This window comes from Nicotiana sylvestris, chromosome 9, assembly GCF_000393655.2.
Source record: "Nicotiana sylvestris chromosome 9, ASM39365v2, whole genome shotgun sequence".
Taxonomy (NCBI): domain Eukaryota; kingdom Viridiplantae; phylum Streptophyta; class Magnoliopsida; order Solanales; family Solanaceae; genus Nicotiana; species Nicotiana sylvestris.
Genome location: NC_091065.1, coordinates 160662089 through 160806267, shown reverse-complemented (window position 1 = coordinate 160806267; position 144179 = coordinate 160662089). Strand labels below are relative to the sequence as shown.

Below are 144179 nucleotides of genomic sequence, written 5' to 3'. Positions count from 1 at the left end.
TTCGCCTTGCCCGGATGATAAAGGATGGTAATATCATAGTCCTTTAATAGCTCAAGCCACCTGCACTACCTCAAATTAAGATCCCTTTGCTTGAACAAATGTTGCAAGCTGCGATGATTAGTGTAAACCTCACAGGACACCCTATAAAGATAATGCCTCCAGATCTTGATAGCATGAACTATCGCGGCCAGCTCCAAATCGTGTACGGGGTAATTCTTCTCGTAAGGCTTTAGCTGGCGTGAAGCATATACAATAACTCACCCCTCATGTATCAATACAAAACCCAGGCCAATGCGTGGAGAGTCACAATACATAGTATACATTCTTGAACTAGAAGACAACACTAACACCAGTGTTGTAGTCAATGCGGTCTTGAGCTTTTAGATCACCTCGCAATCATCGGAACATCGGAACGGAGTACCCTTCTGGGTCAATCTAGTCAAAGGTGCTGCAATAGATGAGAAGCCCTCCACAAACCGGTGATAATAACCTGCTAACCCCAAGAGACTCCTAATCTCGGTCGTTATGATAGGACAAGGCCAATTATGAACTACCTCGATCTTTCTGGGATCTATCTTAATACCCTCTCCTGATAACATATGCCCCGAGAATGCCACAGAATCTAACTAGAACTCGTACTTGGAGAACTTAGCATATAACTGCTATTCCCGTAAGGTCTGAAGGACCACTCTCAAATGCTGCTCGCGCTCCTCCATGCTATGCGAGTAGATCAATATGTCATCAATGAAGACAATGACAAAAGAGTCAATATATGGCCTGAACACTCGGTTCATCAAATCCATAAACACCAACGGTGCGTTGTTCAAGCCGAAGGACATCACTAGAAACTCATAGTGGCCATATCTAGTCCGGAAAGCTGTCTTCTGAACATACGAATCATGAATCCTCAAATGATGGTACCCCAATCTCAAGTCGATCTTAGAGCACACCCTGGAACCCTGCACCTGGTCAAATAAATCATCAATACACAGCAACGGGTATTTGTTCTTAGTATTAACTTTGTTCAACTGGCAGAAATCAATGTACATCCGCATAGTCCCATCCTTCTTCTTCACGAACAACACCGGTGCACCCTAAGGCGACACACTGGTCTGACGAACCCGTTTGCTAGCAACTCTTTAAGCTGTTCTTTAACTCATTCAAAGCCAGGCAGTACGGTGGGATAGAGATAGGCTGGGTACCTAGAGCCAAATCCATACAGAAATCGATATCAAGATCTGGTGACATGCATGGTAGATCAGAAGGAAACACATCGGAGAACTCCCGAACTACGACCACTAAATCAATCACCAGAGTCTTTGCAACCGTATCCTGAACGTAAGCTAGATAAGCCAAACAACCCTGCTCGACCAAGTGTCAAGCCATAAGGAAAGAGAGAACCCGACTAGATGCACTGACAGATGAACCCGTTCACTCTAATCTAGGCAACTTTGACATGACTAAGGTAATAGTCTTGGCATGGCAATCAAGGACGTCACGATATAGAGACAACCAGTCCATGCCCAGGATGACTATAAAGTCGATCATATCGAGCAATAGAAGATCTGCTCTAGTCTCATAACCACAGAAAGTCACGATACAGGACAGATAGATCCGATCCACAATAACAGAATCACCCACTAGCATGGACATATATATAGGAGTACCCAAGGACTCACAGGGAACACCCAGAAAATGAGCAAGCAAAGATAAAACATATGAATGCGTAGACCCTGGATCAAATAGTACCAAAGCATCCCTACCACTGATAGAAATAATACTTGTCATCGCATTATCCGAGGCTACTACATCTGGTTTGGCTGGAAAGGCATAAAACCTAGCTGGAGCACCACCTAACTGGCCTCCACCTCTAAAATGACCCCTACCCACTTGCCCCCCGCCTTTGGGTAGCCAGACGTCTGGTACGACAACTGGTGCTGTAATTATAGGCTGATGAGCCTGCTATACTACCTTGCCCCAAGCTCAGCGTAGAATTTCTTACATGGCCAAGATCCCTACACTTGAAATAACCTCTCGGTACGGAAGATGACTGACCTTGAGTTTGACTCTAGGGACCTGGACTCCCACTGGAGGAACCCTAAATGGCCGGTAGATGGTAGGAGCTCTCTAGGATGGCGCTGAAATAGGGTCGTACTGCAGCACCTTGAGAAGGCAGCAATGCTAAATATGTGGGTCTACTAGACTGACCACTCATAAACTGACCTCTGCCCCTAGACGGACCACCACTGAACCCTCTAGAATATCGAAACCACTTGTCCTTCGGCATCTACTCTCGTCCCCGCTGGCGAACACTGTCGATCCCTGAGCTATCTCTACAACCTGCCCGTAAGGAGTCCCCATCTCAACCTCTCCGGCCATAGTGGCCTGGATACCAGAGCGCAAACCCACAACAAACCTCCACACTCCCTCTGCATCAGTGGGGAGTATCATAAGTGCATGACGAGACAACTCAGAGAATCTGACCTCATAGTCGGTCACAAACATCTGACCCTGCTGGAGCTACTCGAACTAACCCCACAACTCTTCCCTCTAAGAGGGTGGAATATATCTCTTCAAGAAGAGACGTGTGAACTAGTCCCAAGTCAAGGAAGGAGAACCTACTAGTTTACCGAGAAGATAAGACTGCCATCATGTACGGGCCCTACCCTCCAAGTAGAGTGCAAATAATACAAGTATTTCATGATTGGGTCCTAAAACTACCCGGACTTAAGCATGATTTGTAGCTACACACGGACTCTCTTCACCTCGTGCGTACATAACCCCCACAATTAGAAGCAAATAGTAATTTAAAACACCTATGGGGTAAATTCCCTCTTACAAGGTTAGGCAAGAAAATTACCTCGTCCCAAAGCTCACTTTCTGACCCACAAATTCACTCTAAAGCCTCAAATAAATCATCAATATGCCAAGCCACTTAAAGTAGGAGGGTGGTACTTATTATACCTGTCGAGCCTGAGTTATTCCTCCTTAGAAACTGCTGCCCTACCCTCGGGCTGAACTGCGGCTACCGGCTGCACTGGTATGACCTCTAGGACCTGGTCAACCTAAACCTGCTACTCTGAGGTACGAGCAACGGTAGTTTGTGCTCCTCTCCCAACTTGAGATGTGGAAGGAGTAAGTGGTATCAACCTTGCCTGAGCCAAAGTACTGAACATGCTCAAAAATTGGATGAGGGTCTCTTGAAGAGATGGTGAAGTAACAGGCGTCTCAAGTGATTGCGCTCCAACTGGAGCTACTGGTGGCTCCTTTGTAGCAACTCGTGCGAGTGCTCTGGTTGCACCACATGGACGTCATTGGCCTCTACCTTGGCCCCAGCCTCTCGCGACTCTAGTAGGGTGCAGGTGTCTGGTCATCTGATCCAGCTATATGTGTCCTCACTGTCTATGAGAGAATATAAAGGAAAAAGTTTAGAATCCTGAAGTCAACAATTTCACACAACAAGGAATCAAAGAAGTGAAGCTTTTTCTAATAGTTCCATAGCCTCCCGAAGATAAGTACAGACGTCCCCATACCGATCCGCGAGACTCTACTAAATGTGCTTGTGACTCATAACATCTATGAACCTAGAGCTCTGATACAAGCTTGTGACGATACGAATTTCCCTCCGTAAGATATCGTGACGGCACCTAGTCTCTAAGACTAGGTAAGTCTAACAAATATGCGAAATAACTAAAATAATAACTTAAATAGCATACATCAATATCTATATAAATGATACTGCCGCTCAACATGTACAAACCCCCAAACCCAATGAAATACAAGTCACAAGATCTAGATACAGTGTGGAACGCTCCTATACATTATTGTCTTTAAGATAAAAAGAAATAAGAAAAAGAATAGGATAGAAGTGGACTCTGAGGCCTGCGCACGCCAGTAGGTATACCTTGAAATCCCCAAACTGAGCTCGCCTCACTGGTGTCTGGACTGGTAGGAGGTACCCGGATCTGCATAAAAAGATATGCAGAAGTGTAGCATGATTGCACCACAACGGCACACAGTAAGTGCCAAGCCTAACCTCGGTAAAATAGTGACGAGGTAAGGTTAGGGACCTACTGGAAATAATAAGAAACAAGGCGGAAGATATAATGATATAATTAACAATAGATAGTTATGGAAGGTAACAACACGGAATCAAGAAGACAAATACAACACGTAAGGAAACAAGATTCTTACAAGTTAAGGGACAACAATAACAACAACAAACAATACAACAAATAGAGGAAATCAATAGGGGCACTCCAGAGGTACCGTCTCGTAGTCCCAAAAGTAAATATCTCACAATCCTTCCTTATGATAACAACCTCACGGCAGAAACCTCGTGCCACAATAACAATCCGCACGGTAGAAACCTCCTGTCATAATAACAATCCACACGACAGAAACTTGATACCACAACAACAATCCGTATGGCAGACACCTCGTGCCACAATAACAACCATCTCAATAAAAATCACGGAAACCAAACATAACAACTGAAACAAAGATATTTCAAGGACAACAATTTCAAGTAAAGAATCACACAGTTAAATAATGAATATGGAATCAGGAGAGCAGGTAATTCAACTAATCATGGAGCACAAGTTGCAAATAAGAGATAAGATAAATAGACATATGAAAGTAGGCTAAACATGATGACTACATGTGTTAAAGTAACTCAGTTAAGGCATAAAAAGGAAACTACTTAGCAAAAACCGTAATTTCCAACACTTAACTCGTGCAAGCACTCGTCATCTTATCTATACAGCCTTCACATATATCAAATTATCGTAACAGTACCAAATCCTAAGAGGTAATTCCTCCACATAAGGTTAGACAAGTTACTTACCTCAAACCGTGCAAATTTCTATTCCAACATGCCCTTGCCTCGCGAAACAACCTCCGAACGCCTCGAATCTAGCCACAAACAATTCGATACAATCAACACGGCTAAAGGAATCAATTCCATAAGGAAATACTAAGCCCTTAATCAAAAGTCAAAAAGTCAACTCAAAAGTCAAGCCCCAGACCCAAGTTTTAAAAACCAGTAAAAGTCACAAAATTTGATCACCCATTCAACCACGAGTCCAACCATACCAAAATTAGTCAAATCATATCAAAACTCGACCTTCAAATCCTCAAATTATAGTTTTTAAAGTTTCTACAATTTTTCCCAAATTTTCATCTCAAAATACTAATTAAATAATTAAAACAATGATATATTCATGTATATTAACCAAATCTCAATTAGAATCACTTACCCCGATAAATTTCTTGAAAACCCCACAAACATTGCCACAAACCGAGCTTCCAAAGTCCAAATGTAAAATAATACTCTAACCCTCACTTATATAGTACAAAATCTAACCTCCCATTGTGCTGACCGCACATTTTTTGTGTGGTCTGTACATTCCAGGTTTCCCAACCGCAATTCTAAATTGTGCGGTCGCACTTCAACAGTGACTGCACTACCAGACTTTAGTAAATTGACCATAGCTTTTTGTACAAATATCCAACGATGAATGGTTTAATTTTCTAAAAACTAAACCCAAAGGGTTACAACTTTTATTTTTGTATCATCTCCAAAGTCCTTATAGATTAAAAGATATAAGCTTCCGAAGTGAGACCATCAAACCTGCAGATTCTCCTTCCTGCGGCCGCAAGAGGATTTCTGCGGTCCGCACATTTACTCTGAGGTCCGCACATATCCTATGCGGTCCGTACTATTCCTCTACAATCCGCACATGAGGCTTTTCCTCACCACTCCAAATTGTTCCCTCGCACTTCAACTGCTCCAGAACATCATCAAAATGCCGAAATGCCCAAACTCATTCAAACACACCCCCGAAACACACTCGAGCCACTCGGGACCCCGTCCGAATATACCAACAAGTCCCGTAACATAACACGAACCTACTCAAGCCCTCAAATCTCGTCTAACAACATAAATTTAATGAATCGTAACCCAATTCATGCCTAATGAGAACTAAGGAATTCTAACTTCTACATTTGATGCCGAAATCTATCAAATTAAGTCCGATTGACTTCAAATTTTGCACACAAGTTATAAATGACATAACAGACTTATTACAACTTCCGGAACCCTAATCCAAGCCTTTTAACCATGAAATCAACTTTCGGCCAGACTTCTAAATTTCCAACTTTCGTCATTTCAAGTCTAAATCAACCACGAACCTCCAAATCACTATCCGAACATGCTTCTAAGTCCAAAATCACCCAACGGAGATAACGGAACCATCAAAACTCCATTACAAAGTCATTTACACATAAGTCAACATTCGGTCAACCTTTTTAACTTAAGTTTCTAATCTTGAGACTAAGTGTCTCAATTCATTCCGAAACCTCTCCGGACCCGGAACAACTATCCCGGCGAGTCACATAGCAGCTATAAAGCATAAAATAAGCAGTAAACGGGGGAACAGGGCTACAACTCTTAAAACGATTGGCTGGATTATTACAGTATCTTCCATGCAACATTAAAGATGGAGTTCGATTAATCAAGTGACAAGTCGTCAAAACACATTCCCTCTAAAAATCAATCGGCAAGTTACCTTGAAAGCGTAAGGCCTGGGCTGCATTCAAAATATAATGATATTTTCTTTTCAGTCTCCCATTTTGTTAGAGTTTTCTTTTATACGAAGTTTAATAAATAATCCCACATTTAAGAAAATAATTTATCATACATGTAAACTCTGTTCCATTATCATTCCTAAAAGTTTTAACTCGCTTGTTGAATTGTCTGTCCATCACAAAAAAAAATGCTTCACAGTTTGCACTACTTCTTTCTTGTCAATCAATAAAAAAATCCACACAGGACGCGAGTAATCATCTACAATAGTCAAAAAAATGATGCACCACATGATGAAGTTGTTCGATAAGGTCTCCACAAATCACAGTGAATCAACTCAACGATTCTAGAAGCTCTATTATTACTCAAAGGAAATTTGATTTTTGTTTGTTTAGCTCGATAACATAGAACATAATTTTTATTCAAAACATCACTATTTTTTCTAAAATCTACGGTAGGATCTACGTACTATAAAAAATAGTCAAAATTGTGATGGAAATTTTGTGACAAACAAGTTGTTCACAAAATTGTGACGGAGTATTGACGGATCTGTGATGGATCATCCTTACATAGCCTGAAATTTGCTGAAAAATATAATTTTTTTTAAAAATTCTATTGTGACGGATTTGTAACAAAGTTGTAATGGAACTTAGAGATGACAAAAATAAATTGTCACGAAATTATGAAGGTAAAATAGTCTAGCGAAATTTTGTCACAAAATTGTCATAATATTATTAAAAATATATATAGTAATAGTTTTTGGCCAATGAGTCTGGCATTAGTTTTAGTAAATTTTCGACTTCTTTTTAGTTTCCCGCCATATTTTCGCCCCTTATATCAAATGTTAGTCCAAAACCCTTATTTTGTTTTCCCCCAAATTCACAAAAAGCGTATCTTTTCCCCTTCACCTTCAGTCATCGATTCTTACATACCTGGTCCATCACCATCCTCCACAAGCTTCATTACAAGCTATTCGACTCTTTCAGTCTGTTCATGTTTGCTACTTTTTCAATCTCTTTGGTCATAAATTTAAAAAAAATTGGGATAATTTTTTATTTCAGTCTGTTTCAGCTTTGGTTTGCTTCATTCCCAGTTAGACTTTGCTCGAAAAAGTAGTTTGCTGAAGTGATTAGAATCATCGCTTCTTCATTTTTCTCTGCCCTTGCTATTGGATCCTTCAACTACAACTCAAAAAATTTCAAGGTGAACTAAAAACCTATTGCATACCATGCATGTAATTATATATTTATTTTATCCAGTGTTATTTTATTTCAACTCTAAATATTAGAAATTCATAGAAAAATCTTAGTATGTCTTCATCAAAAGTGCCAGAATGGAGAAATCATGAAGTGAAAAACCTAAATGTGTTATTTTCTCAACTAGTAAAATAAAAAAAAATTGAGTCTTTACTGATAAGTACTCTTTCAAAGATAATTTATTTTATTTTATGCTTGGGTTTTAAGATATAACAAAAAATTTTATTTGTAATTTTTGGTGTATATATACAAAGAAAGAACATTATTGCAAGTGTTCAAATATCTACAAAAGCATAATCATAAGGGCTTTAATTGTGGAAGCTAAGTGAAGAAGCTTTAGTAGTTTCTTCAAACTTTATACTATCTTTGATTGCAACTCCGATCTTAACTCTCTTTGCTTGTACGTGTAAATATTTATTTCAATTTATATTTTAAGTCTTATGCTCAAGTCTACAGTACGCAATCTTTTATAGTTTAATTATCATAATGAAAGTTATAACATATATTTTATTGTCTTGTCCGAGTATAGAATATGAATTCTAATCGTGAGTGGATATATGCTAGAAAAATAAATTCATTAATCCTAGATTTATTGTTGGGGTTCAAGAGTTTGTTGCAGTTGCTAACATTCATCCACAATGCATGGATGGTGAAAAGCTAAGATGTCCTTGTAATCATTCTAAATGTCGGAATAGAAATATCTTAGATGAGATTACTGTTATGGTACATCTTGGGAGACACGATTTTGTACCGAAGTATTATCGTTCGTATCACCATGGTGAAAGTTATATTCCATATTCAGGAGTGCATAATGTTAATCAAGAAGAAATAATTGGTGAAACTGTACAACAAAAAACTGAGAATTCTCAATCTCATAACTCATTTCAATCTATGGTTTTTGATATTGTTGGGCCATCTTATGATCGGACCTTGGAAGAGGACCCGAATCCAAAAACTCAACATCTTTATAATATGCTCAAAGCATCAGAACAGGAAGTATGGGTGGGAAACACACCCAGGCATTCGCAGTTGTCTGCCGTGTTCGACTGTTGAATCTAAAGGTAGAACATCATTTTTTCGAAAGGTGTTATGATGACTTATGTCAATTTTTATCAGAATTGATGTCGACTGATAACATAATGACAGATAGCTTTTATAGTACAAAAACGCTAATGTGAGGCTTGGGCTTGCCGATAGAGAAGATTGATTGTTGCATTTTATGATTTATTGGTGTAAAGATAGTGAACTTGATAGTTGCAAGTTGTATACCACCAAAAACAGGGTGTTCAACTTTAAGGCTGATGTGGCACTTCACGTCTGACCTCGAGAAGCTCGAAGCAGAATTTGAAGTGTGACCCCAATATGCGTCCCTCGAGGGAGCATATCGAAGGTTCACTGTGGTCCATGTCAAAGCAGTATAGATCGAGAATCGTCATGGAAAGGCGGGAAAGCTCCCGAGGATACGTGGTTAGAGCTGATCGGATCTGCAAGAATAGTACAAATTCGTACTGAGCCATTATACAGCTGTACCAATAGAATTTCCTCGTCATTATTAGACATGTACTATGTTGGAATTCCCATTTCCTATATAAAGGAGACCCTTCTCATTTTTGTAACACAGATGAATATGGATTACAATGGAACATCTTCTACTTTTCTCACGCTCAAACACTGTCTTTCAGCTTTATTATTTTTCACTCATTATTCTTCATTTATTGTTCATCATTTATTGCTATTATCGGACCCGAGGTCCCTGATTCCATTGAGTTCGAGACCCTAGTCCTTCTTCAACATTGGTTTGGCTACTTTATTCTCTTTACTTACACTTAGCATCTATTTCCTAATAACTGGTATTGAAATAAATCACATATTTTTAGAACCACAAAATCAAATACAATTGTTAGTACCATTTTTAAGGTAAATAGTTTGGCGCCCACCGTGGGGCTAAAAATAATAGTGATTGTTTTGGTGCTAGTTTTCTGAATACACAAGTTATTCTTCATACATTTTTTGTCCAAGAATCTTTAATTTTAGTTAAAAAAATGTCTAACTCAGCTAATGCACGTGAAAATAATGGTATTAGGCTTCGTGGAGAGAACGGTGCAGATGTCGGTGTACCACCGCAAAACCCTGGGGTGGAACCAACACAAATCCCCATCGATGTGGGCTTACGCAACGCTGTGCATATAGATGTGAGCTTATATACCAATAGAAGTGTGCGCGGGGAAAACCAACATGAAGCACAAGGGATCTAGCTTGGGAGGAAAAAGAAGTTAGCAAGTCATTTTTTAGATGTTACAAGCACAACAAGTGGCTATTGCTTAGCTACAAAGTAAACAAAAAACTCGAGTTGAGCAGGCACCAGAGAAATCGAGTAACAACGGGTCAACAGCAAATCCCTCTATTATGAAGATGCTCGAGGACCTCACCAAAAAGATTGAATCAGGAGAAAAGAAGATAGAAGATAACGATAAGGAGGTGCAAACTTATAACTCGAGGGTCGATCAGATCCTGGGCGCACCCCCGATTCCGAAGGGTGTAGATTCAAAGAAGTTCGTGCAGAAACCATTCCCATCAAGTGCAGCTCTGAAGCCCATCCCGGAGAAATTCAGAATGCTGGATATCCTGAAGTATTACGGGACCACGGACCCCAATGAGCACATTACCGTTTATACTTGTGTTGTAAAAAGGAATTCCCCAGATCCTCAAACCCTCGTTGTTCCCAGAAGACCCGATGCTACCAAGCCAATCGCTAAAAAGAAAGGTACACCTGAAAATGGGGTTAGTCCCCACTCTCAGGAAAAAACCCATTTAGTTTCTTGTCAATAATATAGATGGCATTGCTTCGATATGACAGGGATTCCGCTCGAGGGATAAACAGGTAAAATAATTGAAACTTATATTGATGTTATGACTGGTTAAGTCCCTGTGCGCAGAGGATCACTTTAACTCCTTTGCAAGAAATAGTTAACATTTCGGGGCAATACGGTACGAAGCTCATTCCAGAAAGGTGTTTCCGTGGAGGTGGGGCGATTGAGCTTCTCGGCCTTCGTAGCGTCAGATCAGGGCATAGAAGTCATCCCCGACCAGGCCAGAATCCTCGGAGATACCATTGTCACGGACAGCAAGACCTCAGAGTTGTTGGTAAAAGAACTTACAGGCTCGACATAATGGAGGCTCTCAAAGGCTCGTGCTCTCGAGAACGCCCCTTCCTACACGAAGGTCGTAGGTTATAGAAGCATACGTTGCACTCTTTTTCCCTTAACTCAGATTTTGTCCCAAATGGGTTTTACTGGCAAGGTTTTTCACGAGGCAACAACTATATGTTACCCGAGGAACGACCAACAAGTATTCAAGGCTTCTTATCAATCAACCTCGAATACTAGAGTGCATCACCCTCGGAGGTTACATTTTTGGGGAAAATATTTCACTCCTAAACGTGCCTCGATAGGAAAACCTTGTAATGGGCCAAACGGTCAAACGAGCCGTGTCCATATAGAATAATCGAGCCCCGGCAGCTAAACATGTACGCATATATCGACTATTTGAAGAAACACTCAGGTTACACCAAAAATACTTTGTGTCTCATAAAAGCTCTATATTTACAATCCTATGGGAAACGACTTAAAAGCTAAAACATTGAAGCACCTCGAGTACTTGGGGACTGTCATCGAAATTCGAATTAATAAGACCTCAAAGAGGCACTCGAAATTCGAATTAATAAGACCTCAAAGAGGCACCCCTTTGAAACAAAGGCCAGGGCCAATATTCTCGGGGTTTAACTTCTCGAACAAGTTTAGAAAGTTATCGAGAAACAAGTCCAAGTGGCATACCTAAAGGCTACGCCCATATAAAAGACTACGGTCATGTAAAGGCTACGACCAAATAATGCAGTTCGGAGACGTCCGACTTCCATTATAAATTAAAAGACCTTCAAATACTTCGAAAATACTTCGAACAGAACCGGTTAATTAGGCTACCCTCGGAATAAGCAAAGGAGCTTCGATAATATCAGCTTCGAACAATAAAAAGGCTTCGAAAACCATCAGCCTTCGATGAAAAGGTTTCAAAAACCCAGTCTTCGAGCAAACCTCCCGAGGTACTCAGCTATAGTCACATATCAACTCATAATCAAGGTTCTCGTTTGAGCCGTCCAAGAGTCGGACGAACATAAAACATGCTAAGGCATAATCAAAACTTCGAAAGTCTTTAGCCAAAATGAGGGGAAACTATAGCCATATTAGAGGTCGCATCGACCTAATCTAAAAAGAGCCTAGGGGCCAATGCGCAAGAGCCTAAGGGACAACATAAAGAGCTGGCCTAAGGGCCAGCCTAAAGAGCCTAAGGGCCGATCTAAAGAGCCTAAGGGTCAATGTGTTAAAAACTTGACGGTCGATAGCCCCGAATCAAAACTTGATTTGAGGACTGAGCCCTAAACGATCAACTACTATCAATTACTCATCAAGCACAACCTAAGGGTTCTTATCTTAAAGTCCAACATATCGGACTAATAATCGGCAAGCATCAAAACTTAAAACATAAACAAAGACACAAGTAAGTGGAAATTTATATAAAGGAAAAACCAAAGGGTTCCTTTTGTATTATAAATAATGGTACAAAGATACATTTACACCACTCCCACAGGGAGCCCTATACAAAAAACAAGAAAGAAAAACCTAGTCTACCCTCGGGAACTTAGCCTTTCCCCCCTCGGGGACTATGTCTTCATCGACTCCCTCGAGACCAGCTCCCTCATCGGCCTCTTCCTTGTTGTCTTCAGCATCGGAAACGAGGAACTTGGCAACGAACTCATCCGCCTTGGCCTGCTCTATCTCTTCCGAGAGATCGAAGCCCTTAACATAAATGTCCTCGAGAGTTTCCCTCTAGGATCTGCATCGGGCATATTCATTGCTTCTCCTCTCTCGATCGTAAGCCCCCCTCAACTTCGTACGAGCTTCAGCGGCAACTTTCAGATAGATGGCCACCTTCTTATCGGCCTTTGCTCGGACCTCTTCGGCTTCAGCTCGAACGTCCACAACTTCGGCCTTCATCTTCAAAAGATCTGTCTCAAGCTTAGCAATCCTGTTGTCTGGTCCAAGTTGCTTTCTTGAGCGTTACAAAGTTGTATCTCGAGGGCGGAGGCCTTAGCCAAATCATTCCTTTTGGCTGCAACATGAGCATCTATATGTACCTTCAATTCGTTGCATTTAGAATTAACCTAGTTGGCTTCGCCCCGAAGGCGTTCCAGCGTCTCTGTCTTTCTTTGCAACTGAGATACCAAAATGTTAGTTTCCGAAGATGGGAGAAGAAGCTTGTATTCCCTCAAAATAGAGGTTACCTGTTTCTCGAGGTTGCCTTCATAATCATGACTTTGGTTCAACTTTGATCGAAGCCTTCTTGAGCCAAGGGTCTCCTGGAAACAGCCTCTCTGCCCCTTGGGTTAGGGGTAAGGTCTGCGTACATATTACCCTCCCCAAACCCCACTTGTGGGATTACACTGGGCCGTTGTTGTTGTTGTTGTTGTTGGTTCAACTCTGATCGAAGATGTATCAGCTCTCTAGTCTTCTTATCACAAAGAAGCCTGAGAGATCTCTCCCCATTCAAGGCTTTATGCAACTTAGCCTTATAGCGAAGCAGCTCAGACTTGAGCTTATCGAAGGCCTATGAGAAAGAACGTTCAGTTAAAAAAAAGTATGAAGTTAGAAAGGTTATAATGACTTTAAAACTCACCATAGAGTAGAGTCTCTGAGCTTACTCGAAGGTCAATTTCGCATCTACCGACTCGGTCTCATTGGCCCCGGTATAGCAACCCGAGGCGCTCTGATTAGGCGGAGATACGTCGGAGCCCATTTCCCTCAGAGTACTTCCCGAAGTCCGGCAACCAGCTGCCAAATCAGGTAATGAAGGACCTTTGCCCCTCCCTTCTTATGGAATCTCTCCCTCGAGACTAGGGGCCTCGAGCCCAACAAGCTCAACAGTCTCGGGAGGCCTCCTAGTTCGAGCCATCAATGTAGAATCATCCTCTCCGGGTGCATTGACGTCCACAGAACAACCGATAAATATGAGATCTTCGTCAGCGGCAACGTCTTCCTCACACCCCCGGGCGAGTCCTGCTTCGCTATGGGAATCCTCTTCCTTCAAGGATATTTTTCTTTTATTATCCTTCCTTATCTCAGAAGTTGCAGGTCATTCCTCTTCCTCGAAAGGGGACAGTCTCACCTCAGAAAACTCACTGATGCCTGCAACAAAGAAATTAGTGTACGTAAAGGAAAGTACTCCACGAGAGAAGGATTGCATAGCACATACCATGGTGCTTAGCCTCCCATTTTCCCTTCGACAAATCTCGCCACTTGCGCTTGTCATAAGTCAAAGAGGTCGCCGGTTTGCGGGCCCAGTCCACAAAATCGGGGACCTCATTGGGCATCCACGGGATCGTTGTGGAAAAGGAAAGAAAACATCCTTATGGAGTCTGGCTCCACCGAGAACAAAAATAATAGAGTACAGTATATCACTTATGCTTGAAATTTCATTTCACGGGAAACGGCAGGAACTCCGCAGGAATAATATCAACAATCCTCACTCGAACAAACTGGCTCATTCACCCTCGATCCCTGTCCTCATCATCACTAGCAATGAAGGGCTTAGTGGATCGGCATCATAGTGTAATTAGACCTCGATGATGCAAAGGCCGATACAATCTGACGAGGTGGCTAAGAGTGAATTCGAGCTCGGCCTTTTCAGCAAAAAATCTCATCATCAACACGATCCACCAGAAAGACGGATGGATTTGAGCCAAAGTAACTCGATATCTTCAACAAAATTTGAACACGAGTCAGTCGAGAGGATCCAATGTAAAAGGGTGCTTGTACACGTTCAGAAACCCCTCTACGTGGGCCATGATACCCTCTTCCAGGGAGAGTATCTGCAGCCTCACCTTTTCTTCCCATCTGCAGCTCTCTTCACAGCCTCGAAGTGTCTCTCTTCTATTGATCGAATGAACCTCGATGCATGTTCTTGATGGACCGGACATCGAAAGGTTTCTCTATCGTAAAATCTCTTATCGAGATGAAACAGTTCGAAGTTAGCTCACCAAATGCCGGCATTGTACCATCGGCCGGGCAGGAAGCATCGGTGGGACTTCCCTATTTCTATTGAGATGATTTGGTCATGGTAGCCATGATTCCTTCAAAAAAAAGAAAGGCAAGATGAAAACTCAGGCGAAAGCTTTGATCTGATGCAGCACTACAACTAGCGCATAAAAGAAAAGAACTCTATAGAGAAAGGTAGTTGCACCAAGCGGCAAAGCCCTCAATGAAAGGAAAGCAACTATAGATAAGAATAGCGGCGACTGTTCATTAACTTTGATAGCCAATCAGCTCTAGCAAAGCAATTATGACTTTTGGGAAAATGTACTAACGAGGCCATTTCAGTCACTTCACAGTCATGTCACAGGAATGATATCACACACAGTGTTCGAGGGATCGATGAGTCAAATCGATTCCTTACCAACCCAACCTAGGGAAGGTATGCAATTGAAACCTGAACAACCCGATCTCAAGGGTCTCTGTTACTCCAAGACCTAGTTCGAAGGAGTTAATTTCAAGTTCGAAGCTTGACTTTAGCATGAACACTGTGAGCACGTGATTTTTGCATTACGAAAAATTGCTCCAAAATAAATCAAAATAAATTTCTTGTACTGTGTAATTTGTGAATTTGCGTGGTGTTAAATATTTGTATTATGTCCGCAAATGTTTATATTTGTCATAATAAAATAAAAATAAAATAAAATACATATTGCATGCATATAGGATTTAATTATGCATTTAAGAGATAATTTAAATAAAATCATAAAAATATGCATTTTGTGCTATTTTTAATGTTCCACTGTGTGATTAATGTTGTCTATGTGTTAATAGTTGTTAAAAAGGTAATTAATATCTTTGTAATGGTAATTTTGTTTTTATAATTTTTAATTAAGATTTTTGTTAATTAATAATGAAATTAGAAAATAATGAAAAAAAATAAAAAAAAATAGCACAAGTTATACAAAATTGGACCTGGATTAAAATCCAGGCCCAAAACGTTAAATCCCCCCACAGCCCAATCCAAACAGCCAAGTCTGACCCAGTCCCAAGCTGATACCAAACGACGTCGTTTGGTCATCTCTAATCAAGGGCCGTCAGATTAAATACAACCAACGGCCAAGATCTCATCACCCTTACCCGCAACCCATAACCCGATCCATTAACCCGATTCAATCCGACCCCAACTTCAAATCAAACGACGTCGTTTGGTTTAATGAATCAATCCTGGCCTTTCATCTTGCTTGATCGGACGGACGAGATCGATCCATCCCACCCCTATATAAATCCCAAACCCTTACCCCGGCCCCTAACTAAACACCCCCCCCCATCCTCTCCTGTTCATCATCTTCTCAAACAGACCCCTAACCCTAGCCGCCCCTATTCCCCTTCGCCTGAAACCCGGCGGCATCAACGCCGCCGGTCACCAAAGTAACACCCCAGAACCCCCTGAGCCTCCTCTATCCGAATATGTTACCTGCTTGGTTCGAATCTCCCTGGAGGTTCTCGAATCTTCATTTGAAGATTCGAGCCAAGTTCAGACTTAAACCAATCAACCCCAAATTAACACCATGGCTTCCCCTAACAACCCTTGTTATGGATCTGAAGATAGTTTGGCTCGAATCACTTCAGAGCTTCTCGAATCTTCTTTTGAAGATTCGAGTCAAACAAAAAATTACCCAGATCTGTTCCAAAGTGACACCAATCAACCCCTAGGCTTCCCTCACCCTTGTGTCATACTTGGTTTCTCTCGAATCTAACCAGAAATGATTAGATCCCAAATCGAGTCTTCAGGAAACCTAGAAATACCAAATTTCTGGATTTTTTGTCCAAATTGATTCAAGGATTGAGGTTTAATCGACCTTAGTCGAAGTATTTTCAGTGGAAAATACTTCGACTAAGGTCTGTTTGATTTCAAACAAAAATCCGAAGCTGAGTTGGGATCGAGTCTGATTAAAGTTCAGAGGTATTTTTCTATTTATTTTGTGTATTCTACGTGTATTGTTGTCCGTATTAATAGCTTGTTAATTTTTCATATTTGTTTTGATCAATTCTGTCATTTCTGTCTATTTAATCCGAATGTGAATTGTTTCTGTTGGTTGTGGTTATTTACAATGTGTGTAATCGACTCGATTAAGTTCGTCGATTAATTATATTACGAATTTTTTCATTTCTGAAAATGTTGACTAAAACAGTCTGCTTCTATTATTTTAGACTAATTATTGACAAATGTTGTAAATAGTCAATTGATTAATGCTCGTCAATTAAATCATGATTGTCTGTGAATCAGTGAATTCAAATGTATGTTGTATATGTTATTGTCTGAACATTAAAATTTCAGGACATTGTCAGTATTGACAATGATCCTGTGTGTGTTTGATTCTAGTTCAGTATTAAGTCCAGTCTGAATTGTTTTGATAATTGCAGTAATATGTTGTTAGTTCTGAATTCAGTATAATATTGCTGTAATGTCCAGTTTGAATTCAAGTTTGCAAAAGTTGGTCAAATGCAATTGTGTTAGGAAGTTAATAGGATTGGTTATAGCTGTAAATCAGAAAGATAACTAAGTTTGTACAGATTTTAGAATCTGTTTTGCTGTAGGTTCTGATTTTGTTTTCAGTAATAACATTAGGATTTCAGGGGCATTTCTGGGAATGAGCAGTAAAAAACAGGGTGTTAGTACTAGTATATTATAATGTAATGTTAGTTGCTATTAGTTAATAATACTAATGGGGAACAAGGGATAATGGGCTGCTGAAAATCAGGGAAAAGGTTTTACATAATGGGATTTTCTGTTTTTAAAAAGAAGAAGGGGGTCCAAGAAGCACTTAAATTGCCTAGGACCAGCCCTGTATAAATACAGGAGCTGGACAGACAGTTAAGGGGACGGAATTTTTGAGTGAGAAAAAAAAGAGGGAATTTTTGAGTGAGAAAGAGAGAATTTTAAGAGAGAGTTTTGCATGCAGAATTTAGGAGAGTCTTTGAGGAATTTTCAGAAAGACTGGAAGAAAGTTTAAGAGTTCCTTTTGAAGAAATTTTAGGAAAATTGAGAGGGAGTTTCAGATTTTAGGATCAGTTTTCAGAAGAGGAGAGTTTGAGAGATTTTAAAAGAGGAAAAAGAAACAGAAAAGGAACAAAAGAGCATTCACACACACACACAGATATACAGCAACAGAAAAACAAAAATCAGAAAAAATGGGATTTTGAAACTGAAAAGGAATTGAAATTTGAAATATTGTTTCTTTTGTTGAATTTGTTCAACCTTACTTGGTTCCATTGATTCAATTAATATTTGAAGTGTCCAGTTTTAAAAATAGCTGTACTGTGTATCTGTTTTCTTCGGATCCTCTTATTGCTCAAATTTGAGGGAATACTGGTATTTCGCTGTTTTTGTTACTGCTGAAACTTACTTCTTCTACCTTCATTTTCAGGTATATATATCCTTTTAAATTCTATGTTGGAAAAAGATTCAATATGGTGGATAAATGAAGATTGAATTGAAATTCTGTTTTTATCTGTCCAGATTCATCAATTTAAATTTCGTTTTTTTTATTTTATGTTAGTTAATTAGTAGTGAATTCAATTTGATAGCTATGAGCTAATTGTCTTACTTTGAAAGTTCGTATAAAGATTTGTAATAACATTAGCTCATTATCTCATTAGTTTAATCATATTAAATTGTCGAAGTAGGGAATATGGTATGAATGTTGGTCATTATTTAAATTTTGTTGTTGGTTAAGTAAGAAGTGATGTAGAAGGGCCAAGATAACTATAGTAGTGATATTTTTTGTTACATAAGGTTAAGATGATGATGTCGATAAGATAATAGATGTGTGTATAAACTTTGGTGAAAGGTGACATGGTATAGCTTGTTACGATGTTTAAAATATTATGAAGGTTTACAACATATAACTAAGTTGCATATAAGGTAATTTTATTGAATTGGCTTGTATAATAATTCCTTTCTTATAAACTCGAATGCCTATCTACCTTCTTAAAATAAATTAACCAAGTAATTAGGCCTATTAGATTAAAAGCAAGCATATAAGAATGAAAAAAGATGTATAAGCATAAATTGCCACACTTCATATCAATGATAATTAGAAGTAGAATTTGCATTAAATAAATAATGAAAATTCTCGGAAAATATTTCCTTCCTTTATGAATCATTTATTTTCAGTTTCATATGCAATTTATTCTTTGGCATATATATATATATGTCATATATGTTTAAAAATAGTACTAATCATGTTTTTATTCTGTTCTTTGAACTTGAATAGTCTTGGATAAACATGTTATATGTGGAAATTCCATAATATCATTATAAATATGTCGCGCGATTAGGGATACGTTCGCGTACCCTGATTATATTTTTAAAAGCAAAAAATTCGGATTATGCGTACGCGCAATTTCGAACGAATGTTTAATAAAAGGATTTTTCTAAAGGCGTTAAATCAATTTCATAAAAAACCCAAGATGTACGGTTCACTATTCAAGAAAAATAAATATTCTTGATTCAAAACAATCTCGGAGAAATGATTGCTTAATATATTATAAAAAATTATTGTGTACACGTACGCGTGACACAATTCCGCATTTTTAATTTATAACACGAATATACGTACGCGTAATTCGATTCAAAGAAGGTTTCAATCGTAATAAGTATAAGCAGTAGTAAAATCAGAAAACATCAATATTTAATAAAATCAAGATGATTAAGCCAATAATAAAAACAGTTAAGCGACCGTGCTAGAACCACGGAATTCGGAAATGCCTAACACCTTCTTCCGGATTAACAGAATTCCTTACTCAGGATTTTTGGTTCGCAGAAAAATAAACAGAGTCATATTCTCCTCGATTCAGGGATTATAATTGGTGACTTGGGACGCCTCAAAATTCCCAGGTGGCGACTCTGAAACAAATAAACAAATCCCGTTTCGACTGTCCTTTAATTGGAGAAAACTCCCCACGCGCCCCGCGGGCGCGGGAAAAAGGAGGTGCGACAGCTCTGGCGACTCTGCTGGGGACCGAACCCAGAACCATTGGTTCAGGGTTTAAAGAATTCGAGCTTAAAATATCTGTTTTATTGGCTTTACTTACTATATAATTTTCAACTGTTTATATGCTAATATGCTAAATGTTTTTTTTTACCGCTTTAATATTATTTGAATTGTGAATATATACAACTGCTACGAAACCCCCTTCTTTCTGAGTCTTCTGAATTTATGGTGTACACGTGCGCGTGACCCACCTTTCTGTTAAAGTCATACCAAATAAGACGGAGTTGGGACAAGTAACTAGGCCGGGCAGACTTTCGTGCTCCCGGTACGTTGCCCCCGCTTCGGCTCAAACTGTCCGTTTGGGTAAGCCAGGTTTAGAACAATCAACCTAAGGTTTTACACTTAGAATAACTCAGCCATGTACCGGATCCCTAGTAGGAACGAATATTTGCATCATATGCATTTGCCCTTGGAGACTCAACACAGGGGTTGGGTCTGTCTAGGACAGGTGAACCCAAAATTAAAAGACCATCATGATGCATCCTACTTGCTACTTGTGCATTCATTTGCCTCAAACATGCTTGTTGACCAGCTTAAATAAAATCATGGTAAGAAGCAAGGAATAAAATGGGTTGTTTTAAAATTTTCGAAAAAAAAATAGTTTTAAATTTTGAAATAAAAATATTTAATGAAAAAAAAATCGAAAATAAATTTTAGTATAAATTTTCCCAAAATAAATTTTGACTTTATTAAAATTAAATTTCAGATACAAAATGAGCACCACACAAAGCCCCTCATCCACAAGTACGGAGGAATTTCTATGTCAGCTTCAAATGTGGTGGTATGATTTGGGCGAAGACGGTCAAAAATGGGTCGTCAAGCATTTGGGAAATCTCACGGACATTATGAAAGTTGAGCCTCGGGATGATCTGATTACGGCATTAGTAACTTTCTGGGACCCTGTTCACAATGTTTTCCGTTTCTCTGACTTCGAGCTTACTCCTACATTAGAGGAGGTAGCTGGCTATGTTGGTTTTGACGGAAGTTTAAGAAATCAAAGCTTGATATTCACAAAGGCTCCTTCAATACATCGATTCTTCGGTCTTCTGAACATCAGCAGTCAAATCAGGAAAAGCAATGTCATCAATGGATGTTGTTCCTTCAACTTTTTGTATTCCAGATTTGGAAAGTCAGATGGGTTCGAAATTCATGAGAAAGGCCTTACTAATAAGCAAAACAAAGACACTTGGCAGATACACCGACGATTTGCTTTCATGGTGGCTTTTCTAGGAGTCATGGTCTTCCCAAATAAAGAGCGAACAATTGATATTCGCACCGCAAAAATTGTGCAAATCCTCACCACTAAAGAAAATCACACCCTTGTCCCCATCATTCTGTCAGATATTTATCGGGCTTTGACTTTATGCAAATCAGGGGCGAAGGTTTTCGAAGGATGCAAAATTTTGTTGCAAATGTGGGTGATTGAACATCTCCAACAACAACCCAAGATCATACAGTATGGGTCGAACAGAGCTAATTGCATCGAGAGCTATGAGGAAAGAACAAAAAATTACCAAGCTCCAGAAGGGATAGAAGCATGGGTATCTCATCTAAAGGCTTTAACGGCAAATCAAATTGAATGGACTCTGGGATGGCTCCCGATGAGAGAAGTAATACATATGTCAACCTCAAATAGTTATCTACTACTATTGGGATTGAGAAGCATTCAGCCATATGCACCACTAAGAGTCCTAAGACAACTAGGGAGATATCAAATAGTTCCTGATGAGGAAGATTTGAGTATGCAAGTAATCGAATTACACCCAGAAGCCACTATTCCCGAAGCTCTACTTCAGCAGATGTGGAATGGGTGCCGATACTTGAAAAGTGATACTCAAGTCCTAGACGCTACCAAGGGTGAGATAAATCCTGGATATGCAAGGTGGTTCGAAAAGCGGTCCCGCGTGGATGATGTACCGGAACCTGAGCTAAAAAGGCCAACAAAAAGACCCCATGTTCAAAATTTCAATGATAAAATCCAAGAACGGTTAATCTGGGGAGAAAAAGAAAAAGGGTACAAAGCCACTATCCATGCCCTAAAAGAAAATCTAAGAAGCCTCAGTTTGGAGAAAGATTTGCAAGAACAAGAAGCCAAAGGCGAGAAAAAGAGTCTAGCTTGTGAGAATGAAAATCTTCATGCTCGATTCCAAAAAATGAAAAGAGTCTCTGAAACGCCAAAGAGAAGCTGGAAAGATCAAAAAACCATCGCCAATCTCTTCGAAAAAATGCAAGATTTTGACTCCATTCTTGCAGAAAACGAAAGGGCATTGAGCAAAGCAAAAGAAAGGATCCAACAATTAAATGAAGAAGCCAGATCTAACAAGGAACGCCAGGATAGGCAATCCGAAAAAGACAAGGCTCAATTCAAGAAGGAAAAAGACTATTGGATGCGATCAGAAGACCAGCTTCGTGCACAACTAGAAGAGGCAAGAAGATGCAACAGAGAATACCAACAAGCAGACCTCGACAGGGAAAGATCACAAGCAAGATTAGAGCAGGCCAGACTCCGAGCTCTATTAGAATCAGCTTTAGATCGTGAAAACCGTGTCAGAGACATAGCCACCACTCGTCAGCAGCAATTGCAAGACCAAGACCAACGTCTCCAAGGTTTCAGGGCACAAGTCCACGACTTGGCAGTCTTCACATCTCAAAGTTATGTAAACTGCCAAGGAATGGATTATGAAAGGTTTACAGAGCATGCGCCCACTTTTGCTCGTCATCTAGCAATAGAGTTGGAAAGGATGTATCGTACGCTGGGAGGCCATCCAGGTCAAGCCCCACATTGAGCAGATAATCCAATATTAGAGAACAAAAGTGGAAAGTGGGGCATTTTGTGAGATGTTATGAATTGTATCTTTTATTCTGATTTAAGTGTGTGTATTTCAAGCTATTTTCTTAAAGTTTTCGAATGTAATTCCATCTTTGTGTAATAAATAAACATGATTGACTTTGGTCCGAACTACGCAAGGTCTGATTCATGTTTGACATAATACATAGGCAATCTCTAAGAGTCGACCACCACGATAAAGATATCTATAGTAAATAAAAGCGAATGACAATTTTTCAATTTCAATAAAGCTGGGACGATACAAGCAACCGAGCGAATGCATAATAGAAAGGGATTATTTGTCTAGGAGCATTGCATCTCAACGTGTGATTATATATGTGTTAAACTCTCAAAACTAACAAGTTTGTTCATTTTCAGAATTCAACCAGTTAGTTTCTCTAAAGAGTATACTGGCATATTATCACTATCACACAAGATCAAAAGGACCAATACCCGAAAGTATGTCTATCCCAGATGTTGACACAAGTATGGAGATAGAAGAGATGGATGTCGGGAAAATGAAAGAAGAAATGCTTAAGCTCAAGCAGCAAATGGCAGAAATGTACCAAGCTTGGTCTACAGGACAGTTGCCCCCATCTTACCCAAATAACCCTGCTCCATCAATAATCCAAACTCAGGATAATATCACCACTGAATTATCCCCAAGTTTCCCCATTTATCAGCACTACCGAGGCACCACCTCTCAGACACCACAGTCTCCACCTCCAAAACCAGTTCCGTACCTTCCTCCACCTATGACTCCTGTTTTTGTAGCACCTCCCCCTGCTACATTTCACAAATCTCCTAGTGAGCCTACATTTCAGGCCCAAGACAACCAATATTACCCCCGGAGCCCACCTTCAAAGCCTCCGAAATCAATTCACCTGCTCCTCAGTTTGATCTCCCAACCGAAATTAACAAGCCAGCCAAAAATGCTGAACAAGAAGAGATGTTCAGGAAGGTCAAAAGTCTAGAACAGTCGTTCCGAGACATGCGAGGATTAGGTGGGCAAGTCAGTGTAGCCTACAAAGATTTATGCTTATTCCCTAATGTACAATTGCCATTTGGCTTCAAGATGCCCAAATTTGACCTATACAGCGGGCACGGCGACCCAGTAGCCCACTTAAGGGGTTTCTGTAGCAAGATGCGAGGAGCTGGGGGAAAGGATGAATTATTGATGGCTTACTTCAGTCAAAGTCTAAGCGGATCAGCTTTGGAGTGGTATACACGCCAAGACCATGGAAGATGGTACACCTGGGATGACCTGGCACAGGCATTCGCATACCATTTCCAATACAATCTGGAAATCATCCCAGATCGATTATCTTTGACCAAATTTGAGAAGAAACACAATGAAAGTTTCAGAGAGTATGGTTTTCGGTGGAGAGAACAGGCGGCAAGAGTGGATCCTCCTATGAAGGAGAGCGAAATGGTAGACTACTTCCTCCAAGCCTTGGAACCAACTTACTACGCCCACTTGGTTTCAGCGGTTGGAAAATCATTCAACGAGGTAGTGAAGATGGGAGGTATGGTAGAAGAAGGCCTCAAGACAAACAAAATCATGAGCTATTCAGCAATTAAGGCAACTACTCAAGCTATTCAAGGCGGGGTAGGAGGAATCGGAAGAAAGAAGAGGGAGGAAGCAACCGTAGTTGATTCAGGAATTTGGCCAGGACCCAGGGGTTCACCGCTTTACTATAATCAGCAACGACCTCGCCAATCAGCTTACCACCATGATTCATCCCAACATTACTATCACCCTTCAGAGCCTCATTTCGCCATTAACCACGCTCAAGCATACAATCAGCCACCTGTTCACACCAATTGGCGTGCTCCTGTCACACCAAATACCTACCCCCGAGCTTATCCCGGACCAGGTTTCAGGCCTAGACCAGCATTCAGGGGAGAAAGGGAACAGAAAAAGAAAACTTACACTTCATTGGGAGAGTCTTACACTAGTCTGTTCCACAGGCTGAGACAGTTAGACATGTTGAGACCAATACAATCCAAGCTACCTAATCCTCCACCAAAGAATCTGGATTACACCATTAGCTGTGAATATTGCTCCGGTACACCAGGCCATGATACGGAGAAATGTTGGCATTTGAAAAATGCAATACAAGAGCTGATTGATACTAATAAAATCGAGGTTCAAACCCCCGAAGCTCCAAATATCAATAGAAATCCAATGCCAGCCCATCAAGAGGCTAATATGATAGAAATCATACAAGCTGATGGGGAGACAAAGAAGCCGTCACAAACTGTCATGATGATCAAGTCTCATGAAACCAAGCCAGATAAGCAGTTAATGGAGGAGAAGCCGGTGTCTAAGCATAACAAGAATGGTGGTGAACCGTCTATGATAGTCGATGAGGGATCATCGAACAAAGTTGCCGCAAAACAAGAGAGGACAAAGGTGATAGTACCAGGGGTTGCTAACAAACCCGTCGTAATTGTGGAAGGAGCACGTACAGATCGAGTTATTATTGCACCTGTAATTCAGCTGCCAATCATCAACAACAAAGCCATCCCATGGAACTATGAACGGGTGACCGTAATGTACAAAGGCAAAGAAATCAAGGAAGAAGTGTGTGAGGTACAAGGCTTGACTCGTTCGGGAAGATGTTTTACTCCCGAAGAGCTGAGAAAAACTAAAAACAATCCAATGCCCACGAAGAAAGCTGTGACGGAAGAAGAGGCGGAGGAGTTTTTAAGAAAAATGAAGCTCCATGATTATTCTGTTGTGGATCAATTAAAGAAGACCCCCGCTCAAATTTCATTGTTGTCATTACTGATCCATTCAGAGGAACACCGTCTGGCATTGATGAAAATCCTGAATGAAGCTCATGTTCCTGAAAAGATCTCTGTAAATCATTTGGGCAAAATAGCCAACAGAATCTTTGAGACGAACAGGATTACATTTGCTGATGATGAATTACCTGTGGAAGGTACCGAGCACAACAGAGCTCTTTACCTCACCGTGAAATGTGAAAACTCCGTAGTAACCCGGGTATTGGTCGACAATGGGTCCAGTGCAAACATATGCCCTCTCTCCACTTTAAACAAATTAAAAATTAAAGAGGAGAGGATTCAAAAGAACAGTATCTGCGTACGAGGATTTGACGGTGGAAGTAGAGATTCATTTGGCGACATAGTGTTGGAACTAACTATAGGGCCAGTTGAATTCACAATGGAATTCCAAGTTTTGGACATGACTGTTTCTTACAACTTGTTGTTGGGTCGACCATGGATCCATGCTGCTAAAGCAGTCCCGTCAACATTACATCAGGTTGTCAAGTTTGAATGGGACCATCAAGAAATAGTCGTGCATGGAGAAGAAAATTTAAATGCTCACAACAGCACCATTGTACCAGTCGAGGGAGCAGAAATTGACCAAGGACCATGGGTATACCAAGTGTCAGACACAGTGTCGGTAGAGAAAATTCCAGAAGGAAAATACCTTACGAATCCAAAGGTATCCTCTACATCAGTCATGGTAGCTTATGAAATGCTGAAGAATGGCTTTATACCCGGCAAAGGCCTGGGCTTATCTTTGCAAGGAATTGTACAACCAGTATCTCTCCCCGAGAACTGGGGAACATTCGGTTTAGGATTCACACCGACCGCCAATGACGTGATGAGAGCCAGGAAGTTGAAACACCAAGCATGGGTTCTTCCAAAACCAGTACCACAGCTGTTGAAGTCTTTTGTCAAGACCGGTGCTAAAAATCGCCCGATAACAACAATTCCTAAATCCCAGGTCAATCCTGAGGAGGAATTAATTGAAAGGTTCGAGAAATTGTTTAGTGATGTAAATATGCTGGAAGACGGAGAAGGGTGTAGCAACGCAGAAGTTCAATTCGTTGGACCAAAAACAAAGCTCAATAATTGGAAAGCCACTCCTCTCCCAATTCGAAAGGAGTCTTGGTAGTTTATTTTGATTTTTTTTCAGTTTGTTTGGGATATTTCAAGGTTGTAATCCCAAAATTTATCTTACAGTTGGTTTGAAGCGTGCAAAACCTTGTTATTTTTCATTATCCAATAAAAAGCAGTTTCCTTTTTATTATCATTCCTAATAGCTTTCTTTTCTTTTTCTTCTTTTTTGTACAGTTCTTTTTATGCTGGCTCTAGTGATATGGCATGCATGAGGAATCTTCAGCCCAGTCTTAAAAATCAATCTGATTCCGAAATATTAATTCAAGAAACATATTGTGATTATGAATCAGAATATGATGAAGATGAGGTTTTTGAAGAGATTAGTAAAGAGTTAATTCACTTTGAGGAAAAAATCAAACCTAACTTGAATGATACCGAGGATGTCAATATAGGGGACACGAGTAATGTCCGAGAAACTAAAATAAGTGTCCATCTCGAGCCAAAAATCCGAGAGGAGTTAATTAAAGCACTCATAGAATTCAAAGATATTTTTGCATGGTCGTATGACGACATGCCGGGCTTGAGCACTGATTTAGTGGTCCACAAATTACCCACCGATCCAACAATGCCTCCTGTCAAGCAGAGGTTGAGAAAATTCAAGCCTGATATGAGTGTGAGAATTAAAGAAGAAATCACCAAACAATTGGAAGCAAAGGTCATTCGAGTCACTCGATATCCTGTTTGGTTAGCTAATATCGTTCCTGTGCCAAAGAAAGACGGCAAAATTAGAGTATGCGTCGACTATCGCAATCTCAACAAAGCAAGTCCAAAGGATAATTTCCCATTACCCAATATCCATATCTTGATCGACAATTGTGCCAAGCATGATATAGGATCTTTCGTGGACTGTTATGCCGGATATCATCAAATTCTAATGGATGAAGAAGATGCAGAAAAGACGGCATTCATCACACCATGGGGAACTTATTGCTACAGGGTAATGCCATTCGGTTTGAAGAACGCCGGAGCAACCTATATGAGAGCAATGACCACAGTGTTTCATGATATGATACACAAGGAAATTGAGGTATACGTGGATGATGTAATCATAAAATCAAAGCATCAGACCAACCACGTTGGGGATTTGAGGAAGTTCTTCTTAAGACTTCGCAGGTACAACCTCAAGCTTAACCCTGCCAAGTGCGCATTCGGAGTTCCATCTGGAAAATTGCTGGGATTCATAGTCAGTCGACGAGGCATCGAGCTAGACCCATCAAAGATCAAAGCCATCCAAGAACTGCCACCCCCAAGAAACAAAACTGAAGTAATGAGTTTGTTGGGAAGGTTAAATTATATCAGTAGGTTTATTGCTCAGCTCACAACAACCTGCGAGCCAATTTTCAAATTGTTAAAAAAGGATGCTGCAGTCAAATGGACCGATGAGTGTCAGGAAGCGTTCGATAAAATAAAAGGGTACTTATCAAACCCACCCGTGTTGGTCCCGCCAGAGCCAGGAAGACCTTTGATTCTTTACTTGACGGTTTTGGAAAATTCATTTGGTTGTGTATTGGGGCAGCATGACCTCACTGGCAGAAAAGAACAGGCCATCTACTACCTTAGCAAGAAGTTCACAGCTTATGAGGTTAAGTATACTCATCTGGAAAAGACATGTTGCGCCCTAACATGGGTAGCTCAAAAATTGAAACACTATTTGTCATCCTACACTACTTACCTCATTTCTCGGTTGGATCCATTGAAATACATTTTTCAAAAGCCTATGCCAACAGGAAGACTTGCAAAGTGGCAGATATTGCTCACAGAATTCGACATCGTCTATGTGACTCGAACTGCAATGAAGGCTCAAGCACTGGCCGATCATTTAGCCGAAAACCCGGTCGATGAGGAATATGAGCCGCTGAAGACTTATTTTCCTGATGAGGAAACAATGCATATCGACGAGGTGGATCAAATTGAAAAACCTGGCTGGAAACTTTTCTTTGATGGAGCTGCTAACATGAAAGGAGTCGGAATAGGAGCTGTAATCATTTCTGAAACAGGGCATCACTATCCTGTTACGGCTCAACTACGATTTTATTGCACCAATAATATGGCTGAATATGAAGCTTGCATTTTGGGGTTAAGGCTAGCTGCAGACATGGGTATCCGAGAAATCTTAGTCATGGGAGATTCGGATCTTTTGGTACATCAAATTCAAGGAGAATGGGAAACCCGAGATTTGAAGCTCATACCATACCGACAATGTCTACATGATCTTTGTCAGCGGTTTCAATCAGTGGAATTCCAACATATTCCAAGAATCCATAATGAAGTTGCTGATGCATTGGCTACTCTAGCATCAATGTTGCACCATCCAGACAAAGCTTATGTGGATCCAATACATATTCAAATCCACAATCAGCACGCTTATTGCAATATGGTTGAAGAAGAATTTGATGGAGAACCATGGTTCCACGACATCAAGGAATATATCAGGATGAGCATATATCCCGCACAAGCCACAGGAGATCAAAAGAGGACCATCAGGCGATTAGCAAATGGATTCTTCTTAAGCGGAGGAGTTTTGTATAAAAGAACACCAGATCTTGGATTATTAAGATGCATAGATGCCAGACAAGCTACAACTGTCATGACTGAAGTACATTCAGGAATTTGCGGACCCCACATGAGTGGATATGTGTTGGCAAAGAAAATCCTCCGAGCTGGTTACTATTGGCTTACCATGGAGAGAGATTGTATCAGTTTTGTACGCAAATGTCATCAATGCCAAATACACGGAGATTTGATTCATTCTCCACCATCCGAGTTGCACACAATGTCGGCACCATGGCCTTTCGTTGCTTGGGGCATGGATGTGATTGGACCAATTGAACCGGCAGCATCCAATGGACACAGATTCATTCTGGTAGCTATTGATTATTTTACCAAATGGGTTGAGGCCAAGACATTCAAATCAGTGACCAAGAAAGCTGTGGTCGATTTTGTCCACTCAAATATCATATGTCGATTCGGAATCCCGAAGGTGATCATCACAGATAACGGTGCTAATCTTAACAGCAACTTAATGAAAGAAGTATGTCAACAGTTTAAGATTACACATCGTAACTCTACCCCATATCGGCCCAAGGCGAATGGAGCAGTAGAAGCAGCCAACAAAAACATAAAGAAGATACTGCGGAAAATGGTAGAAGGTTCAAAACAATGGCATGAAAAATTACCCTTTGCATTATTGGGATACCGCACTACTGTTCGCACTTCAGTAGGAGCAACTCCTTATTTGTTGGTATACGGCACCGAAGCAGTAATTCCTGCAGAAATTGAGATTCCTTCCCTTCGGATCATTGCCGAAGCAAAGATTGATGATGATGAATGGGTCAAAACCCGTCTAGAACAGTTAAATTTGATTGATGAAAAACGATTGACCGCAGTATGCCATGGTCAATTATATCAAAGAAGAATAGAAAGAGCATACAACAAAAAGGTGCGTCCCCGGAAGTTCGAAGTAGGTCAGCATGTGCTGAAACGCATTCTTCCACATCAGGTTGAAGCAAAAGGCAAATTTGCTCCGAATTGGCAAGGACCATTCATTGTGACCAGAGTATTATCGAATGGTGCACTATGTTTAACAGATATTGAAGGCAAATGCATAGATATGGCGATCAATTCTGACGCGGTAAAGAGATATTATGCATAACTTTTGAATGTTTGTATTTAGCACTATTTCAAAGATTGAAATGACAAAGGCAATTTATTCTGCTGTCCAAACACTATACCATTTGCTTCCCCTTTGAGCCATACTTGTTTCTTTCCTAACCTCTCTTGGAATCAATAAAAAAAAAAAAAATCTTCACTATTATGGAGTGAACTACGTTTGACCTGATTCCTCAAAGAAGGATACGTAGGCGCCTCACGGCTCGGTCATAGGGTGCACAACATGCACAATGTGCACGGAAAAGAAATATCAAGAGACCCCAATCAAGAGACTGGGGCAGGAATTGTATGGGAAATAAGAAAAGATTCCAAGAGTTGTAATTTTAAACCCATACCAAAGCTATTTAGCTTTTAATACTTCTTCCATTCTTAACCTTATACCAAAAAGACCTTTCGATCAATCATTGAAAAATGCTGAGGCAAGCAAATGAAGTGGTTCATAACACTTTGGTACAAACAAGGAAAGAAAAATGAGAGAGTCTTATAGGTGAAAACCCACGCGGGCACCATAAGGCGACGAAAGTTGAGAGAAAAGTAAAATGAGAGAGTCTTATTGGTGAAAACCTTCGCAGGCACCATAAGGCGAAAAGGAAGTGAAGAAGTGAAAAACGAGACAAATTTATCGATGAAAACTCCTTGAGACAATTGAAAGGAGATTGATTAAAAGACTGGGTTGATTAATCCGAAATGCATACCCTGATCATTGGCGCCAGTAATTCCAATCAGATAAGTCCTTTATTCTTTTTCCAACAGTCATCCAAAAATTGGATATTTCTTTTCATTCTATAATTGTCGAAATCAGCGTATTTCGTTACTAATAATCTTACTTTTTCCAAGCTTTAAGATAAGTTTTATTCCAAACAAATAAGAAGGAATGTCAAGGTATACTACCAAGATTCGAGGTTACAAAATACGGCCACGAAAGGTGGGAGATAAAATATGGATGTAAGAAAGAGGAAATCAAAAGTGGATCAGCAAAGTCAGAAGAGGCATATGATTACAGTTAAAAGGTTTTGAAGGAAAACATACAGAGGGAAATCCTATAGTCAAGGATCAATTACAAAGACAAAACAGTCTTTTCAATCATTCCAAGGCAATAAAGAGAGACGAAGAGAAACATCACCATCGGCAAGAATACCACAGCCAGCCACCCTGCTTTAAACTAACGAAGTTTTCTTTGATTTAAAACAGGGGCAAATACAATATTTGTGTCAGGAAATACCTGGTAAAGAAGAAAGAAGAAATCAGGCGTCCACCTGGAGAATGAGGATGAAAATTAAAGAAATCAGGCGTCCACCTGGAGAATGAGGATGAGAATTAAAGAAGTCAGGCGTCCACCTGGAGAATGAGGATGAGAATTAAAGAAATCAGGCGTCCACCTGGAGAATGAGGATGAGAAGTCAGGCGTCCACCTGGAGAATGAGGATGAGAATTAAAGAAGTCAGGCGTCCACCTGGAGAATGAGGATGAGAATTGAAGAAGTCAGGCGTCCACCTGGAGAATGAGGATGAAGAAATTGAAGAAGTCAGGCGTCCACCTGGAGAATGAGGATGAAAATTAAAAGAAGTCAGGCGTCCACCTGGAGAATGAGGATGAGAATTAAAGAAATCAGGCGTCCACCTGGAGAATGAGGATGAGAAGTCAGGCGTCCACCTGGAGAATGAGGATGAGAATTAAAGAAGTCAGGCGTCCACCTGGAGAATGAGGATGAGAATTGAAGAAGTCAGGCGTCCACCTAGAGAATGAGGATGAAGAAATTGAAGAAGTCAGGCGTCCACCTGGAGAATGAGGATGAAAATTAAAAGAAGTCAGGCGTCCACCTGGAGAATGAGGATGAGAATTAAAGAAATCAGGCGTCCACCTGGAGAATGAGGATGAGAAAAGAAGAAGTCAGGCGTCCACCTGGAGAATGAGGATGAGAATTAAAGAAGTCAGGCGTCCACCTGGAGAATGAGGATGAGAATTAAAGAAATCAGGCGTCCACCTGGAGAATGAGGATGAGAAGTCAGGCGTCCACCTGGAGAATGAGGATGAGAATTAAAGAAGTCAGGCGTCCACCTGGAGAATGAGGATGAAGAATTAAAGAAGTCAGGCGTCCACTTGGAGAATGAGGATGAGAATTAAAGAAGTCAGGCGTCCACCTGGAGAATGAGGACAAAGAAAAGAAGAAATCAGGCGTCCACCTGGAGAATGAGGATGAGAATTAAAGAAGTCAGGCGTCCACCTGGAGAATGAGGACAAAGAAAAGAAGAAGTCAGGCGTCCACCTGGAGAATGAGGACAAAGAAAAGAAGAAATCAGGCGTCCACCTGGAGAATGAGGATGAGAATTAAAGAAGTCAGGCGTCCACCTGGAGAATAAGGATGAAGAAAAGAAGAAGTCAGGCGTCCACCTGGAGAATGAGGACAAAGAAAAGAAGAAGTCAGGCGTCCACCTGGAGAATAAGGATGAAGAAAAGAAGAAGTCAGGCGTCCACCTGGAGAATGAGGACAAAGAATTAAAGAAATCAGGCATCCACCTGGAGAATGAGGATAAAAAAAAATTGAAGAAGTCAGGCGTCCACCTGGAGAATGAGGATAAAGAGAAAGAAGAAGTCAGGCGTCCACCTGGAGAATGAGGACAAAGAATTGAAGAAAACAGGCGTCCACCTGGAGAACGAGGATGAAGGAAGAAAGAAAAGCAGTCGAGACACCCACCTGAAGAATGAGGGAATGCAATTGAAGTGTTGAAACCAAAAGCCCACTCATGTGAGAAAGGAGCACACTTAGAATCAATAAAGCAGAGGAGTCCAACAGAATCCCCAGCAAGAAACAACAAAGAGTTCCAAGAGGAATACGGAATAAGCCAAATGCCCAAGATTCACCAAGATATCAAGACAACAAGAAACAAGGGCATGATCTAGATAAGATTTTTATAATTCTTGTACCATAATCTAGCTTAATTTTGTATTTCCTTTAAAGTAAGGTGTAATAAGGAGGTCAGTAAGCAGTAAAAACAGCACGAAACAGCAGTAACATCACAGTCCCACGGTAGTCCCAGCTACCAAAAATTCCCGAACTACATTGACCTGATTCCTTTATAGCCAAGGATATGTAGGAAACCTTTGAAGCAGAGGTTCGGTCAAATCTTTCTAAAAATGCTTCCCACGGAGTATTCGAACGGGCAAAAATCGCTCGTATCCGCTCACTTTATCTTTGCACGAAAACTCTTCGAGTTTCCGCACAAAGAGGGGCAGCTGTGAGCACGTGATTTTTGCATTACGAAAAATTGCTCCAAAATAAATCAAAATAAATTTCTTTTACTGTGTAATTTGTGAATTTGCGTGGTGTTAAATATTTGTATTATGTCCGTAAATGTTTATATTTGTCATAATAAAATAAAAATAAAATAAAATACATATTGCATGCATATAGGATTTAATTATGCATTTAAGAGATAATTTAAATAAAATCATAAAAATATGCATTTTGTGCTATTTTTAATGTTCCACTGTGTGATTAATGTTGTCTATGTGTTAATAGTTGTTAAAAAGGTAATTAATATCTTTGTAATGGTAATTTTGTTTTTATAATTTTTAATTAAGATTTTTGTTAATTAATAATGAAATTAGAAAATAATGAAAAAAAATAAAAAAAAATAGCACAAGTTATACAAAATTGGACCTGGATTAAAATCCAGGCCAAAAACGTTAAATCCCCCCCACAGCCCAATCCAAATAGCCAAGTCTGACCCAGTCCCAAGCTGATACCAAACGACGTCGTTTGGTCATCTCTAATCAAGGGTCGTCAGATTAAATACAACCAACGGCCAAGATCTCATCACCCTTACCCGCAACCCATAACCCGATCCATTAACCCGATTCAATCCGACCCCAACTTCAAATCAAACGACGTCGTTTGGTTTAATGAATTAATCCTGGCCTTTCATCTTGCTTGATCGGACGGACGAGATCGATCCATCCCACCCCTATATAAATCCCAAACCCTTACCCCGGCCCCTAACTAAACACCCCCCCCATCCTCTCCTGTTCATCATCTTCTCAAACAGACCCCTAACCCTAGCCGCCCCTATTCCCCTTCGCCTGAAACCCGGCGGCATCAACGCCGCCGGTCACCAAAGTAACACCCCAGAACCCCCTGAGCCTCCTCTATCCGAATATGTTACCTGCTTGGTTCGAATCTCCCTGGAGGTTCTCGAATCTTCATTTGAAGATTCGAGCCAAGTTCAGACTTAAACCAATCAACCCCAAATTAACACCATGGCTTCCCCTAACAACCCTTGTTATGGATCTGAAGATAGTTTGGCTCGAATCACTTCAGAGCTTCTCGAATCTTCTTTTGAAGATTCGAGTCAAACAAAAAATTACCCAGATCTGTTCCAAAGTGACACCAATCAACCCCTAGGCTTCCCTCACCCTTGTGTCATACTTGGTTTCTCTCGAATCTAACCAGAAATGATTAGATCCCAAATCGAGTCTTCAGGAAACCTAGAAATACCAAATTTCTGGATTTTTTGTCCAAATTGATTCAAGGATTGAGGTTTAATCGACCTTAGTCGAAGTATTTTCAGTGGAAAATACTTCGACTAAGGTCTGTTTGATTTCAAACAAAAATCCGAAGCTGAGTTGGGATCGAGTCTGATTAAAGTTCAGAGGTATTTTTCTATTTATTTTGTGTATTCTACGTGTATTGTTGTCCGTATTAATAGCTTGTTAATTTTTCATATTTGTTTTGATCAATTCTGTCATTTCTGTCTATTTAATCCGAATGTGAATTGTTTCTGTTGGTTGTGGTTATTTACAATGTGTGTAATCGACTCGATTAAGTTCGTCGATTAATTATATTACGAATTTTTTCATTTCTGAAAATGTTGACTAAAACAGTCTGCTTCTATTATTTTAGACTAATTATTGACAAATGTTGTAAATAGTCAATTGATTAATGCTCGTCAATTAAATCATGATTGTCTGTGAATCAGTGAATTCAAATGTATGTTGTATATGTTATTGTCTGAACATTAAAATTTCAGGACATTGTCAGTATTGACAATGATCCTGTGTGTGTTTGATTCTAGTTCAGTATTAAGTCCAGTCTGAATTGTTTTGATAATTGCAGTAATATGTTGTTAGTTCTGAATTCAGTATAATATTGCTGTAATGTCCAGTTTGAATTCAAGTTTGCAAAAGTTGGTCAAATGCAATTGTGTTAGGAAGTTAATAGGATTGGTTATAGCTGTAAATCAGAAAGATAACTAAGTTTGTACAGATTTTAGAATCTGTTTTGCTGTAGGTTCTGATTTTGTTTTCAGTAATAACATTAGGATTTCAGGGGCATTTCTGGGAATGAGCAGTAAAAAACAGGGTGTTAGTACTAGTATATTATAATGTAATGTTAGTTGCTATTAGTTAATAATACTAATGGGGAACAAGGGATAATGGGCTGCTGAAAATCAGGGAAAAGGTTTTACATAATGGGATTTTCTGTTTTTAAAAAGAAGAAGGGGGTCCAAGAAGCACTTAAATTGCCTAGGACCAGCCCTGTATAAATACAGGAGCTGGACAGACAGTTAAGGGGACGGAATTTTTGAGTGAGAAAAAAAAGAGGGAATTTTTGAGTGAGAAAGAGAGAATTTTAAGAGAGAGTTTTGCATGCAGAATTTAGGAGAGTCTTTGAGGAATTTTCAGAAAGACTGGAAGAAAGTTTAAGAGTTCCTTTTGAAGAAATTTTAGGAAAATTGAGAGGGAGTTTCAGATTTTAGGATCAGTTTTCAGAAGAGGAGAGTTTGAGAGATTTTAAAAGAGGAAAAAGAAACAGAAAAGGAACAAAAGAGCATTCACACACACACACAGATATACAGCAACAGAAAAACAAAAATCAGAAAAAATGGGATTTTGAAACTGAAAAGGAATTGAAATTTGAAATATTGTTTCTTTTGTTGAATTTGTTCAACCTTACTTGGTTCCATTGATTCAATTAATATTTGAAGTGTCCAGTTTTAAAAATAGCTGTACTGTGTATCTGTTTTCTTCGGATCCTCTTATTGCTCAAATTTGAGGGAATACTGGTATTTCGCTGTTTTTGTTACTGCTGAAACTTACTTCTTCTACCTTCATTTTCAGGTATATATATCCTTTTAAATTCTATGTTGGAAAAAGATTCAATATGGTGGATAAATGAAGATTGAATTGAAATTCTGTTTTTATCTGTCCAGATTCATCAATTTAAATTTCGTTTTTTTATTTTATGTTAGTTAATTAGTAGTGAATTCAATTTGATAGCTATGAGCTAATTGTCTTACTTTGAAAGTTCGTATAAAGATTTGTAATAACATTAGCTCATTATCTCATTAGTTTAATCATATTAAATTGTCGAAGTAGGGAATATGGTATGAATGTTGGTCATTATTTAAATTTTGTTGTTGGTTAAGTAAGAAGTGATGTAGAAGGGCCAAGATAACTATAGTAGTGATATTTTTTGTTACATAAGGTTAAGATGATGATGTCGATAAGATAATAGATGTGTGTATAAACTTTGGTGAAAGGTGACATGGTATAGCTTGTTACGATGTTTAAAATATTATGAAGGTTTACAACATATAACTAAGTTGCATATAAGGTAATTTTATTGAATTGGCTTGTATAATAATTCCTTTCTTATAAACTCGAATGCCTATCTACCTTCTTAAAATAAATTAACCAAGTAATTAGGCCTATTAGATTAAAAGCAAGCATATAAGAATGAAAAAAGATGTATAAGCATAAATTGCCACACTTCATATCAATGATAATTAGAAGTAGAATTTGCATTAAATAAATAATGAAAATTCTCGGAAAATATTTCCTTCCTTTATGAATCATTTATTTTCAGTTTCATATGCAATTTATTCTTTGGCATATATATATATATGTCATATATGTTTAAAAATAGTACTAATCATGTTTTTATTCTGTTCTTTGAACTTGAATAGTCTTGGATAAACATGTTATATGTGGAAATTCCATAATATCATTATAAATATGTCGCGCGATTAGGGATACGTTCGCGTACCCTGATTATATTTTTAAAAGCAAAAAATTCGGATTATGCGTACGCGCAATTTCGAACGAATGTTTAATAAAAGGATTTTTCTAAAGGCGTTAAATCAATTTCATAAAAAACCCAAGATGTACGGTTCACTATTCAAGAAAAATAAATATTCTTGATTCAAAACAATCTCGGAGAAATGATTGCTTAATATATTATAAAAAATTATTGTGTACACGTACGCGTGACACAATTCCGCATTTTTAATTTATAACACGAATATACGTACGCGTAATTCGATTCAAAGAAGGTTTCAATCGTAATAAGTATAAGCAGTAGTAAAATCAGAAAACATCAATATTTAATAAAATCAAGATGATTAAGCCAATAATAAAAATAGTTAAGCGACCGTGCTAGAACCACGGAATTCGGAAATGCCTAACACCTTCTTCCGGATTAACAGAATTCCTTACTCAGGATTTTTGGTTCGCAGAAAAACAAACAGAGTCATATTCTCCTCGATTCAGGGATTATAATTGGTGACTTGGGACGCCTCAAAATTCCCAGGTGGCGACTCTGAAACAAATAAACAAATCTCGTTTCGACTGTCCTTTAATTGGAGAAAACTCCCCACGCGCCTCGCGGGGCGGAAAAAGGAGGTGTGACAAACACTAAAAGGCAAAACTTTGAAGATATTAAACAAGAAAATACTTTGCATTACAAAAATATATTTACAAAGGTGCATTTACAAAAATCTCATGCGGAGTCCACATACAAAAGAAGAAGAAGTAAAAAGAGCAAAGGTGGCCTAGTCTTCATCTTTGCTAATCCCCGAGCTACTTGCAGAGCCCTCGTCCGAAGTAGTCGGAGCTGCTGACTCCTTTTCCAAGTCCTTCGCTTCTTCGATCTCGGCAGAGAGATCGAAACCCTTGGCATGCACTTCCTCAAAGGCCTGCCTACGAGCTTCTAATCGAGCATGTGCAAGGACACGAGCCAGTTTGAGGTCGTCTTTTTAAGATATTTCCTTGACTTCGAGTATTCAATGTAGCAGCATCTTCCCGATACAAGAATATGAGTGTGTCGGCTTCGGACTTGGCCATGGATAATGCGACAGCCGACTCAGTATGAAGTGCCTTGAATTTGCGAGCCTCCTCTTTAGCACCATGAAGAAAACTCTGAGTCGAGGCAAGCTCCTCTCGAAGAGTATCCCTTTCCGAGGTCATACTATCCTTGTACCGCTTCAGCTTAAGGATCTCGACATCTTTGGCCGCAATCTCTTCTCGAAGCTGCCCTGCTAGGGCATCCTTTTGCTTAATCTGCAAATGCCAAGTCACGGTAATAAATACAAAGTTATGAAAACAAAAGGCAAGCTCATGAATATCGAACTACCTGCTTGATGAAGTTGGCCCACTCATGGATCACTTTCTCTGAGCTTGCTCGAAGGCTGTTCAGGTCCTCCTCCCTACGGGCGTATAGAGTTTTTAGCTTATTCGACTCCGAAGCGAGCTTCTCGAACTCCTTCTCACAATAAGTTTGTTTAGCTCGTAACTTGGAGAAGGCCTGGTCGTACAACATCGTGACCTATAGCACGAAGGAAAGAAGTTAGAAAAGCAAAGATCAAAACTCAAGGCACAAAAGTTATGTCAAATATCACATGTTTTTGGAGTTTCGCAGCCTCCTCGAGAACGACTGGGCATCGAGATCAGCATCCTCTTCAACACTGGAAAAAAAATCTCCAAATGAATCATCCTCTCTCTAGGATGCCCCCACATCGGGAATCTACCTATTCTGGGTGTCCCGTATTTGCCCAGGGGAAAATGACAGGCCTGATTGAAGATCGCCTATGACATCAACCTCTATCGATGCTTCCTCTCGCCCTCGAAGGGTTTGAAAGCTGGATCCTCCAAATGCGCCAACCAAGTGCTCGTCAGCACAAGTTGTATCTTGTTCAATGGTCGGCTCAGGGTCTGCATTCGAACCCTTCTCGAGGGTCCCCTCAATGAGAGGTAGGACCACATCGGCCACCTTTGACTCGGCAGTCATTTGCCCGGCAACCTTCGAAGCATCAGCACTCCGTATTACCCTATGTACCAGTGGGCAACCGTCATCGTCTTCGTCTTCAGCATGAAGACTCTCAACAGCTTCCGGAGTTAGGACCGTTGCATCGGCTCTAGGCTTTCGAGCCTTTGCTCTCTTTGGTTTCGGGGATTCTACCGGCGTCTCCTTCTTTCTCTTTCTATTTTTGGCGGGTTTGTGGGTCTCCTCTTCGCAAGGAGGAGGTGGTTTCATTGAAACAGCTTCCCCGAGGCCTGCACAAGCGTAAAATGTCAAACATACTGCGAAGAAATCTATTTATATGGAATTTAGAAGTGACAGTGGTGAGGGCGTACCATGATATTTGGCCCCCCATCGAGTTTTGGCCAAGTCACGCCAAACGTGCTTGTCATATGAGGAGGTGGAGTCTAGGAGTTTAACCCAGCCCGGTAGGTCCGTGACCATACCGGGAAACCACACGGTTGCTAAATAACCAGAGGAGAATCAATTCAAAAAAGAAAGGAATTAGTTCAAAAGAGGAAAAGAGGACATTCAGATGATAAAACATGATCGCTGTAAGACACTTACGTCTCATATTCCATTACTCAGGGAATGGCATTTTCTCAGCAGGGATAATGTCCGGAGTCCTGACTCGAACGAAGTGGCTCATCCACCCCCGGTATTTATCTTCGTCGATGCTAGAAAAAAATACTTTGGTAGATCGATGTCGTAGTTTGACTAGGCCCCATCAATAGATACGAGGGCTATACAATCTAATCAGATGATCGAGGGTGAATGGCATCCCCTCGACCATGTTCGAGAAATATCTAATCAAATAGACGATTCTCCAAAAAGAGGGATAAATTTGACCAAGTGTCACTCGATACTATCGACAAAAATCGAGGATCACCGGGTCTATCGGTGGAGAAGAAGATTCTACAAGACCTAAGGTAAAGGGATACGTATATATGCTGAGGAAACTAGCTCTGTGCGTAGTTATATCCTCTTCTAATGAAGGGATCTTTACTTGTAATGCCTCTCCCCAACGACAATCTATTTTCACCTTCTCTATGCTGGTTATTAGACTACTGTACCGAGACATGGGTTCGCATCGGCCTGATACCGAAGAAGGTTTATCAATTTTGAAATCGGAGGATGTCTCAAAGGGCCCAAGAATACACTCCCCAATACGAGGAGGCACTATCTTTTTGCTCTTAGACGAGCGTGATGAAGAAGGGGCTTCCTCTTTTTGAGGCACTGTCTTAGAAGTTTTGACCATGGTTATAACAAAGTTTCGAAGTAAGCTGACGAAGAAGTGAACACAAAAGAAGGATGAAGTTAAGAAACTGTTAACAAAGATTTGAAGATTTGAAGATGTTGCAAAAGTTTAGAAGATAGGGAATTGGAGTATTTATAAGAGTCATCTAAGTGTATTGGAGGAGTTGAAAGGGAGACCAATAGCGGTTCATGGGCTTTTCGAGAACAATGTTGACAAGACATTTGCACAACTTTTCTGTCACATCATTTAATGATCTCACGTGGCTGATGTACGTCACAATGAGGGTATCGAAGAGGCAAGAACTCAAGATCGTTTCTTATCATTTCATTCTAAGAAATGCGTGGACTATCTATATGCGGCCAAAAACGAGGAGTTCGATTTTGGGGCTAATGTGGCACTCCACGTCTGACCTCAAGAAGCTCGAAGCAGAATTTGAAGTGTGACCCCGAGGTGAGTCCCTAGAGGGAGCATATCGAAGGTTCACTATGGTCAATCTCGGAGCAGTATAGATCGATAATCATTATGGAAAGGCAGGAAAGCTCCCAAGGATACGTGGTTAAAGTTGACCGGGTTTGCAAGAATAGTACAAATCCGTATTGAGCCATTATACAGCTGTACCAATAACATTTCCTCGTCATTATTAGACATGTACTATGTTGGAATTCCCTCTTCCTATATCAAGGGGACCCTTCTCATTTTTGTAACACAGATGAATATGGAATACAATGGAACATCTTCTACTTTTCTCAAGCTCAAACACTGTCTTTTAGCTTTATTATTTTTCACTTATTATTCTTCATTTATTGTTCTTCATTTACTGCTATTATCGGACCCGAGGTCCCTGATTCCATTGAGTTCGAGACCCTAGTCCTTCTTCAATATTAGTTTGGCTACCTTATTCTCTTTACTTACACTTAACATCTATTGCCAAACAACTTGTATTAAAATAAATCACATATTTTTAGAACCACAAAATTAAATATAATTGTTAGTACCATTTTTAAGGTAAACACAAGTTTTGCAGCCACTCTCAGTTCACAAATCCGTCAAAGTTTGTGATGGAATCAAGCACAATGGGCTGCAGAATTTGATGACGGTTAATCCGCCATAATATTTGTCACAACAATTTCTAACGTTATGCAATTTGGTCACTAAATGATTTACAACCAATGATTATGAGATGCCTGCTATTACGTCACAATTCCGCCACAAACCATGAATTGTGACTGAATTGTCCATCATAATTTTGAATTTTTTTTTAGTGGCGAAATTAATTTGGTCACTTGTAAAGAGGGATGACCCAAACGCCTGTGCCAAAGATTCAGCAAGCCTACAACACCAACCTTTAGAGCACATACCCTCTATTTGTTTCAAAAATAGTAGAGCCCATCTTTTTTCCAACCGCTCCAATCAGCATACTTGAGGTGCGGTCCTATATAATACGTATGAGTTTAGTAAAAAAGGACCAAACAATTTAAGTAGTCGATTAATTGAGATACATAAATTAAGTGACATGTTAAGCCGGACAAATAAAGTACATTTTTAGGATCAAATTTCCGTCAAGTTTATGAACACTTGCTGGTCATTACAATGTTACTCCCATCAGGCAAAGTAACAGGACATCGCTCAAATTTACGCACATTATGCATTAATTTTAATTAAACTTCATATCTTATGATTCGTCGCTTCTTTATCAATGATCCAAGATACATAATTTTTCTTACCGATCTTCTTCTCATTCTAACTTATCTGTTGGTTATTCAATAAAGCAATCAAAATTTGTCACTGCTCATTGCACAACCCTAGCGGCCCAGCCTTTTCTTGCCCCATCATATTGGCGGAGACGCCACCTGCCGTGGTTTGTGCAACATTCGCGTGATACACAGTGCCACGTCCACTAATTCCATTCATTCCATACCTATGATGTTGTTGTTGTCCTCTACTATGTTCACCTGATTTACTATCACTATGAGGTATGTCTCTCTACCATTTTCGATATCCAACAAGATGGAAGCAACTTTCTAAATCATGTCCAGTTCGTTTGTAGTAGGAGCACCTATTTTTGTCCTTCACCTATTCTGACCTCTATAGGAATATGTTACTTGTACAACAAAGGCCATAACGTTGCCACGTTCATTTTTCCTTGGACCATCATCTTCACACGTTCGTCTTGTACCAACTTTGAGTAAACTCGATTCAAAGTTGGCAACGGATCTTGAGCGAGAAAGTTCGACCTTACTATTTCATACAGTGTTTCATCCAACACCATAAGAAAAAGGTGCACCTTTTTCTCTTTTCTTTTCTTTTCCAAGATTGCACCAAGATCGCGTGTGCACTTACCACATATGCAAGTCGGTATTTAATCAAAATTAGCAATTTCTTTCCAGTATTTTGCTATTTTCTGTAGTAATTAACTATAGACATGCCTTTTTGTTTGCACTCTTGCATGTTCGGCCTTCAACTGATTTATTCTTGGACCATTAGAAATAATAATCCATAAATTTCCAACAACTTTTATTTGTTGTATAGACGAACGCAAAGTAGGCTCAATAGCATCCCGGATCCAAGAAACCAACAACGAGTTGATGGTCCACCAATCTTTAAAATCTGGAGACTTCTTATCCGGTCTCCTGATTGTTCCGTCAATAAATCTGAACTTCTTCCGCACCCTCAAGGCAGCCCTTATGGACCTTTCCCGTTCATCATAGTTTTCTTCCTTTAGAGCTATATTTGTTATTAAAATCACAGGTCTTTCATTTGTTTGTTTTGTCACCACCACCAGTCTCGCCGATAGTGGCAACGTCTTTACTATTTTCCCCTTCCATTGGTATGTCACCCTGAGTTCCTTATAATTTAGCTCGAACTTGGCTTTAATACCATGTCAAACACGCAAGCACATAGTGGTCAAGTGTGGAAGAGAAATGCTTGCCTTCTTCTATTGATTAACAAGAATATATATACAAGTCAAGTAGTAAAACTCTATTCCTAACAAATATGAAAAATTAGGCTGACCAAATACGGAAAAAGAAAACTCTCACAGTCCTAAACATACAATATATTTACTATCTCTATATACATCTATTTACCTTGAAAATGGTAACTATAATTATTATTTAATTTTGTGGTTTTAAAAATATGTGATTTATTTTAATGTTAATTGTTAGGTAATAGATGTTAAGTATGAGTAAAGAAAATAAGAAATGCAAACCAATAGGGTTACGCGGCCGGGCCTCGAGCTAGCTGGAGCTAAGCCTCGAGGTCTAGATGGAGCTAATAGCAATGAACAATTGATGAAGAATTAATGATAATGAGGTCCTCAAAGGTGGCCTTTTGCGGTTAATAATGAGCAATAAATGAAGAATAATAAATGAACAATGGATGGACGATGAAAGAATAAACAATAAATGTGAAGAACAATTGTGTTAGCAAAGAGCAGAGAAAGTTGTATTGCATATTCAATGATTATCCGAGAGGCTTACAAGATGATAATGATCCCCTTTTTATAGGAGGGGTCAATCCCAACACAGTACATGGCTAATAAATGATGAAGAAAGGCTACCGATGCAGTTGTATAACGACTCAGTAGAACTTAGTACGGATTTGTACTATTCTTGCAGACTCTGTCAGTCCTCGTCGTGTGCCCTCAGGGGTTTCCTGCCTTTCCATAACAGATATCGATTTTCGTACTACCTCGAGGTACACCATGATGAGTCTTCGACGTACTCTGCCGAGGCGAGTGCTTCGAGGACGGGTCGTGGACCATGTTTTGATCCCAACGAGGCCGGGCTTGAACTTCCATGGAAGCCTCAAATCGGTCTTCCCCGATTTTGACCGTATACAGATAGCCCCCGCGTTTCTTAGAATAGAATGATATGAAATGACTTTGACCTCAATTTTCTCGAGCCTCTCATGATGATGTCATGCTTATGATGTAAGCTTTCAGGGTGACTGAAACATTCCATCAGTTCGTCTTCCTAGAAGCATTGAATATATTGTCGGTTCATTTTCCCAAAATCGGTGATTGTGCCACCGATCTATTTCCCCAAAAGCATTGATTGCGTCGTTGATACGTTTCCCAAAGGCATTGATTGCGTCGTTGGTTACATTACTGTCTCTCTATAAATGGGGGATTTCTTGAACCAAAACTTCACTCATTCCTTCTTTTATAGCCTTTAGCCCTTTTCTTCTCTTCATCCTCATCCAAACTCCTATTTCTACAGTTCAAACCCGTGACCGTATGGTCGTACGGCAACAGTTTTGTCAGTTATGCCATGGCTCTTTTTCAGAGCTTTTCCCCATGGAGTGGGATTATACTGGGTTGTTGTTGTTGTTGCTATTCCGAAATAATGAGAGAGAGGACTTAAATTCTTCCGGCATCAAAAGATATGTGGACTATAAACCGCTGCTCATCTCTCTTAACTTCAACGTGGTATGGTGCTTCACTTCTTTTTCCTTTCATAGAGTGAGGTGGCGCTATCTACTAACTTTTGCATATCACACCGGTGCAATGTCTCAAGAAGTGGCTTCACAATAGTAGTGCTGACGAGACCCATACTTGCCAAGTTTTTCACCAGGCCATAATTTTCCTTGATTGCTAAGAGCTTCTGCTCTTTGATATGCTATAGCCTCTTCCTCATCTATTGCTTCCTCGGAGGAGGTCCTCGAAGACAAAACTCTAAAGATCGAAATGGGGTCCCCGAGGAAATGGTTCTCGAAGATGTCATTCCCGAGGATATACCCTCGGAAGTAGATTAGGTTTTTCAGCTGTTGTTTTTTCTTCTTTATTTCTATGTAAGGACCCTTTGTGGGTCTTTGTAATCGTCTTTTATTAATATAAGAGTTTATTTGTTTTGCCTTCAATTTGGGTTAAACTCTGTTTCGCCTTCGTTTGTGAGAAATCCAATTGCATGACTTTACCGATCGGTCTGAATACTGGACTCGGTCATAATAACCTTTAGGTTTTTAATTGGTTAACATGACATTCCTTGGAGCTCTCTGCTATCCCTTAGACGAGTCTGGATTGATTTGATGCAAACTTAGGTCGCCGGGACTTCTGGGCCCGAATTGAGTGAGAGCAAGGTCTCGATTTTTGACATAAGGCCTATCCCCTTTTAGGCCTCGCTAATAGTCCTCGAGTGGTAAGCTCCCCGAACTAAAGCAGCTTTTAGATTTCACAACCGGGGGCATTTTCTTGATCATCCGAAAACAAAGATAGCCCTTAGGCCTTTACCAATAATCCCTGAGCGAGAGTTTGCTCAAACTCGAGCAGCCCGCTATTTGAGCGAAAATTTGTTCAAACTTAAAGTAAAGATAGCTCTGAGGCCTCATAAATAGTCCCTGAGTGAGAACCTGCTCGGACTTGGGTAGCCCGTGGTTTAAATAATCGAGTGACTATTCACTCGAACTTGAGAGAAAAAGTAGCCCTAAGGCTTTATAAATAGTCCCCGAACGAGAACTGGCTCAAACTCGGGTAGCCTGGGGGTTAAATAATCGAGTGAGCGTTCGCTCGAACTTTAGAGATGAAGTAGCCCTAAGGCTTTGTAAATAGTCCCCGAGCGAGAACTGGCTCGAACTCGAGTAGCACGGGGGCTAAATAATCGAGGGAGCGTTCGCTCGAACTCGAGAGAAAGAGTAGCCCTGAGGCTTTATAGACAGTCCCCGAGCGAGAACTAGCGAGAACTCGGGTAGCCTAGGGGCTAAATAATTGAGCGAATGACTACTCGAGCAAAACTCGTAGATTGTCCTCAATAATTTCTGACAATACGATTCCCGATGCTTTGATTCTGATGCCAATCATCATGACGTAAGTGATTAAAGCGACTGAAGTGTTGCTTCGGCACAACTCTTAAAATTATTAATTGTGGGCGGCCAACGGTCGGCCTTATGGCTTCTTCAGCACGTTCAAACGAATTTTATAAATAGACAAAACCTCATAACTTTGATAATATTACTCCCTTAGTGCTTCCAAGATTTCATTTAGCCCCTTTCAATTTCCTTGAACTCTCCCTTTTCTTTTCTAACAACATTTTCCATTTTTTCGGATCCTTCGCTTTAGAAATGGTAAAGACCTCTAAAACTGTTCTCAAAAGGAAAAAGCTCCATCATCTTCTCGAACGACCAAAGGTAAACCAGTAGTTTCTCCTAGTATCGAGGAGTGTACTCCCGGGCCTTGTGACACATCTTCTGATTTCCAGGTCAAATACCCTCCTCTATTTCGGGACGATGCGAATCCATATCTCGATATGTCAGTTTAATAACTGAAATTGAGAAGGTGAAGGCCGACTGCCATTGGGGGGAATGCGGTGCAAGTGGAGATTCCTTCATGACGAGAAGACATAACCAAGCACGAGGCCGGTTTCCTTAGTGTATACGCATATCCCTTCACCTTAAGCCCGGTAGAAGCCTCTTCACCATTGATAGATCCAGTTATCCTTGATTTCAGCAGCCAATATCAGGTGACACTTGGACAAATTTAGCCATCATTCTAGCGCATTGTATATATGATTAGGTATTTTTCAAACATGGTTGAGGGGATGCCTTTTACACTCGAACATCTAATTAGACTGTATAGCCCCCGACTTTATCGAGGTGGCCTGATTAAGCTGAAACGTCGATCCCCGAAGGCTTTTTTGATAGTATCGACGAAGACAAGGACCGAAGATGGATGAGCTACTTCGTCCGAGTCAGGACCCAGTACCTGATCCCTACTGAGAGAATGTCATTCCCTGAGGAATGGAATATGAATCGTAAGTAAAACATGTTTCACTTAATCGGATATCTTTTCTTGCCTTCGAATTAACTCATTTCAATGATACAGCCGCCGAGTGGTACCCCAATGCTGTCAAAGATCTCACGAGCTAGGTTCGACGACTTGATTCGATCTGCCCATATGCTAAGCGTGTGTGGCGCGATCTAGCTAAGACTCATTGGGAGGCCAAAAATCATGGTGAGTCTTTATTTCAGTTCATACCTAGCTCTTTAGGGAAGATATCTCTCGCTAGTATTCTCACCCTTTGTGCCTATGCAAGCCTTGGAGAGGCCGTTTTGATGAGGGAGCCCCCGCTTGGGGAAGCTGATACCCCAAAGCCTGTTAAGGAGAAAAAGAGAAAGAAGAAATCATCGGCGAGGTCTCCGAAGCCAAAAAAGGCTAAAGTGCAAAAGCCCAAAGCCGATTCAGTGGCCTCAACTTGAGAGGCGGCCGAAGGTTTTGTGCCGAGGGCGAAGAGAGTGATGACTGCCCGCTGGTACTTAGGGGGAGAAGAAGTTTCGCTGCCCCGAAATCTACCGAGTTAAAGGTGACTAAGACGGAGGTTAGCCGAGGTGGTCTCGACCCGAAGTGAGGGAATTGTTAAAAGGGTCTTAGAAGAAGTCCCCGGGACGACCAACAGGTAGAGCACATCGAGTGCTGAGGGGCACCTGGTTGAGGAACCCGAAGAAACCAATGATGAAGCCCCTCGAAGGAGGGAGAGGTCCCCCATCCACCCAGTCGAGGTGATCAATGTAGATGAGCCTCTAGCGGGCCCATCATTCTCTCTTGGGCAAATATAGGATGCCCAAGATATAAAAACTCCCGTCGGGGGGGGGGGGGCATCCCCCGCAGAGAATAGTGTGTTTAAAGGATATTTGTTGAGGTTGAGGAAGGCCCCGATATCGACGCCTCATTGATCATTGAAGAGGCCGATAAGCTTCGACAACAGATAATCCTGATCTGACCGATGTATTTTGAGTTTCAATTCTTGCTTTTCTGACTCTCTTCTTCTGTGTTTTTAGGCCTTAAAGTTCTCCAACCAAGCCTTTTCCGAGTCACAAGAAGAGTTGGCTCATTGTGAGGACGAATTTAGGAATCTCTTTCTGAATTGGGCGAACTTAAGGCCTCTCATGCCCAAAAGGAGGGGGAGCTAGGTGACCTTCGAGCTCACTTGGAGGGGATATCTCGAGAGCGGGCCGATCTCGATGAGTAGGTAATACAACCTTCATGGGATTATTTTTGTGCTTCAATCAATTGAGAGTTTAATACCTTAATTTGACTTTTTCAGCTTAAGCAAAAAGATGATTTAATCTGAGAAGAGCTTAGAGTCAGAGATACCGAAATTCTTGGGCTGAAGTAGTGCATAGATGAGGTGTCTTCTGATAAGGAAACTCTTCGAGAGAAGCTGAACTCGATTAAGTGCCAACTTCAAGGGGTGAGGGGAGAAAGCCTCAAGTACAAAGATCTCCATTCTGAACTGGCTGTTGAGCTATCTGTAGCTAAGTCCGACGCCGCTAAGCTCATGTCCCCATATAGAAAAGATGTTGTTGCTGCAAATGCTCGAGCCAAGAAGGTATCCGAAGAAGCCGAGCTTAAACTATCCCGAGCCTTGGATCATGCCCTATTAAGATCTAGGAGACAGGCCCTCGATGATGCATATGCAGGGGGCATCGATTTGCCTACTGAGATCAAGAGGGTGAACGCCCTAGAGGAATAATCGGCAACTCTGTTTTCTTCTGATGGTTGCTTAGCCAGTGATTCGACCAGTGGCTCAGAGGATGATGAAGACAAAGGTAAAGTACCCGAGGGGGATGAGGTCGTCGGTGACCCGGGGGTCGAGGGTCAGGCCGTTGAAGGCACAACTTCCGAGGGAGCTCCATCTGGTCATGTAACCCCAGTGGTAGATTAGGTTTTCATTTGTTCCCCCTTTTTGTGTAAGGGCTCCAGGCGTGAGCCTTGTAGATATGACTTTGTGAAACCTTGTCATATACATATATAGATTTTGTTTCTCATCATTTCTTGTTTTCCCTTTGCCTTTTTGGAATGAATTTCGAGGCTTGTTGATAACCAGTTTGGTGTTCGATCCTTAAGTCAAATCTTGACTCGGGTTCATCGATCCTAGGTTTTCAACATATCGGCCCTTAGGCTCTTACACATTGGCCCTTAGGCTCTTTAGGCTGGCCCTTAGGCTCTTACACATTGGTCTTTAGGCTCTTTAGGCTGGCCCTTAGGCTCTTACGCATTGGCCCTTAAGCTCTTTAGGCTGGCTCTTAGGCTCTTACGCATTGGCCCTTAGGCTCTTTAGGCTGGCCCTTAGGCTCTTACGCGTTGGCCCTTAGGCTCTTTTTAGATTGGGTCAATGCGACCTATAATATGGCTATAGTTTTTCCCTCATTTTGGATAAAGACTTTTGAAGTTTTGATTATGCCTTGGCAAGATTTATATTCATCCGACTCTTTGACGGCTCAAACGAGAACCTCTATTATGAGTCGATATGTGACGATATCTGAGTACCTCGGGCGGCTCGCTCGAAGGTTAAGTTTTCGAAACCTTTTCATTAAAGGCTGATTATTTTCGAAGCCTTTTTATTGTTCGAAGCTAATATTATCGAAGCTCCTTTGCTTATGCCGAGGGTAGCCTGATTAACCGGTTCTTTTGGAAGTATTTTCGAAGTATTTGGAGGCCATTAGTTTTATGGCGGCAGTCGGACGTCTCCAAGCCATGTTAATTTGGCTAGAGCCTTCTGATACGACCATAGTCGATAGTCCCTAGGTGAGATGTCCTCGGTGTCTATATCGAGGGCCTTTTTAGGGGTCTTACAAGTTCGATATATAGTCTCGGTCTTAATATTGGGGTTATGCCTTTTTAAGGTCTTATAAGTTTTGCCATGCCTAGTTGAGGTCATACATATTTGGTGTTGCCTCACTGAGGTCCTACGAGCTTGAAATTGCCTTATTAAGGTTTTACAAATGCGAATTTTCGATGGCTTCGACGAGCTGACTGCTGTCGGTGACAGTCCTCGAGTGTTCGGGGATTTTTGGCCTGTGAGCCATTTTTCGTAAAAGCATTGAATTTCTTCGAGTGTTTTGATAAGCAAAGAGGCTTACTCAATTATTTGATGTATGCGTACATGTTTTTTTGCCTTCGGAGGCCCAAATATTCTACATGGACACGGTTCATTCGACCATTTGGCCCAATACATCATTCTCCTATCGGGGTCCTCCTTGGCATAGTTTGAGTTCTTTGAAGAGGTAACCTCCCGGTGTGATGCCCCCTGTATTTGTGGTTGATCGAAGGGAAGCCTTGAATACATGATGAGTTCTCCTTAGGTAGCATATGGGTGTTGCCTCGATAAAAACCTCACCGGTAAAACCCATTCGGGATAAAATCCGATGTAAGGGAAAAAAAGTGCAACATATGCTTTAAACCCCAAGGTCTTCTAGGTCTTCGATCTGGAGGGTGCTTCGGTTCCTCTTAATCGGACACCTGCAAATTGTTAGTACAAAACATAAATAACAATGGAGAAGGTTGTACCTTAGCATTGATAGCGTTAGAGCTTCGATTCGTTTTTAATTGCTAGCTCCGAGGACGCGGCATGATCCTTTATTTACTCATTCAGGTGGAACCAAGAATGTAGGTTATGGTTGCTATTTGCATGTTTGCTTGTCTTTTGGCCTCTTCGACATAGATGGCATAGATGTCGGCGTTGTGTCATGCACTGCGAACATCTATCTTGTTGTGTGCTGCTCCCCGTACACTGCTTTTACTTCATCCTTGGTTGGAAACTTCATCATTTGATGAAGGGCTGAGGGTACTACCCACATACTATGTATCCACAGCCTTCCAAGTAAGGCATTATATCTCATGTCGCCTTCGATGACATGAAACTTAGTATCTTGGATTGTTCCGTCTACGTTGACCGGGAGGATGATTTCCCCTTTTGTTGTCTCGCTCGCCATGTTGAATCCATTGAGGATTCGAGAGGCGGTTATGATCTAGTCGAGCAGTCCGAGCTGCTCCATCACCCTCGACCTAATTATGCTAGCCGAGCTACCTAGATCTACGAGCACACGTTTAATTCGAATTTTATTCAAAAGAAAAGAAATTACCAGTGCGTCATTGTGAGGCTGAGACAAGGTCTCGTTGTCCTCTTCGCTGAACGTGAGAGCATCCTCTGGTATGTAACTCCGAGTTTGCCTTTCCCTGGTGATGGATATTTTTGTCCGTTTAAATACGGGTTCCTGTGGGGCATCGACCCCTCCAACGATCATGTGGATGACGTGATGCGGTTCTTCTGGTTCATTTTTTCTGTTCGCCTCTCTTTCCCAAAATTGGTTTATAGCTCAGTCGCTGAGGAATTATCGAAGGTGCCCTTCGCTGATTAGTCAGGCTACCTCCTCTCAAAGCTATTTGCAGTCCTCGGTCCTATGACCGTGAGTGCCATGATATTGACACACCAAGTTAGGGTTCCTCTTTGAAGGGTCTGATAGTACGGGTTTTGTCCATCTAGCATCTTTGATTTTCCCTATGGCCGATACGATGGCCAAGACATCAACGTTGAAGTTGTACTTAGATAACTGTGGTGCCTCTATCGGCCCAATATGCCTATCGAATCCGACTTTACTCATGAGTCCCCGGGTGTTTTGACCTAGATCTACCCGTTGATCGCCTCGAGGCATGTTACGCCTTCGTGCGTTCCTTCGATCTTCTGCATATGGCTGGTATCTTTATTTGTTTGATCTTGACTCCTTTTCTGTAAACCTTTTATCCTTTGTAAAGATCTTGTTGGGATATACTGAGCCCGATGGGGATCCTAGTTGGTCGTCTTTGACCCTGATCTTTGATTGGTACATGTCGTGTACATCCACCCAGGTCACGGCGGATATTCGATCAAATTTTGCTTTAACTGCCTTGAAGCTATTGAGCTTCGTTCGTTCAAGCCTTGAGTGAAGGCTTGTACTGTCTAGTCGTTGGAGATCGGTGGTAATTCCATTCGCTCCATCTGAAATCGAGATATGAATTTCGTTAGCATCTCGTTCTCTCTCTGTTTGATTTTGAAGACATCGGACTTCCTGGTGGCAACCTTGATGGCACCAGCGTGTGCCCTCACAAAAGAATCTGCCAACATGGAAAATGAGTCTATTGAATTTGGGGGTAGGTTATGATACCACATCATAGCCCCTTTCTATAGTGTTTCTCCAAATTTTTTCAACAAGACAGACTCTATCTCGTCATCCTTTAAGTCATTTCCTTTTACCGGATAAGTGTAAACGATGATATGTTCATTGGGGCACGTGGTCCCCTTATACTTCAAGACATCGGGCATTATAAATTTCTTTGGGATGGGCTCCGAAGCTGCACTTGATGGGAATGGCCTTTGCACGAACTTCTTTAAATCTATTCCCTTCAGAATCGGGGGTGCCCCGGGAATCTGATCGGCCTTCGAGTTATAAGTCTCTACTCTTTTATCATTATCGTTTATCTTCTTTTCTCTTGATTCAATTCTTTTGATGAGATCCTCGAGCATCTTCATAATAGCGGTGTCTGTTGCTGACCCGTCATTGCTCGATCTCTTCAGTACCTAATCGACTCGAGGAGCCGTTTCCGGTGCCACTATGCTTGGGGTTTTTTGTTGACTTTACAGCTGAGCAATAGCCACTTGTTGTGCTTGAAATATTTCAAAAATGACTTGGAGGTTGATTCATCCTTCTTCCACTCCTCGTGCTTCTTGGCCTCCAGGCTAGTCTTCCCTACGTCTATTCCTTACGGGGTCTGCGCCTACTTCCGTGTTTAGAACGTTGTGGGTGCTGATATCAACTGGCTCCACGTTTGGTACTCCCTCAGGGTTTACAGGTGGTACACCCAGCCCCATGCCGCTATTTTCTCCAAGTTCTTCACTATTGTGAAGAGGCGCATTTTGTGTGCTAGACATGATTAAGCCTGAAATCAAAGAATCTTTGACATGAAAAAGTGTGAAGAGTGACGTGTGTTATCAGAAAACTAGCACAAAAACAATCACTATTATTTTTAGCCCCACGGTGGGCGCCAAACTGTTTACCTCGAAAATGGTAACTACAATTATTATTTAATTTTGTGGTTCTAAGAATATGTGATTTATTTTAATGCTAATTGTTAGGCAATAGATGTTAAGTATGAGTAAAAAGAAAATAATAAATGCAAACCAATAGGGTTACGCGGCTGGGCCTCGAGCTAGCTGGAGCTGAGCCTCGAGGTCTAGATGGAGCTAATAGCAACGAACAATTGATGAAGAATTAATGATAATGAGGGCCTTAAAGGTGGCCTTTTACGGTTAATAATAAGCAATAAATGTGAAGAACAATTGTGTTAGCAAAGAGCAGAGAAAATTGTATTGCATATTCAATGATTATCCGAGAGGGCTTATAAGATGATAAAGCTCCCCTTTTTATATGAAGGGTCAATCCCAACACAGTACATGCCTAATAAATGACGAAGAAAGGCTATTGATGCAGCTGTATAACGGCTCAGTACGGATTTGTACTATTCTTGCAGACTTTGTCAGTCCTCGTCATGTGCCCTTGGGGGTTTTCCGCCTTTTCATAACGGATATTGATTTCCGTACTACCTCGAGGTACATCATTGTGAGTCTTCGACATACTCTGTTGAGGCGAGTGCTTCGAGGACGGGTCGTGGACCGTGTTTTGACCCAATGAGGTCGGGCTTGAACTGTCACGAAAGCCTCAAAGGTCTTCCCCAATTTTAACTGTATACAACACCCATATAGACATGCTGTTATAAGGCACTATTTTCTAGTTCCATCCTTGCTACTCCAAGAAGACATACTTTTACATCAATGTTTTTATCAATCACTTTCGCCAAAAAATAAAATGGTCTAAAATATTTGTCACTTTTTAGAAAACCAAGATGACATTAATTTTTCAATTATATTCTTACTCCTTTAAAAGGACATACTCATCAATTATTCATTTTAGGACCGAATGGAGTATTTTCTTTAAAGGGATTCCATTCAAGGAGAGCGACAAAATTAGGTTTTAGCTATTTCTACGTTCTGAAATCCTAAACAAGGAAAGGTGCACGGAGTAGAGAGAAACCACAAGGAAACTGTGATTATCAAGAGTTACGGTGAAATAGAAAATATTTTTATACCCTTAAGTAGAGGTTCATGTTCGAATCCTAGGAATGAAAAAATCCTAATAGGGAGCACTTCCCTCTTTGGGTCTAACACCACGCAAATTTAAATTAGCCGGACACCAATACAGATACCGAATACAATGTGGGAAATCAAAAGAAAAAAAGGAAATACTCATGACACCGAGGAAAATATCATACTAGTAGTACTCCCTTTGTTCTAATTTATGTGAACTTGTTTGATTGTGTACGAAGTATAAGAAAAAATGAAGACTTTTGAAATTTGTGATCCTAAACAACTCTAATAGGGGTCCACAATATTTGTGTGGTTATAAAAGTTTCTCACTAATGGTAGAATTGAGAATTTAAGCTAAATTGTTTTCAAATTTAGAAAGTGGTCATTCTTTTTGGAACAGACCAAAAAAGAAATAAGTTCACGAAATGGAGGAGTACTCTTTTTGGCAGGACTTTCTTGGTAATTTGATGGCGAATTGTGGCCTAACATCCTCCTGTTTGGGACAGCATCTACTGAAGAAATTTGCAATTATGGTGTTTGTGCTAACAAATTTCAATTTGATAATGCTAAACCTACCTACTAGCACTATCTTGGTTAGCATATTTTTCATGCATATGTATCCATTGCTGACAAGTGACAACTTACAAATGACAAATCCCTCGTATCTAGCTTTCAACTGTATCATCAACACTTATCATATCCATAAAGATTAAAAAATGACAGAATTCCTATTAGAACATCAATTGCTGGCTAGTGAAGATCTTTCCTATGCACTCACAAATAGGACAAAGAGTACTATCCCTCAAGTTCACCAAAGTTGTGCTAGCATTTATTAATTGTACTTTAACATTAAAGCCTTTTTTTTAGGTTCTCGTCAGCACCTTAAGTTTTCTTTCCTTTGTGCTTTTTCTTCTTTACTTCACATGTGGCTGATAGTAAAATTGTATTAGTAAAAATTAGACTCGTCATGTGGGTCTATTAAATGGCGATATGTGTCAATAAAGTTTGAAGAAAAGTGAAGAATGACATGTAAAGATGAAATGTGAAATACCTCCGGGACCGAACATACTCATACCGTGCATGTTAGCCCCGGAACTGATCATCATGAAATAGTCCAGATCAGGCGCGGGAGAATATCTCATAATTATAAATGAGGAACGAATAAATTAATCCCGGATTATATGGGATTTACCATCATTACACCATCAGTTACAAATCAATTATTAATAAATGCAATAAATGATTGTAACGGTCAGAACAAGGCAATCAATTACGAGATTGACTCAACAGGCACGGGATTGACTCAATAGGCACGAGGTTGACTCATTAGTTATGGAATTATCTCATCAGTTATAGAATTAACTCATCAGTTACGGAATTCCAGCATTTACACAGCTGTTACAAGTCTTCCAAAAATAATTGATGGATTGAGTAAATGCTCATAATGGACCCATAATTCAATGAGACTAGTTACTTAGATTTAGCCCTATAAATAGACATATTTTTACCACCATCAGGGAATCTAATTTTCTTCTCTACAATTCTATACATTGTAATTTATAGCATATTGCTCTCAAGTTAGCCATAATTCGGCCCTTCAAGCTCTGTTCGGCTCATTATCCTATCAAGGATCATTCAATAAGAATTCTTTCTTCTCTGTTTTATTTTTATTATATTATCTGTCATTGAATTTTTTTCCCACTTCTCTATCACGTTGTATTAACAAAATTTTATATCTTTCGGATTGAATCGGTTGTTTGTGGCCCGTCATATAAAATTATTGTTTTGACCTTGAAAACTATTTTTTGGGTTAAACAGTTTGGTTCCATTACCGGGAACTCAAGCAAATTTGTTATTCATCCAAAGATAGTAATAATTTTTGTTAATATTCGCTTGTTTTCAGTTTAAACCTTCATCATGGCCGAAATTTACCAATCAACACAGTTGAGGACAACCAAGTTAGAGATGGCGTACCATGCAAAATAAAAAGGGAAGAATAGTCATGTTAATGATATGTAAGTAACAAGCAGAGAAAAATAGAGAATGTACATCGATATATTGGTACCGCAACTATCTGTACCAGAGCTGATTATAACGGATATGTACGAAACAGTTCCGAAATAGGAGGGTCAGATACACCAGGTAATTTTAATTTGCAAAATTTAGTTCTAACCTTACAGAAACAGATCAAGGAACAGAACGAGCCGATAGAACACCTCTGGGAATTCCTATCTATCCTACGAGAATGATATGCATAACCGTTGCAGCACCAAAATTTAAATAGAAGAAGACACGGTAAGTCGAATCGATAGTAACAAGTGTCCAAAAACAGGTTCGAAAACCAAACCGAGGTGATTCCGGATATGATTGAAGGAGTCATAAAAAAGAATAATGTCGGACCTTCCCGGAAGTGAGGAGTAAAATTTACATTCGATATAATACAAAGCTTCGAATAGAGGAAGACAAAGTCAAAACAGGTCCGGAGATCAAGTGGATGTGATTCTTGGGTGATTCGCATCTAAATGCAAAAATCTAAAAAACTGGAGAAGAATGAAGATTAGGAAGAACATGGGTAAAACACCCACAAGATTGCTTACAAAGACACCACATCTAACAACTGAAAAAGAAGAGATAACTGCGGGATGGAATAGACACGAGGAGGGAAGGTTCATTAATAACCTTGGAAAATTATACAAATATTTTCGAAAGCAATCATTGAACCGAAGGCATCAGAAGCCACGAGGTCAAATGCTGAAGAACTAGAAATTATCATTGACTTCCCAAATAGGAAGGTTTACGTTGTTCGAAACTCGACACCGAATTTAAAGGTAAGGTGATTAAACTTTTACATGCTAACAAAAATTGCTTTGCTTGCCTCCATGCTAACATAGCAGGTGTACCACCGGAGGAAAAGGTGTATATGCTCAATATTGACCGCGGTATAATCCGGCCAAGCAAAAGAAGAAACTAGAGTCAAATCATAAAAGATAAAGTTACAGATCTTTGAAAGATCGGTTTAGTCCGAAAAGTCGAATCATTCGAACTTGCTATCTAACAACAACACATCATTATTTTCAAAATTCCGAGGAGAAAGATGATTGTCGGCACACCAAATTATCTCGGATATCTCAGTAAATGCAATTTTAATTCAAGAAGATAAAGGTACACATTCTCCTATCTATTATAAAATGCTCTTAGATACGGAAACTACATATCTACATTTTGATAAGTTGGCATTAATTGTAGTTGCCCTAAATCTAAGGCTTTATTTCAATGTCATTCAATTCCCTTAGTCACTATATTTTCATTACGCAATATTTTGCATAAACATGAAATGTCAGGAAGGCTAGCTAAATGAGTAGTCGAACTAAGTGAATATGATATTGTTTATCAGCTACGTACGACTATAAAATCACAAATTTAGCAGATTTCATGATTAATCTTAGCTCGAACATATTACCCGAACATGTTATTTCTGGAATAATTCTCGGGATCTGGACCTTCTATACAATTACGTCCATAAGTACTAAACCTCCCGAGTTAGGGGCAATGCTTAATGCCTATCAGGGAAAGTAGTTAGATAATTCATAAAAGTTATTTTATTATTAATAACAAAGCCGAGTATGAAGCATATGCTACAGGGCTTAAATTAGCTTGGGGACTCAGAGCAAAAATATTGATTTAACGATTGATCAAATCCAAGAAAACTATGTAGCCCAAGAAAATCGAGCCGGATGTGTTAGTCTCATATTTACTGCTGATATCACTGACTTAGAAAGCAACTCCGGGCACTTATTGAGAAATATCGTTTTCGGATCAAACAGTCTAGGGATCGAGCCATCTCTTATTTAGTCGATTCCTGATCTATCAATAATTAGAATGAAAATGAGGTAAGCCTGACTAATTTAATTTGAAATTGGCATAATAAATTTATTTATATTACTTGCACAATGGGACTTAACCAAAGATAAGCATGCTCTTGATAACTCTGAGTGTGTCTCATCCCGTACTACCTGCCTTGTTGGAGGAGAATTATATTTGAGAATATTCAAGGCTCCAAAAGCTAATATGCCACATGGACCAAACAAACAAAATATATGATGCGAGAAATTTATAAAGAAAGCAGTGAAAATTACTCCGGTAATAAGGCTTCAAATCAAAAACTCATTAAATTCAGTATGAATAACTCAAATCAAGATATGGCATGATCCTCGGCCACATTTTGTAACCTCCGTAGTTCCCCGCCAGAGTACAAAATATTTGATAAAAAGAGCTTCGGTAGCGTCCCTATATTGGAACTGGACCATCCGAAAGTCCATCAATATCGAAATTAACTATCATACCTGGGACTATTAAACCGCAGATTGTCAAATTATGATCCCAGTGTTTGAGTTCTCATACCTCAAAACTCAAACACTAGGGAGATTACTCATAATTGAAGATTAGTCAATTTGATCTAACATTATTTACCAGCTCAACTCAGTTAGTTGTATTACTCATATCAAGCATAAATACTTCAAACAGTGTTGAATGAGTTCTTCAAAAATACATACTACACGTACACAAAAAGGATCAAGAACTCCATGTCAGAGTCAAGAATCCCACGATAAAAAATGAGAGTGTTACATCTAAGTCAAGATAAATGTATGCAAATAAGCCACCAGAATAAAGTTCACTTTGAACAAACACGCGATTTATATTCGGTCCAACAATGACCATTCAAGCTAAATATCTAAGCCTTTCTTAATGGCTAATTGTATTATGACTTGGATCGATTATTCCGTAAATCTCAAATATTATTTCGGACATGTGTCCCTCTCTATTTGGAAGTATGTTCATATACTCCAATTTAGATTCAAAATCCAATCAGATTAAATGTCTCTTCAGGACAAATCTACTAAGATATATATATTTATTTGGGATCAATACTCCCTCAAACTCAATGTCTTACCGGGGTCAATACTCTCATAAATTTTAATGGGGTCAATACTCTTGTAAATCCTACCGGGATTAATATTCCCTCAGACTAAAAGTCTACTCGGATCAATCGATCCTATTTTACGCCTGAATGAAAAGGAGACGTCCTCTTCATAGCGTTTAACGTATATAAAAGAACCCTCTTTTATATAAAAGTTAGACACCTAAAGGTGCAACATTAAGACATCGCACATGTAACGATGCATCCAAATATATATTTTAAGTCTAAAAGCCTAAGTATGAGCACTCAAATAATTTTCTAAAGTGCCAAGAAAAATTAGTACTCGGATAAATTCTCTAAAATACCAAATGATGATATTAGACCCAAAAGACACGAGGAACACTGTATTAATCCCGGTCTAGGTTACAACCATTTTGGTAAAAAGAAAAAGGGGGGTTAAGCAGTCATCAACTAAATATATACCTCCGAGTCCCGTATGTTTTTTCTTTTCAGGAAATGGACCACGTGGAAGGAATAACCAAATGCTCGAGATTTCATACTTCAAAGCTCTAACACTTGGGGACTATATATATGGAAGGCAAAGGAGACTAGAAAAATCAAAATTCAAGTCAAGCCTAAGGTCTACCCAACAAATCGAAAGTTAAGAGCAAAGTCACGAGCCAAAAATACAAGCCTGACTCGAAAACCTTTGAAAACATATTCGTAAATATAAATGAATGTTTCAAAAAAGGTTAAAGGAAGAATATTAGTTACGGGTAAAAATGCACATCTTTGTACTTACTCAAAAACTGTTGTAACTGAAAACAGTTACGGATGAAAAAGCATTACCCTTGTATTCATTCGAAAACTGTTATCAATAAAAATAGTCATGGGTAAAAATTCATATCCTTATATTTAAAACTGTTGTAAACAAAAATAGTTATCTCCTTGTACTAATTAAAAGAAACTGTTGCAAAAGAAAAACAGTTATGAGTGCAAGCTTATATTGAATCTGTTAAAAGAAAAAACAGTTGCAAAATGAGTTATAGACGATACACAAACACATATGAAATGTTATGAAAGTTAAATGTAAAAACTTTCTTCAAAACATTGTTAAAGAAAAACATGTGAAAATTCCTATCTCTCTTTCGTATATTTACACCATTATGAAGTTGAGACGTCTTCTTCATTAAGTGTCGTTCATAAAAGGACCCTCTTTTATAATTCGTGCTTATTCAAAAAAGTCACGGAGCATTGAAGCATTTTTAATGCAAAGTTAAAGGGTGAAACAAATACCCAAACATTAAAATAGGCAGAAAATAAAGCCGAAATATATATATATATATATATATATATATATCAAACTTTACAAACATAAGGCAAAGATTTGTCTTCAAACCCCAAAACAAGACAGGGGTAAACCAACCGATTACTGACGAAAGGAACATAAGCGACGGAGTTATAATCTGAATATCTAAGTTCTGCACTCTTTTTTCCTTCGTCCGGTTTTTGTCCCTATTGGGTTTTTCTGGCAAGGTTTTTAATGAGGCAGAGGCAAGGATGAAAAGGATAAAATCTTCCACTTCCCGGTCACATCATAGTGAGTAACCGAAAAGTGGGGGGACTATCTGTATTAGTAAAAATTAGACTCGCCATGTGGGTCTATTAAATGGTGACACATGTCAATAAAGTTTGAAGAAAAGTAAAGAATGACATGTAAAGATGAAATGTGAAACACTCCTGGGACCGAACATACTCATACTGTGCATGTTAGCCCCGGAACTGATCATCATGAAATAGTCCAGATCAGGCGCGGGAGAATATCTCATAATTACAAATGAGGAAGGAATAAATTAATCCCGGATTATATGGGATTTACCATCATTACACCATCAGTTACAAATCAATTATTAATAAATGCAATAAATGATTGTAACGGTCAGAACAAGGCAATCAATTACGAGATTGACTCAACAGGGACGGGATTGACTCAACAGGTACGGGATTGACTCAACAAGCACGAGATTGACTCATTAATTATGGAATTAACTCATCAATTATAAAATTAACTCATCAGTTACGGAATTCCAGCATTTACATAGCTGTTACAAGTCTTCCAAAAGTAATTAATGGATTGAGTAAATGCTCATAATGGACCCATAATTCAATGAGACTAGTTACTTAGATTTAGCCCTATAAATAGACGTACTTTTACCACCATCAGGGGAATCTAATTTTCTTCTCTACAATTCTATACATTGTAATTTATAGCATATTGCTCTCAAGTTAGCCATAATTCGGTCCTTCAAGCTTTGTTCGGCTCATTATCCTATCAAGGATCATTCAATAAGAATTCTTTCTTCTCTGCTTTATTTTTATTATATTATCTGTCATTGAATTTATTTCCCACTTCTCTATCACGTTGTATTAACAAAATTTTATATCTTTCGGATTGAATCGGTTGCTTATGGCCCGTCATATAAAATTATTGCTTTGACCTTGAAAACTATTTTTTGGGTTAAACAAAAATATCATCCACAACTATATTCATGCATCTTCAAAAGCTAGCTAACTCGTAATTTGAAGTCTCAGCAAAACAGAAAAAAAGAAAGAAGGATTGAGTGAACATATGAAGGTTGAACATGCTGAATCTTAGGCTTTATAGCTTTTTGCTTACATTTTCTTATCCCATTTAAGCAAAGACTAGCTAGCAGCTACGCGGAAGCTGTTGCTTTAGCTCATCCGTTTTCTTTTGCTCGATTTCTCAAAGATGCTGGCTCTATGAGTTTAATTTTAAAAAAAAAATTAGTGTTAAACATATATTTATTGTCACGACCCAATCCCCGAACTCGGTCGTGATGGCGCCTCTCGCAGAGACAAGGCAACTAGACCAAAACAGAACACCTCTTTAGACAGTTAATCATTATAAACAGTAGTAACATATAAAATAATATTCATAAATTGCGGAATTTAACGATAATAACAGCAGGAACCATCCCAACACAACCCAAACCGGGGTGTCACAAGTCATGAGCTACTACAGAATCTGCTATAGGTCAACAAAGTACGGAATCCGATACAACAGTCTGAAGAAAACATAAATGATAGAAGATAAGAGAAATAAGGGGCTGCGGACGTCAACAGCTACCTCGTAACTCCAAATCACTGCCTAGCCTGGAAGGAATCAGCGCTCAGGTGCGGACTCTGCTATACCTGAATATGCACACACGGTGCGGGGAGTAATGTGAGTACTCCGATTCAGTGAGTAATAATTACAAATAATGGCTGAAAGTATGAAAACATGTAAAGGCACAAAGAAATTCCATATCAAGCAGTAAAATCACTTAAAGCAGTAAATCAGTGAAGAAATCAAATGATATTCCTTTTTAAAACAAGTAAAACAGGTAATTTAACAGGTAATTAATAAGTAGAAATCCGCTCCTCGGGCACAGTATCAATCGCTCAGCATAGTATCAGCCCCTCGGACTCACTCTCAGTACAGTATCAACCCCCCGGGCTACCTCACAATCACTCGGCATAATGGTCAGCCATTGTTACCTGACCAAATTGCATCATACAGTGTCATTGTTACCACTGTTTCAAATCACATGGGTACCCGCGCTCACTGTGGGTGTGCAGACTCCGGAGGGGCCCCTTACGGCCCAAGCGCTATATCAAGCAACCTCGTGGCATCATCACTCAGCATATTCTCATATCCCTCAAGCCACCGCATGGCATAAATAGTACCTCAGGCCCTCGGCCTCATATCACTCAGCATATCCTCACATATGGCCCTCGGCCTCACTCAGTCCAGAAATCATCATAAGCCCCTTGGGCATTAGTAAAACAGTAGTTCTCAGCCCAAAACATGATGTAGAAATATCATTTAAGTTTCAAATCTGAGTAAAAGTGGCTGAGTTTGTAAAATAGTAGATATCAACAGGACTAAGTTCAAATAATAAGTCAAGCAGTAAGGAAACAGTGATAAAAATCCCCGAAGGGTTCAAATAGTTGGCACGAAGCCCAAATATGGCAATCAGCCCAAATCATGATGATAACAAATGAATTTCAGTCAAATATTCAGTAAAGTCATCAATCGGGATGGACCAAGTCAAAATCCCCAGTAGTGAAAGACCTCACGCTCATCATCCAGCGCGTATCTGGCCTCAATATAGCACTACGATGTGCAAATCTGGGGTTTCAAACCCTCAGGACATCATTTACAACCATTACTCACCTCGAACTGGCTAATTCTCTAGCTCGCGACGCCCTTTGCCCCTCGAATTGGCCTCCACGCGCGTCGAATCTATCCAAAATCAGAACGAATACGTTACAATCTGCTAAGGGAACAAAGCCCAAGCGAAAAACATTCAAAAAAAATATCAAAAATCATGAAATTAGCAAACCCCGAGCCCCGGTCCCACGTCTCGAAATCGGGTAGAATTTACATTTTCAGAATCCTCATACCCTCACGAGTCTAACCATACCAAAATTATCCAAATTCCGATATAATTTGGTTCTTCAAATCATCATTTTACATTTTTGAAAGGTTTCACAATTTTCTTCCAAATTCTATCTCAAATCACGAATTAAATGATGAATTCAGTGATAAATTCATGTATTCTAGCCAAATCCGAGTTAAAATCACTTACCTCGATGAATTTCTTGAAAAACTTTCGAAAAATCGCCAAAATTCGAGCTCTCTAGGTTAAAATATCAAATAAAACCCAAAACCTCGTATTTATATAGAGTACCCTTCAGGTCTTCTCACCGCGGCCGCACCCATTTTTGTGCAGTCCGCGCGAGTTCAGAGACTGAAACTACAAGTCAACTCATGCGTCCGCGTCCCACTTCATGCGCCCCGCGTCCCTCTCCATGCGGCCGCACTCTATGGTCACGCGGTCCGCGTCAGTGACGTTCAGAGAGCTGCCAAACCCAATCATGCGGCCACACAACAACTTTGTGCGGTACGCATCACCGCGCGGTCTGCGCGACGCCTACCGCGGCCGCGCCCTTGCAGTCCTCTTGGACCTGCTACAGCTGCTGCATTTTTCTGTTATATTTTCCAACTCCAAACTTCCCGTTAGCCATCCGAAATCACCTCGAGGTCCCCGGGACCTCAACCAAAATCACCAACGCATCCTAAAACATCCTCCAAACTCGTTCCAATCCTCAAAACACCTCAGACAACATAAAAACCATCAAATTACATCGAATTCAAGCCTAAGAACTCCAAGAACTCTTGAATTATGCTTTCGATCAATATCTATCAAATCTCGTCCGAATGACCTGAACTTTTGCACACACCTCCCAAATGACACAATGAAGCTACTACATTTCTCGGAACTCCATTCCGACCCCTATATCAAAATCTCGCATATCAACCGGAATTTGCCAAAATATCAATTTCGCCAATTCAAGCCTAAATCTTCTCTACAACTCCAAAACCCATTCCGATCACGCTCCTAAGTCACAAATCACCTCTCGAAGCTAACCGAACCATCGGAACTCACTTCCGAGCCTTCTAACATATAAGTCAACATCCGGTTGACTTTTCCAACTTAAGCCTTCTTAAAAGAGACTAAGTGTCTCATTTCTTACCAAATCCTCTCCGAACTCGAACTAATAAACTCGATCACATAAAACACGTATAACGAAGCATAAAGAAGCTGAAATGAGGGAAATGGAGCGGTAACTCATGAGACGACTGGCCGGGTTGTCACATTTATGAAATTATGGTTAAAAATATACTATTTGTTATTTACTTTTTATAAAAATATGTTCCGTATTTTCTTTTTGAAACAATTTGATGCATAATGACCATATTTGTAAAGAGAGATGGGACCAAGTAACATGAAAAATAAACTGTGGTTTAGCCTTTTAACAAACCAGGCCAAAAGGGCCCCACCACCCCAAACTTCTGCGCCTCATTGAACCGGCAACGCGTGCTTCAATCTCTCTTTCCTTTCCTGAATATCACGATCATAGTTTCTTACCTTAGGATATCGTGATGACACTTAGTCTCTAATACTAGGTAATTCTAATATTCATTGATATCTTAACAGAAATAATAAACTGAGATAACGAAATAAACCGATAAAACTCATAATAACTCCAAAACGGATTATCAATAACAAATCCCCAATACTGGTGGAGCTGAGTCATAAGCTCTATAGAAATGTACTAAAATCTCTAATACAACTCTGTTTGATAATAGGATAAACAGTAATAAAGGAAATGCCAGAAGGTGACTCCGAGGCATGCAAGCGTCGAGCAGGTATACCTTGAAGTCTCTGAAAAATAACTGAACGTTCAATGGCATTTGGCACGAGCAGATGTACCTGGATCTGCACAAAAATATGCAGAAGCGTAGCATGAGTACACCACAACAGTACCCAGTAAATATCAAGCCTAACCTCGATAGAGTCGTGACAGGCCAGGTCAAGACACCTACTAGGACAAGAAAAACGGAACAGAATATAATATAGGCTAATAATGGAAAGCAAGGAAATGAATGATAACAAGACAGTACAATAATGTAGTCTAAAAACTGAATTTAAGGCAATAAATACAATTAGAAGTGAACATATGATACGAATGTACAAAAAGAATCATAACTGCGGTACCGCGGCACGACACAATGTCATACCATGTTACCGATTAGATTTGAACAAGTATTTGCAAAACCTAGGTAAAAATAAAGACCTGCTCATTTGTTTTTGAAATCTGCGGTCACACATAAAATCGTGCGGTCCGTAGTTTATTAAATATGGTGACTGCTAGAAGGATAGTGTTTCTTCGGCCGCACTTTAATTGTACGGACCGCAGAATTCCTGGAGAGGTCGCACTGAGGTTGGCACTGCCTATCAGAGAGTTGTCTCCTGAGAAAGCAAATGTGCGGACTGCACTTTTAATTATGCGGGCCGCAGATGAATTCTACGGCCACACATTGGCCTCGCACTATCCATCAGAGAGGAGGCATCTGAGGCCTCTGAACTTTTTTGACAGAAGTGCGGCCGCACTTGAAATTGTGCTATCCGCACTCCCATTATGTGGTCCGCATATCAAAATGTGTGGACCGTACTTCCCTATTTCTACAATATGTTTATTCCTCTGTAACCCCACTTTTTCTAAATTGTTCTCCCCGTTTACTTGAGTCTTAACTGTGTTGAATTATGATTTGCATCTGACAATTCTCTTTGTATTGATACAGACAATGGTTCGATCATGAGGATGTAGTGAATCTTCCAAGGGAAGAGGAGAGTCTTCAAGGGTTCGGGGCAAAGGTGCCTTGCTCCCATGTCTGCAAAAGACAATAAGAAAGAAAGCAATAGCAGGCAGAGAGAGAGGTAGAGACCTCTCTGAGTCTAGATCTTATGCCCCGTCTAGGGAAGCCTACGAGGGAAATTCAGTATCTATTCCAGATGAGCACACATCTGAGCAGTCCAAGCCACAGGGGCGATCTGAACCTCTGGATATGCCTTCCACACCTCACAGCACTTCCTAGGGTTTGAAATGTGCTAGTTAGGATTCTGAGGCAGCTGCTGCCGGGTTTGATTCTGGTGACGTTCTTGATGATGGGAGAGGGGAGAAGGTACATCCGCCAGTTTAGCTCAAACATAGAAGAAGAAGGCTTGGGAGAATTAGATTTGTTGAGCTATCAGGCTTTCGCTGATTTTCGACTATGGTGGTCGTTGAGGTCTTTGACTCATGAGCGACAGTTTCTATTAAGAGATCTTGATAAGTATAATCTTACAGTCCTGGAGTAGTTTACAAAGAGAAAGGGATGGATTCTATATATGGAGAAGTTAGTGGACGTCAAGGAGCACATTGTCTGCGAGTTTTATGCCAACACTTCACACATTCTCAAAGGGACAAAGGTAACCAAAGTGCACAACCTCAAGATGAAATTTGATCAGCACACACTGAACACGTACTTGGGATTTTAGGACTTGGAGCCGAGGGAGTACTTAGAAAAGTTGGCTTTGAAAGAAGAGTCCATGCCATGGCTTGTAGAGATTTTAGCAACGGGGCCACCTCCACCATGGATTACTGCTAGGGTACCTATTCTCCGGAGCACACTGAGTTTTGAGGAAAAAGGGTGGCAAACCTTTGTGTGTAGCAGGCTTGACCCGAGCCAAAATAAGAACAATCTGCCTGTTCCTCGAGCTATTTTGGTGGCATCTATCATGTACGGGTACCCGATCAATGTGGGTGACCTGATGTTGGCCAATATTTTCTTTGTGGCACAGCAAAGTAACACTGCTTACCCCTACCCCAACATTATTACTGAGCATCTGAAATATGCGAAGGTAGAACCCAGGCCGTTTGACATAAAGGTAAGGCTAACAGGGCCGTTTGAATGGGACAAGCTACAGGATCCGAGGAACCCAAAGAAGAGTGCTTAGCCTTCTGCTATTGTTGGCCAGTCTGATGAGTCGGTAGTGGTAGTTTCTGATACAGCTGATATTCCATCCACTTCAGTTGAGCCTTCTACCAGTGCAGTAGTTGTTATGCTTGAGCCACTATCTCCAGCTCCTTCTACACTCCTAGGGCAGTCTCTATGCTAGTTCTGAGGCTGGTTCCCATGCCTATAGGCCCACTTTCTACTCTACTAGTCTCCCAAACATTGGCGGGTCTTAACAACTGGATGTAGGTAGCTACTTCAAAGCTGTATGAGATCTCCAGTGTTGTTGCAGGGTAGTCATCCACACAGGCACCCCGGGATCCCAATGATATTGATGAGAAGTTGGGCAAGAACTTGGACAACTAGAAGGTGATTATGGACACATTAGTGCAACATGGCTCTGTTATTGAGGGGTTGACCAAGCATGTGAAGAAGATGTAGAAGTCCCAAGCTAGCAAGAAGTGCATAAGATTCGAACTAAGGTGACCCAGCTGGCTATAGCCGGTGATTTGCCTTTTGACATGTTGATTGATCCATCCCGCCCTTCCCAAATCCATCTACATAGGATGCTCCCGCTGGCTAATCTGAGGAGCCATGACTTGCCACCGACATAGCTGATGCAGTGCGTGCAATGTTCACCACTCCATCCACTCCCAAATTTGATGATGATATTCAGTTGGCTGAGCCAATAAGGACTGATGTTGCTGGGGACACAGAGATGTCCAAGGGCACTTAGGGAGTTTCTCCATCCTCTCTACTTTTGCTCTTATTTTATTAAGCATTGGGGACAATGCTTACTTTTATTCGAAGGGAGGGAGTGGAGATTAATTGATACATTTGGAATGTAATAATTGGATGATTCTATTTTCTTTTCCTTTTATCTATCTTTAGTAGTTATTGCTTTCATTAGCTTCTTTATTTGTTTACTTTGATTTTGTTTATGTTAGTAGCTGCTTTTTATGTTAGTAACTTTTATTTTGTTTTTGTTAGTAGTGTGGATAATAAGCCTTTGGTTTTGTTAATGACATGGTTCTTTCTAAAGGTGGTCTTTTATGTGAACCGGATGACTCTTCCCGAGGATGGATGGTGCGACAAATTTTTTAAGGGAAGGAGTCTGTTTTTGTATTTAGGTAATAATAATAGTAGTAGTAATGAATAAAAACCCTAATTAAGCCATTCACTAAAAAAGTTATTCATGCATCATTTGGTACCAACACACTTAACTGTGTGTTTATGGTTTGAAACAAGATTTTTGAAAGAAAATAGCTCTAGTTAGTGACTTTGAGGTTCTTGAGTTGACTTTGATAATCATTGAGTGGTTTATTAGACCATAGTGATCTTTAACTTGATTGTGATCGTTGTAAGCTTTAGACTCTATCCTCTTTTACAGTTTAGTTGCATGAGAGGTGAGGTGATTTTTGTTACTAGTCCAAGTATTTGAATGGATGGTCTAGAACTTGCCCCGAATGTATTTCAAGGCAAAATTCTAGGTTTTCTTGGTTTGGAAGATGATTGTAGGCTTTCCTTGGTCCGTTTGAGCTTTCTATTGCCATCTAATGCTTGTCATCCCTAGTCAACTCCTTTGAGCATTTAGCCTTTCTCTATTGGTAAATATGCTACAAGCCCTTACCCGTTTTGTTTATAATCCTCTCTTGGCACCCCCGGACATTTCGTAACATTCTTATGAAATAAATGGCTTAAAGTTTGGGGAGGGGAGAGTAGAGGAATCCAATAAGACGCCAAAAAGAGAAAAGAAATGATTTCTATGAAAAGAGAAGGTAAGAAAAGAAAAGAACAAAAGGAAAATGCCAAAAGAAAATAAAAAAGGGGAAGGTTGATGAAATCAAAAAAGAGGCAACTATCTCTATTATGAGCATCAAGGGAGAAAAAGAACTAAATGAACAAGAAAGAGTGATATCAAGTCTTTTTAGCCCCCCAAGAAAAAGAAATGCCTCTAAAGGTTGGTAAATGTGAGCCAAGAAATTAAAATGTGAAGTGCTTAAGGAAGGGTGTAACCACTTATCCTATATGGTATCCTATCCTTATCCTAAAGGCTTCATTACAACCCCAAAGAAATACTACTTGATTTTGAACCGAGTGAGTTTACAATAGTGGAAATATACATGAGGGGCAAGCCTATGGTACTTGAAGCTTTACTTGTGACATTCCTTTGCGAGAGAAGAGTGAACCTTTCATAGATCTTGAAATTGAGTGTCAATTCATTAAGTGAGCATGGTAAATAGAAGGTAGTGGAGGAAGAGTTTGAGTCCACCATGATTTGCATGATAGAACAAGGGTCTTTGATGAGTGAATTCAATTCATGAAGCTCAAATGTCATATTAGAGTTTTATGCACATAACATATGGTTTGTCACCTTGTTGAAGATGCATGAGTATTGTAGGTAATTGTTGGTGCCAACTGAGTATGAATGGCTTACAATTAACTCTTTGAAATGACCTTTCACTTAGAGGAGGTGGGAACTAATCTATTTTCTTGAGGACAAGCAAAGTCATAAGTTTGGGGGAGTTGATAAGTGTGGATTTTAACCACTTATTAGTACCTCCTTACTTTAGTTTTAGTCTGAAAGTGTTGATTTTTGTTCCCAAAACTAATGAAATTGTGCAAATTGCAGGCATGTAGGAGGATTGGACCTTAACGAAGAATTCTAAATCAAAAAGAAGTATTCCAGCTCAAAAAGGCAAGAAGGAGTATAGCAGGCAAAAGTGTCCGCAGAAATACACCTGCGGCAGCAGAGAGGACGCTGGGCCTCAAAGATGTTTTTGACAAGTGTGGTCCGCACACCAAATTGTGCGACTGCAAAAGCTGGTCGCACTGGCAAGATTGGAAAATGTTCAGAGAAGGTACAAAAAGACCAAGTATGAAGCCTCGCCAAAATGCGATCCGCATATGTAAAAGTGCGGCTGCAGAGGGAATTGTGCGACTGCAGAATTCCTCCAACTACAAAAGAGAAGAAAAGTGCGGGGCACACATAGAATTGTGCTACGGCAGAACCTCTCGAAGGGCATTTTTGTCAATGAATTTCAGGGCACTATAAATAGATAGGAAATACTTTTTTAGGGCAAGTTTTGCATTGTAATCAGCTATAGCGATTATCTTTTGCTGTTTTGGGAAAGTTGTGACTATTTTTGGTGAAGAATCATTTGTTTTGTCATTTAATCTTAGTTTATGGCTTTAATTACTTCTTCTTCTTTATTTTCTTTTTTTAGCATGAGTAGCTTGATTTTCTCCAGGGTTGTGATCCATCCCTAATGTGTAAACCTTGTGGGTTATTAATTTTAATGTTTGTTTATGATGAGTGATTATTATTTAGCCTTGTTTATGCATTATTTCTAGAATTAATGGTTGCAAATATTGATTCATGTCTATTTGACTTAGTTCTTGCTTGAGAAAGAGGGACTTAGTGTAAGAAAACTTGGTTAACAAGAAATTGAACTAGTTAAGAATTTGGCTAGTCTAATTAAAGGGTTTGAATTACAGATAGGGAAAACCCGACTTGAGCTCATATCAATTGTTTGAATTGATACCCAATTGGACTTGAGAAAGCTAATTTGAGCATAACCAATCTACAACCGAGAGATATTGAGTGGGTACTCGAGTGTTGAGAGTTATAATACATCTCGATCAACAAAATAAGTATTAACGTGATTTATCCATTATGTTAGCACCTAGGTGAAGGTTATATCCCTAGGCTTTTTTTCCATTTGATTAAAAACATCAAAAATAATTACTTGTTTTCTAGTTTCTTCTAATTAGTTTAAATCTGTTAGTTTTAATTCTGGAATTGGAAACCAACCGCCCTTTGTTTGAAAGTGCAATTAAGTTGTTTCGCGTGCTCGTGTCAAGTATCTACCCTAACACTCCTCACAAGCTCCCTGTGGAATTCGACCCTGACTCTTGTTGGGTACTATAATATCAACGACCGTTTTCACTCACTATTAAGTATGGATTGGACGTGGATCAATGTTCGCAATTGCGATGCTATGCTCGCAATTGCGACAACTGCAGCACCAGCACACCAACAACCTGTATTTGAGTCCAAACGTTTATGAAACACGTCCGAAATTCATCTGAGCCCTCGGGGCTCCAAACCAAACATCCACATAAGTCTAAAAATATCATACTTTCTCGCGCAATCAAAACACAAAAATAACATCTAGAACAACGAATCGGACATCAAAACGCATGAATTTCAAATAAAAGTTCAAGAACCTCTAGAATTGTAACCAAGCCGAATCCTATCAAATCAACTTCAAATGACACCAAATTTTGCATACAAGTTTCAAATAGCAAAACGGGCCTATTTCAAGTCCCAAAACCAAATTCTGAACCCGATGGCCAAAAAGCCAGGTCAAACTTGAAAAAGTTCTAAACCTCAAATTGCCAACTTTCAGTAAAACAAGTCAAATCAACCTAGGGACCTCCAAATTCGATCCCGGGCATACGCCCAAGTTTAAAATCATGATACGAACCTATTAGAGCCATTGAAACACTGTTTCGGAGCCGTTTTCACAAAAGTCAAACTTTAGTCAACATTTCTAACTTAGGCTTCTAAACCAAGAACTAAAGGGTCCAATCAATCCAAAACCTTCCTGTAACAAAACTAACCGACTCCGCAAGTGATATACCCATAAATACACATATGTGAAGCATCAAAAGGGAAAACATGGTTTAAGTACACAAAATGACCGATCGGGTCGTTACACTAAGTTTAAATATTCTATCTAAATTTTATCACGTTTGTTTTGGTATTATTTATGATATTGACATATATCCTAGTGTTCAACTTGCTGTTGCATATGACTTTTTAGCTTACCCAATAGGCAAACATGGATTCCATTTCAGTATTTACTTGTACGAACATTATTTGCAACTTTATTCCTAATATATTTTCTAAAAGGGGCCAGATGAAAAGGTAGAGATAAAACAAAACAAGACAATCCAACCACCCCAACTCAATCATTTTTTTCCTAAATAAATTGAAGTATATCCCCCAATAGCTAGTCTGTTTGGCCAAGTTTCTCCAATCCTAGAAAAAATTAAAAGTTGAAGTGTTTGGCCAAAATTTTGGAAGAAAGAAAAAGTGCTTTTGAGGAGAAGCAGAAAAAAGTAGTTTCTCTCCAAAAGTACTTTTTTGAAAAACACTTTTGAGAAAAAATATATTTAGAAGCAGTTTTTAAAAGTTTGACCAAACGCTAATGGCTACTCAAACATGTTTTTCAGATTAATTAGTCAAACATAAACTGCTTTTCACCAAAAATATTTTTGAGAAAAACACTTTTAAAAAGAAAAAAAACACTTCTCAAAATAAGCTGATTTTTGCAGCTTGGCCAAACAGGCTATACGGATAGATATGCTCATATGCACATGTTCTTATAATTTATATAATGTGTCTAACTAGTCTAAGAAAGGCAATTAGTCGAACAATGAATTAAATTATTAGTCTGTTTGATCAATATATATATATATATATACTTAATTTATTAATTAAGTTGTTCAATCTTTTTATATGTGTTCTACTAGAGAGGTAAGGCCTAGTCCCCTCCTTTGTTCTCTATTGTTAATACAGCACAACCCATAATGCTTTCCTGGGTTAATTAACTTCAAAAATATTATAAATAAGTCATGTTAGTCATATTCAGTGACGATTCAAGATATAGAATCAGTAAATTTAGAATTAAATTTGAAGGACGTTACATCGGCCCCATGGAGGGGATGGGGGTGGGGGTGGGGGAGATCAGATCCAATGTATCAGAAGTGACGACATGCTAGAATACAGTACTAATATTGGTCAGAACTTATAAACATATTTAATTTTTATCCTCAACTACCACGATGTGTGTATTTTATGATGGATATTGTGATAAGTCTTAACTTTTTAAGTACTGGAAAGGGTATCCCACGTAATGTACGGCCGAGATCTAAGTGTCGGTGAGCCAGGTGATGCCACCTTAACAATATTACATGTGAATTTACGAGTATATAAGACTACAAGTGGATGTTTTATACCTTTATTAGACAACAATTGTATGTAAACTTATTTGCAGATGATAAGAATAGAATTTGGGTCTAACTCAACCTCAAAAGCTAGCTTATGAGGTGAAGATTATCCAAGACTATATAAGAAGACCAAGATACTCATTCCACACCGATGTAAGACAGACTACACTAGTATTCTTGGAATGCATGTGATTTTTAAGTTGTTAATTTGGACGAATATCCTTTTGTGTTGTGATTAACATATATAATCTATAAAGGTGCATTCCGTATTTCGCATTCGTATAGGGTCAAGGGAAGGACTGCACTCGGCCAAAGGGGTGTGATGTAGGCAAGCTACCCTAATATATGTATCAGTGGCTAATTTCATGACTTGAATCCGTGACCTATAGGTCAGACGGACAGAGGCGGATGAAGGGCATTGGTATCGGGTTCAATTGAACCCAATACTTTTGGCGCAGACCATAAATTTATGTGTAAAAATTCAATAATATTGCTTTTTATAGCAATATGAATATATAACTTTAAAAATACAATAGGCTCAATGCTAAAAAATTTATAGGTTGAACCCATAAAACTTAAATTCAAGATCTGCCTCTGCAGACGGAGACAACTTTATCATTGATTCAAGACTCTCCTCCTAACATATAATGACCTATACGACATATTATTTTGGAGTTAATATATCATAAGCAAGTAGTGATTTGAGTCTTTAACGTCGAGCCGCACATATGTATATATTTGAAAAAATGTTTATATAGAATTAAATACACCCTCCGTTTTAAATTATGTGAATCTGTTTGACTGAACACAGAGTTTAAGAAAAAATAAAAAAATTTGGAATTTATTGTCCTAAACAAGTTAAAAAGGGGCCCAGAGTATTTGTGTGGTTATAAAAGCGTTTCATTAAGGGTAGAATTATAAGTTTAAGCTAAATTGTTTCCAAATTTAGAAAAGAATCATTCTTTTTGAAACGGATTAAAAAGGAAATAGGTTCACATAAACTGAAATGGATGGAGTATGCATTTTAGAACTCACTCTCTCAATTCGTAACTTCACATGGTCTCAATTCTTGATCTGCTCTTGCGAGAAATTATTGCTAATGTTTGTATTATTGTAATCTTGATTAATACTCCATTATTTTAATACATCGGGCACTGCTAGAGTTATCTGGTTCACAAAGCTCGAACCACAGAGATTAATAACGCATGGGATTTGTTTGGCCTGCATATTATATTTGAGAGGTACCATGAGCTATGGTATTAAATATAGTAGATTTTCCACTATACTAGAAGGATACAATGATGCTAACTGGATCTCTAATTCAAATGAGACAAAATCCACTAGTGGTTATGTGTTCATCCTCGGTGAGGGCGTTGTGGCATGAAAATCAGCTAAATAAATAATAATAATAATAGCTAGATCTACCATGGAATCTGAGTTTGTGGCATTGGAATTAGCTGGCAATGAGGCCAAGTGGTTAAAGATCCTTTTGGCGAGTATTCCACTAGGAATGAAACCGACACTGTGTGTGTCAATGCATTGTGATTGCCAAGTTACAATAGCAATTGCTAAAAATAAATCCTTTAATGGGAAGAGTAGACATATCCGATTGAGACATAATGTGATAAAGTAGCTGTTGAAAGATGGAATTATTTCCATAGATTATGTGAAGTCAGAAGTGAATTTGGCCGATCCTCTCACTAAACCTTTGGGAAGAAAATTAATATCCGAAACATCGAGGGGAATGAGACTTTTGCCAATTTGAGTTATATCAACTATGATGGTAACCCAACCTATGTGATTGGAGATCCCATGAAGTAGGTTCATATGGGTAATAACAAGTCATTAGTTGATCAAATGTGCACTATTAAATTATATCCCTTCTTATGATGTGTGTATATATAGTGTAAGACTGCAAGGAATGGGAGGTTGAGTTATTAAACTCTTAATCTAATCCATAGCCTAATTTTAGGTGGTGTATTGTGCTGCAGAATACACTTGATGGATGGACCTATATGAGTGTGGAGTGGGGTCGCTCCTATGAAATTTATGGTAAAAATTTTCTAGAGCACTCATGAAAACCAGGCGTGCGCATGGCCTATTAGCGCAAAACCACGACAAACAACAAAGTGTGTTGGAGTATAATGTGATAGATAAGACACTAAAGTTACAAAAGAATTCTTGGTTCATAGAAGTTCTAAACTTCACCAATTGTTTTGTAAGTTTAATCATATTTTATCTAGGTCTGGTTCATAGTCCAAGAGACACCAGATGCGACGCGTTATGCTCATTTGTGAAAACCCAGGATTTTTTTTATTTCATTATGATATTCTTTTTGAGATATGTGGGGAATTGATAGAAAAAATAATATTTTAATATCTCAAAAAAAATATTCATATTATTGTCTATGTTCATTCCTTAATATAATATTAATTGCTCTTTATTATACAAATTACTTTTATTATTTGTAACAGATTGTACAATACAGTCTTGAAATATTAAAACTGATTTTGAATACTTATATGTATATATGAGATTTGAATGTTTGACATTTTGTAGCCTTAAATGGTTTTACTTTTTGTTATTAAAGCCTTAATGACTTTTTGGACGTTATTCAGTAAATTGTAAACTGACTAATTAGTCTTTGTATTAATGTTTCAAAACATTTAAATTCTCAAATGAAAACGTCTGTTTCTATGTAACAGTCATTTTGCTTTGAAAAGCCATTATGGCTTTGCACGTTTCTAGTTAGAGAGTCCATTTGGTTTGAACTATATATATTTCTATTTTCTATCTTTTAAAGAGTGTGCAAAAAATTAAAAACTTTTCATTCTCTTTTCTTTAGTGCTGGGTTTCTTCTTATAAATTTTTGTTGTTTCTGCTCCTAGTTATACTAGAAGAGCTTGTTGAATCCTGGGGAATATGCCTAATATTATTTATTACGGTGTGAGCAAAATATCCTTAAGGACAATGTTTTTGACACACCTCAAGCTAAACCTTTTATTCTTCATAATCATCCTATTGTTTTCCAACATATTATTGCCTGTTGCTTGAGTAGTCCCTAGCTCCTACTCTCAAAACCCAAAATGCAGCAATGTTCGCTTTGATTTCTGTGTAAGCTCATATTCTTAGTACGTGTTTGGACACAAAAATTTTAATTTTTGAAAAAAGTAGTATTTGAAGTTCAGTTGAAAAATATTATTTGAAATTTGAAATTTGAAATTATGTTTGGACATGTATTTCAGTTGAATCACTTGAAATAATGTTGCAGTTTTATGAGTGGGGAAACAAAAAATTCTGAAAATTTTGACTAGGTAATTTTTGAAAAACACATTTTCGAATTTTTTTTAAAATCTTGCAAAATTTCATGGCCAAATATATTTTGAAAAAAAAATCGAAAAAAAATAATATATGTGGACAAACGAGTCCTTAAATTCTTTCTTAGCATTATTATCTATGCTTTTTGGCTTTTTTATCTCTTCGATATTGTATACGGTAGAGATCTGATAGCTCAATTTTGAAGACTTGATTACACTCCGAGCCCGAGTTCTGGAAGCTCGAAGTAAGAGTCAATCCAGGCTAGGATGAGCACACCTCAAGAAGAAAATCGAGGACCCGTCATGACCTGCCTCGAGGGCAGTATAATCTCGAAGACACTCAAGAAAGAGCGGGAACTTCTCAAGGACACGTGGGTCAGGGCATGAATTATAGGATAGGATTTGTATGAAATAGTACAAGTCCGTACTAGGTCGTTATACAGCTGTACCAATGGAATTCTTTACCATAATTGAAAATGTACTATATAAGGGTCTTCCCCTCCTATAAAAAGGGGACTCAAATCATTTGTAAGACATATCTCATTCATTGCAATAGAACATTCTACTCTGTTTTTCTTGTTTACCGTGCTCAACAATTGTTCTTCAGCTTTATTGACTTTACTTTATTGTTCATACTTTATTTCTCTTAGTTCATCTCGAGGCCCCTGAGATAATCGAGCTCGAGGTCCTTATTGCTCTAACTATACTGGTTTGGTTCATCAATTCTTCTTACTTAAACTTATTATTACTTGTATATTTACTGGTATTAGAATAAATCACATATTTTTAAAACCATAAATTATCTTTAATTGTTACTCACATTTTTCGAGGTAAACAGTTTGGTGCCCACTGCGGGGCTAAAGATAATAGTGATTATTTTAGTACTAGTTTTCTAATAACATATGTTATTCTTCACACTTTTTCTTGTCAAAGATTCTTTGATTTCAGGCTAAGATATGTCTAGCACACAAAATGCACCTGCTCATGACAGTGAGGGACTCAGAGAAAACAGCGGTATAGGGGTCGGTGTACCACTTATAAACCCTGATGGAGAGCCAAATATGGAGCCAATCAATATCAGTTCGCATAACGCTCTAAACATGGATGAGGGCACAGACCTCGTGAGGAATGCACGCAGGGAAGCCCGGCCAGGGGACCAAGGAACACCAGGAAAGGAAGAAGGTGGAGTCAGCCTCCAAGTAATATTCGAGATGTTGCAGGCTCAACAAATTGCCATGGCTCAACTCCAAAGTCAAAATAAAACCCGAGCGTATTGAACATGAAAACAATCGGTGTGCTGAGCCGATGCCAAAGAGGTCTAATGAAAACGGCTCGGGGACTGACCCCCTAAATATAAAATGCTCGAGGAACTGACTAAAAGGATCGAGTCAGGAGAAAAGAAGATAGAAGACAATAATAAGAAGGTGGAAACTTATAACTTCCGGGTAGACCAGATACCGGAAGCACCTCTAGTTTTGAAAGGTCTAGACGCCGAAAAGTTCATACAAAAACTTTTCCCCCCAAGTGTGGCTCCGATGCTCATTCCCAAGAAGTTTCGCATGCCTGATATACCGAAATATAACCAAACAACTGACCCTAACGAACATATTACTTCATACACTTGTGGAATTAAAGGAAATGACTTGAATGACGATGAAATCAAGTCAGTATTATTGAAAAAGTTTGGGGAAATACTATTAAAAGGAGCTATGATCTGGTATCACAACTTAGCTCCCAACTCTATTGATTAATTTGCTATGTTGGCGGACGCCTTCATGAAAGCACACGTCGGGGCCATAAAGGTGGCCACAAGAAAATCGGATGTCTTCAAGATAAAGCAAAGGGATGACGATATGCAAGGGAGTTCGTGTCCAGATTTCAGATGAAAAGAATGGAATTGCCGCTGATCTCCAATGACTGGGCTATTCAGGCCTTTATGCAAGGTTTGAATGAAAGAAGCTCGATTGCACCTCGACAGCTAAAACAGAACTTGATCGAATATCCAGTTGTGACATGGTTGGATGTGCACAATCGTTATCAGTCAAAAATTAGGGTCGAGAACGACCAGTTGGGAGCCCTCTCGGGCTCAGTTCATCCTAACAGATTCACAGCCAAGCCCCCAAGGGACACAGACCGGGTATCAAGATTCAACAAAGAACGGTATCAACCACATGCCGATCGAAGGAACAACGGCCCAAGCCATAACACTTCTCGGAGCGATCGAAAAAGTGACCGAGGTCAAGGTTCTCGAGGTCTCATGAGCAAGAACGGGTTTGATAAGCACGCCGACCCCGTCGAGGTCCCTCGATTATCAGAGTACAACTTCAGTATAGATGCATCAGGGATCATCTCAGCTATTAGGAGAATCAAAGATACTAAGTGGCCCAGGACAATACAGATTGATCCCTCCTAAAGGAACCCGAACTTGATGTGCAAGTATCATGGCACACATGGTCATAGAACGGAGGATTGTAGGAAGATAAGGGAGGAAGTGGCTAGATTATTCAATGAGGGCCACCTTCGAGAATTCCTAAGTGATCGGGCTAAGAATCACTTCAGGGAGAGAGATGTAAGGAAAAAACGAACAAGAAGAACCACAACATGTCATTCACATGATCATCGGTGGAGTCGACGTCCCACAGAGACCCATATTCAAATGTACCAAAGTAACTATCACAAGATAGAAGTGGACTCGAGACTACATGCCCGAGGACACCTTTACATTCAACGATGAAGACATCGAGGCCTTATCTCAGCCTCACAACGATGCACTGGTAATTTCTATCCTTTTAAATAAAGTTCAAGTTAAATGTGTTCTCGTGGATCCAGGTAGTTCGGCAAATATAATTAGGTCAAAGGTCGTGGAGCAGCTCGGGTTGCTTGGGCAAATCGTACCAGCATCTCGAGTCTTGAATGGCTTCAACATGGCAAGTGAAACAATGAAGGGAGAAATCATCCTCCCAGTCAATGTGGCCGGAACCATACAAGACACCAAATTTCATGTCATCGAAGGTGACATGAGGTATAATTCTTTGCTCAGAAGGCCGTGGATCCATAGCATGAGGGCGGTGTCATCGACCCTTCATCAAATGATGAAGTTTCCGACAAAGGATGGTGTGAAAACAGTATATGGAGAGCAGCATGCAGCTAAGGATATGTTTCTAGTACACGACTCGGCACTGGTATCGACACCATCCATATCGGAAAAGTCAAAGGACGAACAGGTGGCCAAATAGCAATCACATCACATGCCCTCTGTTGAGTCTGAGGGACAGGAGATCGATTGACAGGTGGTCGAGGACAAAGAAGAAGATTTCCTCATCCCCCGAGCCTTCGTTGCCACTGAGGAATCGGATGCGATGAAGTCTGCGGTCGAAGAACTCGAGAAGGCCATATTGATCGAGCATCTTCCGGAACGAAAGGTATACCTGGGGATGGGGTTAACCCCCGAACTCAGGAAAAAACTCATTCAATTTCTTATCAATAACATTGATTGCTTCGCCTGGTATCACTTAGATATGATAGGGATCCCACCGAAGATAACTACCCATTGACTAAGTGTCGATCCTAGATTTAAACCGGTGAAGGAAAAGAGGAGACCTCAGTCCAAGGAAAAGCATGCATTCATCAAATAAGAAGTAACCAAACTTCTCAAAATAGGATCCATTAGGGAAGCAAAATATCCTGAATGGCTAGCTAACGTAGTGGTATCCCCTAAAAAGGGAAATAAACTTAGAATGTGTGTAGACTACAAATATTTGAACAAAACATGCCCTAAAGATTCTTTCCTATTGCCCAACATATATCGTTTAATCGATTCCACGATCGGCCATGAGATCCTTACTTTTCTCGATGCCTACTCCGGTTACAACCAAATTCAAATGAACCCAGAGGACCAGGAAAAGACTTCGTTTATCACGAAGTATGGTACGTATTGTTATAATGTAATGCCCTTCGGGCTAAAAAATGTAGGAGCCACATATCAATTCCTAGTTAATAAGACGTTCGAACATCAAATAGGCAAATCCATGAAAGTCTATATTTATGATATGCTAGTTAAGTCCCTACGCGCAGAGGACCATTTGACCCACTTGCAGGTGACGTTCGATATCCTAAGAAAGTACAACATGAAGCTCAACCCCAAGAAATGCGCTTTTGGAGTCGACTCGGGTAAGTTCTTAGGCTTTATGGTATCGAACAGAGGTATCGAGATTAACCCCAATAAAATCAAAGCCATTGAAGAAATCACTGTGGTGAACAATGTGAAAATGGCTGACCGGACGGATAGCTGCCCTAGGACGATTTATCTCGAGGTCATCAGATCGAAGCCATCACTTCTTTTCCCTGCTCAAAAAGAAGAAGAACTTCGCATGGACTCCGAAGTGCCTACAAGCCTTGGAAGAATTAAAACGGTATCTTTCAAGCCCGCCCTACTCCATACTCCGAAGGAGGATGAAACACTCTACTTATATCTAGTTGTGTTTGAGGTAGCGATAAGTGAAGTGTTGGTTCGAGAAAAGCTAAGTGGAGTGTTGGTTCGAGAAAAGCAAGGTACACAATTTCCTGTCTATTATGTGAGTCAGACCCTAGGAGATGCTAAAACCAGGTACCCACATTTGGAAAAGTTAACTCTTGCACTAATAAACGCATCTAGGAAATTAAAATGGTATTTTCAATAACATCCTATATGTGTACTGACTACGTACCCACTTCGAAATGTCTTGCATAAGCCCGAATTATCGGACAGATTGTCCAAATGGGCTATCAAACTTGGAGGATATGATATCGAGTATCAACCTTGAACGGCTATCAAGTCTCAAATTTTGGCAGACTTTGTGGCCGACTTCGCGCCTGCCCTCGTACCCTAAGTAGAAAAGGAACTCTTGCTAAAAACGGGTACGTCATCAGGGGTATGGACCCTCTTCATAGATAGTGCCTCGAATGTGAAAGTATCCGGACTCGGCATCGTTTTAAAACTGCCTATGAACAGTGTCATTAGGCAATCTATTAAAACTTCTAAATTGACTAACAATGAGGTCGAGTATGAGGCCATGATTGCAGGTCTTGAACTAGCCAAGAGCCTTGGAGCAGAGGTCATCAAGGCAAAGTGTGACTTTTTTTTGGTAGTAAATCAAGTAAACAGAAGTTTCAGGTTCGGGACGATCGAATGCAGAGGTACTTGGACAAACTTCAAATGACATTACACCGCTTCAAGGAATGGACACTGGACCACGTACCTCAAGAACAGAATAGCGAGGCCGATGCACTTGCAAACTTGGGGTTATCGGTCGAAGAAGAAGATATCGTCCCGAGGACTATCATCCAACTATCGAAGTCGGTGGTCGAAGAAGGCCATGCAGAGATTAATTCAACAATTTTAATGTGGGATTGGAGGAATAAGTACATCGACTACTTGAGGCATGGGAAGCTCCCCGCGGAACCAAAAGAGTCAAGAACACTTCGAGCCAAAGTAGCTCGATTCTCGTTCGATGAAAATGGAACATTATACAGAAGAACCTTTGATGGACCACTAGTAGTGTGCTTGGGACCCGGGGACACCGATTATGTATTACGAGAAATCCACGAGGGCACTTGTGGGAACCATTCTGGTGCAGACTCTCTGGTTCGCAAAATGATAGTATTATTGGGATAACATGGAAAAGGATACCAAAGAGTTCATTCGAAAGTGTGATAAATGCCAAGATTTGCACCGATGATCCATCAACCCGGTGAACAACTCCATTTGGCCCTATCCCCGTGGCTATTCATGAAATGGGGGATAGACATTGTCAGCCCCCTATCGACGGCACCAGGTAAAGCTAGATTTATTTTGTTTATGACTGACTACTTCTCAAAATGGGTTGAAGCGCAGGCCTTCGAGAAGATAAGAGAAAAAGAAGTCATCGACTTCATATGGGACCACATCATATGTCAGTTCAGGATATCAGCCGAAATAGCATGTGACAATGGGAAACAGTTCATCGGCAGCAAAGTAACAAAATTCCTTGAGGACCATAAAATCAAAAGGATTCTATCAGCACTTTACCACCCAAGTGTAAATGGTCAGGTCGAGTCCACAAACAAAACCATCATTCGAAACTTAAAGAAAAGTTAGATGATGCAAAAGGGAAATGGAGAGAAGTATTGCCCCAGGTGCTATGGGCATATCGAACGACGTCAAAGTCGAGCACGGGGGAGACCCCATTTTCTTTGGTATACGGGTCCGAAAAATTGATCCCAGTCAAAATCGGGGAACCTAGCGTCAGGTTTCAGCATGCCACTGAGGACTCAAACCACAAAGCTATGAACACTTCTCTCGAACTACTCGATGAAAAACGTGAGGCCGCATTAATTCAAATGGCCGCGCAAAAACAAAGGATCGAAAGATATTTCAACAGAAAGACGAACCTTCGATATTTCGGAGTCGGGGAATTAGTCCTAAAGGAAGTCACTCCCAAGACTCGAAACCCAAACAAAGGGAAACTAGGCTCCAATTGGGAAGGACGGTACCGTGTCCTCAGAGTCATAGGGAAAGGATCCTACAAACTTAGCAGAATGGAAGGCGAGCAACTACCAAACACTTGGAATGTATCGTTACTTAAATGATATTACTTCTAAGGTATGACCCTCTCCCCCTTTCCCATTTGTATTTAAAACTAACTCCTTGCAGATGTTCGATTGGAAACATCGAGTAACCTTTCAGCTCGAAGACCTTGGGTTTTAAAGCATGCGTTGCACTCTTTTTCTCTTAGATCGGGTTTTTTTTTCCCAAGTGGGTTTTACCGGAAAGGTTTTTAACGAGGCAACACCTATATGCTACCTAAGGAATATTCAACAAGTATTCAAGGCTTCTTTTCAATCAACCTCGAACACTAGAGGGCATCACCCTCGGAGGGCGCATCCTCAAAGAAAGCAATTCACGCCAAGGAGGGCCTCGATAGGGGAATGTTGTAATGGGCCAAACGGTCAAATGAACCGTGTCCATATAGAATAGTCGAGCCCCCAGTGGTAAAACATGTACGCATGTATCAGTTACTTGAAGAAGCTTTCTTATTGTATCAAAATACTTAGTGCCTCAAAGAAGTCTACTATTTTCACATTTAACGACTCAAAGGCCAAAACCATGAATGCACCCGAATAACTCGGGGACTGTCATCAACAATCGGCATATCGATTCATCAAACACTCGAACTTATAAGAATTCAAAGAGGCATACTCGAGATCACACGACCTCAAAGAGGCAGTCCCTCGAAAACGATATACTTGGGGTCTAACTTTTCGAACAAGTGCGGAAAGTTATCGGGGAACAAGTCCAAGTGACAAACCCGAAGGCTACGACCATACTAAAGACTACTGTCACATAAAGGCTACGGCCAAAATAATGCGATTCGGAGACGTCTGATTTTTGCTATAAATTAAAAGGCCATCAAACATTGAAAAACTGGTTAAATCAGGCTACCCACGGCAAAAGCAAAATATAAAGGGCTTCGATAAACTCGGCCCCTCGAAAAACCTATGGGTTTCGATATACTCAGCCCTCGAACAATCCAAAGGCTTCGATAATACCAGCCTTCGGAAAAACCTCAAGAGGTATTCGATTATTTCTACACAAACAAATGACTAATAAGGTTCCGGTATGTTGAACCTTAGAAAAAACCAATGGGCACAAAAACACGTGCTAAGGCATAACTAAAATTCCACTAAGTCTTTAGCCGAAATGAGGGGAAAATTGTATAGCCATTTTAGAGGCGGAAACGGCCCAATTTTAAAAAAGAGCCTAAGGGCCGATATATAAGAGCCTAAGGGCCAGCTTAAAAGAGCTTAAGGGATAAAAGCTTATAAGAATCCGAGACTTTGTTCTCACTCAACTCGAACTCAAAGGCCCCATTGTTCCAAACTCGCATCAAATTGATTTTATGCTTAGCTCGCGGACCATTTAAAACCTTAAGAGGTATTACCTTGAGCAATAAAAACCTAAGGGTTTATTATGAATCTGAAACAATACTCGAGCTAAGTATTTGAATCATCAAAATCTTCCACAAACTGGGAAAAAATAAAGTTCAACACAAATCGAGGATAGAGCGAAAAGATACTTTATATTGTACAATGCCCACAAGAGGCCCTTTCTCAAAAAAGAAACCTAATCTATTTTCGGGGTCCGCCTTCCTCATCCCCGGAGCCATTCACCACATGCTCTTTATCGAAGAAGACAAGAAACCTAGCATCGATTTCCTGCGCCTTTGCCTCGCCCATCTCCCCGGTGAGGTTGAACCCTCGGGCATGGATTTCTTCGAGAGTATCCCTCCGGGCTTGGCACTTAGCCAATTCATTGCTCTAACTTCCCCGGTCGGAGGCCTCCCTTAACTCAGCTTGAACGGCCGCAGTTTCCTTCAAGTATATGCCAATGTATTTATCGGCCGCAGCCTTCGTCTTCTCAGCTTTGGCTTTAGCCTGTACAGCTTCAGCCTTAGCCTATGCAGCTTCGGCCCGGGATTTAACCAGCTCGGCCTCTAACCCCTCGATCTTCCTGGCCTGAGCCAGACCCTTCGCTTCAACGCCTTGGAGCTGAGCTTCAGGCGAGGCCAGTTGGGCCGTAACAGCTTCCTTATCGGTAGCAAGTTGATCCATGTTCTTCTTCCACTAATGGCAATCAACCCGAACTTGATCTACCTTGCCCCGGAGCTGCCCAGTCATATCTAGCTTTTGTTGCAGCTGAGATATCGAAGTATTAGCCTCCGAAGTAGGGCCAAGAAGGTCAAACTCTGTTAAAATCATAGTTACCTGCTCATCTCGCTCGGAATCGCTTTTTTGAGCTTTGGCCAATGCGGTTCGGAGATCCTTAAGCTCATCTTCCTTCTGGCTATATAGTAGCCTTAGGGCCTTCTCTTTGCCTGAACTTTCTTGAGCTCGGCCTCACATTGGCTCAGCTCAGCTCTAAACTTTGCAATGGCCTATACATGAAATAGAGACATATCAGTCAAAAGGAAAGAAAGAAAAAATTGTAATGCTAAAGGTAAGTACTTACCCGGGAAAGGAGATGTTGAGCCTCTTCAAAGATAGCGGATGCATCATTCAGGTCATCGACACCCTTAATCCCAGCATAGCAACCCTGGAAAGAATCGTCCTTGATGACCTTGCTTGGATCGAGCTTACGCAAAGCGTTGGCATCTTCAATTGCCCCCTGGGAATAAGTCGACAAAGAAAGGGAATGACCTGTTGTCGGCCCCGAGCTCTTTTCTTGGGGCGTTCTCATTAGCATTGGGGGTCTCAGTGTTTACCCCCTCTGGTATATTTGTTGAGGACGGAGGGACAATTTCAACCTCTGGGGGCATAGGGGCCTTGCTCGTTTCTTCCCTCGGGGCATCCTCACCACAGGATGAGGTTTCCAGTTCAGAAGGCTCAGCGACCTCGACTGGCTTCCTAGTCCGAGTCACCGACACCGACTCTTCATAATCATTTTCTTCATCATCCGGAGAGCCATGGGTCGAGTCTGCACCGGTTTGAGCAAATCTTTTCTGCAGCCTTCGAGAGGGGGTTTTTTTTTCTTAAGGGTCTTTGGGTTTCGAGATCCTTTTCCTTTTGTTGTCCTTCTCGAACTTCGGATTAGAAGGCTTGGTCTTTTCCTCGGGTGGAGCCAGTCTCATCTCGGATGCATCGCCAAGGCCTGCACAGGCAAGCGTGAGTAAGTAAAAACGCCGCCAATGTATGGAAAGTATTGAAACTGCTGCAAGGCACTTACCGTGGTTCTTGGCTTCCCACTGGCCCTTTGATAATTCATGCCACTTGCGCTCATCATAGGAAGAAGTAGCAGCTAACTTTCGGACCCAATCCTCGAGGTCGGACACCGCTGAGGGCGCCTAAGCATTGGCTGCCAGAAGAATGACAACAATGTTATGAAATATGGTAGCAGAATATGAATAGGTATAGGGAATACGAACTCTACTTACGGTTAAAGTTCCACCTCTTCGGGAACAGCATTTTATCTTCGGGGATGACGTTCGAAGTTCTCACTCTAATAAACCAGCTCATCCAACCCCGATCTTTGGGTTCGTCAGTACTGGCAAAGAAGGATTTCATTGTTCGGCATTGCAGCTTGATGAGCCCTCGAAATAACTGGGGCCGATGCAATCGAACCAGGTGGCTGAGGGTGAATTCCAAACCCTTGGCCTTTTAAGAAAAATACTGCAACATGATCACGATACGCCAAAAGGAAGGATGAATCTGACCGAGGGTGACTTCGTACGTTTTGCAGAAGTCCATCACCACCGGATCGAGGGGACCTAGTGTGAATGGGTAAGTGTAAACACTCAAAAACCCCTTTTGTGGGTAGTAATGCTTTCATCAAGGCTCGGGATCTGAACCTCAACCTCATCTCCCCAGCAACATTCCCTCTTTACATCTTTGGTAAGCTTCTTCATTATCAAGCTAATATATCGAGATACGTGCTTGCATCGGCCTGGGACATCGGGAGGATTCTCGATACTAAAGTCTTACTTAATAATGCAATTACCGAAGGTAATTTCCTCAAGCGTTGGCGGCACCACCGGTTTGGCCGGCCGGAGGCAGAAGAAGATGATGCTTTATCCTTTTTGGGTCCGTCTTAGAAGTTTTGGCCATGGTTGTAAGCTAAATAATACGGGTGCATAGGGATGTGGTGTTTCTAGCAAGAGCTTGGCATTTTCCAATGCTTAAAGAGGAGGAGAAAATGGGTGATTGTAGAACGAGATGAAGAAGGGAAAGAGGTGAAGAAAGAGTAAAGTTTTTCATTTAGAGGAATCGCCTCATATTTATAGAGGAGCAACAACGATTTGGCGGCATTAGTGGCCGAACAATAGCATGCATTCAATGTTTTTGGGAAAGTAGACCGACGAGACATTTCGGTCACTTCGAACGTTTGCATCACGGGGATGACATCATCACTAAGGACTTCGGGAATCCAAATCGCTTCATATCATTTCATTCTAAGAAATGCGACGACTCTCTGTATACAGTAGAGATCGGAGAGCTCGATTTCGAAGACTTGATTGCACTCCGAGCCCGAGTTTTGGAAGTTTGAAGTGAGAATCAAGCCAGGATCGGATGAGCGTATCTCGAGAAGCAAATCGGGGACCCGTCATGACCTGCTTCGAGGGTAGTACAATCTCGAAGACACTCAAGAGAGAGCGGGAACTTCTCAAGGACACGTGGGTCAAGGCATGAATTATAGGATAAGATTTCTACGGAATAGTACAAGTCCGTACTAGGTCGTTATACAGCTGTACCAATAGAATTCTTTACCTTAATTAGAAATGTACTATATTAGGGTCTTCCCCTCCTATAAAAATAGGACCCAAATCATTTGTAAGGCATATCTCATTCACTGCAATAGAACATTCTACTTTGCTTTTCTTGTTTACCGTGCTCAACAATTGTTCTTCAGCTTTATTGCTTTTACTTTATTGTTCATACTTTATTGCTCTTAGCTCACCTCGAGGCCCCTGAGATAATCAAGCTCGAGGTCCTTATTGCTCTAACTACACTGGTTTAGTTCATCAATTCTTCTTACTTAAACTTATTATTACTTATATATTCACTGGTATTGAAATAAATCACATATCTTTAAAATCACAAATTATCTTTAATTGTTACTCACATTTTACGAGGTAAACGGATATATTCCTACATTTCAATTTTTGTAACATAGTTTGATTCAATACGGATTTAAGAAAGATAAAAAGATTTTTTAAAATTATGGCTTAAACATATTAGAATATCTGTGAATGTAAAAGCTTCTTGTTAATGATAAAATAAAAAGCTTAAAATTAAATATTTTTAAATATAAAAATATATCATTCTTTTAGGAAAAACAAATAATAAAATAGTGTCACTGAAAGGGATGGAGTATTTTTTATTTCTATCTTCGAGCCACTTCGGCAATATATAAACAGGGAAGGTGAAGTAGAAGGTGGGTGTTGCTCGATCAAACTAACAAATATATAGCTCATAGAAAGTCTCATTTTTTCTTCTTCATCTTCTATTTCTCATATTCCTCTTCTTTCTTACCCTTTGATCCAGCAGCGCCGGCCAGATGCAATAGTCTTTTGTCCCTTCGTTAAGAGGTAAAGATCTTCTTTTTTTGTTGTTGATTCTTGACACTAATCCAAGTTTCTGTTGTGATATAGGGGTAATTAATTCTATGAAGAAAATGAATCGTTGCATGCATTTTTTAGGAAAACGATCTATAATTTTTAGGGGTATCTTGATGGTAAAAGCTGTGTTTTTTTTTCACCGTGATATAAAGTAAAAGTGACCTGATATTGTAAAAATTACTTACATTGATAAAATATATAACTAATTTAAACTCTAAAAGAAAAGGTTGGATCTAGAAGAAGAAGCAGTTGTTTTAACTGGCTGAGATGGAAGGTGTTAAGTGCATTATTTTGGTTAAAAATATCTTTATCCATCTTGGCACGTACTTGCCTTACACGATAACGGTCCATATTAAGCCATGCTGTGGGACATAATTGATTTATCACTCTTTAATTATTGGCATGGCCCTGACCTAAAAACTGGTGTAATTTGCAAGGGAAAGAACAATCAAAATCATACGTACCAAAAGCAAAAAGGGCGGAAGTCTCAGTCATCAAAATAATTGCTAAGTATAAGTTAATTTCCTTTACCTATTAAAGAAACTTATCCCTTTTTTCAGAATCTTCTTCTTATCCCAAGTTTCTTCAGTTTCAAGCAATTGGAAAACTCAAAGGCAACTTTGAACCATGGAAAAGCTTCTGAATCCAGACGATAAAGAATACATGAAGATGGCCATGGTAAAGCACGAGGAAACCTTTAGAGAACAGGTAAAAATTTATTACTCCTCTACACCATTTCAGGAAAGCGAAACTACTTGAGGTTGTATATACTAAATGCAACAAGCCCATTTTGCATCCAACTAGTAGTAATTTCTATTTGGTTCCACATTTTTTCTTTTCTTAGTACTGTCCATTAGTGTGGGAGTTAAGATTTCTAATTCTGGTCAATAATAGGCGACAGAGTCATTCTCCAACCGCTTCCTTTTTCACCTCTAAAGTAGTGATGTTAATGGGTCTTGTCAATCATTCTTGGTAAAATAATAGTAGTGAATTAGATTCCTAAAATTTACACCATACTTATGCATAGAGTAAGTCATTTCTCGTGTCATATGATAAAAATGTAACTAATTAATTAAATAGGATGACCCCCTTTCCCACCTCTAAGCTAAGTAGCGGTATTGGTGTGTCTTAACTGTTACCATCATTTGTGTTCAAGTAATCTTGAATTAGGTTTCTAAAATTAAAGTAATTATTTGTAGAGTGAGTCCACTTCTCGTGCCATTTACACTATTTTATCTCTGAATATTACAGGTTTACGAACTTCATCGTCTATACCAAATCCAAAAAATATTGATGAAAACCATCTCAAGTAGCCAGCAAGATATTAATGAAGATGAAAGCAAGATTGAGTTAACTTTAGGCCCTTCCTCTGCAGGATCCTCTAGCCATTTAAAGCACAAAACTTCAGGCGTGAATCAACAGAGGGATGTTGTAACTGGCCATAAATGGAGACTTCATAATTTGACCATCTCGAATCCAAATTTTCTCGGTGAAAGACAAAGTAATCCAAGTGTTGAACAACAGTATAGACAGAGTAGATTAAATAATCCTCCTTGGCTTTTTCAAGTTTTGATTTGACTTGAATTTGTATGTTTTCAATGTATTTTAACATGCTGCTGTAGGTAAATTATCTTATTTTTCAGGTGACTGATGTTACTCTTTTCATGAAGGATTATATATAGTTATTCACTAGAGACTTAATTGTGTTAATTTCTTGTTGTTTACCCTTGAAACGGATAACAATTAAATTTATATGCGGTTTTAAGGATATGTGGATTGATACAGTACAAGTAATCATGAATGTTAGATAAATGAAGTAAGGATAAAATAAATAACTAAACCAGCTTGACATTGAGTCCGGGCTCGGAGTTAAGCTGGACAATAGTTTTGCTCCCGACTGGACCCTCGATTCGAAGCCAAATATGTATGAAGAACTATGATTAAAATAAGAATCTTTCAATAGCAGAGGAATAAGTTTGTATTGCCTTAATAAGCGTGTTACAATGTTTATTGAGTAAAAAACTTCCGTTTTATATAGTAGGGGAGTTCTACCCCTAGTACAATTCTAAAAAAAATAAAAATCCTCCTTGTACGTCAATTACCGATACGCTACCGATGTCGGGCGAGATTCGCGCAGTGATATCCGATTATTCGCGGATATCACATCCCTCTATTAGTCGCGTGCAACCATCCGCAGTGCTTTTTGAGGTCTCGGAGCTCGTTCCGGGTTCGAGGGGTCTTGTCAGGCCCAGTGGCGAGCACCCCGTTCTAGCCTCGATTCATAGAGCTCTCGGATTCGGTCTCTATCACATACATTCATACTTCTTACTTCGTTCGACTCACCGGGTATTCGGGGTGTGTGTTGACCCCGAGTTCACCCGTATACAGATAGTCTCCTCGTTTCTCGGAGAGTAGGCTCCCCGATACGATGGGAAAGGATAGATGAACCTCGATTCCTTCCTTCGTATGTTACAACTGAGACATCAAATAAGCTGAAATATCCTATCAGTCGCATCGTTCTGACTTCGGGCACGTTTCAATCATTGGCTGGTCGCCTCCGAATGTGAAACATCGCGCATTGATTACGTTTTCTCCTATAAAAGCTCTGACCTTTTGTATTTCTTCCACTTTTCGATCCTAACTTTCGTCGTCGAACACTCTAGTGGCTATCAACTCTTTCAAATCTTCATCCCTTTACCTTTGATCTTCAAATCTTCATAACTGTTCTTAGATTTCTACCCAGATCTTCATATTTCCTTCAAATCTACATACTTCTTCCTTCAAACCTTCATATCTTTCCTTCAAACCTTCATATCTTCTCTTCAAATCTTTTTATTTTCCAAATCACGGCAGCTAAGACTTCCAAATCAGTTCCTCAGTAGGTTGCCTCTTCATCTTCCCAACCGGCCACAAGTACAGAGGTGGTCGTCCCCAAGGGGGTTACTCTCAAGACGACTACTCTCGAGGTAGTCCGAGAGCCCATCATGAAAATTTTTATTCCCAAGGATTGTTCAATTGCATATCGAGGGCTGTTCAATTGCATATCGAGGGCTGTTCAATTGCAGACGACTTCAAAGTTGAGAAGGCCTCATCCAAAAAAGACCGAGGTAAAGGGGCATCGAGGTATATATGCTCCATTACCGAAGATATCCTTCCCATAGTCCGAAAGGAATGTAAATGGGAAGGTAAGGACGTGGTAGTCCTCGGGCCCGAGGACGACATTACTACCCATGTGGAAGGGTATTTAAGCGTTTGCACTTACCTATTTACACTAGGCCCGGTAGACCTAGTAGTTCCGGCATTTTGCAAGAGATACGAGGTGTGCCTTGGGCAAATCCACCCCTTTTTTGGAGGATCGTGATGGCCCCAGCATTAGCCTTTATAAAAGCATCTGCGAGCATAGCGAACGAATCAATGGAATTTGGGGACAAGTTGTGATTCCATATAATTGCTCTGTTTGACAGAGTTTCCCCAAACTCTTTTAATAACACTGATTCGATTTTGTCGTCTTCCAAGTCATTAACTTTTATGGCGCATATGTAGGAGGTTTTATGCTCATTCTGATCCATGGTTCCATTATATTTTAGAATATTAGGCATACGAAACCTCTTCGGGATTGGCTCTGGTGTCGCGCTTGGAGGAAAAGACTTTTGAACAAATTTCTTGGAATCCGAGCCTTTCAATATCAGGGGCACTCATGGGATTTGATCGACCATGGAATTATATGTTTCCTCCTTTTTGTCGTTTGCCTCAATTTTCTTTTCACCTGATTCCACCCATTTCATCAATGCTTCAAGCATTTTCATTACTTTAGGGCTAATACCAGGCTCAGCTTCACCCAACTTTTTGGTGATATGCTCATTCCTTCGGGTGTTTTCTTGGGATGGTTCAGGCTCCACCCTACTGGGGGCGCGGTTCTGATTTTGCAGTTGTGCTATCGCCGCATGTTGAGCCTGCAACATTTCGAAGATTAATCGCAGACTGACCCCGTCGCCTTTGCCTTTGGGCGCTCTTCGAGCCGTTGGTCGGGCTCCTCTCTGAACGTTGTTCTCTGGGTCGGCAGTCAGGTTGGCGTTGATGGCCACTTATGAGTTAGCATTGACTGGGTCTACGAGTGGGACTCCGTTGGGATCAGCAGGGGGCACCTCATTGCTAGGCACCAGATTGTTGTTTTCGGCATGATGGCCAGACCCAATCTTCAACGTTCAAGTGAGCGAACTGAGAATTTGATATTTTTAAGCTAACCTAAAATTGAGACCTTAAAGAATAACTGTAAAATAGAGTGTGTTATAGAGATTTGTATCAAACAGCCATTATTATCCTTAGCCCCACGGTGGGCACCAAATTGTTTACCCTTGAAACAGATAACAATTAAATTTATACAGGGTTTTAAGGATATGTGGATTGATTCAATAGAAGTAATCAAGAATGTTGGACAAACGAATTAAGGATAAAATAAATAACAAAACCAGTTATGATGTTGAGTCCATGCTCGAATTTAAGATGGACAATAATTTTGCTCCCGACCGGACCCTCGATTCGAAGCCAAATATGTATGAAGAACTATGATGAAAATAAGAATCTTTCAATAACAGAAGAATAAGTGTGTATTGCCTTGATAAGCATGTTACAATGTCTATTGAATAAAAAACTTCCTCTTTATATAGTAGGGGAGTTTTACCCCTAGTACAATTCTAAAAAGGTTAAAAATCCTCCTTGTACGTCAATAACGATACGCTACTGAAGTCGGGCAAGATTCGCACCGTAATATGTGGTTGTGCGTGGATATCACGGCCCTCTACTACTCGTGTGCAACCGTTCGTAGTGCTTTTTGAGGACTTGGAGCTCGTTCCGAGTTCGGAGGGTCTTGTTAGGCTTAGTGGCGAACACCCATTCCAGCCTAGATTCAAAGATTTCTCGGAGTCGGTCTCTATCTCATACATTCATACTTCTTACTTCGTTCGACTCACCGGGTACTCGGGGTGTGTGTTGACCCCGAGTTCACCCGTATACACTTGTACACAATTATTCTATAGAAATTAACGTCTACTTCAGTTCCTTTAATTTGCTGGTGTCTTTGATATATGTAGATTAAATTTTAGGATGGTTTTTTTAGTTTCCTATATTTTGTCCAAAAGTTTCACATTATTTAATTTAGGTTCATTGAGTAGAGACTTCATGTAACAACCCGGCCGCTGATTTTGTGTATTGTAACATAGTTTCCCTATTTATTGCCTCTTCTATATTCATTTATGGTTATGTGACTTGCTGGGGTGGTTGTTTTGGTTTCGGGGATGTTTCGGAGTGAATTGGAACACTTAGTCTCAAGGTTGGAAGCTTAAGTTGAAAGAGTTGACCGGAGTTTGACTTTTGTGAAGACGACTCCGAAATGGAGTTTTGATGGTTTCAATAGCTTCATATGGTGATTTTGGACTTAGGAATATGTCCGGATATTGATTTGGAGGTCCATATGTCGTTTTGGTTTGAATTGAAAAGTTGAAGGTTTGGAAGGTTGAGAGGTTTGGCCGAGAGTTGACTTTATTGATATTAGGTTTGGATTATGGTTCTGGAAGTTGGAATAGGTCCGTTGTATCATTTCGGACTTGCCTGCAAAAATTTAAGATCAATTGGAGTTGATTTGATATGGTTCGCCATTAGTTTTTGAAGTTAGAAGATCGTTAGTTCATTAGGCTTGACTTGGAATGTGACTCGTGATTTTGATATTGTTTGATGTGATTTGAGGCTTCGACTAAATTTGTGTCGTGCTTTAGGACTTGTTAGTATATTTGAATAGGGTTCGGGGGTGTTTCGGATGGTTGTTGGATTCATTTTTGGACTTTGAAGAACTGCTGAAATATGTACTTTTGGTTTCCTCTATTGTGATCACGAAGTAAGAGACGCGATCGCGTAGAGTTAATGCGGGCAGGTGATCTTTTGTCCTTCTCATTCACGAAGAGTTGGACGCGTTCGCGGCCTTTTGATTTGTAAATACCAATGAAATTTTTTATAATTCCCTGGTAAGTATTTACTTTCAGCAGGGCAGAGTAATTAGCCCGATGCAGGTTTTAAATAAAACTTCCCAGAATGAAGGAAAACGTTTTTTTGTTTTGTGTTTTAACACCTTAATTGAGATGCACATGAAAAAAATACAAAACTATTTTTTACTTGTACCGTTTGTTTCAGTGTTTAGGATCAAAAGTGTCCAACTTTTGTATACACCAAGGACTAATTCTATTAAGAGATATAAATCAAAGACTGAAATAATCCAACCCTTGTACTTTAAGGACCATTGTGATTATTTTCTCAAAAATTCCAAAAATGAAAGTTTGTGATCCTTCAGAAAAAAGTTATCGTTTTCCTGTAAAAAGAACTCAAACAAGTATATTTTTTGGGTCAAAAACTCAAAAATAGAGTTTGCAAACTCAGGTTTTTGCAATCTCTAAAACTAACACAACAAGTTTCAACTTTTAATATTGTCATCATTTGCTGATACAGTAAGTCAGTACTTTGCAGGTCCCCACCTGGTTTAAGCTGATGTAATTTATATATAACTGCATATAATTAATGTATAATCTATATATACCGATAAGCTTAGGTGAGCCAGGATTTCAAGGTGATGGAGACTCCACTAATTACCTATACTAGCTACAAACTTACAAAATTCTTAGCATTAAAAATTATTGGTTTAAATTTAATATTTATTGTCACACCCCTTTTTACCCCTCCAAGAGATAAGTGTAAAATATTATGGATTGTCGGTTAAAGAGCTTTTTCAATTAAAGTGACAAATTTGAAGTTAGGATTATTTTATTTACAGAGTCGCCACTTGGAATTGATTTCTACTGGTGTTCCAAGTCACATTTTATTTGAATCCCTATTCAAAGGAAGGTTTGACTCTATTATTATTGGTCTGCGGAAACAAAGTCCGGGTAAAGAATTCTGTTGACCGGGGAGAAGGTGTAAGGCATTCCCTGAGTCCCGTGGTTCTAGCACGGTCGCTTTATTGACTACATTTGGCTTGAATTAAACTTGGATAAACTGTGGTTTATTTGATTTTTATGCTTTTCTTATGTCCGTTTTTATTTATTTTAAAAAAATTAAAGAAAAGATTTGAATGATAATCTACAACTTAACTAATGAGAGAAAATTATTGTTATGAGTAATAATTTAAAAGATGAGAGTAATGAGAGAAAATTATCAGTTGACATTGCTTAAAACTAGTAAGATGTGGGCTTGTCTTGACATTGAATGAGGCAGCCCACTATTGGGTTGATGGAGTCAAATGGGCTCATGTCCAAGACAAAATCCAAAAGCCCATATGCTTTTGGACTTTAAATCTGCAGATATGGCCTTTTAAAGCTATGTTACAGATTTGGCCATATCTTGCTATTTGCAATCCGTAGCCAACTATTTACAAAAATAAGTTTACAGATTGTCTTTCTAATCTACAACTTAACTACCTTACTAAATAAGTATTTTTTAAGAGATAAAAAAAGATTATTGGGACTCTAAAATATAATAATAATAATAATAATAATAATAATAATAATAATAATAATAAAAACTTAGCTTGGTGACAACAAAGGGACAAACATGGCTACAAGGGTTCAAATTTTAATATATATGCTCCTTTCAGACAACCAAATGCCAGTGGAATTATATCTAATGCTTTGCAAAAATAAAAATAATTAAAGATGCTTAACACAATTTAATTAACTAACATATCGTTATAACATTATCAAACATTCAAGAGCATATAAAAATGAATTACAATAGAAGGATAAAGCTACTAATATTTCCCAGCGTCATTATCTTTCATTCCAACTCGATTTTATGAGTTTACATGGTCCGAAAATTACCTGGACAGCAGAAAGAAAAACAAATACAGCAGAGTCAGCTCTTTCCAAAATCAACAGCAAAATAATTAAACGGGCAGCAACAACAGCAAAAGACAGCGACAACCGGCAGATTCAAACCCAAGAAAATAAACTAGAAATACCCCAGCAAAACAGTACAATTATGTAACTCCAGAAAAATCTTTCAAGACTACTCTATTTTCCTTAAACAAGTTTTTCACTTAAGAATCAACTCACAAAAGCTGTCAAGGGATATTATAGCTACTGGTTTTTTTCTCTTTTTTGTGTGTAGAGCTCTCTCAGTAAGATGGAGTGTCCTCCTTTTATATCAAAACAATCAGCTATTTCAAAAAAATAAAAATCAATCTTTTTGACAGATTTTTCTACAAAATCTGCTCTTAAATTCAAAATGCCAGACTTTCTGGTTCAAATCTTGTCAAGTATTTCAAATAAAATTTGTTCTCCACTATTCAAAGACAGACTTTTATGCAAACATTGTCCAAAGGTCTACATTTTCTTACCAAACAATTTGACTTTTGAGTGTTGTACTCAAAGAGTCTTGAAGTAGTAAATAAACAATCAAACAAGTACCATATACTCTTAAGTATTTTTCACTACCTCACTTTTATCAACACAAAACTATTTTACTACTTCAACAAGTGCAAAAACAGAAAATTTGACATTTCAAACTTCAAAAACTAATGCTAAAATAATTAATAATAGACAAAAATAAGATCTGAAAAAATAAAGATAAAATAAAAAATCAGCCACGAAAAATAATAGGATTTTTACCATTTTATAATTCAAGTGACCGAAAAAATGGTGGTATGCCAAAAGAGGGTGTTCGGGGAGGTCGCCGGAATTGGACCGGATTTTGATCGCCGGATTTTCATGGTGAAATTGGCATCAATAGCTAGGTCTTGAGGAGCTCTATCCATTGATGTAAGTATTGTGGGGTGGTAGTGGTTGGAGCTTCAAGAATTTGGGCAAAAAAGTGACGGGAAAGTTTCCTAGATCTAAGATTCAAGGAGTTTGAGAGATTTTTGAAGGATTTGGTTTGGAGATATGGAAGGAGGAAGTTGTGGAGATTACATGGTGTGAATTTGGAGGTGTTTGGAGGTGGTCCGCAGGCGACAGCGATTTCCGGCCAGCGGCGATGGGCGGAGCTGGGGCGGCGTAGAGAGAGTGAAGAGAGAGAGAAGAGAGAAGAAGGAGAAAAGAATTATGGGTGAAAATGGGACAATTTTCAGATTTTTGAGGCTTTAAATACCTAAACCAAGAGTAAATGAGATCCATTGGATCAAGATGGAATAGATGGGTATGATTTGATCTTGTTTCATTTAGTGAAACGACGTAGTTTTGAGGCAAAACTACGTAGTTTCAGATCCTTTCAATGACAGCCCTTTATCTTGCACTCTTGGCCACTTTTTCTTTCAAATTTGGCTAAATTTCTTCCTTAATCCTACTTATTAAACTAATTTTACACAAATAAATTAATTAAATAACTTATTCTAATGATCAATTAACTAGATTAATTCACCAATTGAACAGCTAGTTAATTCTTAAAATGCACAAATGAAGAAAGAACTATTTTTTTTTAGTATTTTATGATAGGAAATATGCAATTAAAATCACAAAAATTGAGAAAAATAATTAAAATAACAAAACACTAATAACTTTAGGAGGTGTTAAATAGTGCAAAAATTAGGTGTTCACATTTATTAATATTTTAGTGAGAATTCAAATATATGCGATAAAAGATTAGAGGAGTGTTATTGGAATCAAAGGAACCAACTTTAAATTAAATGTTTTGGCAATGAGCTTCAGATTTTTGAGATTTTCGCAATAGAAGCCCACGAATTATAGGTAAGATTTCTGTTTCTTTATTTTTTCTCCTTAAATAATTGCTATGTCATTTGAAATAAACATTGAAATAATTGATCAAATTCCTGAAGAGCCATGCTATAACGAGATTTCGACATGTATTACACATGTAGCTTCCTAATGATGTGAAAAATTAAGGGTATAACAATTATACTAACTAAACATAACTGCGAAAAGAGAATGGGTTTGCAGATTTTGAGTAGTTCAGAATCAAAGTACGTGTAAAACTCTAAAAGGAACAAGTCATCTGTAAAGAAAAAAGAACCAAAGTACCTACAGTGCATGCGAGGAATGCGCTATACATGTCTGGGCTAACAGATCAGACATGTATAGCGCATACCTAATATGCATTATATGTTCCCTTTATTTGTTTTTTTGGTTTCAAGTTATGTGTATCTTACTTATAAGTGTTATGTGATGTTTGTTCGCTCCAAATAATTGACGATTTTTACTATTATTTATTACAGTGAAGTAAAAATAATCCATTAATGTATGCCTTATCCCAAAAATAAGTCATCAATGACTCCTCAAAAGTTTAATTATATTCATTATCAAACAATATTGTTTACCCTAAAATTCGAGTAACAATTAAACTTATATTGTGATTTTAACGATATGTGATTCAATCCAATGCCTATTGATAAACAAGAAATTAAATAGATAAACTAGAGAATAAAATAATTCAAACCAGTATGCTAGCCAAATTTCGACCTCGACTTGTGGCAGTCTCGAGGTGTGACAATAAGAATAGCAGAAGATAAAGCAACTCTGATGAACAATAAAGCGAAATAGCAAGAAAGTAATGAGTGTATATATTCTTCTCATTGAACAATGATCATTACAAATGAATGAGATCCCCTTTTATATAATAGGGGAGTCCTAAATAAGGTACACTTCTAATTATAGTAGGAAATCATATTTGACAATTGATTAACCGCCGAGGACCAATTCATTCCAAAATTCACTCCGTGATCTTTGGTCCGTTGCGGGTATCTCACTCTTTCCATTATTGAACTACACTGGCATTATTTAGAAATATGCCCTCTTTTGACTTCGGTTAGTGATATCGACCTCGATCTTGGAAATAAACTTTGACTCCAAACTCGACATTCTAGCCTTTCGACGTGATATCCATTTTTCCATCAGAGGACGAAATCGGGTAGCCCTCATTTCCACCATATACAAATATTTACACAAAAATAGAGTTTTATTTAATATGTACAAAGTCTACTAGATATCAATGGGTCTCTCATCCAGTACGTCTTAGTCTAGTTGTCGGCCTAAGGCACATACCCTCCCCACCACCCATACATCGGGGTCTGCCTCATCCCGATTCCACTTAATAATACGCATTTATCTTCTTTGCATCGAAGTCTCTTATGCTTTTGACTACTTAGCGCTAGCACTATCTGGAGCATGTCGTCAGGGTCATTCAGATCAATGGGAGAATCGAGATCGATTGGATCATCAGTAGTATCAGAATTATCGGAGTTATCAGGATCAATGGGATGCTCGGCCAGATGGCTAGCCAGATCTACAGAAGAGTCTGCATGCCCCGAAGTTAGCTAACAAAATATATTCAAAAAAAATTTTTTAACTAATATTGAATAAATTATATGTTATTATAGTTAAACTTAAGTTTCAATGCAAACCTAAATGGGCTTCTTGATCGGATGCTCGGGGAGATCTCCTAAATGAATCGCACCCTTGCATGATTGTGATGTCTCCGGCAGACAGATATCACAATCTACTGACTCCATCGCTTATGCCGAAGGAATCTAAAAACATACACATATTAGTAAATACTATCAAATACTTAAAATATAGTGAATAAATAAATAAATAAAACTATTAAAGTAAAAGTACAAGAGGGGGATGAATTGTGGTCTATTAAAAATTAGTTGACTAACGATGATTTTAGTTGACTAGATTAAGAGCAGAATGTAAAATAATAGTAAATGGAAAGAGAGTGACACACGGCGATTTTATACTAGTTTGGTACCGGTGTGGTACTTACATCCAGCTTCCCTTGGGTCACAAGGGTTCCCTTTAGATCTTGAAAGTATTACAATACAGATGGTTTTGATTCGTTCATCACCGACAAAGTATAGTTACAATGAATCTTGAATAATCACACAACTCTCTTTTGTGTTTTAATTCTTCCTATCTTTTGAGACACTGGTAAACTAAGGATTACAGTGTTTAGGCTAAGAAGTAGAGAGACTTAGAAAACAGTGTGTGTAGTTGCACAAGTCTTCCATATGATCTTAGCAGACTTCTTATAGGAGAGAAAAGAGTCGTTGAGCCTTGACCGAAAATAGAGGCACAAGATCTTTAAAAGGATTTGACTCAAGGGGTGACTCTTCGAATCCTGCTCTTGGGAAGGGCCGGATTCGATCGTGACTTTCCTTGTCACATGCCTTCATTTGCGAGACAATTAAGACTTTGATTGAGCTTAATTAAGGATACTGAATATTTCTTGGTAATAACTCCTTGATTTGTAATCTGATTTCATTTTATCGAGGCCGAATGGATGTGCTAATTTATGAATCCTTCTTCTTGTCCATTAATTCAGCAATCACATCTTTGGATAGCTTCTCATTAGTTTTCTTTCCTTTTGATGATTCCTGCAAAACAAGTTAAGTGAACATTGTCATCATTGAAACTTTGGAATTTAACTTAACAATCTCCCCATTTTTTATGATGACAATTAAGATAGTAAACACGTCATAATTACATAGACTTACCTTTTTATTTCACCCTTTGTATTGCTCCCCCTGAGTTGATGCTTGCTCCCCCTGAGTTGATGATGTCTCCTCCTGAGTGGTTGATTTACTTCTCTACCTGTTCTCCCCCTTTGACATCAATCAAAAAGGAAAAGAAAACAACCAAGACAAGTAATATAGAAAGTAATATACATAATAACTAGCGAGATAGTGCAGCAAAAGTAATGCCTTCAGCAGAGGCATAGGTTATACAGATCCAAGTAAAATAAAAAGTTTGTTAAAACCACCAGCAATCAAGCAAAAGAAAAGAGAAAATATTGTTTTTGAACACCATCACACAAATACACATTAGCTTCTTCCCAGGAAGTACTTGAAAGTGTTGATCACTTTGGTGCAGAAGGAGTCATAGGAATTTTTGACATCTTTGACAAGCTTATCCATCTTTTCACTCATAGAATTGAATGCCTTGGTTCCTTATCATCGCGCAGCACCTATATCCATTCTGAGCTTAGCCACATCTGTATCTACCTCCTTAGTGACTTCCCTGATCTTGTCTACATGTTCCTTCATCTCAACCACTAGCTATTTTACCTCATCTAAATATTTCTGCATCTGCTAAAGATTTTGAGAGGCAGTTGACTGAGATGCTGGTTGTTTAGTTTAAACTTCAACTGGCACTGGAATGCTTTAAACTTTGGCGTGCTTAACCTATCCATCATCACCCAATGTGTACCCCATTATTGAAAAGGTTGTCTTATCATAAGTGTTGGTAATGTGCTTGAGTGTAAAGGGTGCCAAGTCTACTTTTATAACTTCGAGAATATGTGATATGAGCAGACTATATGGTAAACAAAAAGCGGAGGAAAATATGTCCCTAATACTTTCAAGCATGTATTGGCGAATCCACACAAACTAATCTAGTTTTTTATTATTAACAAGACAGTAAAGGACAAAAACATCTCTAGTGGATAAAGTGCTAAGGGACCCAGTTCTTGGAAGTAAAGTAGTAGCAATCATGTGGTCCAAGACACGCTGTTCAAACTTTAGGTTCTTGGGGCCAATATCAGGAGGGTTATCAGATAAAAAGGTTTTGGATTCTTCAAAGGATACTTCAAAATCTTTTGGCCTAGAATTTTGCACAAAAACATCAAACCCACTAAACTTAGCAGAGAAAATCTTTTCAAATTGATAAGAGTCCAAAACAATTCGAGTGCCTAACACCATAGATTCCAAATCATTTTTGTCATTCACAAACAGGTTTGCATAAAACAACCTTACAGGTTCCTCATATACAGAGTTACCAACAATGTCAAACAGAGAAGAGAGATGCTGAAAATCAAATATAGCGGTCACATCACAGTGCAGATTTTTCATAAGAGAAAGACTTACAGAGCATCCATAAGCCATAGATTTTGACTTGTAGGACTTAAACTTTGTTTTTTCACTCGGGCCATAAAAGATCAACTTGTCCTCAGGTCCGAATTCAGTGTTCTCCACCTTTCCTTTCTTGTAGGCAGACTTTTTGGGGGTTTGCTCCATAGGTCTTTTGCCTGCCTTTTTTTGGCTAATGGGAGGATTTTCGAAAGATTCACTACTCTCATTATCTGTTTTGAGGAAATTTGAGTCAATGGACGACTCCAGGTCTGCAAGTTCTTTAGGATTGAGGGGTTTTTGAAATCTTCGATTGCGTCTGGTTGCAATGGAAGAAGAAGGGTTTCTTTTGGCCATGGTGAGAAGGTTGGCTTGATGAGAATGGAGAGAATAACAGGGACGGAAGGATTTTTATCGGTATTTTTGGGAGGAACGAAGGGTCGCCTTGGTTAAAAGAAAAGACGGGTTCAGAAGGAAGTGATGCTTCTGAAGTGACTGGTCAGCGGTACTGATAAAGAAGAAATTATTACACTTATAAGAAAATTAATTAAACCACACATACTTAAGGAAATAAAATATTTTAGAACATGGTAAAAGATTTGTTTTACAAATTTGGCAAAATGCCAATATTTTTCCGGAGAAAACAAAATCTTTCTTCCAAAAGTGATTTTGTGAAAATATCAGTAAATTGAGAATCAGTAATAATAAATTCTAACACAATATCACCTTTAGCGACATGATCGCGAATAAAATGATGTTTAGTTTCTATATCATACCATAATCCTAGCTCAGAAGTACCAATTAGATATCTAATAATTCGTTTAACAGCACTGAGATGGGATTTTTTAGGAGCCGACTGAAATCTTGCACATTTGCATACACTGAATATAATATCTGGTTGACTAGAAGTGACATACAATAAGGATCCAATCATCCCTCTATAATGGTTTCATCAACCTTTTTTCCATTGTTGTCTTCATCGAGAATTGTTGTTGGAATGATTGGAATGTTGATTGACTTAGCATTTTCCATGCCAAACTTTTTGATAAGCTCCTTAGTGTACTTGGTTGGTTTGGCTAATGAAAATCCCTTTAGGAGACTGTTTGATCTGAAGTCCGAGAAAGAATGTCAGTTCTCCCATCACGCTCATTTCGTATTCTCCTTTCATGGAAATAGCAAATTCTTCACATAGAACAGAGTTAGGACTACCAAAAATAATGTCATCAATATAAATTTGAGTAATAAGATTACATGAACTAGAATGCTTAAAAAAATGGTTGTATCGATATTACCTCTTTTGAACCCTTGATTTAGAAGAAAAGAACTTAACCTTTCATACCAGACACGTGGAGCTTGTTTGAGACCATACAAATCTTTAGTCAACTCGTATACATGATCAGGAGAGGTGACATTTGCAAATCCTGGTGGTTGCTTCACATATACTTCTTCAGAGATATAGCCATTTAGGAATGCACTTTTAACATCCATTTGAAACAGTTTGAATCCTTTGTGAGCAGTGAAAGAAAGTAATATTTGTGTGGATTCGAGTCTTGCTACAGCAGAAAAGATTTCATCATAGTCGATTCCTTCTTACTGAGAGTATCCTTGAGCAACCAATCTTGCTTTATTTCGAACCACTTGACTAGATTCATTCAATTTGTTTCTGAATACCCATTTAGTTCTAATGATGGAGGAGTTTGAAGGTCTTGGAACCAATTCCCATACTTTATTTCTTTCAAATTGATCTAGTTCCTCTTTCATTGCACTTATCCAGTGAGTATCTTTCAGAGCTTCATCCATTTTCTTTGGTTCAAGTTGAGAAATAAGAGCCACATGAGATTTGTTCTTCTGAGATCTTCTTGTAGTAATTCCTTCCTATGGATCTCCTATAATGAATTTGTGAGGATAGCCTAAGGACCTGGTGGAGCACGCAGAGCCTGAGTAGTATGTGGAGGTGCACCCCTCCTGAGTCTGGGATAATCCCTAACCATATGACAAGTGTCACCACACTCAAAACAAGCTCCCAGAGGACGTGGTTACTGTGGTTGGCTCGGGCCTGATCGGCTGGACTGACCGCTGAAAGCACCCCGTGCAGGAGGTGTACTAGACAACGGCGGTGCATAATAGGAAGCCTGAGGCCTGGAAGTGGCCGAAATACCGCCGATAGCTGGAAGTGCTGAATGAACAGGGCAATTCACATAGCCCCTACCATGACGAGCTGCAACCGGGACACGAGTACCACTATATGTTCCAGACTCTCGAGACCTCTTGGCCTCTCTCTCCCGAGTCAGCATACCCCTCAATCACCTAGCAATCCCCACTACCTGCTGGTATGCGATGTCCATCTCCAACTCTCGGGCCATGCTAAATTTGATACTAGGGTTGAGCTCCTCGATAAAACGATGGATCCACTCTCTAACAGTAGCAACCAAGGTTGGTGCATGTCTAACCAAATCACTGAACCGGATTGCATACTCCGACACGGTCATAGAACCCTGGCGCAACTTCTCAAACTCTACGCCATGCATCCCTAAGACTCTGGGGAACGAACTCCCTCAAGAACATATCTGAGAACTGAGTCCATGTGAGTGAAGTTGCCTCAGCCGGACTACCCAACTCATATGCTCGCCACTACTGTAAGCCACTCCCTAAGCTGGAACATAGTGAAAACAACCCTACTAGACTCCGCAATACCCATAGTATGGAGGATACGATGGCACTCCTCAAGAAAATCCTGGGCATCCTCTAACGCCAAGCCACTTAAAGTGGGAGGGTGGTACTTCTTGTACCTCTCGAGCCTGAGTTGCTCCTCCTTAGAAACTGTTGCCCTAACCTCGGGCTGAACTGGGGCTACCGGCTGCACTGATATAACCTCCAGGACCTGGTCAACCTGAACCCGCTGCTCTAGGGTACGGGCGGCAGGAGTCTGTACTTCTCCCCCGGCCTGAGATACGGTAGGAGCAAGTGGTATCAACCATGCCTAAGCCAAAGTGCCGAACATGCTAAGAAACGGGGCAAGAGTCTCCTAGTGAGCTGGTGTAGTAACAGGCGTCTCAGGTGTCTGCCCTCCAGATGGAGCTATTGGTGGCTCCTCTGTAGCAGCTCGTGCGGGTTCTCTGGCTGCACCACATGGACGTCCTCGGCCTCTACCACGACCCCGGCCTCTCGGCTCTAGCAGGGAGCTCGGGTGTCTAGTCATCTGATCCAGCTGTACATATCCTCACCATCTATGAGAGAATAGAAAGACAGAAATTTAGAATCTGAAGCCAAAGATTCTGCACGATAAGGAATCAAAAAAGTGAAGCTTTTCCTAACAGTTCCATAGCCTCCCGAAGATAAGTACAGATGTCTCCGTACCGATCCGTGAGACTCTACTAAACTTGCTTGTGACTCATAATACCTATAAACCTAGAGCTCTCATACCAACTTATCACGACCCCAATTTCCCTCCGTAGGATGTCGTGACGGCACCTAGTCTCTAAGACTAGGTAAGCCTAACAAGCATGCATAATAACTGAAATATTAATCTAAAAGCTCAAAACTTCAACAACTGTATAAAGTAAAACCTGTAATTCAACATGTATACAACTCCCAAAACCCGGAACATACAAGTCATAAGCTCTAAATACAGTACGGGACTCTCCTATACATCACTGTCTACAAAATGTAAGGAAATGAGGAAAGAACATGATAGAAGGGGACTCCGAGGCCTGCGAACGCGGGCAGGTGTATCCTGAAGTCTCCAAGCAGCAACGCATCACTATAATACTGAGGCTGATAGAGTGTACCTGGATCTGCACAAAACATGTGCAGAAGCGTAGTATGAGTATACCACAACAGTACCCAGTAAGTGCCAAACCTATACATCGGTAGTAGAGTGACGAGGTCAGGTCAGGGTCCTACTGGATAAAACAATAAGAAACAAGGAAGAAGATATAATGATATAATAAGAATGACAGGGAAGTGAAAGAATAATGAGTTTACGGGAAATAACAACATGAAGCAAAAGAAAGCAATTACAACACGAAAGGAAAACAAGAATCTTACAGGTTCAAGGAAACAACAACAACAAACAATACAACAATTAGAGAAGATCAACAGGGCACTCCTGAGGTACCGCCTCGTAGTCCCAAATCATAAAATAACTCAAATTCTTTCCTTATATCACTACACGAACATCTATATTTTGTTTTGAAAAGCATTTTCCTGAAATAGCATCCCGCGTTTTAGCCCACTTTATCACACCACATGAATTCTAGTAGTTCCCCTACTAGCCACGCGTATCAAGCCCACTTTATCTCACCGCATGTGTTTCAACACCCATACCTTATACCACCGCATGCGTATCAATAATCACAACTGCACGACAGAAACCGTACAACAATAACAACCGCACGGCAAAAGCCTCGTGCAACAACAAATAATAGCACGGCAGAAACCTCGTGCAAACAACCAAAAAATCACCTCAACAATAACACGAAAGCCAAACACAACAACTAATAAATGATATTTCACAACTTACACCTTGCCTCAAAAGAACCACTGCCTTGTAATTCAACACGAAACTCAACAACAAGATATTTTAAGGATAACAATTTCAAGTAAAGAATTTCACAGTTAAGTAATGAATACGAAAATCAAGAAAAGTAAGTAATTCAACTAAACATGTGATACAAGTAGCAAATAGGAGATAAGACAAGTAGACATACGAAATTAGGCTAAACATAATGACTACAACATGCTAAGTAACTCGAATAAAGAGTGAAAAGGAAACTACGTAGCCAAAACCGAAATTTTAATATTTAGCCCGTTTACGCACTCGTCACCTTACGTACACGCCCTTCACATATCATAAATTATCACCATAGTACCAAATCCTAAAGAGGATTTCCCCCGCACAAGGTTAGGCAAGTCATTTACCTCAAACCACGCTCAATCAATCAATTAGAAGGTCTTTCCCTTGATTTTCCGACTCCGAACAACTCAAATCTAGCAAAAAATAATTACATACTATAAATATAACTATAAGAAACTAATCTAAATAATAAAATTATGATTTTTGCAAAAAATTGAAAATTTGCCCGAAAAAGTCAACCCGATCCCGCATCTCAGAACCCGACAAAATTATAAAATCCGAACACACATTCGATATCGAGTCCAACCATACAAGAATTATTCAAATCTGATCCCATTTTGCCTTTCAAAACTCAAGAATTCAGTCTAAGAACTTTTATACCTTTTCCCCCAAATTTTCAACCCAAATCATTAATTAAAAGAAGAAACCGAAGATAGATTAGTGGAATTTAATAAATAAAAAATGAGTAAGAAACTCTTACCCCAACGATCCCTCTGAAAATCTCTCAAAAAATCACCTTAGTTCGAGCTCTCAAGTTCAAATGGTGAAAAATAAAATAAACCCTCGATTTGGAGTTTAAGTTCTGTTGCCCAGTTAATCCTTCTTCGCGATTGCGGAAATTGCCTCACGTTCGCGAAGCACAAAATTGTTACTGCCCAATTTCCTCTTACGCGAACACGAGAGGCCACTCGCGAACATGGTGACCAAAGGTTCTCAAGCTTCGCGATCGCGAAGCCCTTCTCGCTAATGCGTAAACCACGCGTGATTCTCACCCAAGCTGCCTTCCCATCACAAACGCATAACTCAGTCCACGATCGCATAGCACCAAGTCCTGACCCTTCACGAATGCGTGGCTATCTTCGCGAACACGAAGGGTAAATTTCCAGCCATCTCTGAATACTCTACGCGGGAGCATCATCATGAACGCGTAGAAGAATACCAGAACTGAGAAAGATCAGCAACCTCAGAAATTCTTCAAAGTTTCGAAATCACACCCGAGGCCTCCGGGACCTCAACCAATTATATCAACATGTCCTAAAACATCATACGAACTTAGTCGATCCTTCAAATCACATCAAACAATGCTAAAACCACGAATTGCGCATCGATTCAAGCCTGATGAACTTTTGAACTTCCACATCCGATGCCGAAACCTATCAAATCACGTCTGATTAACCTCAAATTTTTCACACAAGTCATAATTGACATTACGGACCTATTCCAACTTCCGGTTCACTCCCGATCAAACTTTCCAAAATTCCACCAATTTCGAACTTTCTCCAATTAACGGTGAAACGACCTACAAACCTCCAAATCGACATCCGTACACGGTCCTAAGACCCAAATCATCATATGGGGCTATTGGAACCATCAAAACTCTATTCCTAGGTCGTCTTCACACAAGTCAACCTACGGTCAACTCCTACGATTTAAACTTCCAACTTAGGGGTTATGTGTCTCAATCCACTCCGAAACCAAAAATCAAACCTCCTGGCAAGTCACGTAACCACAGTATAACACAGAAAAGATAATGATATGGGATCGGGGCTAATACACTCAAAATAACCGGTCGGACATCTTCTAAAACAGAATCCGATGACCCTAAGCATCTCATCCTTTCAATCCCTCCTCGCCACTGGAAAGCTTACTGCATATCCTTCTATAAGCAATCCGTATATCAGCTCCACATATTGCAGCATGATAGTGGTTTCACCGGTATGCAAATTGAACGTGTGTGTCTCTGGCCTCCGGCGCTCAGATAATAAAATTATAAATTATTTATTTTTCTAATACTTTTCCGCTATGTCTATTGTGGAGAATTAATATATATTCATTAATTAAATATATGAAATTAGTATTTTTATAATTTAGTAATAAATCTACCTTCTTTATTGAGTATTAATTTATTGTAATTTGTTAGTTAATTTTATAATCCATTAAATTGAAATATCTTCTTTTATGGAGTATTAACTAATTTTATAATTCATCAATTAAAGTTATCTTCTTTTATATTTATGTTGTACACGTTATATTACATATTTTCATGCTGAAAAATCCGGCAGACTCTCATTTGTACGGACATTAGTCCTAGTTTTTGTTCAACAATCAAACAACTCTGTATTTGATCAAACTCTCCCCAAATAAATCAGTTGATTAACCAAAATAACGATCGAACAAAATTCAATGTACTTCAACCCCTCGCCCCCTCCCCAACCAGAATGGCAGTCAATCAAGGATATAGAATTAACCGGTACGATTATGACAGGAAAGTAATGTATATGTTGAATAACCGAACATAAAGAAAGTCTAAGAATGCTAGAACGACATCGGTATCAAAATTTATGTTAACATGCTAGTTTACGCGGTCATATAAAAAAAATAACATATAAAATCAAATGCATAATAACGGAAATAAACATGTAATTAAGTGTCAAAAACAACAAAACATAAAAAAGTAAAATGAAATTAAAATTGCAATTAACGATAATTTTGAAATCTAAAATATGATTAATTAAGGGTGAAAAAAAAAAGAAAAACATGACATAAATTAAAAATAGAAAAGCAAAAACAAAAAATAGAAAGAAAAAAATAGAAAAAACCCTAAAAATAATTTTAAAACTGAAAATAAAAATTTAAAATAAAATTGCAAATTTAAGAAGGTTTGTAACATCAATTCCTCTCATGAAAAGACTAACTTCCTAGGAAAAGAGATGCTTCCTTCATCTTTCTTTCTCTGATCCTCTTAGGCGATGTCTGAATCTCAGTCTATCTCTTTCTCTTTCAGTTCTTTCCGTGGTGGAAAGGAAATCAATCCACTCGTCCTAACTAAGATATCACTGAATCAACTCCTGAAAGAATTCCTTACCAAGAAAAAGAGGGAGAGGAGTGAGGGACTTGCAAATCTTTAGTTTTCTTTGTGAATTATAAATATAAAGGGGATTCTGGTAGCAGGACCTCAATTTTTTGCCTTTAACTGCGTTTTTCACTCTAAAAGGGAAGGAGATCATCTAAGGGAATACGGTTGGCGCTGGAAATTTTATAATGTAAACATATATCGCATTCTAGGAATGCGCTACACATGTCTGACTTGGATAACAACATTTAGCCGAGACATGTATAGCGCATTCCGAGCTTGCGCTATAAGTACTTTGGTTCTTTTTTTGGCACATTACCCTTGCTTCTTTTAGATTTTTACGCGTTGCTTTGGTTCCGCAAGAATAAACTTTGTTTAAAATAAAAATCGGGAATGAATGTAAAAGGTCAAAAATTAAAGAAGTTGTTGCAACTGAGATTCGAACTGGGTCCTTTACAAACACATGAAATTTTAGGCGGTCACGAAGCCAATGGCCCCAACTAATTAGGAGTCGTTTGGTAAGATGCATTAGATAAGCTAATGCATGTATTAACTTTGTGTATTAATAATATATTGTTTGGTAGACATTTTGAACCTATGCATTAGTTATGCAAACATTGGTTATACATCCTATTTGGTATTATCCTATGCATAACTAATGCATAGAAAATAATGGTATTAGCAATGCAATGAGTTTTAATGCATGCATTAGTTTATAGCCTGTTTGGCCAAGCTTCTTTTTGACCAAAAGTAATTTTTTTTTGCCAAAAGCACTTTTGGCCAAAAATTGAGGTGTTTGGCTAAGCTTTTGGAAGGAAAAAAAATGCTTTTGAGGAGAAGCAGAAGCAGTTTTGGAGAAGCAGAAAAAAGTAGTTTCTCTCCAAAAGCACTTTTTTGAGAAACACTTTTGAGAAAAATACACTTAGAAGCAGTTTTTTTAAAACTTGGTCCAACCGAGAGGTTGTGAGTTCGAGTCTCCCCAAGAGCAAGCTGGGAAGTTCTTGGAGGGAAGGATGCCGGGGTCTATTTGGAAACAGTCTCTCTACCCTAGGGTAGGGGTAAGGTCTGCGTACACACTACCCTCCCCAGACCCCACTAAGTGGGATTATACTGGGTTGTTGTTGTTGTTGTTGTTGGTCAAACACTAATTGCTGCTCAGAAGTGATTTTCAAACTAATTAGCCAAACACAAACTGCTTCTCACCAAAAGTACTTCTGAGAAAAGCACTTTTGAATAAAAACACTTCTCAAATAAGTTGATTTTTACAGCTTGGCCAAACGGACTATTAATTAAAGATAAAACTATCCAAATTAATGCTTGATTAAAATATGCTAGTTAGTATATTAATGCAAGTTCAAAATAATTCAAATAGTGAGAAATAAAATTATATCCCTAGTAAATAAATAAATACTTAGCATATTTCCTTTTTTTATAAATAAATATTTTATTTTATTTTACAATATAGGTAGACAAATAAAATATTTTTTTAAAAAAACTTTTTCATATAAAAATATTTCTCAACATATGTTTCTTTTAAAAAGTTAGAGTGTGGACTAGTTTTGAGGGCATTTTTGTAAACAAACAATTCTTTTAGAAATTATGCAATGCTTTAATACATCAAACCAAATAATGGATAAGAAATATGTCAGCATAACTAATACACCTTATTCAGTATTATTCTTATGCATCCTACCAAACGACCCCTTAGGGTGAAATGAGATTTATATAATCCTTTTAACGTGATATGCACCTCTATTCGAACTTGGGTCCTCTACAATCATATGAAATTTTAGGCGGGTCACGAAGCCAGTGCCCCAGCGAGTGTTTATTAATAAGGTTGAAAAGATATTTATATAATGCTTTAAATATATTTATTTAAAGTTAATAGGATCTAATGATCCCTCTATGCATGATATGGGTCCGCTCAGCGGCGAAACTAAAAATTTTTTCAAGAGTATTCAAATTTGAAAGAAGTAAAGAAAAATTTCTGGTAAAGGGTGTTTAATATGTGTTATATATATTTAAACGTAATATTTTACATATATATATATATATATATATATATATATATATATATATATATATATATATGTATATTTTGCGACAAAGAATGGTCAACTGACCACCCTTGTGACCATGTGGCTTCGCTACTGGGTCCGACTTTAAGTATAGTAAACAATCTATGTTCTGACTATTTGTGTAAAGATCCTTTATAAAGGGCAAAGTGCACAGATAGCTATTGTTTGGGCTGTTATTTAAGTTTCAACGAGAGTTTACAAATTATTTAAAGCTTAGCCACACGTAAAAAAGGGCAACCTCCTCCTTTTTTCCTCCTTTCGTTTTTCTGCTCACTTTTGTTATTCTATATTTTCTAATTTATTTCCCCTAAACATATTACTTTCAGCCAAAGAACTTTTTTTTAACTAGTAATTCACAAATTAACATAGTTCCATCCATATACACCTTCAACGATAAAAGTTATGCTACTTTTATCTTAACAACAATATTATTGGATTTAATTATTCTACATAATAGAGATATACAAGCCTGAAATTTAATATACAAGCTTGAAGTCAATTCAAAATTCAGGATTGAATCATAGGACACAATGTGCTGAAGTTTTAAATTAAAAATGAAATTTCAAGATAAAATATGTTGAAGCTTAATGAAAAAATTGAACTTCAGGAAACTAAAGCTAAAAATTTTAAAGTTTGAATTGAAAAACTGAACTTATAATACTAAAGTTTTGAACTGAAAAATTGAACTTAGGACACAGTGTCCTAAAGATTTGAACTAAAAATTTAAACTTAAAAAAATATGTCCAGATGTTTTGAATTAAAAAACTGAAATTCAAGATGCAATCTTGGAGTTTTGAACTAAAAACTGAGCTCCATAACACTGTGAGTTTTGAACTAGAAAAAACTTCAGGACATAGTGTCCTGGAGTTTTGAACTGAAAAATTAAATTTATCTTGAAAAATTGAACTTTGGAGTTTGAGGAAGCAAAGAAGATGTAGCATCTGCCCCTTTCTTTAAATTGTGGCTAAATATGAAATAATTTGCAAACGCTGAATAGCAGTCCTAAAAGTGGCTACCTGGTAGCAATTCTCTTAATATAATTAAAATAGCACGGTCTAACTAATTTTCGAACTGGTCATTCAAAAATAGCTAGCGTTTGCCAAGTTATTGAAAAATAACCACTATTTTGCTGTAACAGAGACCGGTCCAACATAATATACTGGAGTTCGGTGTACCTGTGTATGAACTTCCAGCATATTATGCTGGACCTACTTTGCTGGCTCCAGTATAATATACTGGAGACTGGAACTCCGATGCTCCAAACTCCAGTATATTATGCTGGAGTATTTTTTCGGATTTTGAACAGTGTTTTCGTTCAGATTTATCTTTACATGAAAAGTGGCTAAATTTCGATTACTTTTGAAACTATGGCTATTTTTGAATGACGCACTTGTAAATCTGGCTATTTTTGAATTTCTCCCCTTAATATACGCACACCAAATGAAGTCCAAAACTAATACAGAGTCGGCCCAATAAATGAACTCCAAAATCGAAAACCAGCCCAAACCAAAGCCTGCTTGCCGAAATATCCACTTGCCGAGTTCCCTTTCATCCTATCGTCGGAATATTGCCAAAGCAAAAATATTTCAACACCTTATCCCCTCTCTGTTTCTATCTTCTACCAAAAACCCTGCAAAAACCTCCTTCAAATAATGAACTGAAAACTTCAGAATTTTTATCAACACCAGTTGCTTTTATACTCTTAATATATGGCCATGGAGTTGTGTTCAACTTTCAAACCCAACTCATTTGATCTCTCCTTTTCATCCTCATTTTCACATTTTTCTCTCCAAACCCATGTAAAAAGTCCCAATCTTGGTCCAAGATTTCATGTTTTAGCAGTTGCAGTAGACCCAAAAGAGCTTCCTCAAAACAGTCCACAAAGACTCCTCAAAGAATTATCAGAGCGTAAAAAAGTAGTATCCCCTAAAAGAAAAGTACCCCCAAAAAGATTTATCCTTAAACCCCCTTTAGATGATGCGAAGTTAGCTGAAAGATTCCTTAATAGTCCACAATTGTCTTTAAAATCATTCCCTTTATTGAGTTCTTGTTTACCTTGTTCAAGACTCAATAATGCTGATAAAACTTGGATTGATGAGTATTTGCTTGAGGTTAAACAAGCTTTAGGGTACCCTTTAGAGCCATCTGAAAACTTTGGGGATGAAAATCCGGCGAAACAATTTGATACATTGTTGTATTTAGCATTTCAACATCCTAAGTGTGAGAGGACTAACGCGAGGCACGTGAGGTCGGGGCATTCAAGATTGGGTTTTTTAGGACAGTATGTTCTTGAATTGTGTTTATGTGAGTTTCTCTTGCAAAGGTATCCTAGGGAGTCGCCTGGTCCGATGAGGGAAAGAGTGTATGCTTTGATTGGGAAAAGGTATTTGCCTAAGTGGATTAAAAATGCTAGCTTGCAGAATTTGATTTTTCCATATGATGATATGGATAAGTTGAAGAGATTGGATAGGGAACCGCCTGTCAAGTAAGTTGAGATCTTGGTTCTTTTGCTTGGCATTTCATAAGTGTTGTTCAATTTCAGTTGGATGCATAGGCTGGAAAAGTTCTGGTAGTTAATGCTATAATTTAAGTGGTATTTGTTTATTTTGTTTATCATTTCATGTACTTGCACATTTTTTGGTGCGAACCTTGATAATTGTACTTGTTTAGTTTTAGTTCATCATTTCATGCTATTGAACAAGGTATAAGTATTCCCTGTGTGTATGATCTACACTTTAGCAGCACTAAAGTGACCTGCCCATCCCTCACCTCTCAGAAGTCGACAAAATTCCTGTGCTTTCCGCTCTTGCTATATTAGAGTTTTTTGGTTTCCTTAGCTCAAGAATGAACGCCATGATCGACCATTAAACAGTGTGGTTGATGAGTTTTTTCTTCCCAAAATATGAGCTTTTAATCCACCTTTCAGAAAAAAGAAAAAAAGAAGGAAAGTATGAGCTTATTGCATGATCCGGTAGACCTAAGTTAGGATGCGGCAACACTTGAACTTGTTTCATGATAATAGTTGTGGAGTAGAAGTATCAGAATAATTTTGGAAACACAAAAGAAGGTGGTATTGTTAGGAAGAGAAGAAGTTTGATCAAGATGACATACTTAGGAGTCGACAAAACTTATACTGAAAATGTTAAGAGAACTTTGATCAAGATGACATACTTAGGAGTCGACAAAACTTATACTGAATATGTTGAATAAGTCTGGGTAGTGATTACAGTAGAAACATCTACATTCGGTGCTTCTTATGTCCCTATTAAAAGGTTAGGATGCATCAAGCTATATATGTGTTTAGAGGTCATTCTGGTTCATGTATTTCCTGCAGCTGCCCCGCGCCTTTTTACTGAACATGGGTGGACATGTTTGTCTTTAACTGTTTCCCGAATATTTCAAGGAGGGACATCGAAAGGAAAGGGCGATAATTCCTCTTCTAATAAGAGTGTTTGAGATTGCCAGACTATGTACTTTGAACTATAATATTTCATATACCCTCTTCAGAAAGAAAAAGAAACTTTAATACTCCCTGTACGGGTCTCCTTTGGTAGCACCTGTTTCTCTGACGCTCTTCTGTCTCCTAAATTTTGTAACCATATAAGCTTTGTGTTCTTGTGATGCTATATAACTGCCTAGCTACTATAACTTTCTCATACTGGCTTGGATTCAATGATTATATTGGCAGATCTGTGTTCTGGGCTTTGTTTGGAGCAATATACTTGTGTTTTGGGATGCCTGAAGTTTATCGTGTCCTATTTGAAGTGTGTGGAATGGATCCTGAGGCTGAAGATTGCCAGCCTAAATTGAGGAGACAGTTGGAAGATGTAGACTATGTCTCTGTAGAATTTGAAGGGAGAAAGCTTAGTTGGCAAGATGTTGCTGCTTATAAGGCAAGATCTGAACTTCTCATCTTATATAAATGTTATAAAATTTATTAAACTCAATCTTCCTGGGATCAAATTTTTATCTTTCTGCAGTTCCTATCTTCATGTATTTCTGCTTTTTATTGTTCTTCCTATAATCTTGAGAATGCTTTTGTTAATGTTGTTTAAAAGTGAAACCCTGAAGGCCAATAGATGCCTAGCATTTCCTATAAGTTAACTAAGCACAGTGAGTAACTGCTGAAATGCTTCTTGCCCACTATGTTGGCTGTTGTTATAGCAAAATTTCTTAATTATCATGGATTCGTACCCTAATTTTTCTCTAACTTTCTCAAGTGACTAAAGAGTCTTCTTTTTGGATAAATTTCTAATAACTTAAAGATACTGTCTGAAACAAGCAACAATATAGCCTCCTCTTGAGAGAAGAAAGCCGGGGGGGGGGGAGCAAGAAAAGGATGAACTGTCCCTTCACTAGTATCAAACGCATCGTAAAGGTGAGGATCACATGCCAGAGGCTAGTGTACATGGTACATATGGAGCATAACTTGATACATATCTCGTCACACAAATGCAGTTATTCCCTTTGAAGTTTCAGGATGAGAATTAGTTTAATGTTACCAGACAGACTTTTTCTTTGTTGTATTAAAATTCTTCTTGCTACCATTTGGATTAAGGAACTAAAGTGGATGATTTTGTCCCCATCCTTTTGATCTTTAGTAGTTTAAGTAGTGTCTCCTCTGGCTCGTTAAAGATTTCAAACCATGTGAATGCATATTATCACCTTGATATAGGTTGCTTCCTCAAATATATCAGTGCAAACAATTGCAACTTGAAGAAAGAAAATGACCATCTCAATTCAAATTGCTTATTCATTTTTGTGCTTATGATTGACAGCCTCCAGAGGATGCTCTCTTTGCACATCCAAGGGTTTTTAGGGCATGTGTTCCACCAGGCATGCATCGGTTCCGTGGTAATGTATGGGATTATACCAGCAGACCTCAAGTTATGCAGACATTGGGATACCCATTGGCAATGAACGATAGGATCCCTGAGATTACTGAAGCCAGAAATATTGAACTTGGACTTGGTTTACAGGTATTTACTCTATTATGCAGAACATGTACACATCACTACTTTTCTCATTCTTACTGGAATTATGGATTAGTAAAGCTTGTATATTTTTGAATTTCTAAACTTAGCATACGTTTAACAAGTAAGGAGTTATAGTAGAGTACAAACTGCATATGCCTTTGTAATTATTATGACCATGCAACTTTAACTATCTGCTGGAGGTCAATTATCAAATCCAATCTTTTTGTTTACTTTACCCGGTACTTTTCTACTGTATTTCCAGATCCATAATTGTGTCCATGTTTAAATTATTGTATTGTTCCCCTCCTGTTTGAAAGACCTTACATTCTTTTACTCCATTTTGATTTAAGTCTCATTGTCTATGGTCTTGTTTATATATCAGTGTCATTTCTCTTTCCATAAAATCTAGCATGTATATTCTAGTTTGCAATCTCTTAACTGACCTATTCTGTGAATTTTTCTACTACATAAATTGCAGCTCGCTTTCTTGCACCCATCAAAATACAAGTTTGAGCATCCGAGGTTTTGCTATGAGCGGCTAGAATACCTTGGCCAAAAAATTCAGGTACTATTTTTCGAATTAGTTTTCTGATAATAAAGAGGACAAAGTTAGCAAGCTAATATGCTGCAAACGATTGGCTAAAATAAGCTAGCGGTGATTCAGGAACTCCTATTCGCCTTTGCATGTATAAAATTCTGCTGAGTATGATGCAGTTTTGTGGTATGTGCATCTGAGATGAGCTTAAATGGAGCGGCATGGTCAGTGAGAATTCATATAACCGGCCCCAACTTGCTTGTGATTGAGGCATAGTTGTTGTTGTTGTGCTCGTCTATGGCGCATAAGCTAGTTCAGAATGCTTAAGTCAGCCCGAGAGAGTGTCTCTGTATTCTGCTTTGTATGTCATCACCTCAGCTCATCATTAATCAAAAAAGAGAAACAAAACTTGCTTCACTAATTCTTGGAGGATTTGTTTTTTTTTTTTTTGAAAAATACCAATCAATAACTTCAGCTCCAATTGTCCATTCTTTCAGTATCGGAAATATGAAGCAAGAATATTGATAATAGATTAAGATAGTACTCTAAACAATGAACTTTATATTCATTTACCCAAAAGCCCATATATTTATACAACAACAACAACCCAGTAGTATCCCATATACTTTCTAAATATGTCTATTATTGTCATTAACAAATTCATCATAGGAAAGCAGTTTGTCTTTCTTTTGTTGGAAGTTTTGGGAAATACCTCAAAAGAAAAACAAGAGAAAGCGACAGGTAAAGACAGTGTTTAATTAATTTATGTGGTATACTGTTCTCTGTAATTATTATTTGATTAAATATTAATGGATTTCTGATCTATGAGCCATAAGTTCAGGTCGCAAAACATTGTTTTACAGAATTCATAAATGGCTTTAATAATTAATACTACAATCAGGTAAGGATGTTGCTCCAGACATAAAAAGGGAACTCAAGCTAAAGCATCGGAGTTTTGTTACATTCTAACTTTGGAATAGAACTTAACCAGAAGATCTTGTGAGAAGTGTTGAAAGGGGTTTTTAGAACTTCATTGGAAGATGGTAGTGCACTCCTTGACCTCTCCATAAAGCAGTTTTTTGTATCTCCTGTAGAAGATGAACTCACCCGTCTATGGGCACTCTTAGGGTTAATAACCAAATCCTTGTCTTAGAGCTAGAGCTATAGAGTGTGGCAATGTCTGTAAACAGGAAGAATTGTTGTACGGGATTACATTGCTGCGTAAAAGGGATAGTATTAAGATTTAGTTGGTTTATTTGGTCCATTTGAAGTTTTGGATTTAATTTATACATGAAGGTATATAGTCTGTAACCTTCGTCGGTAGTTTCTTCAAGAAGCTACGTTCAGCTATTAAAAGAAGAGAGAATATCTTTTTTGCATAGGATCTGACAATCTTGATCTTATCGTATGGATTTCCTGGATTTTCTCGTTCGTGTGGACAAAGATCCATGTCAAATACAATGGTTCAGTGATTGTCCAACCATGATGTCTTAATGAACAATTAGGGATAGTAGCACTTGCACCGTGGGTCTCTGCATCCCAAGTTGATTCACCAGTTTAGCTGCAAAAGTGCTACATTTGAGGATTCCACAATTGTCCATTTCTTCATGTCCAATATAATGGGCTTTTAGTTAGTTACATCTTAGTTTGATGATCACTGACTACCCACTCTGCCTAAAATTATGGAAAGTAGTATTTTATCCTTTCTTAGAATTGCTGAAGTAGGTTGTTGTTTACTTTTTCGTAAAAGCAGTCCATCCATTGTTAATCAAGCATTGGTTAGTGTGTAAAATTCATAAAGGTAGAAAGAGCTTAACTTCTAAAAATTGATGCTCAGTGACAATGGTTTTGCCCTTTTAGGTACTTTGTAATGTTTCAGTCAGATTTCTTTGGCTGCATTGCTTTCTTTTATTCTATTTTCTGGTTTGTGTTTGGGTCACGATCTCAATACAGGAAAAAGAAGCCAATCGACAATAAAAAGTTCCGGTTTTCTCTAGTTAAATAATGATTGTTAATCAAGAATGGACACTCATGCCTACCCTGTCTGCACAAGCATAACAGTTTTCTTTCAAGTTCGGTGGTAGCAATAGTTGATGGTTTCCATCTCGTTATACAGGATTTGGTAATGGCGGAAAGGTTACTTATGAAGCATCTTGATGCTCCTGGTAGATGGTTGCAAGAGAAACACCGACGTATCTTGATGAACAAATTCTGCGGGAGATACTTGCGAGAAAAGTATCTCCATCGCTTTATCATTTACAGCGAGGAGGTTCAGGATGCATTCGAGCAAAACCGTAGGCTCAGGAATCCAGCAACAACTTCTGTTCAACAAGCTATTCACGGACTCTCGTATGCTATATATGGAAAGCCGGATGTAAGACGCCTCATGTTTGAGGTTTTTGACTTTGAGCAGATCCAACCCAAGGTGGTATGAGTACTAACAGAGAGAGATTGTATTATCTGTCTAACCCAATTTGGTGGTGATGTTATATTATGTGTCTTCCCTAATTTGTTGGCATTAATAGGATTGAGATTTTTAGATACAAAAAAGGTCATAGGAATAGCATAATACAGATTATGAACTCTCATGGTTATTGTAGATTAGATATGTTGCAGTTTTTGCGTTGTATAGTGTTATGTTTCCAATGTCATATTAAATGATTATGACAAAAGAGATGCTTTTCATTAATCAAAATCAGATAGTGCCACCATGTTCGCTTACAAATAATAATAAGGTATATAAAGGAAGGATCCGACCAGATCAACTAGGTAGAGGCGAATTCAAGATCTAGAGTCGATGAGTTTAAAATAAGTATGATTTTATAATTTTATTATGTGTGCATTTTATTTATTTATGCATAACGTATACATAGTTCAAGTTGAAAGTATAGTCAAACCTCTTTATAATAGTCTCGTTTGTTCCGAATATTTTTGGATGTTATAGCGAAGTGCTTTTATAGAAAATATATATTATAACGTAACATAAATATTGGTTTCGGAAAAGCTTGGCTTTTATAGTGAAGTGTTGTTATATAGAGATGATGTTACAGAGAGGTTTGACTATAATTAGTTTAGTGACTTTGCAAGTTGGTCGTAGGCCTTTGGCGTGTTGGAGATGATAGAGCAAGGTAGAAATGAGTCGATGTTGTTGAAAGGGCAACCTGGTGAAAATGAAATATCTTAGTAATCCAGCAAAAATAGGAGGGATGGTATTTTCTGTTTGGTGTTGGTGTTGAGAAACAGCCTAATATATATGTACATATACAAACATATTATTTCCATATATATATATATATATGGATCGAGCCGAATTTATCGAACACATTTCACTTTAGACAGCACAAATGACAGACTGAAGGCATGGTGATAAAGATACTTCCTCATGTAGTCTTTGTAGTTGGTTCCACATTAGTGCTTCCTAAAACTTTACCAAATCGATGGGCTGATTTTACAAAAGGCACCTATTTTGTGAAGAAAGGAAAAAAAGGAAATGTTCAGCTTGAAATTCTCCTCACACTTTTTCAATCCCAAGTTTCTGTTTAAAAACACTCATCTCGTCGATTCTTCCCCTTGATAATTTTATCAAAGGTTTTATTAGCATCCGGAAGTAAAGAGATTTGGTTCACCAACAAAAGTTGTGGTGGAGTGGTAAGTACTCCATCCTTAACCAGAGGTCTGGGTTCGAACCTTGAGTATGAAGTCGCATTTGTTAGGGAGCGCTTTACCCCCCAATATGGGAGTTTCCGGCGCGAATCTTGATTTAGTCGGACCCCAATATAGGGTATGGAGTCGCCTTCGTTAGAGAGCGCTTTATCCCCCAATATAGGACTTTCCAGCGCGAATCTTGATTTAGCCGGACCCCAATACAGGTACCGGACACCGGATGAGAAACCAAAAAAAAAAAATATTTGGTTCTACCGAAGAATTCTAAATTAACATGTCATGACTCTATTAATGTTTGACAATTACACGATTTTTGTTTAAAATGCAATTTTTTAAAAATATATTTAATTATAATATTATAACTCAAAAAAACTTTTTCTACTATTCCTAAACCAATATATATTATAAAGACGTTCAATCTCAACAGATATAGACAATTAGGTAAGTTTTTTTTATTTGTCTATACCTTGGTGACAAAACTAAAGAATATATGTGCTAGTGGAAGGTTGCAAGTACCTGAATGTGAAGGTGTGCTCAGACCGCACAGTTATTAAAAAAAATTAAAGTCTTGAACGACTAGATCGAAAATACAACTAGTCATTCTTTTGGTAGGCACAAAATTTTGGGTGAGGGTACTTGCATTGACTTTTAAGTTGGTCAAAGCAACTTTTAAGTTTTTTAAATGTACCGCGATGTCGAAAAAATAGCCAAAAGTTATAAGTTGGATAATTCTATCTATAATAGTTTTTTGGCTATTAAGCTATGTTGAGTTGACTAATGATTTTACTTTTGTATCCCTCATAACTTTTTGTAATTCCAATATCACCTTTAATTACAAAAGCCTTAAACCTAATTACTCTATTTCTTCATCTCTTGTACCTCTTCCTTTCCTAAATCTCTACATCTGCGATTTTTTCTGAAATGCTATGATATAAAATTTGTTACGATGAGATAATTTTTTTGGATAACCCTCGACTTTGGGGCACGAAACGATGACTCTTGGTGCATGTTACAATGAGTAAGGTAACAATTAACAAATGTTTACTCCAAATTCGACGAAGCAGAAGCAGCAACGAAAATTCGATATAAAATAAAATAAAGTTAAAAAGTTCAAATACTTTACTTCCATAAATAAGTTGCAATTGTGCGATGATGCTAAAAACTTCACCCAACTGCATTTTCATTCTTAATGTGAAGTTTCTCTTTGTGTAAATTTAAGAATTAAAAGCCACGATTTCAACAAATATCATTTCCTTGCATAACATTTTATATGTTTGTTGATACTAGTAACTTATATTTATAAAAATTATCTCACGTGATCAGTTTAAACTGAAAGTGAATTGAAAGACAAATTATTTTGTAATCGGCTCTTTTGTGGTTTGAACAAATTAACAGTGAATTAAAATACAAGTTATCTAGGTCATTTTAACCGAAAAAATATCTTATCATCACTTATTTGCCAAACATATTAACAAATTTTGTTCAGCTTCAATATTTCTATTCAAACGTGTACCTAGCTGCTGCTTATTTATGAATTTAGCTTCACTAATCCAAATGCACTAATAGCATATTTGGTCGTGCTTCTAAAATCAGTTTATTTTGTAAAGTATTTTTCTTCGCAAAATTATTTTTGATTAGAAGCAATTTGTATTTGACTAATCAATTTGAAAACACTTTTAAGCAGCAATAATGTTTGACCAAGTTTTTAAAAAGTGTTTTAAGTATATTTTTCTGAAAAATATTTTTCAAAAAAGTACTTTTGTGAGAAACTAATTTTTCTGCTTTTCAAAATTATTTATGCTTCTAATCAAAAGTATTTTTTTTACTTCTAAAAGCTTGACAAATAATCTTAATTTTTGAAAAAGTACTCTTGGCCAAGAAAAGATTGTAACTCGGCTCCCAAAAAACATACGAACACAAAAAAGAAAAAAAGCCTTAGGCGCACTTTCAGACCCAAATTCCTTATAGTCAGTTTGGCTAAAAGTACTTTTTTTTTTTTCAAAAAAGTATTTTTGTTTTTAAAGTTGAAGTGTTTAACCAAGCTTTTAGAAGAAAAAATAGTATTTTCCAGTAACAGTAGAAGCAATTTTGGAGAATTTGGGAATTGAAAAATACTTTTGAGAAAAATACACTTAGAAATATTTTTTTACGGTTTGACCAAATACTAATTACTACTGAGAAATATTTTTTAAATTATTTAGTTACACACCAAAAATACTTTTAAGAAAAATATTTTTGGGCTATTATAGCCTGTTTCGCCAAACTTCTACAATCAGCTTATTTTGAGAAGTGTTTTTTTCAAAAGTACTTTTAAAAAATATATTTGAGCAGTAATTAGTGGTTGGCCAAGCTTTTGAAAACTGCTTCTAAATGTATTTTTCTCAAAAGTGCTTCTAAAAAAAGTGATTTTTGAGAGAAACTACTTTTTTCTGTTTCTCAAAAGCTGCTTTTGCGCACTTTTTTTTCCATCCAAAAACTTAATCAAACAACTCAATTTTTGATCAAAAGTGATTTTGACCAAAAAAAAAAAAAAAGTTGGCGACCCTCCCACACATTGGTCCAGGGACCAGTGCATCAAGGCTCAACCTTACGCCCAAGTGGCCAAAAGTCGATCTAACACTTCCCACTTGTTCTCCAAAAATAGCACTCTCCTCTCCACTTACCTTTGAAATCATCCATATTCTGTACTACTGAGGATCGCTGTTGATTACGTCACCGGCGGTGGCTTCACATGGAAGATGCTGCCTTCAATTTCTTCTAGTGTGTGCCGTCCTTGTTGCTTATCGTGCACCTCTTGCCTCACCTCCTGACCTCCTACAGCTCGTCGCTACTTCTGCCACCGGAAATTTCGTCAGTTTTGGTAAGATCAACAGCTCTGAACCGGTGATTGACGGTAAAACTATGTCAAAAGCTCGTGTTTACACCGATGTTAATGTCCTTCGCCCGAGGGAATATTGGGATTATGAAGCCCTTACTGTTCAATGGGGGTAATTTTTCTGCTTCTTTTATTTATCTCTAATTACCTATTAATTGATGATTTAAATTATGTAATTTATACTTCTACTTTGTATATCATCATATGTCATGCTGATATTTATTTGTTTTTGTTATAGGGATAGTGTTATATTGAGAACCTTAATTTTATAGAACTTTTGACTTAAACGACAATTATTTCAAGCTCTGTTCCAATTTGTGTGATGGTCTCTCACTGGGCCAATTTAAGTGATGATGTTTGACTGGGAACCAGCCTATTTGATTGTGTCCCAATTTATATGTTGATGTCTGATTGGTGTTAATGGAGTTTTAAAAAGAAATGAATGACTTTTGAAACTTGTAGTCTAAAATAAATCATTAGATGTTTGTTTAGCTGCAAATTATATTATTAAGAGTAAAATGAGAAGTTTAAAGTTAATTTTTTTAAAATATAGTAAGGTATCATTCTTTTTGAGACAAACTAAAAAGGCTTAAATTGGGACGGAGGGTATTTATTTACCTATTTTTTGTTAAAAGGATAGGCCCTTTATGTGTCAGATTTGAGAACCTTAATTTTATAGAACTTCTGTCTAAAAAGACAATTATCTAGTATCGGGAACGGAATTCATGTAGCCCAACCTGACTAGTACGGCTTGAGGTATAGTTGATTGACTGATTGGCTGGTTGCTGAAGGAAAATAGTGTGTGTTTTAGCATGGATGTTGGTTTGGCTGATAAACTCCTAATCTTGAATGACAAAAGCAAAAGAAAGCCCTTTTTTCCCAACATTTTGGGGAAATCATTTATGATGTTTTCTGGTTGATTTGAAATGTTTGCGAGGAGGCAAGTTTCAATCTTTTGCATACGTTCGCTGTCGTGAGTATACTTTTCTTTGTTAGGTTAAAGCCTATGTCTTCAGGGTTGGGCTCCAAAACTCACAAAGTTTTCATTTCTAACATGTTGAAACGTTTAAAATTATCTGGGAACAGATATATTGCAAATATTACGCATGTATGCTACATTTCATTTCATTTGTGGAGGCTGGTGCCTGGCTACTGTCTGTTTGCACGAATCGTTGTGCCAGTTTTATCTAGAAGTAAATCATTTTGTGCACTCTATATTAAGACGAAAGAAATTGGAGGACGCTATTAAGACCTTGTCTTGCTAAAATGTAAGCATAATCCAGGTTCTTGCTCAACTACTTGCTAAGTTGCTATATGTACAAATGGTTAAAAACATTTCATTTGGCATTAAGTCATTGGTGATTTACTTACTTGAGTACAGAACAATTCAAAAGAGACTATAAAATGTTGTCTTGCTAAATTGAGAGCATAACAACAACAACAACAACAACAACAACAAAAAAAAACCAGTAGCTCCCACAACTGGGGTCTGGGGAGGGTAGATAGTACGAGACCTTACTCCTACAGTGAATGTAGAGAGGCTGTTTCCGGTAGACCCTCGGCTCGAGGAAAAATGAGAAAAAAAGCAATAGCAACAAGCTAATTGAGAGCATATTTATTGTAAGTCTAAGTCCTCTGTTTCAGGGATCACATCAGCAGGCCTCCTATGTCAATTGATCTAGCCTCCTCAAATGGTATTAGGATGATAGTACAATTAATTTCATTAGATTTTGTTGCAGTTCACAATCCTCACTTTGACTAGTTCAACTTTAATGCAACCTATGATGCTGTATTATTCTCATCAATTTTCCTCATGTTTTATTATTCCAGTGATCAGGATGACTATGAGGTTGTTAGGAAAGTTGGAAGAGGAAAATATAGTGAAGTTTTTGAAGGTATAAATGTTAACAGCCATGAAAAGTGCATAATCAAGATCCTGAAACCTGTTAAGAAGAAAAAGGTATGAATTTTTGTATTTTCAACTTGCGTTACTGGCATTGCATGTAACAAATGGTTTCTTTGTGTTTTCATTGAGTAACTTCTTTAAAATTCTGCTTCACAAAGAAAAAGGAAACTAATCCTTCTGAATAAAAAAAATCCCCTTCTCCAAAGAAAAAGGAAACTAATTGTTATGCTAGAAAAAAGAATTCCTGTAAAATTAGTCATTTCCTATAGTGTATAAAGTTCCTGCCATCTTATGTTCTGCATAGTAATATCTGCTGACTTAACATTTGTGGAAAATCATCTATGTTAACAGCCTCATAGAAAAAGTTGTATTTGTCTCATGAAACTCATCTATGGTCATCTATCAAATATCTATTCATACGTGTTGATTTAGAGTCATGGCATATCTGATAAGTAGTCAAGTGGGTAGCTTTGTTCTTGTGTACCTCTGTAAAGAGTACATCAGTTTCATCTGTACAAATTGGTTACTTCCGTCATGTGGAATATCTAAAATATAGGTCAATTTTTACATGCTATGTATATATATATATATATATATATATATATATATATATATATTCTCTCTTCTTTCCTCTCTAATTCTGTACTTCTGCAGCCTAATGATTTAGTTGGAATAAGACATGCTTTTGAATTGTTATTTGATGGTGTTATGTAGATCAAGAGAGAGATAAAAATCTTGCAGAACCTCTGTGGGGGACCAAACATTGTCAAACTCCTTGATATTGTCAGAGATCAGCACTCAAAAACTCCAAGCTTAATTTTTGAGTATGTGAACAGTACAGATTTCAAAGTACTGTACCCAACATTAACAGATTATGACATCCGGTACTACATATATGAGCTTCTCAAGGTAAAAGGATATATCTTTTAGATCATTCCTATAAACAAAGGTTTTATCTTTTGATTGCAGCCACTTTTGCTTCCCACTCCCTTGTCTGCATCATCTCTGTTTCCTTTTTTCTTTCGTGTGACTGAAAATATTAGTTTTATGTATGTCTTATTTCTTCCGTACATTTCTTTGTATGTTGGTTGTTTGCTGTTTAGTTTGCACGAGGAAAAGGATCTTGGGAGTCCCTTCCAATTTTTATATGCGGAATCACTCTTTCTAATGAGAGATAAGGTTTTGGAAGCACTTGAATGTTGAGTAGATAAATTGTCATTTTCTTTAGATTGAATATGTGGAGTAAATTCCTCGGCATTCATGTCTTAACACAGTTACAGGAGATTATTTAATTAAATTCTTGTCCAAAATTAAAATTGAATTCGTTTAACGTGATTATTTTCACTAATTCATCGAAAAGGAATAAGAATCTCTAGACAAAGAGTTATGCAACCTGAAATTTCTTGAGAACATGCTTTTCGTCGGTTAATTTTTGAATTTTAGTAGCTTCTCATATTGACTCCAATCTTCTAATTGATGAAAGAATCTAGAGTAATGATGTACTGTATTATCAACATTAGCTCTTCAAATTTTATTTTCCTTCTTTATTTTATGATGGGTCCATTGGTTCAAGTTACGTTTTACATGCGGTTGTTTGGAATTGCGGATTAGTAACTTTGCTAGCACAACCCCTTGTTTGGGATACTTTGGCTGTTTGTTTGTAGCTAGTTGCTCCGACATGGCAGTTTAGTTGCCGCACCCGTGTCGATATGACTCTAGTATGGGTGTGGGTATGAGATTCGTACTGGATGTGGTCAAATAATTTTAGGTACTTTGACCGACAGATTAGAGACGAGATATAATTTGATTCCCAAAATCAGAACTAAAAATAGGGTAACTTTGAAGAAAATAGCATACCTTATCTAGGAAATCAATCATTTACTTATCTACAACTTGAGAATAAAAAAGAAATCCACTCTTTACAAGCTATACATAAGTATTCCACAAAATTTCTCATAATTTAGAGATATTTTTATTTTTTTCTTTTCTTGAATTATTTTAGTAGGATCCCCGCCCCCGTATCCGTACTAGGATCAGTATCCCCGAATCTTATAATTTACATCTCGAAGGATTAGACTTCTAAATCTGCACCTATAGCAGACACCCGTACCCGTGTCCGAGCAACTTAGGTTTGCAGATTATTTTAGGTATATGGAATAGACAGACCGATGGATTTTACGAAGGCATTATTTTGATGTAGAGTAATCTTAGACTTTGAAATTGCTACTATTTTAGAAGACGAGTGTGGAGGAGAAGTGAAGAATATGGGTAATGAAAACTCAAAGAATTGCATGTACGACGATTGTCCACGAAATGTGTACAACAATCTGGTTCTGATGATAGGGTTAAAGTCTGTCGTCAGTGAAGAATAATGCTTCTGCTTACTCTCGTGTACTCAAGTTTTTCCAGTAACTGCTTGATTAATTGGAGGTAAATAATGTTTTCAGTTTGAACGGTGAAAATTTTTGGATTTCTTCCTGAGAGACCTGACGCACAGTAGATTTGCATAAATGTACCAAAAGGCAAGAGCCAATCGCTAATGCTGGGATCCTGCTGTTTCTATCTTGAAGCTACTTCTTCCTTGCACATTCATCGCCAATTTTCTTAACAAATAGCTGCTTAGGTCCAATATGTTCTATTCCGGTTATGCAGAAGAAAAAAATGATCTTCTTTAGCTTTCACTTGCTGCAAATGGTTTGTGCATAATAGGGACCTTAAGTAAATATTTGCAGTGTTTCTTTTTTCTCAACTGGCTTATACATGAAAGTACATATCTATGTTGTTCTACGAAAATGATTTTTAATTTTCTATATGTTCGTTTCTCTGTTCTTATTCCATTATGGTTCTCTCTTTGAAAGGGAAGGGTTTAAAAGGAGAAAAAAGAAGATGGACTTTTGCTTCTTTGAGTTCAATGTAACGAATGTATCTTCTTTTTTGATTTCAACGTAACTAGGTCTTGCAGGCACCAGTAGGCTCGTATTAACAAGGGAAGTGGGAAGTGGTGTACTCCAACCTGTGATGACCTCTGTTTTAGAAGTCTATTTCAGTTTCATATTGATGTTCAACTGAACCATTCTCTAGACTAGCAACTTGCTAACAAGAAACCCGTAGTTCACTCACTCTGCATTTAGAGTTCCCCCTCTCCCCTACTTCTAACAATAGAGCTTCTTGCAACAGTTGTATTGTTTGCTATTGTCCTCTTCCTTGTGTACATCATGTGGAGGAAGTGGGAAATTGAAACTTCTTTATGAAACTGCAGGCACTAGACTATTGTCATTCACAAGGAATAATGCATAGAGATGTCAAGCCACATAATGTTATGATAGACCATGAATTGCGGAAGCTTCGCTTGATAGACTGGGGTCTTGCTGAATTTTACCATCCAGGAAAGGAATATAATGTTCGTGTGGCTTCAAGGTAAGGAATAATTTACTAAAACTGATTGGTGGAACAGGTGCAGTTGCTTTGCCAGCAAAATATGTCTTATCTACAGTTTCCCTATTATAGATGTTTTCCACTTTCACTTTACTAACTCTTCTCTGAACATTATGAGCTTTTGGTTTGAAAGCAAGTCATTCCAGTAGGTCTTTGTTTAGTTAGCTATTCAGTTATGAGCCACAATGCCTCACAGAACAAATGATATTTATCATCTATCTGGGGTTGGCTTTTGGAGTTCATATTTTCAACTTTCCATCTCAAAAGTTTATAGTGTCACCTCCCGACCATGAGTTGTTGGTGACTGATATGTTAGCAGAAATATGCTGCTGGATTGCATGTTATCTACTCTTGGAGTTGAGATTGCCAAAAGCAGCTCTTGGAGTTTAATCTTTAAATGGAATGTATCATTTCCAGTTTGTAAGTTGGATGGACTTGACAATGGAACAATATACTACTGCTCAATGTTCCATAGAACAATGCTAAAACAATCAATTCTTACTTGGAGGAAGAAAATGTTTCAGGTTAAATAAGAACCAGTACAAGGTTAAGCTGCCTAATAGTGTAAACTTGTGGTACAAAAAGTATCAATATGTTGTAGTGGTCATTGTTGGTTGTCTGTATCCCCTCTTGGTATATAAAGGCTAGTGTAGCAAGTTTGAATGTCTCTTTGCTTGTTTTTCAGATACTTCAAGGGCCCTGAACTTCTTGTTGACTTGCAAGACTATGACTATTCTTTGGACATGTGGAGTCTTGGATGCATGTTTGCAGGAATGGTGAGAAACTTTAAGCCATTACATGGTGCTCCATTCGTTCATCGTTTTTTCTGTGTTTGAGGTGGTTGGCACTGAAACTAGGTCCCCAAGTTTTTAGGGACTGTATTTTGTATTTTTTTTATCCTTTTATCATTGCGGCTTACTAGGCCTATTATTCTTTATGTAGATTTTCCGCAAGGAACCTTTCTTTTATGGTCATGATAACCAGGATCAGCTTGTCAAAATTGCTAAGGTAATACCTCAAAACAAATTCTCCAACTTGGTCAACGGTCTGTAATAGTCTTGATGTTAGGGTAATCTTGTTAACATCCAAATAAAGTAGTCAGTTGTTAGTAAAAGCTGAAATGTTATCATTGATATAAGTACTGTTACCTACTTGATCTGGAGTTGACGGAGAAATTATCATTATAGGTACTTGGAACTGATGAGTTGAATGCATATCTGCACAAGTATCAACTAGAACTTGATCCTCAGCTGGAGGCTATGGTTGGGAGGTATGATTTAGGCTCTCTTCATTAAACTAGTCAATAATTTGCTAGCCAGCATAAACCTTATCTAAATGAATTACTCGCTCCATTCCTCCTCACTTTGCATGGTTGGTCCTTAGAGGAAAAAAAGATTTACATGGGTGACATTTTCGGAGTCTGGGAAATAAAGTTTGAATGAGTTATTATATTTGAGTTTTGTAGAGATATGTAAAGGTATATTGTTGGACAATTTGAAAAAGGTGTAAAGATGTACAGAGAAAATTCAAAGTAATGTAGAGCAGGTTACACAACATTTAGCTTTTTGAACTTTGGTGACTTTGTCATTTAAGGAAATAGGTTTCTTTTTCCTAACATACAAAAATAGCTAGTGAGTCAAAGAAAAAGGGATAGAGGAGTTCTAATAAATTGTGAGCTGCAACTAAATACGGTTGCTGACTTACTGAGATAATCTCAGTAGCTAGCTTTCCAAGAGAAGTGTGAAAATAGCTAGTCACTCAAACAAAATGGCATGGAGGGCGTACAACTAAAAGGGTTGCTGAAACGGAATAGTGACATGTCTGATTGCTGTCAAAATCTTCACTTTTCCTGCAGACACAGTAGGAAGCCATGGTCCAAATTTATAAATGCAGATAATCAGCATTTAGTGTCGCCAGAGGTATGTGATTTTCTTTTCTGGGGTAATTTTCTTCAGATAAAACCACTTTGGGTTTGCTAAAACAAATAATCTGCTCAGATTTTGATCCTTTAATTTTGAGGTGTAATTGCAGGCTATAGATTTTCTTGACAAGCTTCTCCGTTATGACCATCAGGATAGACTTACAGCAAGAGAAGCAATGGTAATTCCATATAATTTTAGCTACTATTTGGGGTGATAACTTTTTTCTTGTGTATGTTTTTGCCTGCATAATCAAATGAGTGTTGTGCTGTTCCTATGTACAGCAACAAGGGATTAGGTGACTTTTGAAAACTACAGCATTAAGACCAGAATATTAGGAGTCAAAACATGATAAACTGTTTGCTTGTTTCTTCCACGGACGGGAAGATGTCTTAACCCCTTCCACTGTAGGTTTTATTGGCTCAACATGAGCTTGTTTATTTTTGTTGTATCGGTGGGACACATATGCAAGGGACAAAGGGTGTTTTGCATGCATGAGTCTGTGTAATTGTCCTAGTTTTCAATCTTGTATTTGATATCATGTGTCTGTACTGGTTCAATGTTTTCTCGCATAAACCTAATGTCTAATTTTTCTCCCTGTTTCTTAGGCCCATCCTTATTTCCTGCAAGTGAGGGCTGCAGAGAATAGCAGGATGAGGACGCAGTAGTTGTAGTGGTCTTACTGGGAAAGAAGAAATGGTGGTGTAATGTAGCATATATTTCTCTCTTCATCTACTTGGATTAAAGTACGGGGTAAGATGAACTTAGAGGGCAGAATTTCATCATGGAACATTTCATGAGCAATTGGTTTCATAAATCTACCTCTCATGACCTTGTTGACGATTGCCAATGTTCCCCCTGCTGATTATGAATTATCTTCATTAGTCTTCATATTTTTTTGTATCCAAAACCATCTTCCATGTGGGGAGTGTATTGTTTGAGAATTGAAATTTACCGAAGCTTTTTAACCGAGGAACTTTGCCAAGTTGTCCACTGCCTTGACGCTGGCACATACTGGTAGAATGCATTGCGTCGTCGGTCGGTCGACCTGCTCGTTTGTGTACTTTATTACTTTAGGCATAAGCTCTCTTTTTTGTTCTCTCAGGGTTATTTTAGGAGCTATAATTGCTTACGAGCGATTCATTGGCAAAAGAATACTTCGAGTCTGATTTTTGTAGCCAGACTTCAGTTTTATGTTATTAACATTTAGTCTGAAAATGTTAGGAAAGGGAAAGTACAATGCAAGGCGTTGAAGTGTTTGCTTGGCTAGTAAGTAATAAGGAACTGAAAAAACAAGAAGAGAGATGTCTCCTATCCATGTCAATATTGTCCATCTAAAGTTGGACAAGAAGCTTAAGGCATTTCACTTCCCTTCCAGCACTACCAAACAACGGAAAAGGGTCAAATATATCCCTTTACTATTGAATATTGTTTAAAGTTATCATTCGTTATACTATTCGATCAAATATATCCCTACCGTCTAACTATCATTTGACGGAGGTACCACGTGGAGGGCTTCTGAGCCATCTTATGCCCCAACCCATTACCCATGCTCAATACCGGATACCCAAAACTCATAACCCGACCCTTCCCAACAACTAAATAACTGAACAAATTCCTTTGCTTGAAAACTTCCAAAAATAAAAATACGCTCTTTGTTTTTGACGTTCTTAATAGTAAACAACTTAGAATTCCTTTCCTAAAAGTGCAAATCTGAGTTCAAAATTCTGAAAATCGTTGAATGTTATTGTCGAATATCATTATTGGGAGCTGAAATCCGTGGTTGAACATTATTGGAGGAAAGAAAAAAAAAAAGGACTTTCCATCTCCATTGACTCAGCTTTGAGCTTGGTTCAAAACTTTAGATATGAAGTTTTTGAATCAAAATCGAGTGGGTGGGCTTTAAATCTGTTGTAAAAGCTTGATAGAACCTGAATCCATAATCTGAGTGCATTCGGATCTGATTTGACAAGAACTTGATCGAAATTTTTTGAAGCCTTTACGGAGAAGATGCACTGGGTTTCTTGACCTCATCTCTTATTGCTCAAATTGTTTGTTGGGCCTTGTTTGTATCATTGTACAGAAGTTGTGGGTAAAATCTAAGTGCATTTTGTGAAGTTTTGATTAAGTTAGATCGAACAAATTAGAGTTGACTATGCGAAGAAGACAACCTGAGCTTCCTTGAATTAATCATTGGGCTTTGTTCGAATTTTGGTTGAGAGTCTTTGGTTACAAATTGAGATCGATTGGATTAAAATTTTGAAGCAATGGTTCCAAGAATTTGCTGCCTTAGAAGAACCCGTAACTCTCCATTCATACTAGCTATAGCACTATTAGCTCGTTGAATATCTGCATACTTAACAAATTTATAACCTTTACTCAGACCACTTAGAAGGTCCTTTGTAACTTTAGCCATCACAATGATACCAAAAAGAGAGTACAAATTGATCATCATTATCAAGAGCAGGTGGTAATTGATGTACACAATTGAACCTAACCCAGAAAAAGAGAGAGTTTAGTTTTTTAGTGTTGAAAAGGATCGGGTTATGGGTTATGAGTTTTGGTACCGGGTATTGAGCATGGGTAACGGATTGGGGCATAAAATGGATCAGAAGCCTTCCACGTGGCCTGGCCGCTCAGTCAAATTAAGGGTATATTTGATCAATAGTTAGACGGTATGAGTATATTCGATCGAATAGTATAACGGAAGGTAACTTTATACAATATTCAATAGTAAGAGAGATATATTTGACCCTTTTCCGACCAAACAATTATTTGGGTAAGATGAATACTTCTAACCAATATTTTCAACCAAATACTCACGGATTCCTATTCAGGGAATACGAGGTCAAAATTTATCAATTTCATGTACAAATAACCATCTTCCGACCGAGTCGCCCATTTGTTAATTTGAAAAATGAGGTTTTCAATTCGGAAAATAAACGAGAATCAATGTGCTTAATAAGGTTTAACTGAAGTATGAGTGTTACCAGACATGCTAATTTAAGTGGAACCCCACATTTGTATCAAATTAATGGAAGTTGGTAAACAAGCTAGCAAGATTAGAACACAAACAGTCTCTTGGACAACAACAACAACAACAACAACAACAACCCAGTATAATCCCACTTAGTGGGATCTGGGGAGGGTAGTGTGTACGCAGACCTTACCCCTACCCTGGGGTAGAGAGGCTGTTTCCAAATAGACCCTCGGCATCCTTCCCTCCAAGAACTTCCCACCTTGCTCTTGGGTAGACTCGAACTCACAATCTCTTGGACAATGAAAAGGAAAGAAACTAAAAGTTTACAAGTTTCAAACATTAATAAAGGCAAGTTCCTTCTCCGAAAAAAAAAAAAAAGGATTAATAACGGTAAGAGTGGGACTAGGAGAGGTAGAGGTATCTCAGATTCTCAGTCATCAATCATCGTTTCTTCTCGCATCAACCATGAATGGAAACATTCCTTTTTTTTAAAAGGTGGTGTCGGATTCAGTTTGCATACCTCAATTATTTTGATGGTTACAACAACAACAAGCTTGGTGAAATCCCACAAGTGGGATCTAGGAAGGGTGAAGTGTACTTTGACCTTATCCTTACCTAATAAAGGTAGAGAGGCTGTTTTCGAAAGAGTTTTGACTCAAAAAAAGTGAAAATGAATTACTTTGACGGTTACATGTACTTAAATGATTTTGTTCACTCAAGATTAGACAAATGAAAAGAAATTCAACTGGCAAAATTGATTGTTCAATGTAGAAGCAATTTTCTTGATGCTGACAGCATAAGCAATTTTCTTATTATGTGATCACATTCTTGCAACTAGTAGTTCAACAAATTAGCATGTCTTATTAATTATGCAACAATAATTGATGTGGTGTGGCTCTGGCACTTATTGAGTTTTCAAAAAATTATTATGATAGGGAGGCGTGGAGCTAGATGCTCGGCTACGGGTTCAGCCGAACCTAGTGAGCTTTTGCTCAAATAGTATATTTGCGTTAAGAAATTCATTAAATATGCACAAATATTAAATTTAGAACCTTGAAGTCGTCGCTTCTAAAATCCAGAACATATAAAGTTGAAATTTTGGCTCCATCACTAAATTAACAAGAAACAAAGAATATACTCCTACTACCTTAGTAAGAGACAATGATTTTGATGGAATACAACAACAATAACAAATTCAGTTAGTTTCCACTAGTGGGGTCTGAGGAAGATAGTGTGATAGACCCTCAGCCAAAAGACAAGATGAAAAGAATGATTTTGATGGAATATTTACCAAAACCTCCGACGTGGTAAGACAAAGGAAAGCCCATGAGCTCCAATTTATTCATTCTAGCTAAGAAGCCCTGTTACTAAGTCACCTTTCTTGAATTCAGGCCGATCAGAAACCACGACTGTCCCCACACCATAAGTATCAATTGCCTCTTGCCACAAGTGAATAAGTTATGAGCTAATCGTCATTAAGGAAACAGAATTCTAAACCCCAAGTGTGGCAAAAAATCAGAAATAGCCTGATTTACAATTACTAACTAAAAATTAGTCACAGTTTCAAAAGTAATCGAAGTTTAATCACTTTTTTTTCTAAAAATAAAATATGAACAAAAACATTCTTAAAATCCGGAATTCCAGCATAATATGCTGGAATTCGATTTTTTAACATGTGAGATTCCAGCATAATGTGTTGGAATTTTATAATGTGCGCAGGAGCTCCATAATCCAGCATATTATGCTGTAATTTTCTGTGTTTGAGCTAGAGTATTTTTGTCCAAATTTTATCTTCACATACAATAGTCATTATTTTTCAATGACTTTACAAACACTGCCTATTTTTCAATTAACAATTTGAAAACTAGCTAGCTCATGCTATTTTTACAGCGATTACTTACCGTAATGTAAATGTGAACAAAAGCACTCGTAAAATTCCGGAAAACTTTCAGAGCTGGAGTTCGAATTTTTCATATGAGATTCCAGCATAATGTGTTGGAATTTCATAATGTGTTGGAGTTCCAACAGAATATGCTGGAAGTTTATATGCAGGAGCTTCATAATCCAGCATAACTTTCCGTGTTTTAACTACGGTTTGTCCAAATTTTATCTCTGCATAAAATAGTGGCTATTTTTCGATAACTATGCAAACGCTGGATATTTTTCAATTATCAATCGAAAAACTGGCTAACCCATGTGATTTTTACGGCAATTACTTACCTCTCCAGGAGTAATGGCAACTGAATAAGTTTTGGCTTGTTGAGAGGAACTTTGGCTTTTCATCCTGTTTATTTGATATGGATCAATTGATACATAGAGATTCTTCACAATAACATCTTTAGACCCTGCCTCAACTGAAAGGGAAAGACTTTCATTCTTTATCTCAAAGTCGGACTCTTTTGGTGTACCACTTATGTTATTTTTAATTGCAATATACTTGTTGTTTACCTCCATAACTACAGCAGGAGCTAACAGGAAATAACCCTTTTTGGGGGATTTGGGAAAGAAAGAAGAAGCAGAACAATGTAGCTTACTACATTTTCAGACTATTTATCTGGTCTTTATTTATGGCAAAATACAAAATCAATCGATGCCGAAACTAGTTGTATTCCCTGGCCAAAAAGTATAATATATATATTATATATATATATATGTCTGCTATTATTATATATTTCTCTTTATTTATAGGTATTGTCAACCACCAAAAAATGTGGTGCACTGGATGTGACTGTTGCTCCCTTAACCAGAGGTCTCGAGTTGAAGCCCTGAGCATGAAAAAATCCTTGGTAAGGAGCGTTTCCCCCGAATGGGGCCCTATGCGGAGCGAATCCGGATATAGTCGCGCTCCAATGCGGGTACCGGACACCGAATTGGAAACCAAAAAAAAGGAGTCTGGAACCAAAATGTGGTTTTTTTTACTCAAACTACACAAATAGGTGGTAAAAAAAAGTTACATTTTTATATATAGCGCCACAATACCTAGCGCTATACATTAACAGTAACAGAACCGTTAATGTATAGCGCCAGGTATTGTGGCGCTATACTGTAAAAGCTAACATGGTCAGGTATAGCGCCACAATACCTGGCGCTATACATTAACGGTTCCGTTACTGTTAATGTATGGCGCCAGTTATTGTGGCGCTATAATAGATTTTCCTGGCCCCACCAATAATTTCGGAGTTCAATAATTCAAAAGCGTATAGTGCCAACGTTTTTGGCGTTATACATATATAAAAAAAAACGGCTAGTCATTTCCTATATAAAGAGATTAGGATTGTATAGAAATTCATCCAAAAAAATTTGTTAACTCTTGTTGAAACGTTTATTGTTCTTAAATTCTCCAACAATTTTTCATTATGTCTGAAGAGCGTAGAATAAGAGTTTCATTATATTGGGGGGGGGGGGTGAGGTTGTGATGTAGAATAATTCTGTGGGCTACAGTTTACCTGCTCAGTGTCATGTTAAATTGCCACTTACAATAGAGTACGATAAATTGATATCGTTATTATGCAAAAAACTGAGTGTGAGGAAACGTTCAGTTATAGTTAAAGTAACCGGAAGATATCCGTATTCCGTCACTCCGCAAGGGGTTGTTTTTTACTCGGAGTTTAACATCGACGATGATGAAACTTTGAGTGATTTTTTGAGGACTCCAGACGAATGTCGGGAATTTCTTGTAATCACAATGTTGGAGATGCACGTGAAGGTCGAAGACGTTCCCAAAAACGAGGTTGTGCGTAGCAGAGATAACCCTCAGTCATCGGGTGGTTATTCTGGAGCAGTTTTTGCCAAACAGGTTCCGGATGAAAGAGTTTTCATTGATTTAAACTTATCACCGGCGGAGAATGAGCAACGAGAAAATAATTTATACCCTGCTTTCCATAATTCACAAGACGAGTGGTAAGCTTTAATTTTCATTTGTGTTAATTATGTATATTTTTGGCGTACTTGAATTTGTATTAACGCTCATATATTTAATAGGGGGTACCGGCCGGATATGAATTTTACAAGTGGACCATCCGGTAGTCATCACCTAATTGAAAACGTCCATCATGGAATTTCATCACATTACGACGTGTAAGTGAAGTGATATAAAACCATATGGATATCATTTATTAATTCAGTAGCTTATATTTTTGTTGGTTGTGCAGTGAAAACGAGCAAGTTGAACCACCTGTACTCACTCAATTGACGGAAAACGACGTATTACATCGGGATCTGGCAGATGCATAGAGTGAGGAACAGAACAGTGATTACGATAACAATGCCGATGAATCCGGAGACGAGACACCCTTTTTCGTGAGGATGGTGATGAACAGGATGAGGAGGAAGGACCTGATTTGAAGAGAGACCCACCTAGACGAAGAGTGTACGAGTCCGAAGCGCCGTTTCATTCAAGGGAGATTCCTTACATTGATAACTTGCCAACCGTGCCGGATGTGGAAGCTCTCACAAGGGATTTTGATGAAATCCGGACAGCAATGTGGGATGAGTCTAGACCAACGGTGCTTGCAAAGGGGATGCTTTTTCCTGATAAAGCACGCTTAAGCAGGGCTTGTAAAATGCACAACGTAAAAGAGTGTCGTGAGATGCAGGTATGGGAGTCAAGTCTGATGGTATACAAGGTTGTTTGCCGCAGGTGGTTTTGGCCATGTAATTGGATGTTGCGTGCGACCAAGAAGAAGACAGGTATGTGGAAAGTGGGTAAATATATTCCCACCCACACATGCGAAATGGACACATTCAACGGTAATCACTTCAACTTGGATATTGACTTGATATCTCTTGTACTTATTCCGCACCTCGAAGAATCCATAAGGTATACAATCAAAGAGTGCATTACATCAGTGTCACGCCTCCTTTTTCGCCCGCGCCGCCGCGAAGGGGCGCGGAAGGGAGTTTTTCCAATTAAAGGACAATCGAAACGGGATTTATTTGTTTATTTCAGAGTCGCCACTTGGGAGATTTATGGTGTCCCAAGTCACCGGTTGAATCCCGAATCGAGGAAAAGAATGACTCTATTTAACAGTCTGCGCACCAGAAATCCGGATAAGGAATTTTGTTAACCCGGGAGAAGGTGTTAGGCATTCCCGAGTTCCGTGGTTCTAGCACGGTCGCTCAACTGTCATATTCGGCTTGATTATCTGATTTTATACAATTATGAACTTATGTGCAAACTTTAAACTCTTTACCGCTTTTATTATTATTATTATTTTTATCGAGAATTGCAATATCGTGAAAATACATCTCGAACCACGTCACATCAATGCACCCGTGGTTGTTGGCACATTTCAACTCTGTTGAGATTTGGATTTGGGTCACATAAATGTGCACGAGTTTAAGAAGATAACCTTATTAAATACGCGCCTAAAGCGACTAGCGTATCATTATTTTGGGTAGGGCCGTGAAATTTTGCTAAACGGCCCATCCCGAAGTCTAAGTATTTTAAAACAAATTATTGAGGGCCCCGCAACTTGTGCGTTTTATTGGGCGAGGCTCATCTCATTTATTTTTAAAGGATAATCCTAAAGTGCCTACATTTTTTCTATTAGATTTGTCTCTAAAAATGAAAGAGAAAAGATCCTAATTTATTTACATGCTTACGAGTTGTTATAGTTGGGTTCCGAATATGATTCGTAAAATCTGAAAATGATGCAAGCAGGGCAATCCGTTGCCAATGCGGGCCCAGGCCCAACGTGTACGGTACAAAACTGGACCCGGGTCATCTCATTTACATGTTACTACCTAGTTACATCATACTACACATGCTCACAGTTTGCCAAATTAAAGAACTTAGCAATCTAATTTTAATCCTAAACTATTTATATGCTGAAATTAACCAGTAGTATCTAGCTAAACAATATTCCTACAAGTTCCAAAAAGGGCTATTTGTTTAATGAACTAACTGTTGAATGTTTAAGAATAGTCTAAATCAGCTAACATGCTTTTTGAGATATGATAATCATCAAACCATAGCGAACTAACTGAACAGAGCTACTACACCATTAGTCTTTTTAACTAGCATACAGAGACAATTTGTTCACTAAGCTACTGTCAAATGTTCCATTATATATATATATATATATATATATATCAAACAACTACATGATTCTAATTAGAAGAAGTTAAATAATGTACATATACAACTAAAATTCAGAATATAACTAAGATAAATTCAGAACTTCAACTCTTCATTTCATATTTATGCTTCAGTTTCCATTCTACAAGAACCAGTGTATCAATTGTGTACCTGATATTGGAAGCAAAAGAAGAGAAGATCAGCAGAAATGCAGTAGTATATAACAACAGCAACACCCAGCAACCAGTAACAACCAGCAATGAGAAACCAGTGACAGATTTTAAAATCAAGCAAAAATCCAGCAATAATCAGTGAAGTAGTAGCAAATAACCAACCAAACTCAAAGAACAAACCAAATAAAAATCCAAAAACGCCAACAACAATCAATGGGCAGAAACAAAGTGAACCCTTTTTAGATTGAAAGACCAGTTAATGTTTAACCCTTAGATTCTGACCCCTCTGTATATCCAGTGTATGCAGATTGTATATCGGGTGTATACTACTCTCTCTTTAGATTTCCAGAATGTTTTTTTTTTCTATTCCGAAAAATCCTCAAATCTCTCTTAATATTCAGAAAATTTTTCTCAAACTCTCTTCAAAAATCCGTCTTCCAATCTCTCTCAATATTTCCGAATCCCTCCTTTAACTTCTGTCCAGCCATTTCTCTTTATAGCCAAACTAGCAGTACCTAAATTAATTCCACCATCTTCTACCCATCCCCTTTTTACTTCTCACTACTTAATGTTTTGTCCCTCACTATATTAAACAAATATATTAGTTCCCACTAATACATATCTTTTCTTTATTTAATTCCATTATTCCCCATTACCGCATGCTTTGTCCCCCAATATATTAAACAAATATATTAATTCCCATCATTATGTCTTGTCTCCCACTACGTATTAAAAAATGTATTAATTTAATATTATTAGTACCTAGTGGACGGAGCACTCAAATTAATCATTTTTTAAGACTCATTTAAAATCCCGAAAATGCCCCTGAAACTACTGAAATTAACATTCTACCCCTGAAAATACTGCAATTTACCATTCTACCCCCATCAGCTATAACCAATTCACCTAATCAATTAACCAAAATACAGCAGCTATAACCAATTTCTAATCAAATTTCATCAACAAATTTAAACTAGAAACTCAGATTATGTCAAATATCATCAAAACAAAGACTAAGGATTCAGGGAACCAAACCATATGATGAACAATAAAGAAACAACTAAAATCATTTTGATTGAACAACATTTTGTTAACAACAAACATACTTTCAGATTCAATAACAATAACAAATTGAACATAACAAACAAGTAGATTCAAATCACTAAACTCAATAATCAATTGAACTTCAAATTAAATCTAACAACATTACAACCAAGATAAAGGATTCAAGTGATTAAACTAACACACTTCTATATTAAAACTAAACAAGAACAAATGAATAAAAACAAACTGAAGAAATAATCAAGAAATGAAAAACAACGAACAAGAAAAGAATCAAACATATACTGATTTCAAATCCGAGAATATCAAACAAAATACGGACAGAAATGAAACTTAAACCAACTAACCGGAAATGAAAAACGACGAACTCGAACGGAAATGGAAAACTCGAACAGCAGCCTCGACTTACCGGATCTCGACTCAACGAAAACCCACCTTCTCTTTTAACCTCGACAAACTCAGAACGACAAATGACGACCTCGACGGATTGAACCTGAAGAAACGACGAGACAGCATGTTGTTTGGACGTGAGGCTGTATGTGTGTGTGTTGAGCAGCTGGTTGACGACTAGTGGTCGCTTGGATGAGGAGATGAAGCAACAGCAATGGACATGGAAGCTGGAGCTGGAGATCGACGGACGTGAGGGCTGCTAGTTTGGCGATGGTTTTTCCTGTGATTGGAAGGCTGCTAGCTGGCGAAGAAGAAGACACAGCAGCCGCGATTGCTTGGTTGTTGCTGGACGTCAAAGCAGCAGCGTGAGATGGAGAAGAAGAAGCAGCAGGTGAAGCTGGGGGTCGACGCAGCGGAGATGAAGAAGATGAAGCAACATCGATGGTGGTTTGGGTGGACGACGAGGGTCATTTGGAGGGTGGTCGTCGGACTGACGAAGAAGAAGACACAACAGTCGTGGTTGCTGGAGATGGCAGTGGGGTTGTTTGAAGTGACGTGGTCGCTTGGGTAAGGTGGTTCGTTTGGGACAATGGTGGGGAGGGGGGCAGCCATGGATGGTGAGGTCGTTTGGAGCTGGAGTTGGAGAGGTAGAAGAAGATGATGGAGGAAGAGGCAGCTATGGGACGTGAGGGGGAGCAGAAGTAGCGAGGGCAGCCATGGGAGGGTTGAGCTTGGTTTGGAGAAGGAGAAAAAGAGAGGGGGGGGGGGGGGGGACGAATGGCTTTTAGGGTTTTTAGGGTTGGGAAAAATGAAAAAATGAAAATGGGGGTTGGGATTAGTTTGGGTTATAGGGTGGACTGGGTCGGGTCGACCCAGTGAGGTTATTTGGTTTGGGCCTGGTTGATTTAAATTAAAAGGTGGCCCAATCCGATTTTCTTCTTCTTTTATTGCTTATTTTTTCTTCTTTTATTTTTTCTTAAACTAAAACTAAATTCTAAAAATCCTAAATTATCATATAGAACTAAACTAATTTATAAAAGTGCAAATTAACTCTCAATAACAATTAACACACAATTAAATAGCAATTACGATAAAATCACACAATTTGGAAATTAAATGCTAAAAATGCAAC

The 144179-nt window shown here is 38.6% G+C and overlaps 3 protein-coding genes and 1 long non-coding RNA gene across 4 annotated transcripts; 3 read left to right on the top strand and 1 right to left on the bottom strand.

The window, feature by feature from the left end:
- The first annotated feature begins 89262 nt into the window (after positions 1-89262).
- LOC104221607 (uncharacterized) lies at positions 89263-91102 on the top strand. The gene is made up of 3 exons (XM_009772681.2): positions 89263-89400; positions 89991-90138; positions 90682-91102. Exons 2-3 carry the CDS (start codon positions 90058-90060, stop codon positions 91006-91008), a joined length of 408 nt encoding a protein of 135 aa, XP_009770983.1. The 5' UTR covers positions 89263-89400; positions 89991-90057; the 3' UTR covers positions 91009-91102.
- A 6035-nt stretch (positions 91103-97137) lies between these two features.
- On the bottom strand, positions 97138-98522 carry LOC138877002 (uncharacterized). Its single transcript, XR_011402323.1, has 2 exons — positions 98079-98522; positions 97138-97289 (listed from the first exon to the last, which is right to left on the bottom strand). It is a non-coding gene; the product is annotated as an uncharacterized lncRNA (long non-coding RNA).
- Positions 98523-114617: 16095 nt separating this feature from the next.
- LOC104221608 (ribonuclease III domain-containing protein RNC1, chloroplastic) lies at positions 114618-121290 on the top strand. The gene is made up of 5 exons (XM_009772688.2): positions 114618-115539; positions 116743-116947; positions 117833-118033; positions 118509-118595; positions 120682-121290. Exons 1-5 carry the CDS (start codon positions 114764-114766, stop codon positions 120997-120999), a joined length of 1587 nt encoding a protein of 528 aa, XP_009770990.1. The 5' UTR covers positions 114618-114763; the 3' UTR covers positions 121000-121290.
- A 3527-nt stretch (positions 121291-124817) lies between these two features.
- LOC104221609 (casein kinase II subunit alpha-2) lies at positions 124818-133348 on the top strand. The gene is made up of 10 exons (XM_009772689.2): positions 124818-125215; positions 126934-127063; positions 127724-127918; positions 130269-130426; positions 131130-131220; positions 131387-131452; positions 131632-131714; positions 132300-132363; positions 132476-132544; positions 132972-133348. Exons 1-10 carry the CDS (start codon positions 125130-125132, stop codon positions 133029-133031), a joined length of 1002 nt encoding a protein of 333 aa, XP_009770991.1. The 5' UTR covers positions 124818-125129; the 3' UTR covers positions 133032-133348.
- The last annotated feature ends 10831 nt before the right edge of the window (positions 133349-144179 follow it).

Excerpts from the sequence above, each read along its gene's own strand:
- LOC104221607 (XM_009772681.2), top strand. The coding sequence starts at position 90,058 with ATGGAAAAGCTTCTGAATCCAGACGATAAAGAATACATGAAGATGGCC. Across the intron at positions 90,139-90,681 it reads AGGAAACCTTTAGAGAACAG|GTTTACGAACTTCATCGTCT; the intron begins GTAAAAATTTAT and ends TGAATATTACAG.
- LOC104221608 (XM_009772688.2), top strand. The coding sequence starts at position 114,764 with ATGGCCATGGAGTTGTGTTCAACTTTCAAACCCAACTCATTTGATCTC. Across the intron at positions 116,948-117,832 it reads AAGATGTTGCTGCTTATAAG|CCTCCAGAGGATGCTCTCTT; the intron begins GCAAGATCTGAA and ends TATGATTGACAG. Across the intron at positions 118,034-118,508 it reads AACTTGGACTTGGTTTACAG|CTCGCTTTCTTGCACCCATC; the intron begins GTATTTACTCTA and ends CATAAATTGCAG.
- LOC104221609 (XM_009772689.2), top strand. The coding sequence starts at position 125,130 with ATGTCAAAAGCTCGTGTTTACACCGATGTTAATGTCCTTCGCCCGAGG. Across the intron at positions 130,427-131,129 it reads AATGTTCGTGTGGCTTCAAG|ATACTTCAAGGGCCCTGAAC; the intron begins GTAAGGAATAAT and ends CTTGTTTTTCAG. Across the intron at positions 131,221-131,386 it reads GATGCATGTTTGCAGGAATG|ATTTTCCGCAAGGAACCTTT; the intron begins GTGAGAAACTTT and ends TTCTTTATGTAG.